The sequence below is a fragment of the Gadus morhua genome, chromosome 23 (assembly GCF_902167405.1).
Source record: "Gadus morhua chromosome 23, gadMor3.0, whole genome shotgun sequence".
NCBI classification, from domain to species: domain Eukaryota; kingdom Metazoa; phylum Chordata; class Actinopteri; order Gadiformes; family Gadidae; genus Gadus; species Gadus morhua.
The window spans coordinates 20,317,113-20,460,006 of NC_044070.1; the positions used below are offsets into that span (position 1 = coordinate 20,317,113).

Genomic DNA, 142,894 nt, shown 5'->3' on the forward strand with positions numbered 1-142,894 from the left:
GCTTATCCACTCGTGTGTCCATCTAAATTAGCTCCAATGGAAAATCTTTCCAAGAGTGAGGTGTTACTCCCTTGTAATGCCTCGGGGCTCGATGACATCACCTGGACCTTCAACCACAACCAGACCATCCTCAGAAGACAAGCAGGACAAGAGGAGGTGGTGGAAACAGAGTGGCAGCAGCATGTAAGAGACCTGTCTGAATCAGGCAGCCTCCTGCTGTATGTGACCTCATCAGCCCAGAGTGAAGGGGCGTACAGGTTTACTCTCAGGTACGCAGACGAAGAAGACATAACCCACATTGAACTGAAGATATTGGAAGACCCTAATGAAGGTAGGCTCTTGGTGTAAATACAAAAGCAATCTGTGTGATGCTAAAACACCTGCGGTGGGAAAAAGCGACATTCTGTTTAAAACACATGGGGGGGGTAAGGCAAAGGTCTCCATTGTCTTCTTTACTGAGCCATGTTAACTGGACCAGTAACTGATACGCCACCTTAGACAATGTGTTTGAAACATGTTTAATGTGAAGGTATTAGGATGTGTATTACAGTCATTGGTATAATGAGTGTTATTATTATTATTGAAAGAATAAGCAACACTCTTTTTCTGTTCAGAGGGATCTTCTAGCACAGTTGGGATCATTTTAGGGGTCGTGGATCCCGTTATCATTTTAATCATCGCCATCAACAGTTTATATATCATAAACCGATAAAGGTAAAACCATTACTTTCAGCATTCATTAATAACATGTTTACTACACATTTTTATTTTTATAGAATTTCTTGAGAAAGGTGGGGAGGTTACTTCTGGGTTATTTATGAGTGATGTGGGACTGTGTAGTTTTACAAATAGGATTATGAAGCTATTATTAATATAACATTTTTGTTACTCCTAGGCCAAAGAAGGACGAGGAAGGAGCTCAAACAACCAAAGTACTGAACCCTCTCCTCAGGAAGTCGTTCCTCTGTGAGATAACGGGTTCAACCTCCTGACCTTATTACCGCACCATCAGACACAGCAGGGTAAGACTGTGGTCTCAGGAGCCAGGATCCTTGAGTGAGGCTGAGGTGTGTAAAAGGTGAGTAGGTGTGGTCTGTAGGGGCTGATACTGACCTCTGAGTCCTCTGCTGGGATTAGAGTCTGCTGCTATGTTGCCCGGTGTCTTCATCTGAGATGGACTGGGAGGATATTTTGATTCTGCAACAGAGAAAGACTTTGAAAAGGTCAAACAGACAATGTGATGGGTACAACCCAGGCAACTTCAGCACCACAACAACAACAACATGGACGACCTTGGTGACCCACCACAGAGCACACGTCCAAGAGCAAAGAAACATATCTGGATTAATGGGAATGAAACGTTTGACTAAATAAACAATTTCAGTTTGGTCCCTTGAAAAGCGTTGACATTTTTGTCATCCTTATGATCCCACTATTTTCTTTTACGAAACTTAAATTCATCTTTAAGGCAATGAATGGATGAGTTGTAACATGCGTCCATCATCTTACTGTACCGTCAGTGGAATTGTCTTCTACACAGATTTAAAAGAAAACCATCTCCAACGGATTACACCAATTGTTATGTATTAATATTGATCATTTTATTTGTATTAGGCCTATAAAGTTGTAATCAGCCATTTTCGAAGACTTTTTGAAAAACGATGTACTGTATATTCTGGTTACCCGCCTTCTCCAGTGAACCGCCTCCTCCCCAAACCGGACACAACTTTACTGGGCAAAAAGGCCTGTTTAATCCAAAATCAAAAAGATTCATACTGAAAATAACACGAGAAACCTGGGAGGAATCGACGGTCCTATCCCACGAGAACCTGTCTCTCTTTGCTCGAGCCACATGGCTGAGAGAGCCCTGATTGAGTGGAGAAGCAGGCTATTCAAAATCCTGCTTCTCCACCTGTTCCTCAGGTGCTCTGCATTTAGTTAATTGGCCCCCGCTCCAACACCCTCAATGGCGCCATCTGGGGGTAGACTGCTTCCAGGGGTGCTGGGCCGGATCCGGGTTGCCACACTCCTCCACCCTTTGATGCAGCTTTGGGGCCTCGTGTTGGAGCGGCGGTCCTGCCTGAAGCGGAGCTGCTCCCGCTGCCGGCGTCGCCCGCTGTGTCGTCGCCCGCTGCCTCGTCTCCGGCTGCCTCATCTCCGGCTGTGTCAAGGCTGCTTTGGAGGCTGGCGTTCACTCAAAAAAATGGTCCGTAGCTTGGTCGAGTCCTCGGTCGATTCTCCGCCATATGTGGCGACCCGGCCCCAGGAATGTCTCTACCACTCAGGAAATCAACATTTGCGTTGCAGTAGCAGAGAATGGCCTGCGGGGCAGTATGTACATTGTTAAATACATGAATAGGCTTGGAATTAGTAGTAATATGGAGGTTTCATATTTTTACAAAATGGATTATGTGAACATTGCTGAATAACAATCATGTATATTAAATGTATTGCAGGAGTTTAGCTTGACACTAACCAAGTGAAAGGACAATTAAATGAACCGCACCAAACATGTAGAAGTCAATGTGGGATTTTAATATATGAAAACAAAAACACTTGACAGAAATGTAATACAATTTTATAAAGGAAAGCAGAGGAAAACATTTTCCAAATTAATCTTTTTGAAATGTCACCACCATTCCGAAAGCAAGTGAAGAGGTTTGTGTAAAAGCAGTCCTCCCTGACCAGCTCTGTCCCTGACTCTAAACCCTGACTCTCAACCCTAACGCTAAACCCTCTGAGGGCAGGAAGACGCGCCTTCAGTGTAAAGATTTGAACCAGAGAGAAGGAAGAAAAGAGGAAGCAGTAGAAAGTAGTGAAGTAGTGAGGTTAGTGACAGACGTGAGGGAAAGGCGTGTGGAAGCACACGGTTACATGTGGGGTCAAGAAGATCACTCCCACTGGAGGTCATTGATCCATCAGCCTCAGACTGCTGAGCTCAGCAGGTCTTCTGGAGGACAAGGCTCAGATGAACTGAGGAGACAGGACCAGCAGGATGTCAGGATCAGGGCTGGTTTAGCTCGGGTGTGACTACCCCCGACCAAACAAGATCAGGTGAGGTTCAGCTCAGGTGCATCTGCCCGGACCAAACAAGGACATTGATTAGGTTCATTATTCAAAAGATGCAACATTATCTGAACCAAAGATAAGTCATTAAGGAGCAGACAGGCTTTAGGGCGCCTTTCTCAAGGACACATCACTGTATTCTGAGGACTTGAATCCGGCACCATTGGTTTGAGAGTTGAAACCCCAACCCCCTACCTAGTCCACCATGTCCAGATAATGCAAACTTATGAGGAATCCTTGATGGTAGAGTGCTGGTGATCCTCAGGATTTTCCTTCCAGATGTACGGCTTCTCCATCAGTCCTCCAGATTCCTGGTCTGGTTAGAAACGCAATTTGTCTCTGATGTAAGGTAACAAACACAGTAGTACTTTGTCTCTAATGCAAGGTAACAAACACAGGAGTAGTTGGGCTCTAATATCAGGTAACAAACACAGTAGTAGATGGGCTCTAATGCAAGGTAACAAACACAGGAGTTATTGACTCTAATGGCGCGTAACAAAGTAGCAGCTGTAGTTTGTCTGGTAAACAACCACAATAGTATGCCGGAACTTGTACTGGACAAACTAATCCTGCGTTACAACAAGTCCACTGTTTATTTTAGGCAAACTTACGAGGATCCTGGTTGGTGGAGCGATGTCTTCCTCCAGAGTCTTGGCTCCTCCATCAGCTCTCCACAGCCAGAGTCGTGGTCTGGAACAAACAGAGTGAGTCTGGCCCCAAAGTCTGGTAACGAACATGTAGTTGGTCTTATTTTTAATCCCTTTATTCCCGGTTTGTTTGGTTAATACAAACTTACAATCCTTGTTTGTAGAGTGATGTTCATCCTCCAGATTCACGGCTCCCCTACCAGCTCGCCTCCTCTCCAGGAACACGTTCTAGTAAGAAAACACAGCGGTAGTTGGTTAACGCATAACAGCTGTATTTTGCCCTTTAAGTCATCCATGTAACTAAAAACAAACTTACGAGGAATCCTTGTTGGTCGATTCCTAGTCGTCCTCCAGCGTCTCAGCTCCACCAGCAGCTCTCCTCAGACAGAGTCCTAGTCTGGAAAAAACAGCGGAAGTCTTGCTTCAACATGTGGTAAAACAGATGTAGTCGTCTGGTATATATGGTACAAACGCCGGTAGTTTGTGGTAGCAGTGAGTGTGATGATCACTTCCGAGTCAAGCTCCATCTACCCCATGACAGACGTCCTTCACCAGGCAGGGCCTCCACAAGGCAGGGCCTTCAGCACGACTCCTCCAACAGCTCCTTCAGCACGGGTCCTCTATCAGCTCGGCTCCTCCAACATCTCCTTCAGCACGGCTCCTCCAGACATGGATTCCTGGTCTGGTTACAAACCCAGTTCATCGCAGCAGTAAATCACCTGGGGACGAAACACACCCCACCTTCTGCATCCGAGGGTCACTTGTAAAATGGAATACAAATTTAAACACTTAAATTAGACAATGTCTGCAGATTGTCGCATTCAGCAACTCATCCACTACGGTCGTAGGATCACTATTAACATTATTTGCTCATATGACTACTACATAACCCCCGTATGAATTAACTAAAATCACAGCTTGGCACAGATTTAAAGTCATAAGATGATCAAAACTAGACCTAAACTACCGTGGATTTTAGTGTTTCAGATGAGCTTGGTGATGGTTACCCTCTGGTCCAGTGCTGTGGCCCCCTGGTCTCCAGCCTCAGTCTCCGGTCCACCCTGGCACCACAAGCCTCTGGTCCCCAGCCTCTCAGCCTCGCCGTTCAGCTACAGCAGCAGGTTTATATCAGCATTTTGCCCTACAATAAACTTAATTGACTCAACCGAAACAGAGTTGCACAATTAATTGAACTATTATTTTATAACTCAAGGCTAGAAAAGACTTGAGACCAGACATGAGCATCCCGTTTTCGGGAACGAAGACAGAGCTGACCACAAGTTTAAAGAAGTGGTTCAGGCCATGCATTGAAACTGACCTGAGAAGTCTCTACTCACACAGAGCACTGACCTGTTCTGGCGGACTTCTGACTGGAGGTGGAGGTCTGGCTCTGGGTGAGGAGGTGGAGGTCTGGCTCTGGGTGAGGAGGTGGAGGTCTGGCTCTGGGTGAGGAGGTGGAGGTCTTGCTCTGGGTGAGGAGGTGGAGGTCTGGCTCTGGGTGAGGAGGTGGAGGTCTTGCTCTGGGTGAGGAGGCAGACACCTTGGGACAAACTACATGTTACCTTTTTAACCTTGTACAGTTCTAGAGTATCTTCTATTGTAACATGTGGGAATGACTGCCATTATTTTAGCTTTGATATTATGAAGTTGGTAACTGAACCAAAGTCGTTGTTTAACGTCATTCCATTGGATAGGGTTTAACTTCTGTGGCAATTAATGACAGCAGATATTTAGAACGTACAAAAGCTGAAGTAACAAAGAACTCTAAGCAGTATCGATATTAAATCAAATATACTCAGCCATATTCAGGTGCAAGGTTCCGTTGAAGAAATGTCAAATTAGCTTCCACCTTGAAATGATTTTCAGCCTCCCCTGATGTAAAAAAATGGGCCCGCAAGTAGAACGCCGTTTTGTACGCAGTGAGAGTCCCGTCACGTCATCGTGGTTAAAAGTACGGCGCAACCATCGGAATTTATCAACATATTGTACGACGTACGCATCAGTATGTATTTAATATCAGACTTAAGTTATTTTCGATAGGGGCAACAATTCCTAATCGAAACCGACTGAAATAGAATAGGAAACGGCTCGAGGTTACGCAAATACAATCCAGAACGTTCTGCCAGATTCCCTCAGGGGACTCCAGTCCAACAAACTGCCAGGTGGTTTCTTATGGTTGTCAAGACTACAACGTTCTATGCTAACCATTGGGACTAAATCAAGTGACCGCACTCAGAACCTTCCACGGCGGGAAGCACAAACCGTCCGACTGGAATCCGAACATTCCGGCCGGAACCAACCAAAGAAAAAACAGAACCAGCGCCTCACCTTGAGCTGAACGGAGGAAGATCCTGAAGTCCAGCGATGGTCTTCATTAAAACACAGCCAACAGACTTACCTTGAGGAGATCTGTTTGTTGCTGTTGGTCATTACTATTCAGTGTACCTTTACATTATTATGCACCCAGTGTGTACAAGTTATATCACTCAAAACCATACGAAGAACCAAACTACCATGTACGTCCCACAACAACTTTAAAACTAAAATCATTCAATACAAAACCGTGCAGACATTTATCTAGATTATTCCGGGTATAAACCATACAGAGCAAATCTAAACGTTGAGCCGAGAGCCGACCATAGCCCTGCAACGTCACCCTGACCGCCTCATCACCAACAGCAAATCATGCCAGCCAGCCAACACATGTACAGCTCCAGTGAGAAGTGGGCATCTGAGTGAAAGGACTGCCCATAATAAAAAGAACAACAATTCCTGAACTATCCAACCATCTTCATGGTTTAAAGATTTACAGACTGGACATTCCATTGTGTTCTAATCACCTTAGTCTGCTCCCTCGTTACTTATAAAACTCTACATCTCCATCAGTAGAGTGTTGCATCCTACTCATGGGGGTGTGGTCTGAGTGAGCAGAGATACATGCTGGGATACAGTGCTGTCTGAAGTCTTCAGTTCTATAGACACGCCCCTCAGGAGAAACCAAGTATTTAAGAAACTGTCGTGACATCAGTTACATGAGCTGGAATATCCTTCAAGATGGCACCAGGATTCTCAGAGGAGAACGGTCAAGAGAAAGATGTGGGGGTTCTTCCCCTCAGCCAGTGGAACACAACAACGGTCTTCATCAGAGTACCATGGAAACATTCTCCTCTTTATACCTTGAAGCCCCAGTGAAGGTTTCCACAGGGCTCTCTATCAATCCGGCCAGGTAGGAAGAGCCGTCTCATTACAGGTCTGAAGGTCATCTTGAAAATCCATTTAGGTCCCTTTCCAACGTCAGACTCTCCTTGTGGAATTCCTTTTGGTGTCCATCCTCCATTGATCCTGATTGGTGTAGTCCTAATTTGAAGTCACTGATCTGAACACGCCGCTTGCATCCTTTTACACTTGAGTTGGATGCACTCCTTCCTGCCCAGTGTGTTGGATATCGCTCTGGAGCGTCGCTCAGGGCTCTTCATGTCTACTGGAGGCCCTTGAGTAAACGTGTGGCCGTCCATCAGGTATGATTTAGTTGACCATTCCAATATCCCAAGCCAATCACACAGACCCCCGTATGAACATTATCACGGTCAAAGCAAGCCGGACACACATAGAACCCAGGACAGGCACGTAGAACCCCATGCCAGGTGTGAGAGGGAGACACACACAGTAGAACCCTCAAAAATCTTCCATCTCATGTCAAACCCAAACACACACACACACAGACACACACACCACTGAGCCATAAAAGGCCAAACAATCATGCAGGGTAAAAACCTCATGCCAAATAACGTTCCATCATTCCCCCCCCCCTCCCCTCCCCAGGCCTCCTGCCAGGGCACCCATAGCAGAACCACCAATTTCTCCAGAGATGTAAATTATGCACAACATTCTTCAGTGGCGTCCCACATTGGTGATGGATTATGCTTTGCGTCTCCAAAATATGTCCCAGGTTGATTCAACGTCTCTGAAGTCATGTCTTTGTAGTCAAGTGGTTTCCTGAATGAGGGGCCTTCACAGATGCAAACGGTGCAGCTTTAGTCAGCCTGAGGACAGGAAGGAGGTCATCTGTTCAGAAGACCACCCAGTGGAGGGGGGTGGCTCTGGAGGAGCAGGATCCATATGGGGATGGCCCCAAATAAGACCTTGGAAATGAAACCTTCCTGAGGAGTGACGATGCCTGGAGGGGACTGTTGAATGTGTTCCATGGTACTCTGTCAGACTGAAGTTGTGTTTTAGCCGTTGAGATGAGGAGCCCCCTCATCTCCCCCTGGTGTTTCTCCTTCTGAATCCCTGTCTCCATCTTTAAGAACATTCCAGTCCATGTAACTGACGTCACGACAGATTCTCAAACACTCGGTTTCCCCTGAGGGGGCGTGTCTACAGACCTGTAGACTTCACACAGCTCTGTATCCCAGTATGCACCTCTGCTCACTCAGACCTCATCCGTAAAGCAACACTCATGTGATGAAGATGCAGAGCTCAGGAGAGTAGAATGAAAGAAGACTGCAGATGTCAGCTTACAACAATAACTTGTAAGCCTGTAACCATTTTAACAAATCATTAAAACCAACATTAACCAAACACCTAAGTAACCCATGAACCAATAAAACATCCTTACTACGCAGATCAACCGTGAGGTAACAGGTTAACTCACCAGGAAGCCAAAATACATCAATGTGCCCAAGAGTAATGAGATATTAATGACTTACAGTTTGCAGTTCATCTTCATGGTTAAGTTGGGATACTCACAGAACTGCAGTTAAATATCCATGATAGACCTTTGAAGGAAGGAACAGTTTACTCATGGTCCAAATTTCAAATGAGTTAAACCACCACAATCCCCGATTCCCCTTCACACATTATCAGTGATTTATATTCAACATACAAGTCACGTCAGTTGTGCTTTGCAACACAATTCTACTCACATCAGGTTCAGATGAGATGCTCCTCTTTACCTCAAAAAGTCTCTAACCTGTGAAACAGGAAGAGATGTTAAATAAGTCACAACAGACCTCAACAAAACAGTACACACACACGTTCTGGTTTCTGTGAACACAACAACATACGTTTGGGAGACGCTACACTGCCAAACAGTGGAAGACACCACTGTACTGTCCGGTTCCCTCTTAAGTGAAACACACCAGATGCAACCAATTAACTAATTAAGAAAACCACTTGGCAGGCGAGCTGCGGCAGCTAATTAGTAAAACTCAAAGCAGGTTCCGTGCCCTGTGGTCTTTTTGGTAACAGTGAGAGGCTATTTCAGCTCCGTGTTTGATCTTAAATGACCTCCCTCATTTTAATTAAAGGGATGAGTCTGATTTAGATTCATGCTTCAAAACGAAAAAAAGCCTTCATTCAATTCACCTTACTGTGCGACACACACACACACACACACACACGTGAAGGTAATGTAACCTTCATACACCGGACTTTCAAACCCAAAGGATGGCAAGGCACACAGTTGCAAATAGGTTTTTAACAACATTCATTCCCCCAGTGTCAGATAAGTGCCAAGTATACAGAGGAGGCCAACCCCCAAATATCTGAAAATAGTCAAATAAAAACATTCAAAACCAATTCCAAAAACAAATAATTCAATCAAAATCAATTATTAAATATTCTCTATAATAAATCAAGCATATTCAAAATCAAAAACCGGTACTTCAAATAATGTCAATAAATCACATAATCCATTAGCAAAATAAATGCAAATTAAATTCAATCACTGAGTATATTTAACCATAATTTACAACATGATGGAATAATCACCTCAGTAGATATTTAGCATCTCGTGGAGAGCTGAGCACCCTGCTCAACACAGACAACCTCTTCTGGCAACAGCATCCAGCAGACTGTCAGAAGGTCAGCAGCTCACCCCTTTTATACCCCATGGCCCCTCCCACTAGACAGGCTCAATCAACAGGGGGATTATAATACTTTGGCATATTGCAGGTCAACCATGAATAAACTCATCAAATATACAGCATGCATGTTAAAGTCCATTTCAACTTTTAGATCAGTGATTTTCACTAGTGCATTTAGGCTTGTCGCTCATTAATGTCCAATGTCAATGTTCAGTGTCCTCCTTTGACACAAGGGAAAATGGTTTGGCCCAAATTGGGCCAATCAGTGGCAGCAGGTGTTTCCTGACACCATATTTAAAGCCCTCAGCCCCACCCCGACTCTTTTAGTCTGCAGTACCGAGCCATGGTGAGAGGGAGATTGTTTGTGGCTTGAATAAAGAGCTTGTATGTATATTGTATGCTTGAAGGTTTGCTGTTCATGCACTATCCATCAATGCGCGCTATTGACGGGCAGTTAAACAGACAGGGACAGTGGTCAAACTGTCACACACACACACACACACCACAGATACACACATATAGATTCACACACAACATATAGATACAAACCATATGCACACACAAACGACAGATACAAACCATAGGTATACACCACAGAGATACACACACACACACCATAGTTACACACCATATAGATACACACCAAAGATGAACTTAATATAGATACAAACTATATAGATTCCCCCCCCCACACACACACACACACACACACACATTCTGGTCACTAAATACTACTCCCCCTTCTCTCTTCTCCTTTTCCCCTCTAATCCTTTTCTCCTCTCCTTCCGCCTCTCTTCCACGCATATCGCATTTTTATTGCCTCTACTCAAGAGAATTGATTTGGGTGGAGATTTCTAGGATTCATAAACATCCGGGGCTTAGCCCAGAGTGAAAATGAAAATGCTTTATTGTGCATGCAAACTTTTTCATAATGCTTTATCTAAATAAACGAAATACGCGGTTTATTATAGCTTTAAATAGCTACCTGACTGCTATGCTGCTTATCCCCAAATGTCTAAAGTTCCATTCAAGTTAGTTAAGCAAATGAATACAAGTGAGGCACACACACACACACACACACACACACACACACACACACACACACACACACACACACACACACACACACACACACACACACACACACACACACACACACACACACACACACGTGCACTGATCTGACTGGGGATAGGATAGGTTAATACACTTGAGGTGGTAAACAGGTTGTTGTTTATTCTCTTGCCAGAAGGACTATGTCTATCTAGACTAGGCTACTTATAAATGTTTATGAATATTTTTATTTTATCTTTTTAATTTTTTTCCCAAAGATCATATTCGGGGCTAATTAAATAACATCCGAGGCTTTAGCCCCAAATAAAACAGCATAGGGACGCCACTGCCTTAAGCTAACCTATTTATCCACGATAGCAGACACTTAAATAATAGTTATAATTGCATGCAACTTATTTATCTCAACGAAATTTCAAATAGTATACTAGATACATACAAATATATATAGAGGACAATATACGAAAATGAAATGGCTAAAGTTAATGCAAAATTATGATGTAGTCCAGTACAAACAGTCTACTCTCATTGCAGTCTTTGGAAGTTAATTCTGATTGATATACTGTTATCTTCCACAGCATGACGTAACACATCTCAGGAAGTGGTGGCGCTCCACTGTGTTGGAGAATCTCCATACTGAAGGGTATAGTTCTTCTGAAGCAGATGTGCTGTGAATTCCAATATTAACACAACCGTAACAATGACCTACAACAACTATTTGTGTGTGTGTGTGTGTGTGTGTGTGTGTGTGTGTGTGTGTGTGTGTGTGTGTGTGTGTGTGTGTGTCATTGCAGACGGTTTGCTCATTTCACGGAGGAGGGCAGAGACATGGCAAGAGGAACTCTACCACCTATCTTCAGTATCCCGAGGAAGCGCTAAGTGTCCGAAATGGAGGAGACATAACATTTGTCTTTTCTTTGTTTCTTTATTTTTTTATTGGTTTGTTTGAAGAGAAGAGCAGAAAATAAAATTGATAATAATGGATACCAATTCCAAGAAAAACATTATTTGAAACGAAATGAAATCATATATTGATGGTTATTAAGCACACAATATACACTGCAAGAAAATAAAAATGCAGACGTTTTTTGCAAAGCAAACAATTTCTGTTCCCTCTTTCTTCATTTGTCACGTGAAGTTGTTCCCCATTTTGTTATACTTTTCCATCTTTGCCAGTACGTATTTTTTTTTATTAGATCAATATTAATTTAAACAAAAATAAATAAATATAAAGAGAAAAGTCGACTCTCTCTAACTTTCAATTCAATCTAAGTATTACAAAAAACATTTTAATAACTCATATTTTAAATGACCAAAGTCAATCAAACATCCGTGGTGTAAAATGCAACATTGTTTTTTTACACTTGGGGGAGTAAGGAAAGGGTGTCGTTGTCTTCTTCACTAAACCATGTTCATTGGGCCAGTAACTGATAAGCCATCTTCACAAAAGAATATCTAGGTCATGTTTATTGTGACGGAATTAGGATGTGTCTTGCTGTCATTGTTATTATTCTCATCCTTATTAGAGAAAGAATAATACATATTTTCTCTTTCTGTTCCAGAGAGATTATCCTCTAGCCCACTTTGGACCGTTTGGATCACATCAGGAGTCCTAGGGGTTCTAATTATCATTTTAATCATCACCATGTTACTTTTTTAAACCTCCTGACTGTATGACCGGTACCATCAGACACAGCAGGGTCAGACTGGGTCGTAGGGGCCAGGATCAACGGTCACATGTCATTTATGTTTCTTTATTAGGCCGGGCTATTTAAATAGCATTAAAGGTTATAAACAACAGTAAAGGAGAGCAGACAGTGATGTAATGTAATCATTTCTAATGGGTTATGTTTCTTTATTAGGCCGGGCTATTCCCTCTATTATCTCTTTGTTAAATCATTAATCTTGTTGGGTTGGATTCTTCTCTTGTTTTTTCCTTCCTCATACTGTTTCACCTTTTACCGGAAGGTGTTCAGAAAGGTACCAAAGCAAGGTGGTGCACACCCACACACACACACACACACACACACACGCCCACACACACACACACACACACACTTTGTGTCTCCTTCGCGTTATTCTTGTTGGCCAGAAGGTGAACTACATCGAGGTGGATTCACTGCCCCCTAGTGGCTCCACATGCAATAAGTAACAACACATGGCTTGATTAACAGACAGATGCGCATTATTTCAACGCTACTTACAGTGAATACTGATATGAGGTCAAGGAGCAGGTAAGGGATAGACAGTGAGTACTGATATATGTGATTAAGTAGAAGGTAGGGGATAGACACTGAGTACTGATATATGTGATTAAGGAGCAGGTAGGGGATAGACAGTGAATACTGATGTGATTAAGGAGAAGGTAGGGGATAGACAGTGAGTACTGATATATGTGATTAAGGAGCAGGTAGGGGATAGACAGTGAATACTGATATATGTGATTAAGGAGCAGGTAGGGGATAGAGAGTGAAAACTGACATATGCGACTACATGTGATACAGAAAAATTTGGATCCATCGAGATGGATTGTAACTTTATGGTTTATTAACAAATACAAATCATAAACAGGTGCACATATCTTTAATAACTTGACGCAGAGATGAGCAACGTTTGCTACAGTCCACTGGGTAGGCTAGTAGACTGATCTATCCAGCACACATCTAGGTGGACACGCCCACCTGTGATGTCATGAGGGGCCGATTTCCAAAACGGCTTGTAACGGCTAATCACACCACACCTGGTGGCATGTCATGGGAGCTTTAAATCTCCGCGTTGTCCTCGCCCCAGGATCACCAACCCCGTAGCTGCCTGCCATCCACCCCGTGTGCTCCTCTGCCTGCCCAGCTGCCTGGAATCCACCCTTGCCTGTCCATCTCCTGTTGTTGTTCCCTGCCTCCTGCAGGTCGTCCTGTCCACCAACATCGCAGAGACCAGCATCACCCTCAACGACGCGGTGTACGTCATCCACTCCTGCAAGTAAGAAACCCGGTCATGATGTTTCTGAATGTGTCTTTGTATTGAGTGTGTATATACTTTGGGTTTTGACCCAGTGTCTGAACACAGGCCACCTATATAAGGTGGCCTGTGTTCTATTATATGCCTTTGGTTGCACCATGTACAGCACTTTGGCCAATGAAAACAGTTTTTAAATGTGCCTTATGAATGGATTTTACTTACTTACTTACTGTGGGGATTGTTGATGTTTCCTTGGGGTTGGTCGACCAGAAGTGGACGCTGTGGACAGCAACGACGAGCTGCCCTCTCTGGGACGTCCCGTGGCCCACCGTGGAGCCCCGCCTGGGCGAGATGATGGTCATGGGAGGCATCTTCAAGGGAGCGTCCTGCTCCCACCATAACCGCTCGTTTACATATCCTCCCCCTCATAGAGGAGGGAGGAGGGGAAGAGGAGGAGGGAGACAAGGAGGTGAAGGAGGAGGAGGAGGAGGCGGTGGAGGTGGTGGTGGAGGAGGAAGAGTGGGGGAAGGGAGGGGATGATGATCATGGGAGGCCTCTTCAAGTGGGCGTCCTGTTCCCCACCACCAGCGCTCATTCCCATCTATTCTGTATCTATGTTTGAACACTGCGTCCAGAAGCCAAACTCATTTGAGTTACTAGTGCTGTATTGAAGTTACTCGTTGCTTTTCCAACAGTTACCTGTTACTATTTTAATCAGTGACTTTATATTGTCGATCCTTGCTTCGTTAGATGAGTGCTAGGCCCTGTCCCATTCCTCTCCCCTTAACGAGAACACTTCCCTCCACAATAAAGAGTGAAGTGATAGTGAAGATCGCTCCATATGAAATGTGACACCACTATAATTAATATTATGCAAATTAGCGTATTGAACGTGCTCCCCTACGTCACGCGCAGCACCGACGTGTCTACACTACGGGAAGGAGCCTACTACTATTTTCACCCACGTTTGAAGATGTCACCCTTGTGTCGAAAATAAGACAACCTACACATTCAGGTCGTACAGTTAAATCCAGTCTACGGATAAATAATTTAACATAATGTATAACAGTTTGAGAAACATGGGAAAATAGCCGCTTGCTGAGTTCGCAACGTGTCCTGGGTCATACGTGATACTCCCTTGGCTGTAAGTGAGGTACCGAGCTGGCGAGCTGCCAAGGGACTTTAAGTGGAAATAGGCCCTCTCTCTTGCCCCTAAGTATTGGATCACCCTACCAGTGGCGATTCTAGGGGGTGGCCTGGGGTGGCCAGGGCCACCCCTGAAAGCTCATCGGCCACCCCTGTGGCCACCCCAGATGTGATAGGTAGTTGGTGAAGTTCGTCAACACAAGAAATACTGTCAATCAATGCACTGCGTAGCGGTTATCAATGAAGTACGACATAACATTGTGTGGGGAATAGGTATTTTGGCGCCCCCTCTGGCTGCAGGCGCACACCTGCTCGTATAGACGGAATGAAACCGTCACTGAAATCCGTAGGTCCACGATACAAACCCCTTGATTTGCTGTGGCCCCCATTGGCCACCCCTGGAATAATCTTCTGGAGGCGCCACTGCACCCTACCCCTCCGAGGGAACGCACAACTTCTAGGGCTAGGGCTCAAATCTAGGGCTAGGGGAATAATAGGATGGGGCCCTAGATACTATTGCATCCCTTCTAGGCGCTATAAATGTTATACGATGTGGTTTGAATTAAACAACACATGACCAAACCAGCAATTTTAGAAATCAACTCTATTCTAGTCTTCACTTCTGGTGTGTGTGTGTGTGTGTGTGTGTGTGTGTGTGTGTGTGTGTGTGTGTGTGTGTGTGTGTGTGTGTGTGTGTGTGTGTGTGTGTGTGTGAGCAGAAGCGCCTCAACACGTCCACCCTGAGGATGACCCTGGAGGCCAAGGTCCAGCTGGAGGACATCCTCTCCATCTCTGGCTTCCCTGAAGGTGATTGGTTCACGTCCCCCCTTGCCCCGCCCACCGCAGTCTCTCCTAGGGTCTGGAATCAGCCAGGACGATGCGGTATGAAAAGCCGTTGTGTAAATACTGAGATTCTGTAAATATTGTGGAACGGTATTTCGATCTTTCTGGAAGGTTTACGTGGTGGTTTCTGTTCTACAGGTCCTCAATGCAAATGGACGATTGTCGAGCATGCATAACATTAAGCGATACTCTATTGAGCAATGTTGTCAGAGAGACACAAATCAGTACTTTCCTATAGAGCACACTCTATAGGAAGGTACTGATTTGTGTCAATCTGACAACGTTGCTCAATCAAGTATCGCTTAATCAAAGAGTCCCGGTTCTCCCATGAATGGATTCCTATTCCCCCAGTCCCTGCTTGCTCTGCCCTGAGTCAAACCCCTGCATCCAGACATCGTGGCTCTGTTGCTTTTCTTGCATATCATCGACATTTGGTCTGCGGATGGAGTTTTAGTCTTCAGGTAGTCGGTCTGAAATGTTGGTAATCGGTCATCGTATGACGTGTGTCTAACCAGAGAACCATGAGTGTGTTTATCAGAGGGTCTGATGAGCCGGGTGTTGAACGCGGAGGGGGCAGACAACGGTCTGGATGTGGGGGTCAGCCTGTTGACCTTTGGGCTCCTACCCCAACGGGTGCTCCTACATGGAGAGGCGGGGGATCCTGACCCCGGGAATGAGGCGACGCCCTCATCCACAAGACCTCCGTCGACTGTCCTTCAGCAGCCAGGACATGACCTTCCCCTCGCCCTGCTTCGATTTCGGGGAGAAGGTCAGCAGATATTTGCGTTCTCAAAATGACAAAACATCTGCATTGTATATTAACAGAAAAAAATGTATCAAAATTGAAGAGATTGATAATCTGGGAAACTACAAAAATCACAGCACCTTATCGGCCCCAAAATGTATCAAGAAAAATATGAATATGGTTTGATTTTGATTGACAAGGTGTGCGTGTGTGTGTGTGTGGTACTACCTGGAGGAGTGCATCCAGCAAGGGTGAGGATGGAGATGAGGACGTAAGGAAACCTTTGCACCATGTAACGTGAACTACCATCTAAGGGCCTGATGCATTACCACAGGCCTGCTGTCTCTGAACCAATCAGAGAGCAGAGTTCGCCAGATAGGCTAGGCTCGCCAGAGCCTAGCTGGTTAGCTCGCCAGATAGGCTCGCCACCTTTTTACTTACTTTTTGTTTTTGTATATGCGTGTGTGGTTAAAAAAATCTGACTCCACTGTTGTGTGTGGTAATATCCTCCCTCCACAGTGATGAAGGGGTGAATGGAGACTCCACTGTTGTGTTGGAGGAAACGACTCCAGAAGACTTGGAGGATTTCAACTGAACTACCGGGAAGAATCGTCTGAACACACGAGAACGTTCATTTGACGCACTGAGTAGTTTATTAACATTATGATTTATGAACAATTACAAATCATAAGGCATCTTTAATGACTGAACATGTTGACTTGTTCCCAAAAGAACACAAAGAAACGATCATCCGTTGAAAGTAATTTACAACATTGTTACCCTTTGACATAGAACTCTTATCATCATTCATGATTATGTTGTTAAATCTGCTTTAAATCACGTTCCATGTCAGGCATGGCAAAATATAAACTGATTTTGGATTCCTTCAAAACGATGTTGAAAATATATAAAATATTGTAGTAAAATAACACTCAATAAACATTTAAAACACATTTTACCTTAGAAAGTAAATCTTTGTACAACCTGCTTAACCCAAAGGAAGATCTTCCTTTCATGGTTTATGCTGAACCTTCCAGAAGCCCAATAAAATGCAGCATTTGGAGTTCAGAGGAGCATTTAAATCAATCCCAAAGTGTTGTACTTCCACTGAACGGGTTGACCCCTCAGAGCACCAACAGCTGCTGCTCAACAACCCGATGCACTACAGGTACGTCCATGGGTCCACAGGTATTCAAACGTCCCCCTAACAGCTGGTCCTCAACAACGTCAGGACTGTGAGGACCCCCCAGACCCAAGCGGCCCCCTCTAATCTGACGCTCAGCAGCCCAGCTGAACACAGAGAGGGCTGAGAGATGAACCACGAGAGACACTGATGTTACCTGCTGCTTACCACCGGCACACTGACCTGCTGTGGGTGTGTGTGTGTGTGTGTGTGAATAAGCCTGTGTACGTGTGTGTGTGTGTGTGTATTTATAGAGTGCGATGTGTTTGTTTGTGTGTGCTTGTGTGTGTTTATAGAGTCATGAACGATGTGTTTGTTTGTGTGTGTGTGTGTGTGTGTTAATTTCTATGTACATATGTGTTTGTTGGTTTGGGTGTGTTTATGACTGTCTACATGTGTGTGTTTGTGTGTCTACAATGGACACTCACAGAGACGCTGAGGAACCACTGTTAACTAACCCAAACCCAGGGAGGAGGACCTCCTGGGTGAAGGAGGCCTGGAAGGTGTGGAGGAGTGTCAGTGTGTCTGAGGACCCCCCTCCACCTGGGGACACTCTGTAGAAGGACAGAGAGCCAGCGGGCCGGTCCAGATACACTCCTACTCTGTTAGAGTGAGGGGGGGGTGTGAGACGTAGGACTGTTCTACTACTGTTGTGAGAGGCAGTGTAGGGAGCAGCAGCACCGTCGTCATAACAATCAAGACTCCAGGACTTGTTGCTCCATCCAAGCACGGCGTCACTACCCCCTCCTCTCCTTGTCATTCCTCTGTATGCCACTCCTATATTAACCCGTCCTCCCCACTCTACCTCCCAGTAGCAGCGGCCAGTCAGACCCTCTCTACACAACACCTGGTCCCAGGGGTCAAACCTCTCTGGGTGATCCGGATACGACTGGTCCTCTTCAACCCGCGTCACCTTCCTGCTGTCCTCAGACAGAGAGAGTCGTCTGAAGGCTGTGTTTGGGTCCAGTGTGAGTTCACAGGCATCTGACGGGAGAAACATGATTAGGCTGCTAAACCAATATTATTAATTATAATTATCATCATCATCATCGTCATCAATATTAGATAAACAGCATCACCAGCTCTAATTTAAATCTAAGGTGAAACACATGCATCATTCAAAACATGTTAATATGATTATTATGTGCCATAGCTAATGTAATGACAGGAATTAAAACAATATTATAATTATTATAATGGTGACAAGATGATAGTTTAATTTAATAGTTTTTGAATATAAAATAGACATGTAATTATGATTAACAGTATCCTGATTATTATGGTGTTATGTCCAATGTTGTAAAATCATCACTCATGATATAATCACAGCAATTATGTTAATGTTTATATATGTAAGATACATGATGTCAGTCATCAGCTTCATTCCCAGATATCTGAATGAACAGACGTCACCTCCTGCTGTGTGGATGGACTTTCCCTCTCAATAGTTAGTGTGCGTTGTGATGAATCAAACAGACACTTACACTTCTCTAGAGCTGGTTTCAGCCTCCACACTCCACCGTGCTCCACACTGGGGGGGAAACAAAGTGAGAGCAGCATGTTGAAACATTCACCATCATCATCTGCCGTCTCATCACTTTCTACACAACATAAGTTACAGCTGCCTTTTCAAACAACTTCATCTAGCAGAGGGTTGAATCCTTGTAGGAGGCATTTTCTCTGAATGGTGAGCTGTCCTCGCCATACCTGAGAGTGTCCAGTCTCCAGCGTGGATCCTCCAGTCCAGCAGAGAGCAGCGCAGCTCCTGAGTCTCCTGGGTGATTGTAGCTCAGGTCAAGCTCTCTCAGATGGGAGGGGTTGGAGCTCAGAGCGGAGGCCAGAGAAGCACAGCCTTCCTGTGTGACCAGGCAGCCAGACAACCTACACACACACACACACACACACACACACACACACACACACACACACACACACACACACACACACACACACACACACACACACACACACACACACACACACACACACACACACCTTTATTTATTCTATCTGGAAGAGAATATTTCTTACTGAAGTAAACAGATTAATAAAGTATTAATTCCATATGATGGACAACTTAAAGCTTTATGATTTAATTCAGATCACAGCCCGTCTAGAGCCACCATCACCGAGCCTCATGTCTACACTAATGGCAACTCCTCAGAGTTACATAACATATAACACATAACACCCATAACATACAGACAGCAACCCCTAACCCTAACCCTCACATGAGCTGGTCAGAGTTACATCACATATAACATACATAACATGCTAGCAGTTAACAGTATAGCAACTAGGGATGGGCATAATTAATCGATGCTCGATAATCGATCGTTAAAAAATGCGTCGATCAATTTATATTGTTATCGATCAAAAGGACGTTGTGTTGCATACTGTGAGTCTTAATTGAATATCACTATGCGGGAGAAATACCACCCTGCCGACTGGTGGAAAGTTAATGGAAGAAGGTTCCTGTCAAAGTTAGCGCGACAATACCTCTGCATCCCCGCAACTTCAGTCCCGTCAGAGCGGGTGTTTTCTGCTGCTGGACTGACAGTTACAAGGCTGCGTTCGCGTCTGACCCGCGAGCATGTTAACATGCTTATATTCCTAAACAAAAATATGTAGGCTGGAGTTATGCTATGGACAGTAGGGAAAGTCACCACCGTACGTGAGTCGCTCTTTTTTTTCTTAATGTGTTGTCTCTCGCTCCGCTTTTCTTTCGGCTTGGTGCCTCTTGGAGTCGTTACATTTTGCCAAAACTGTGATATTTTAGCAACAAGTTCAGCCTTATATATGTTCAATAAGGTATTGCTTTTAGATAGACTAGTTCATGCAATTGTTTGTAAATGGGTGGCTCATCTTTTTGTTGCGAGCCTTTTCCGCGCGCCGGCTGCAGCCTATAATGTCGGCCTTTTTTCCCCCGTTTTTTCAAAACAGTTATACCGTTTAATGCCCACTTTTAGCCTACTGCCTTTGTTTGATTATTGTTGTCCGATAAGTTGGCTACTTATTGTAATTGGAATAGGCTACAGATTTAGTCTTGTTGAATCGTTTTCAAACCTTTAAGAGCGCCTGTAGGCGCATTGTTCGGACTTTACGAGCGCCGCATAGGCCTATAACCTATAATGCCTGTATTTATTATTTTAAAACTGCTAAACAGTTGTAGGTCTTCAAGTTAACTGTATTGTATTAATGTTGGCCCATACATTATTGTTGGAATAAAGATTTCATTGATAAAAACATGCTGCATTTTCTACCAACGGGAATTTCAATATAGCCTAGAAAAAAGTTAATGATTAATCGATAATTGATCGATAACTCTAGCGATGCTCGATCAAGGAAATTTCTTCAAATGCCCATCCCTAATAGCAACCCCTCACCAACGCATCAGCTGGCCAGTGTTCTGTCAGCTAGAATAACCTGTTAACTAATGACACACTAGCAGCTGACAAGACAGCAAAAATAAACAACCCTTAAAAAATAAAAATGATGTTCCTAGAATCCTCGTCCTCTAAAGTTCTGTTCCTCCTCTGGCCTCTTGGCCTCCCTCCTCCCATCCAACCCTGTCTCGTCAAAATTACGTTCCCAGAGAACTATTCGGCATTCTCAATTACGTTTGTCATAAAACGTATTTTTTCCGCGATTACGTGTTATTGAACGTATTGCAAATACGTTCGTCCTCAGCCTATTTTTGGCCATTTATTAACCTCTAGGATTATGTTTGGTTGAAACGTATCCCAGATAGGTTAAATGTCAACGTATAGCACATTATTGTCATTAAGGCATATCTTCCTTTCAGGGAACGTTTCTTTTAACGTATTTTGTCTGAAAAATGTATCTTGGCCGTGAATACGTGTTATTGAACATATCGCAAATACGTTCGTTGTCAACCTATTTTTTGCCATTCATTTACCTCTAGGATTATGTTTGGTTGAAACGTATCCCAAATATGTTAAATGTCAACGTGTAGCACATTATTGTCATTAAGGCATATTTCCCTTTCGGGAAACGTTTCATTGAACGTTATTTTGTCCCTGATTACGTCTTATTGAACATATTGCAAATAGGTTCGTTCTCAACATTTTTGTTGTTCTTTATTTAAGCTACCTCTTGGATTACATAGGCTACATTTAATTGAAACGTATCCTTAATAGGCTACGTTAAATTTCGATAACACATTATTGTCAGCATATAGGCATAGGTCTACCTCTCGGGGAAGCGTACGTTTGATTGTAATGTTAATAGTCCAACGTTATATCAACATGTCACAAGAGGAGAAATTAGCTGCTGACGGGGTAACTGTAGGAGCGGGGGTTGCTTTGTTGATTTCTTTATCTAGGGCTATAGCTGTGGTCAAAGCGGGAAGTGTGCGTTGTCTGGGCGGCTGCCTGAACTGAGCTGCAGGAAATTATGTTCACACGTTTCTTCATTCATTCATGAAGGCTATACCGGTGAACGGTGACGTCAGACTCACGCCCACCTACAAACCAATCAATGTCCAGTATCAGCCTGTCCTCTCGGAAATACGACCACGTAGGTGGTTTGTTCCGCCACATATTACGACCCATTGGAATTTATCCAAAACGAGCAAACGAGGCCCTCTACATGTGCGGGCAACCCTTTCTCATCAAAATTACGTTCCCAGAGAACTATTCGGCATTCTCAATTACGTTTGTCTAAAAAACGTATTTTGTCCGTGATTACGTTTTATTGAACATATTGTAATGACCTCGCCGGTGACATAACGATGTCGAGTCATTAGTAATTGAAGGAACTTTTTATGGACCAAAACCAGGTCACTGAAACCCGTAACCAACGGCAGAAATCCCACCCAAAACAAACCCCGGTTACCCCGGCAACCCCCAACACGGTCTCACTCACGTGCAGGCCCCCACCCTGTGTTCTTCCAAGGCCCTCCCCCAGCTGACCTAATGATTCGCCCCCACACTGATTGACAAGAAGAACATTACAATACATGCACACAGAACAACTGGCATAACGGACAACGAAATACAATGCAACACATAACACACAAACTATTTAACTGTCCCAGGGTCGCTACAATATCGTAAATACGAATTCGTTCTCAGCCTATTTTTGCCATTTATTTACCTTGTTACTATGGCAGAATAAAGAATAAATTCATGCATTATCATTCTACTTGAACATGTGTTTTTACAGTATAGAGTTGTGGAGAGGGATGACGTATGTTGGCAAACCCGGAAGTGAGCGTCGCCCTCGGTTCCCTTGACAAAAAGCCAACGGGTTTTCCATTGGATTTTGGATTATTGCAGAAAAATCCTCAACTCCTCAAAAACGGAAAATAAATAAATAAATAAAAATAACCGTGCTCCAAAGAACGAAGTGTAAACCAATGCATTCTGAATGGGAGTGTTTCTCCGATTTTTCCATGCTACACAACGAAATGTAAACCAATGCAAATAAAGACTTCATGGTCATAATAATTTAAATATCATTAATCTACTACTGAGTGTGTAGGGAGGTATTCTATTTTTTTCAACGGGGCTGAATCCAGTCACTTGACCGTCATGGTTGCTATGGTGGTTGCTATCGACCGCCCCCTCTAATACTCGTGGCTCTAAAAACCACGCGGCAAAGGAGCTGCCGTCAATTGGGTTGTTTTTGTCGTAAACTAAGGACCGATGGTTGAAAAATAGACAGATATTCCAAGGTATCCTTAAAAGGCAGCTTGGATGTGTTTATTTTCTGCAGTTTAGACTTCTTCTATAACTAATTTCTGAAAGCAAAACACCAAGCTCATTGATTTAACGAGGGAGGGTTATTTGAAACAATTTATTAAATAAATATTTGTGAGAGGTCATTCCTTCTCCTGATTTTACTTCCTATTTATGTCTAGGGTAAACCCCTACTGTCCACAAGCATCCCCCCCTCCCCATATGGATTTGGAGAATTGTTGCCACGTCCCAGTGGTGGAGGTATCATATATATATGAAAGAGGGCATTCAATTATAGCCTAATGATCAATTAGGAGGCCGAAGCCCTAAAGGAAGTGATGCAATAGGTGACTGAGTCGACAACATTTAAGTAAGCTGTAAAGCGTCTCTTATATATCAAAGGGGGTCTCAAAGGACGCATACGCTTCAACCTGTGGCTCCATACAGGAAATGACTCAGCAAGTGCTCCATCTCGTTGCAACTCACCCAGCGGCTCGCTTGCAAGATTTTGGCCTGAAGTTCTTCCCAGACCTACACCCTAGCCATCCAACATGCATATCTGAGAATCAGGCCTCTCTTTAATAATGACAAAAAGTTATGAGAGAAACACACATTCACTTTTTGTTATCTCATAAGCGGCGTGGTGCCGGCTCCTTTTGACCTTTTGACCCCCGACTTCAAAAACGTGGCCACAGGCCAGCTGTGTCTACACACCTTTAGCCACAAATGTACACCTCCATCCCACAAAAAATGGGGACTAGAAACTAACCTCTGTCTTATGTCATAGTCTGGTTTCCGCTATGGCCACAGTACAGAAACAGCCTTGGTCAGGGTCACAAATGACCTCCTGATGGCAGCAGACACCGGCTCCCCATCTCTCCTCATCCTCCTGGACTTAACAGCTGCTTTTGATACGGTTGACCACAATATTCTCCTTCACCGCCTGCAATACACCATTGGACTATCAGGAAATGTAAAGAACTGGTTCACCTCGTACCTCACTGACAGAACTGAGCACGTTGCCCTGGGCAAAGCAAAATCACACACCAACAACGTCACCTGCGGTGTCCCCCAGGGCTCGGTGTTGGGCCCCACACTGTTCTCACTGTACATGCTCCCCCTGGGTAGTGTCATTAGCAGGCATGGCTTGTCTTACCACTGCTATGCTGATGATACACAGCTCTACATCAGGACAACCCCCACTTCTTCTGCCCCTCTGCCAACATCCACACTGACCACCTGCCTGGAGGAGATAGAGGCGTGGATGAAGCTCAACTTCCTACAACTTAACAGCCATAAAACGGAAGCCATCCTTGTTGGCACGCCACATCAGCTCCGCTCCCCCACCATCACCAATATCACCTTCTCTGGCAAAAACATCCCCCTTTCCACATCCGTCACCAACCTCGGTGTTAAAATGGACCCACAACTTAATTTTGACACCCACATCAAACACCTCTGTAAGACAGCTTTATACCACCTCAGGAACATCGCCAAACTCCGCCAATCACTCACCCTGGCTGATGCAGAGAAGCTCGTCCATGCCTTTGTCTCCTCCAGGTTGGACTACTGCAATGCACTCCTCATTGGGATCCCTGGCAAGAGCATCCAGAGGCTCCAATACATTCAAAACAGTGCTGCCAGGGTCCTGATGAGGGTGCGCAAGCATGACCACATCACCCCCATCCTGAAATCACTGCACTGGCTCCCTGTCTCACTCAGAATTGAGTACAAGGTCTCCCTCCTCACCCACCAGTGCCTTCACGGACTTGCCCCCCTCTACCTTCAGGAACTCCTCACCCCGCCGACAAACTCACGTACACTCCGTTCAGGATCCACTCACACCCTCCAAACCCGACATACGAAGCTGTGCACCATGGGTGATCGGGCCTTTTCTGCTGCTGCCCCTAGACTATGGAACGCCCTCCCTGACCACCTGAGGGCTCCACAGACTACAGCTCTTTTTAAACGGAACCTCAAAACCCATCTCTTTAAAAGAGCATTTAGCTAAACTTTCTTTGAGGTTCCCCCTTTTTAATAGTATTTTCTCCTTATTATTTATTTTTGGTATTTTTTTCTCTGAAGCACTTTGAGATTCTTGAATATAAAGTGCATTATAAATACAATTTATTATTATTATTATTATTATGTACATTTACTGTACTGTTGGAGGTCACGCCCCTTTGCCAACCTTTTCGAGATAGCTAGGGATGCTAAAATGTTTACACACATTTCCCGGGGCCCCGTGAACGACATATCCGAGATTTGGAGTTCTAGCCCTTAGAGAAAAAAAGTTTTCCCAAATGGAGTGTCATTTGGACAAAGCCCCTCAGAAGTGTAGCCTGCAAGACCTAATGGTTCAGAATGTGGTGGAAAAACAGTTTTTGAGATGGGAAGGTCCTACCGCCCTGAAATTTTAATACCTTATTCTAGGGCCTAACAGGGACCTCCACACCGAAACTTGGCCCGGTCGGACCCCGAGGGCAGGAAGGGGGGGCCTGCCCTCGGGGTCTGACCAGGCCAAGTTTCGGGCAGGAAGGGCCTTTTTTTCTCTAAGGGCTAGAACTCCAAATCTCGGATATGTCGTTCACGGGGCCCCGGGAAATGTGTGTAAACATTTGAGCATCCCTAGCTATCTCGAAAAGGTCGGCAAAGGGGCGTGACCTCCAACAGTACAGTAAATGTACATAAGACAGAGGTTAGTTTCTAGTCCCCATTTTCTGTGGGATGGAGGTGTACATTTGTGGCTAAAGGTGTGTAGACACAGCTGGCCTGTGGCCACGTTTTTGAAGTCGGGGGTCAAAAGGTCAAAAGGAGCCGGCACCACGCCGCTTATGAGATAACAAAAAGTGAATGTGTGTTTCTCTCATAACGTTTTGTCATTATTAAAGAGAGGCCTGATTCTCAGATATGCATGTTGGATGGCTAGGGTGTAGGTCTGGGAAGAACTTCAGGCCAAAATCTTGCAAGCGAGCCGCTGGGTGAGTTGCAACGAGATGGAGCACTTGCTGAGTCATTTCCTGTATGGAGCCACAGGTTGAAGCGTATGCGTCCTTTGAGACCCCCTTTGATATATAAGAGACGCTTTACAGCTTACTTAAATATTGTCGACTCAGTCACCTATTGCATCACTTCCTTTAGGGCTTCGCCCTCCTAATTGATCATTAGGCTATAATTGAATGCCCTCTTTCATATATATATGATACCTCCACCACTGGGACGTGGCAACAATTCTCGAAATCCATATGGGGAGGGGGGGATGCTTGTGGACAGTAGGGGTTTACGCCTAGACATAAATAGGAAGTAAAATCAGGAGAAGGAATGACCTCTCACAAATATTTATTTAATAAATTGTTTCAAATAACCCTCCCTCGTTAAATCAATGAGCTTGGTGTTTTGCTTTCAGAAATTAGTTATAGAAGAAGTCTAAACTGCAGAAAATAAACACATCCAAGCTGCCTTTTAAGGATACCTTGGAATATCTGTCTATTTTTCAACCATCGGACCCTAGTTTACGACAAAAACAACCCAATTGACGGCAGCTCCTTTGCCGCGTGGTTTTTAGAGCCACGAGTATTAGAGGGGGCGGTCGATAGCAACCACCATAGCAACCATGACGGTCAAGTGACTGGATTCAGCCCCGTTGAAAAAAATAGAATACCTCCCTACACACTCAGTAGTAGATTAATGATATTTAAATTATTATGACCATGAAGTCTTTATTTGCATGGGTTTACATTTCGTTGTGTAGCATGGAAAAATCGGAGAAACACTCCCATTCAGAATGCATTGGTTTACACTTCGTTCTTTGGAGCACGGTTATTTTTATTTATTTATTTATTTTCCGTTTTTGAGGAGTTGAGGATTTTTCTGCAATAATCCAAAATCCAATGGAAAACCCGTTGGCTTTTTGTCAAGGGAACCGAGGGCGACGCTCACTTCCGGGTTTGCCAACATACGTCATCCCTCTCCACAACTCTATACTGTAAAAACACATGTTCAAGTAGAATGATAATGCATGAATTTATTCTTTATTCTGCCATAGTAACAAGGTAAATAAATGGCAAAAATAGGCTGAGAACGAATTCGTATTTACGATATTGTAGCGACCCTGGGACAGTTAAATAGTTTAGTGTAGTTTAGCTATTTACAGCTTTGTTTATACGGGGCTGAGGGGAGGCTGGAGGAGCTTAAAAACAAAACAAATCAATCGCATCAACATGCCTTTCCTTTAGCGACACAAGAGGCCAATAGTGTTTCATGTGTTGCATTGTATTTCGTTGTCCGTTATGCCGGTTGTTCTGTGTGCATGTATTGTAATGTTCTTCTTGTCAATCAGTGTGGGGGCGAATCATTAGGTCAGCTGGGGGAGGGCCTTGGAAGAACACAGGGTGGGGGCCTGCACGTGAGTGAGACCGTGTTGGGGGTTACCGGGGTAACCGGGGTTTGTTTTGGGTGGGATTTCTGCCGTTGGTTACGGGTTTCAGTGACCTGGTTTTGGTCCATAAAAAGTTCCTTCAATTACTAATGACTCGACATCGTTATGTCACCGGCGAGGTCATTACAATATGTTCAATAAAACGTAATCACGGACAAAATACGTTTTTTAGACAAACGTAATTGAGAATGCCGAATAGTTCTCTGGGAACGTAATTTTGATGAGAAAGGGTTGCCCGCACATGTAGAGGGCCTCGTTCGCTCGTTTTGGATAAATTCCAATGGGTCGTAATCTGTGGCGGAACAAACCACCTACGTGGTCGTATTTCCGAGAGGACAGGCTGATACTGGACATTGATTGGTTTGTAGGTGGGCGTGAGTCTGACGTCACCGTTCACCGGTATAGCCTTCATGAATGAATGAAGAAACGTGTGAACATAATTTCCTGCAGCTCAGTTCAGGCAGCCGCCCAGACAACGCACACTTCCCGCTTTGACCACAGCTATAGCCCTAGATAAAGAAATCAACAAAGCAACCCCCGCTCCTACAGTTACCCCGTCAGCAGCTAATTTCTCCTCTTGTGACATGTTGATATAACGTTGGACTATTAACATTACAATCAAACGTACGCTTCCCCGAGAGGTAGACCTATGCCTATATGCTGACAATAATGTGTTATCGAAATTTAACGTAGCCTATTAAGGATACGTTTCAATTAAATGTAGCCTATGTAATCCAAGAGGTAGCTTAAATAAAGAACAACAAAAATGTTGAGAACGAACCTATTTGCAATATGTTCAATAAGACGTAATCAGGGACAAAATAACGTTCAATGAAACGTTTCCCGAAAGGGAAATATGCCTTAATGACAATAATGTGCTATACGTTGACATTTAACATATTTGGGATACGTTTCAACCAAACATAATCCCAGAGGTAAATGAATGGCAAAAAATAGGTTGACAACGAACGTATTTGCGATATGTTCAATAACACGTATTCACGGCCAAGATACATTTTTCAGACAAAATACGTTAAATGAAACGTTCCCTGAAAGGAAGATATGCCTTAATGACAATAATGTGCTATACGTTGACATTTAACCTATCTGGGATACGTTTCAACCAAACATAATCCTAGAGGTTAATAAATGGCCAAAAATAGGCTGAGGACGAACGTATTTGCAATACGTTCAATAACACGTAATCGCGGAAAAAATACGTTTTATGACAAACGTAATTGAGAATGCCGAATAGTTCTCTGGGAACGTAATTTTGACGAGACAGGGTTGTCCCATCTCTGCTCCACTGACATGTTGACCCCAGTCTACAAATGAATAATGATGCTGAATCCGGTGGGGATCTTAAGCCCAGTTCAGACCAAAGATTCACCTCGCAACGAGGCTGTTTTGGAACGTCGCAGGGGAAGAGTTGCAGCAGCGTGACCCTAACCCTAACTTCAGGTCAACATTGGGGAATCGTAATTATTTCCTTCAAATGTGTTCAACCAAAAAGTGGCCATTTCAGTATTATATTTATCTGTAATTTATTTGATTAAATCCAAATTTTGTTTGTGATGATGTATGAAATAACCCATTCCATCAATTGACGACTGCATTTTACAAGTGTGTTATGAGTGGCATGGCATGCACTCATTTAACATGCCCTGGGAATGTATAAATATTCTTGAAACTTAAAACTGTACCATATATTCATTAGAGTTGGATTTCAACTCAATGCAGGACCACTATTGGAGTGGATTTGACGAACATTGGAATAAAATTAATTGTTTGGAGTGCTGCGGCAGAACGAATCAAGGAATGGGCACAGTATCGGCCCAAAAGCAACAGGCCTACAATGCGCTTTACAAAGTAGGAAGGCGAGAATATAGCCTAGTCCCCCCCCATTTGCACACAAATTCTCGAAGGGGATCAATAAAAATAAACCAACAGTTTTTGCAAATAGAAATCTCTCTACAAAGTTAGAACTGCTCATGATGATATCGCTGCGTTGTCTCTGTGGAGACAGCGCAGCAACACCTCTACCCAAACCCCCCCCCCCCCCCCCCCCCCCCCCCCCGGAACCGCGGAGCCGTCGCATTTACATCAGAATGAAACCCAATAAACCGCCAATGTGTGTGTAGGGTCCGGGAGGCTAAATTGGGGTGCAAGCTCAAGCAACCTAATCGCAAACCTAAGTTAGGCTACTTTTTAGCGTGATGCTGATGCTGTTGCGGCTCTCAGCTGTGCCAGAGCGTTCACAGTTGCTAGGGAAACCACCTGACGTCGCCGCCCGGTGCAGCAGTTTGAACTGCCCCATTTTTAGAACGTCGCAGCCCGTCTCGTCGCAAGGAGTTGGAAGGAGTTGCGAGTTGCAAGTCGTTGCGAGGCTAATCTTTGGTCTGAACTGGGCTTTAGACACGTGTCGTCTGTTCTTTTAGATAACAGCCCACCTAGTCCTGGATTATCCCTTACTATCAAACAACCTAAAGACACATTTAACCCTAACCCTGACCTGAGAGTTTCCAGTGTACAGTGTGGACTCCCCAGTCCAGCAGAGAGCAGCTTCACTCCTGAATCCTGCAGATCGTTGGTATTCAGGTCCAGCTCTTTCAGACTAGAGGAGTTGGAGCTGAGAACTGAGGCCAGAGCTTCACAGCATCTCTCTGACAGATGACAGCCAGTCAGCCTTCACACACAAAATAAAAGACCATGTTACTGTGTTAATGTCTTTAACATTTTCCATAATTGAAAGAGAAGTTACGCCAATGTTAATTTTTTTTATGTTTAAATTCTAATAATAAGCTTTAAAAAAAAGCCGGACTACATGTGAATAGGTAGAATAATAATAATAAAAAATAGTAAACTGTACATTCTACATTAAATGTCTTTATTGAAGTTTTTTTGTACTTTGTTTTTTTATAAAGACTCTTGTGCTGTAAAGGTTTGCACATTGAATAAAACTGACCTGAGAGTCTCCAGTGTACAGTGTGGACTCCCCAGTCCAGCAGAGAGCAGCTTCACTCCTGAATCCTGCAGATCATTGGTACTCAGGTCCAGCCCTCTCAGACTAGAGGAGTTGGAGCTGAGAACTGAGGCCAGAGCTTTACAGCATCTCTTTGACAGATGACAGCCAATCAGCCTGCACACACAATAAACAGAACATGTTAGGAACCCTGATTTAATGTTTTAGGCGACTTTTCTGATAGTTAGCTATCAGAAACTTTTCTTTTCTGATAGTTATATAAAAATGATACATTATTCTTCTGTTAATTATATTGTGGTGATCACGGCCGTGGTCACCGTGTCCGGGTGCCGCAAAGGATCCTGGGAGCCTCGGGGGGAAGCGGCACCGCCACCAAGGGAGTCGTGTGTGTGTGTGTGTGTGTGTGTGTGTGTGTGTGAGTATTCGTGTGTGTGCGTGCGTGCGTGCGTGCGTGCGTGCGTGCGTGCGTGCGTGCGTGCGCGCTCGCGTGTGTCCGTGTGTGTGTGTAAAAAAAAAAGGCAACGTTTCCTGAAACTCTTCTTAACATGAACGCGCGTGCATTGCTCTAAGACGTTTGTAGGCTTGCAACTGTCCACTGACACGGTGCTGGAATGGGCTCTATAGGAGGGGGAGACGCAGGAATGTCGATGGAAAATAGGGTTAAATAGGGTTCAAATATGTCCCCATCAAGGCTAACGACAGAGTATCCTATGAAAAGAATAGACTACAATAATATGAATGCCGAAGATATAACAACACAATTGATTAGGCCTGGGCTGACATATGCTTTGTCAGTCCTAATCTTGAACGCACTGTGCGTATATTTTTTCGAGGCATTTTCCCCCCTGAAACAATTCCATATTACAAAAATCTAAAACAGCTTGTGTGACAACTACATTTATCTTAATGTGCTGATTTCTGAAACATGCTTTGTTCAGTGAAGAGAGCAGACTTTATCTGATTCCTTAAAAGGTTTCATGGATTGGCGCGCACTCTCTAGTCTAGAATCTTTGGTGTAAACATTAAAAATGCAACGTTCCATACATTCATTATCAGTCAAAGGCAGAGGCTGGGCATTGACACACGGCTATTGCTGACCCGATTAGAAGAGCATGGTCTAGATCCTGCCCATATTGTTGGGCAGGATGATGTATAGGCCTCTTTACACTGCCAAGCCGGTTCGGTCGCAGCTTGGCATGCCCGGCGACTTCACCGTCTTATCTTAAGTTTCCTGTGTAAAACCGAAGGGGGTCAAATCCCCCGTTCGTCACGGCGCGGGCTTTCTTGGTTCACTGGAGAAGGCGGGGCTGCGCACAGAGTTTAGACCTCTTTAGAATAATTTGCCTACTCCCGAATGTTTTATTTTTTTTATGAATGAAGTCACCCGCATGCAAAAATGAGTTCACGTCAGTGTAGGCTATAAACGCGTTGAACAATTTACAAGTGCAAAAATGCCAACATATTCTTTATTTTGCTGACTAAATTAAAAAAATTGGGGTGCTAGCTCAAGCAGGCAATTTACCTCGGGTAGTGTTAACGCGTGGATCGTGCCGCGAAAAAAAAGGCGTGCATAAGACGGCATATTTGGCAGTGTAAATACGCCTTGTGATGGTGCTGGTAATGTAAGCGGGAAAGCGCGCAGCATTCAGGCACGCATTGCAGCACAGTTTCCCGCAGAAGTCTACGTTCACTGCAGAAACCACGGTCTCGATTGTTCACTCCACTAAGGTCAGGGATGTTCGTTACTGTCTAGACACGGTCCAATTCATAATGAACTTCAACACAGCCTCGCCGAAGCGCCTTCAGTGCTTTATGGCAAACAATCGCAACAAAAAACGCCTGCAGAAATTCTCAGCATGATTCATGTACAGTATGTCTTCTGTCATTGATCAATACGAGGACCAACCACGATGGTTGAATTAAAATCAGAGGGAGACAGCAAGTGCAGCTCGAAAGCGACCTCCACACACTACATGTGAATAGGTAGAATAATAATAATAAAAAATAGTAAACTGTACATTCTACATTAAATGTCTTTATTGAAGTTTTTTTGTACTTTGTTTTTTTATAAAGACTCTTGTGCTGTAAAGGTTTGCACATTGAATAAAACTGACCTGAGAGTCTCCAGTGTACAGTGTGGACTCCCCAGTCCAGCAGAGAGCAGCTTCACTCCTGAATCCTGCAGATCATTGGTACTCAGGTCCAGCCCTCTCAGACTAGAGGAGTTGGAGCTGAGAACTGAGGCCAGAGCTTTACAGCATCTCTTTGACAGATGACAGCCAATCAGCCTGCACACACAATAAACAGAACATGTTAGGAACCCTGATTTAATGTTTTAGGCGACTTTTCTGATAGTTAGCTATCAGAAACTTTTCTTTTCTGATAGTTATATAAAAATGATACATTATTCTTCTGTTAATTATATTGTGGTGATCACGGCCGTGGTCACCGTGTCCGGGTGCCGCAAAGGATCCTGGGAGCCTCGGGGGGAAGCGGCACCGCCACCAAGGGAGTCGTGTGTGTGTGTGTGTGTGTGTGTGTGTGTGTGAGTATTCGTGTGTGTGTGTGAGTATTCGTGTGTGTGCGTGCGTGCGTGCGTGCGTGCGTGCGTGCGTGCGTGCGTGCGTGCGTGCGCGCTCGCGTGTGTCCGTGTGTGTGTGTAAAAAAAAAAGGCAACGTTTCCTGAAACTCTTCTTAACATGAACGCGCGTGCATTGCTCTAAGACGTTTGTAGGCTTGCAACTGTCCACTGACACGGTGCTGGAATGGGCTCTATAGGAGGGGGAGACGCAGGAATGTCGATGGAAAATAGGGTTAAATAGGGTTCAAATATGTCCCCATCAAGGCTAACGACAGAGTATCCTACGAAAAGAATAGACTACAATAATATGAATGCCGAAGATATAACAACACAATTGATTAGGCCTGGGCTGACATATGCTTTGTCAGTCCTAATCTTGAACGCACTGTGCGTATATTTTTTCGAGGCATTTTCCCCCCTGAAACAATTCCATATTACAAAAATCTAAAACAGCTTGTGTGACAACTACATTTATCTTAATGTGCTGATTTCTGAAACATGCTTTGTTCAGTGAAGAGAGCAGACTTTATCTGATTCCTTAAAAGGTTTCATGGATTGGCGCGCACTCTCTAGTCTAGAATCTTTGGTGTAAACATTAAAAATGCAACGTTCCATACATTCATTATCAGTCAAAGGCAGAGGCTGGGCATTGACACACGGCTATTGCTGACCCGATTAGAAGAGCATGGTCTAGATCCTGCCCATATTGTTGGGCAGGATGATGTATAGGCCTCTTTACACTGCCAAGCCGGTTCGGTCGCAGCTTGGCATGCCCGGCGACTTCACCGTCTTATCTTAAGTTTCCTGTGTAAAACCGAAGGGGGTCAAATCCCCCGTTCGTCACGGCGCGGGCTTTCTTGGTTCACTGGAGAAGGCGGGGCTGCGCACAGAGTTTAGACCTCTTTAGAATAATTTGCCTACTCCCGAATGTTTTATTTTTTTTATGAATGAAGTCACCCGCATGCAAAAATGAGTTCACGTCAGTGTAGGCTATAAACGCGTTGAACAATTTACAAGTGCAAAAATGCCAACATATTCTTTATTTTGCTGACTAAATTAAAAAAATTGGGGTGCTAGCTCAAGCAGGCAATTTACCTCGGGTAGTGTTAACGCGTGGATCGTGCCGCGAAAAAAAAGGCGTGCATAAGACGGCATATTTGGCAGTGTAAATACGCCTTGTGATGGTGCTGGTAATGTAAGCGGGAAAGCGCGCAGCATTCAGGCACGCATTGCAGCACAGTTTCCCGCAGAAGTCTACGTTCACTGCAGAAACCACGGTCTCGATTGTTCACTCCACTAAGGTCAGGGATGTTCGTTACTGTCTAGACACGGTCCAATTCATAATGAACTTCAACACAGCCTCGCCGAAGCGCCTTCAGTGCTTTATGGCAAACAATCGCAACAAAAAACGCCTGCAGAAATTCTCAGCATGATTCATGTACAGTATGTCTTCTGTCATTGATCAATACGAGGACCAACCACGATGGTTGAATTAAAATCAGAGGGAGACAGCAAGTGCAGCTCGAAAGCGACCTCCCACACAAGACGAATGGAATCATTTGAATTTATTATATGCCTTGAGGGTTACCTTGGGACGTGGCGTTTGATCGGTACATTTCGGCTGCGCATTTATTTTTGGAATTTTAAATTGCTGCAATAAATTATGTTGTTGTTGACTCTGTCTCGGTCTTTGCTTTTTAAATCTTACAGTAGTCTATGAGTAATATATTGGCGGTAACCACTGTTTAGGAGGTATTGCGAAATGGTGCCAGCTGTACATTCCGTGGTATTGGATGTGTTTTAATAAAACACATCCAATACCACAGAATGTCCAGCAGGTGACTCCACTGAGGCTATAGTAACGATGCTCTTAGCACCCTACGAGCACCCCTGGAGCCCTCGTTAGCCAGGATCCCTTGGTGGCGGTGACGCTCCCCCCGGGCCTCCCAGGATCCTTTGCGGCACCCGGACACGGTGACCACGGCCGCGATCGCAAAAATATCATTTTCATTGGAACAACTCAAGAATTTATATTTTTTGTATGCGTATAAAGTCTTTGTTATGTTATACTTTTTTACACGTCAAACAATTTAAGACATATTAAAAATAAATAAAGGCAACTCTCGGGTCGTGTGGTGTATTGTGTAACTGCTGTAAAACCGGGTCTCCCGTTGGGTCATTCCTGTGCTGCTCGCCAAAATATAATAATTCTAGGTAGACCTATAACCTTTGATTGATGCAAATACTGTGACTTCATTTGTTTAACTCGCACTCCCCCGTTAACAGGAGATTGTGGGAGGGCACTATTATTATATTTTGTGTATATAATTGAAAAGATGCAATGGCAACTCGGATAACTTTTCAACTTTTCATTTTCGCACCGCACATACAACAAGGTGTAATATGTCCAATGGCACCACCCTGATAAACGTGGTCAGCAAGGGTACTGAGTCATTCGATTATATATTTAGACGACATTTAGGATTGATCCTTAAACCAGGGGCCAATAGTCGTCTTTTAATAGTCTCCTGATACGGAACTGTTTGCACGTTGAGTAAAACTGACCTGAGAGTTTCCAGTGTACAGTGTGGACTCCCCAGTCCAGCAGAGAGCAGCTTCACTCCTGAATCCTGCAGATGATTGGAACACAGGTCCAGCTCTCTCAGACTAGAGGAGTTGGAGCTGAGAGCTGAGGCCAGAGCTTCACAGCAGTCCTCTGACAGATCACAGGAATTCAGCCTGCACACACAATAAAAAGAACATGTTAGGAAGTGAGATTAAAAGTGCTTAAAGGATCCAACTAGCTCACAGGAGAAACATGGTGTAGCTAACGAACAGCACTGGAGGGGAGGACGTCCAGTGATGCTAGCGCCTCGGCTCTCCTTGCTGCTATCAGGGATCAGGGAAGTGAGCTCAAGGAAATGACTGTGAACATTCAAACTTCCTTCAGCAGTCCCCTGATGGCCGTAGGGATCCTGAACTCTGTGTGAACAGAGTCAGCCCTAACGAAGCAGAGGGCTGTGGAGCCAAGGAGGGCCTTCAGTGCTCTATCAATCCCAATGCTTCCTTCTGTGAGACTATTGATTCATTAATTCAACCTTTTATTTTGATAAACCATCATAAATGTGCTTAAGCTCATTTACATAAACCTATAACACTGAGGGCACTTGCCCTTCCTGACTTCAGACACTTATAGGGGGCTTCAAAACAAGGACGACTATGAAACCCCTCTGGGGCTTTGCTTCTTTACATATTCAAACGTTTGATCTTATTCTGTATTCCTACATATTAAACAGATACATATTGATCTGTATTTCTACATATTCAATCGTTTTATGTTAATCTGTATTTCTACATATTCAATCTTTTTATGTTTATGCATTCCTACATATTCAATCTTTTTATGTTTATGCATTCCTACATATTCAATCGTTTTATGATGCTTTGTATATCTACATTTTCAATTATGTTGTTTTGTATTACTACATAGTCAATAGATTTATGTTCTGTATTTCAACATATTAATTTATGTTGTCCTGAATTTCTACATATTCAATTCTATTATGTTGCTCTATATTTCTACATGATCAATAGTTTTATGTTGTTCTGTATTTACACATATTAAATTGTTTTATGTTGCTCTGTATTTCTGCATTTATTGTTCTGTATTTCTACATCTAAAATTGTTGGACCTTGTTCTGTATTTTATGTCTTCAATTGAAGTTCTGAAGATAAAATATATATAAAGTATATCTGTAAAAAATGATGACGTAACAAAGACCTTATAAAGTCATGGCAACAAAAAATAAATTGTTGAGTTTCTCCTATGAAAATTATACATTTATGAACTTGAAATGAACTATATATTCATATAGCGCTTTTCAAGTCAGCTTACATTGACTTCATATAGGGCTTTACAGTGAAGGGGGGACCTCACTAACCACCACGAATGTGTAGCATCCACATGGGTGATGCACGGCAGCCAATCGGCGCCAGAACGCTCACCACACATGAATTGTGAATGTGTGATTGGACTGTCATATTTTACTTTGTTGACCCCATTGTCATGTACATTACCTTTAACACACACACTTACATACACCTATATGCATGCTTACACTACCAAGGGACCTCAATGGAAATAAGCCCATGTCCTTTTATGTGTTATCCTTTTGACCTGTTCATTTGTATGCTTACGTTTGTGCATGCGTCAATAAAGAATTTCAATCACTTCAATCAATCAATTACACACCAGCTTGAGGTGGAGAGTGAGGGGATGAATGAATCATCCATTTAAACAGGGGGATGAATAGGGGGCCAGATGAATGAGCCTGGTTGGTCAGTTTTAGCCGGGACCCGGGGAATCCCCTACTCTTTTTGAGATAAGTGCCCTGGGATCTTTAATAACCTCAGTGAGTCAGGACCTCGGTTTTACGTCTCCTCTGAAGGACGGCACCTTCCACAGCCCAGTGTCCCCGTCACTGCACTGGGGCATCAGGATTTATGCTCTGGCCAGAGGGAAGAGTGCCCCCTACTGGCCACCAACCGACACCACTTCCAGCAGCAGCTCAGTGTTCCCAGTTGGTCCCCCATCCAGTACTAACCAAGCCCACCTGCTCAGCTTCAGAGGTTCAGCTAAGGCAGGGTCTACATTGGTCTGGCTGCTGGTTTATTTAGACCGATAAACTTTCATGGATGCAAATACTGCGACTTCATTTGTTTAACTACCACTGTCCCGTTAACAGGGGATTGTGGGAACGCACTTTTATTATATTTTGTGTTAATAATTGAAAAGTTGCAATGGCAACTTTGGGATTACTTTTTAAACTTTTCATTTTTGCATCCCACATATACAAAAAGGTGTAATGTGTCCAATGGCACCACTCTGATACATGTGGTCATCAAAGGTACTGAGTTATTATCTGATATAGTTTGACGTCATTTAGGTGTGATTCTCAGACCAGGGGGCAGAAGGTAAAAGTCTTCTGAAACCGAACCTTGTGGTGTAACAGTTTGCACTTACTGACCTGAGAGTTTCCAGTGTACAGTGTGGACTCCCCAGTCCAGCAGAGAGCAGCTTCACTCCTGAATCCTGCAGATCATTGGTACTCAGGTCGAGCTCTCTCAGACTAGAGGAGTCGGAGCTGAGAACTGAGGCCAGAGCTTTACAGCATCTATTTGACAGCTTACAGCTGTTCAGCCTTCACACAAAAAAACAGAACATGTTGAGAACCGTGATTAAATGTTTTATAAGACTTTTCTGATAGTTGAACAACTGATTATACATTAGATCTTGAAATGGTAGTTACATATTAGGTGTACAATGTTGATACTAACAAAAATGCTATAACAGTTGTTTTGTAGTTCTGAAAACTGTATCATAATATTACTTTTATAGAATTATGTATATAGTGTGCATCGTAAAACATTTTATAAGTATGCCTACAGATATATATTGTATGTTATTATAACTTTTGTATTCTAGTATTATGTATATTCTATTGTTTGCATTCGATACATGTTCTTAGTCCACCGTCAGAGATGTTTTGTAATTTAATATAACTTTTATATTGTAGTATTATGTTTAGTGTTGTATTCTTAATATATGTTATGAGTGAACCTACAGAGATGTTTTGGAGGCTTTGACCAATGGCAGCAGCCCCAGAAGACCCTCGTCAGAAGCAGAGTATTTCTTCAGGTAAAACACGTCCAGCTGCTCTTCTGATGTCAGTACGATGAAGACCAGAGCTGACCACTGAGCAGAGGAGAGAGATTCAGTGGAGAGACTTCCTGATGACAGGTACTGTTGGATCTCCTCCACTAGAGAACTGTCATTCAGTTCATTCAGACAGTGGAACAGATTGATGCTTTTCTCTTGAGAGAGATCTCCACCTATCTTCTCCTTGATGTAATGGACTATTTGGTTATTGATTTGTGACCTCCTTCCTGTCTGTCCCGGTGGATCTTTTTTAGTTAGATTGCCCGGTAATTTACTTCCTCTTGGTCCCAGCAGACCTTGTAGAAGCATCTGATTGGTCTCTAGAGAGAGGCCCAGGAGGAAGCGGAGGAACAAGTCCAGGTGTCCGTTCTCACTCTGTAAGGCCTTGTCCACAGCATTCTGGTAGAGGGGGAGGAGTTCAGCTTCCCTGGAGGTTGGATGTTCTTCTGAGAGCAGGTTGACACCAGTGTTGATGTAGGACAGAAAGACATAAAGGGCAGCCAGAAACTCTTGGATGCTCAGATGGACGAAGCAGAACATCCTGTCCTGGTGCAGTCCACACTCCTCTTTAAAGATCTGGGTGAACACTCCTGAGTAAACTGAGGCTGCTCTGATATCGATGTCACACTCTGCCAAGTCTGCCTCGTAGAAGATCAGCTGGCCTTTCTCCAGCTGGTTAAAAGCCAGTTTCCCCAGAGAAACAATGATCTCCCTGCTCTCCGAACTCCAGAGTGGATCAGTATCAGCTCGCCCATGATACTTCCTGTCCCCCTGTATGGACAGAACCCTCAGGAAGTGGCTGTACATCTGAGTCACGGTCTTGGGCACCTCTTCTCCTCTCTGGGATGTTTTGAAGAAGTCCACTAGAACTGTAGCAGTGATCCAACAGAAGACTGGGATGTGACACATGATGTGGAGGCTTCGAGATTTCTTGACGTGAGAGATGATTGTGGTGGCCATTGTCCCCTCTCTGAATCTCTTCCTGAAGTACTCCTCCTTCTGTGGGTCGGTGAACCCTCTCACCTCGGTCACCATGTCAACACACTCAGCAGGGATCTGATTGGCTGCGGCAGGGCGTGTGGTTACCCAGATGCGGGCAGAGGGAAGCAGGACTCCCCTGATGATGTTTGTCAGCAGCACGTCCACTGAGGTCGGCTCGGTGACATCCGTCCAGATCGGGTTGTTCTGGAAGTCCAGAGGAAGTCGACACTCATCCAGACCATCCAAGATGAAGACTACTTGGTCATGGTCGTATCTGTAGATTCCTGATTCTTTGGTTTCAACAGAAAACTGATGAAGAAGTTCCAGTAAGCTAAACTCTTTCCCTTTCAGTAAATTCAGCTCTCTGAAAGTGAGGAGAAATGCGAAGTCTATGTCTTGGTTGGCTTTGCCTTCTGCCCAGTCCAGAGTGAACTTGTGGGTTAAGAGAGTTTTACCAATGCCGGCCACTCCGGTTGTCATAATTGTTCTGATTGGTTTATCTTGTCCAGGTTTAAAGATGTCTTCACATCTGATTGGTGTTTCCTCATTGGCTGTTTTCCTGGATGCCTTTTCAATCAGTCTGACCTCGTGTTCCTTGTTGACCTCTCCACTGCCTCTCTCTGTGATGAAGAGCTCTGTGTAGATCTCATTCAGAGGTCTCTGCTCTCCGGCTCTAGCGATTCCCTCAAACACACAGTGGAACTTCTTCTTCAGATGAGCCTTGAGTTCATGTTGCCACTGGACCGCAACAGCTCCTAAATCCCAAACCAGAAGAAACATACCATTCATATTTCCAAGCAATATTACTTGTGTAAAGAAAAAAGTACTATACAATTCTACTTTAGATGGATCTTATAACTTTATTAGTAGTGCTGTCGTTGTTGAGTATCAGTGGTATCAGTGACTTGCTAACCTAATAGAAGAAGATAGTGGTGCATCTCTTTCACTGAATTATTCTGCTGTTGATCTGCAGTTTAATGTTTAAAATTCTTTAAGCTGATACCCCCACAATAACCCTACATATCTGGATCAAACCATGCAACCTGATACCCCCACAATGACCCTACATATCTGGATCAAACCATTTAACCTATATATGAGTATCTTACCACTCCCCAGCTTGTCGGCCAGTTCCTCCTGGTTCATCTCCATCAGGCAGAGCTTTGTGATGTCTACCACTCCCTGTATGGCGCGCCTCCTCTGCTCCTTGTTCTTATCATCCCCCTCCTCCCTCTGACTCTCTGAGCATTGTGGGAAATCTGAGAAGAGATCCCTCCAGAGCTTCTTCAGCTCCTTGTCTAGAAAAACGTGTGCGTTCTCCTCAGCCCTCTGGAACAGAACAAACATCAAGGAGAACTTTACTTTGAACTAACCGAGGACATCAGAAGCATCAGTCCTAGATGAACGTCTCCCTGGTCTATAGAGGGAAAACTGGAGCTCCACAAGAGATGCTTTTATTGCCCATGTAGAGCCAGGGGCACCACTAGAGATTGTGGGCCTTATCAAATAATATATTGGGCCTCCAACCTAGACCACCCACCAGCCTAGAAAATCCATTTGACCACCCATAGATTGATAGACTAGCTCTAGTGTAGCCTACTGCTAATTACCTAATACTAAGCCTGCAGTCATTGACCATTGATGTATGAATGTAAGAGGTACATGAGTAAGGCTGGGACAATGCGTCGACGTAATCGATGACTTCGACGCATAAATTACGTCGACGCGAAAAATGCGCGTCGATTCGAAAAACCCAAAACGAAGATGGCGGCGCCGGAGCGTAGTAGCAACGCGAGTGGCTCTTCAGACTCTCATAAGTGCAAGGCGCCACGCACTCATTCCTCTAAAGTATGGGAATTCTTTAATGTAAAAGGAAACGATTCCGTGATATGACATCTTTGCAAAATGGAGATCACTTTCCATTCTAGCACCACGGCAATTCACCAGCACCTGAAGAGGCGCTGTCACACTAAATTTGTACCGGCTGCCAAATTTGTACCGGGCGCGTCATCCATACGTAATCCACTCCAAATCTGCCTGGCAACAGATGATCGGGACGATCGCGTCGAATGACGTGAACGTTCGCGAACCTTCTATCTAGCGATCCGTTATCTGTATTGTGCTATTTCGCCCTTGACCTGCTTTAAACACTCAGTTTACTTGCTAAATTTGATTAAACAATTAAATACAATCTGCAGCTGTCATCTGCAGCTGCAGATGACCGAGCACCGTAGACTTCTAAGAATGCATTACTTTGCACTTTTATTTTGGAATTTAAAGGCAATAAACATGTCTTGCAATGTTAAGGAATTCATGTTTTTTTCATTCAGATATGTAAATCAACATGTATAAATTGCTATTAGTCAATTAATGGGGAGATAATCGATAATCGAATCGAACTGAAAAAATGAATTGTTAGATTAATCGATGCATCGAAAAAATAATCTCTAGATTAATCGTTTAAAAAATAATCTTTTATCCCAGCCCTATACATGAGTGGCATCTCTCATTACTGTTGCTGTTCTGGCAAAAGGCTTGCCTCTTGAGAAATTCATGAAATTCAGTGGTGCTTTACATTTTGGTCAATTTGTTCCCAAAGTTTGTCAGATGCCAGTAATGTTACACTGGCTCTAACCACCTCAGTAAAATGGGACAGAAAAGACACAGACTGTCTTCATACTCTGCTATTACTTTTCACCACTAGGGGTCAGTATTCACAGACCTACCCTGGCTGTATAGTTGATAAGTAGAAGAAAATGAGTGAAGGCCTAGATAAACAGACTTCCCGGGTCATCCACCTGTCTCCCTCATTTATTGATTTATATTTATGAATTTCATGTTTTATGAAGAACTATTTGATTGATATAAGATTCTATGATTCACTAGGTAGCTCCGTGATAATGGGCACCTCAGGAAGGTAAATAAATAAAAACCTTTATTTGTATAAACTGGGTGACCTTTTCCTCCCTCTCAGGTTTCTGTTTCTGATACCCCGACTTCTACATCAACGACGACGTGTCAAACTACCGACAGTCTGTTCTCCGTCTGTTCTGCTTGTAAGCTGACCGAGTGGAAGACTCTGTGCTGAAAACTGGATCCACGCAAGACTGAACCATGCAATAAAGAGAGAGAGGTGGAATATATAGACTATACTGAACATTTAGCCAAACATGGAGGAACAAACCCCTTGTTTGTTTAAATTGCAACGTTTTTTAGATAACATTTTCACTCGAAATATATTAACTTGATTATGATGAATTCCCCCCCCCCCCCCCCCCCCCCCTTTACGGGCGCCCCTGTTTAGAGCTGAAGTCAAATGTCTTGTTTCATTTACACACCTTGATCAGCTCTGCTTGATTCTGCTGTACAGATTGAGCACTGGTAACCTTTGACCTCTCCTGGAGTCGCCTGTGGAGACAGCGTGCGCGCGCACGCACACACACACACACACACGCACACACACACACACACACAAACACACACAAACACACAGTATCTTTTTATAAAAATATTTCCTGAATTGTAAATATCAGTTAGTAAAACTACTAGTTTGTTGGAAACTCCTACCTCTCCTCTCTGGAGGGGCGTCCATCTTTAAGTCCAGGAGGACGATCCATAGACCGGTCGCTCTTCAAGGAGACACAGCTGGGTCCAGGGGAGTCTGCTCTCTCCTTCTGGACTCTTATAGAAAAACAAGAACCAGGATTTATGGATGTTTGATCGATGCTGTCGTTTTATGATTTTTGACAAATCCTTACCCTTCCTCTCTGGAGGGGCGTCTATCTTTAAGGTGAGGAGGATGACCCATAGACCGGTCGCTCTTCAAGGAGACACAGCTGGGTCCAGGGGAGTCTGCTCTCTCCCGCTGCTCTGGGCTTCAACACAACACACACACAGCTTTTACTAAGACTGATGATGGAGTCATGAGATATCAGTGCTGAGCTCTGAGAAGGACAACAGTCACAGACAGTGAGATCCTCTTCTTACCTCTTAGCTTTGCTCTGGCGGCCATGTTCCCCAGACAGAGTGGTTTTAGAGGTAGGAGCCCCCTCCTCTCTCTCCTCATCCATAGTAGACTGGAGACCTGGACACAAACACAACTACAGATTGTTTCTGTGGATTCTGTTAGAGTACCGAACGTGAAATGACTGTAGTGAAGATGTGTTATCCTCCTGTCTAATAGTCACACACTCTATCACTCTCTTTGTCAAGATATACATAGTATATCACACTCTATGTCTAGATCACACACACACACACACACACACACACACACACACACACACACACACACACACACACACACACACACACACACACACACACACTATCAATGTCTATCTCTAGATATACATATTCTATCATCTATGTCTTTATCCGTTAACTGTTGTAACCATAAACCATCAATAATGAACTAATGTTACCAATAAAACGCCACAATAAAAGTCCATAACACAACCAAACTGACTACTACAGACCCTGGAGAAAACTTATCCTTTCAGTACAATTAAAAACACTTTATGTACCGTTCCAAAGGATCCGTATATAAACGCCCTCCACACAGTGAAACTAGTTATTGATGTTCTGACCCATACTCCTTCATTTCAACAGGTTATTTCACTGATATCAGCGTCCCTTTTACACCACAAACCTGGAAACACTGAACTTGGACTGGAAACAGATTCATTTAGTAAGAATGAATTAATATAGTAAGAATACATCACCAGTCATCTGAAGATAACTTGAATTCACCATACTGTACCTTATCTTCTCCGTGTTAAAACTTGTGCTGTCTGTGTAGAATGGAAATATAGAAGCAGAAATGAAAGGCAAGCCAAAATCACGGAGAAGTGTTAAGAAGCGAGACAGAACATTAAACGGGTTCTAAAGGTTCAGAGAGTAACGATTGAGCTGCTAGGCTCCTCAGTGAAGACCGATCAAATGAGGAAGGAGACTTTGAACAGCAGGTAACTACGTCTACAAGCTTTATGTTCCACTGGCCTCTGTCAGGGCACAGCACCATGATTGATGAAGTGATAAGATAAGACCGAGCAACAGCTTAATAAAGTCCATATCAAGCTATAAACCAACAGGTCCCAGTGCTGATACCCACAGTGATGGCTGGATAGTACAACTAAAGTATGACTTCCAGGGTACAAAGTACTGCTGTGTTTGGTATCGTCTGTATAGAAATCCTGGGACTCTCAAAGTATCAAAATACAACTGCAAAGGAAGGAAAATAAAAGAAATCCTTTTACTTTGAAGGAGCAGAACATTTCTCAACACTTTTTGTAGTTAGTAGACATAAAGTACAACAAAACAAACACACATTAAGGTGATCTTTTAAAACGCATACACTGTCAGAAACACCTCAGATCAAACCAGGACACAGACTCGAATCTTACTAACAGCTGTCATTAAATAATCCATCATTAACTGGTTTACCTTTACACGCGCACACACACACACGCACACGCACACACACGCACGCACGCACACACACGCACACGCACGCACACACTAATAATTTGTCACACAGCCAGAGTCAGATATTACCTTTCAGGCTAATTCAAGGCTAGTTGCCATTCAACTCACATTTTGCCTGCATGATAAGACCCTGTCCGGTACCAGGGTTTTGAAAAATAGGGGGAGGACTTGAACTTCATGTGCTAACAAACACGGAGCGATACACATTGGGAACCCTTTCCAGTAAACACACCCCCAGCCTTCTGGACAAATTAGACGTCTCACTCTCATTTAAAACCTCTGTATCAACAACTGTAAAGGACTTTCCTAAGTGTGTCCTCGTCGTCAAATCGTGAGCTGCCCCGTTTATAAAAATACAAAAGGACAAATCGAAGGAAGGTTGAATTAAGTGTAGGGGTAGGCCAAAACACAAAAGGAATGTTTAGAACCGAGAGAGAACATTGAGCGGGTTCTGAAGTTGTTGAGAGTAATAATTGAGCTTCTGGGCTCCTTAACCATAACTGTTTTCAGTGATAAGAAATAGCAACGGTCTTAGGAGATCACAGTGGCCACACACCTTGCTGGAGACCTCCTGCGGGGACCTCCTGTTCACTGAGCCCTGAAGTTGACCCCCCTAGTGGACACACACCTTGCTGGAGAGGAGCAACAATACTCTGATTCCCTACATCTGTTTATTTACAGACGTACCTAAGTTGGATGAATTTAATTGTTTCCTTCATTCCTCCTTCTGTCTTCATCCCATGAATGATTCCCAACGTTAGATGTGTCTAGTTTCCATGCCAACCGTGTCATGTCCACATCCAATCAACTCCTAATTCAGTGTAATGAAGACACTGGAAACACTGCCCTCTAGTGGTCGTACTTGGTTAAAGCACAAACAACCTTTTATTGATTACATCAAATACAGAAGGGAACTTTGACAAGTTTAATCGAGGAGAATAATCAAACAAACCAAACCAAAGCAGAATCAACAGCAGCCATCAGGAGCCCAGTTAGGGGCCCTCGAGGGAGCAGTGAAGGGGGGGGGGGGGCTCACCATCCTGAACAGAGGTCGGTCTGAAGCAGCCCCTCTGCTGTGAGGGAGAGCCCCCCAGGACTAAAGAGAAGGCCCAGCGTTTAGGACCCCTCTGCTGTGAGGGAGAGCCCCCCAGGACTAAAGAGAAGGCCCAGCGTTTAGGAGTCCTCTGCTGTGAGGGAGAGCCCCCCAGGACTAAAGAGAAGGCTCAGCGTTTAGGAACCTCTGCTGTGAGGGAGAGCCCCCCAGGACTAAAGAGAAGGCCCAGCGTTTAGGAGTCCTCTGCTGTGAGGGAGAGCCCCCCAGGACTAAAGAGAAGGCCCAGCGTTTAGGACCCCTCTGCTGTGAGGGAGAGCCCCCCAGGACTAAAGAGAAGGCCCAGCGTTTAGGAGTCCTCTGCTGTGAGGGAGAGCCCCCCAGGACTAAAGAGAAGGCCCAGCGTTTAGGGCCTTCTCACAACTGTGGAGCAGTGTGTGTGTGCGTGTGTGTGTGTGCGTGTGTGTGTGTGTGTGTGTGTGTGGGTGAAAATTGGTGGGCTGGCGGTCTGAATACTACACCAACACCTGACATCAAACACACCACTGGGGGTGGTCTGTGTATGGTGTGGGTGTGTGTGTGTGTGTGTGTGTGTGTGTGTGTGTGTGTGTGTGTGTGTGTGTGTGTGTGTGTGTGTGTGTGTGTGTGTGTGTGTGTGTGTGTGTGTGTGTGTGTGTCTGTCTTCCATGTGTTTGTGTAGGTGCGTGTATTTATTCCATTTGTTTGTGTATCCCCTGGTGAAAATTAAGTGCACTGAAGTGTATTGCAAAAATATTTTCGAAGTACATAATTCATTGCAAGTACATTTTCCAGGCATATACTTCATGTTAAGTATATTTTAGGTAGACTTTTGGAAAAGTATACTTCTTCTGAGATCTTTTTAGGTTCAATGTAGGTGTACTTGAAATAAATATACCAACGCTAATGTACTTAAAGTGTTGTTTCAGTATATAAGTTTATTTACAATATATTTCAGATAAAATATATTTCTGCCAGGATGTCATTAAGCTCAACTGTAATATACTGAAAACAATGATGATACTGCTGTAATACTTGAAGTATGCATTCAGCATACTTCTTACAAGTATACTTCACTGATCTTTTTTGAAGTTTATTTAGAATATATTTCAGATAAAGTGTATTTCAGTCAGGATGGCCTTAACCTCAACTTTAATATACTGAGAATAAGTATGCTACTGCTGTAATGCTTGAAGTATGCTTTCAGTTTTCATCTTAAAGTACACTTAACTGATCCTCCTTAAAGTTTAATTTGAATATATTTCCGACAAAGTGTACATGCATCTTGGATGCATCCTTGGTCCGAGATTTCCATGAGGAGCCCCCTGATAGACCTGCTGGAGGCGCCCATTGAGGGGGGGAAGGCCTACTGTTAGGGCCCCCAGAGCTGGATGCTCAGCTCTGCCTCCCCCTCTTGGGCAAGGGGTTTCCTCGCTTTCCCCAGCTCCACACCTATCGGACTTGCACACCTGTCATCAGTCTCCAGTCATCATCTCTGCTCCACTTAAACCCCGGTTCTTCAGCCACTCATCGCCAGATCGTTGTTTCAACTACAGTGGTAGATACCAGTCTCGGCACTAGTGAATGTTTGGTAACAACAACAATCTGTCCCTTATGACATCACAGGTGGGCGTGTCCACCTAGATGTGTGACGGAGAGATGAGCAACGTTTGCTACAGTCCACTGGGTAGGCTAGTAGACTGATCTATCCAGCACACATCTAGGTGGACACGCCCACCTGTGATGTCATAAGGGGCCGATTTCCGAAACGGCTTGTAACGGCTAATCACACCACACCTGGTGGCATGTCATGGGACCTTTAACTCTCTGCATTGTCCTCGCCCCAGGATCACCAACCCCGTAGCTGCCTGCCATCCACCCCGTGTGCTCCTCTGCCTGCCCAGCTGCCTGGGATCCACCCTTGCCTGTCCATCTCCTGTTGTTGTTCCCTGTCTCCTGCAGGTCGTCCTGTCCACCAACATCGCAGAGACCAGCATCGCCCTCAACGACGTCATCGACTCCTGCAAGTAAGAAACCCGGTCATGATGTTTGTGAATGTGTCTTTGTATTGACGGTGTATATACTTTGGGTTTTGACCCAGTGTCTGAACACAGGCCACCTATATAAGGTGGCCTGTGTTCTAATCTATTATGTGCCTTTGGTTGCACCATGTACAGCACTTTCGCCAATGAAAACAGTTTTTAAATGTGCCTTATGAATGGATTTTACTTACTTACTTACTGTGGGGATTGTTGATGTTTCCTTGGGGTTGGTCGACCAGAAGTGGACGCTGTGGACAGCAACGACGAGCTGCCCTCTCTGGGACGCCCCGTGGCCCACCGGGGAGCCCCGCCTGGGCGAGATGATGGTCATGGGAGGCCTCTTCAAGGGAGCGTCCTGCTCCCACCATAACCGCTCGTTTACATATCATAGAGGAGGGAGGAGGGGAAGAGGAGGAGGGGGACAAGGAGGTGAAGAAGGAGGAGGAGGCGGTGGAGGTGGTGGTGGAGGAGGAAGAGGGGGAGGGGGGAGGGGATGATGATCATGGGAGGCCTCTTCAAGTGAGCGTCCTGTTCCCCACCACCAGCGCTCATTCCCGTCTATTCTGTATCTATGTTTGAACACTGCGTCCAGAAGCCAAACTCATTTGAGTTACTAGTGCTTGTATTGAAGTTACTCGTCGCTTTTCCAACAGTTACCTGTTAGTATTTTAATCAGTGACTTTATATTGTTGATGCTTGCTTCGTTAGATGAGTACTAGGCCCTGTCCCATTCCTCTCCCCTTAACGAGAACACTTCCCTCCACAGTAAAGAGTGAAGTGATAGTGAAGATCGATCCCTATGAAATGTGACACCACTATAATTAATATTATGCAAATTAGCGTAGTGAACGTGCTCCCCTACGTCACGCGCAGCACCGACGTGTCCACACTACAGGAAGGAGCCTACTACTATTTTCATTCACGTTTGAAAATGTCACCCTTGTGTCGAAAAAATAAGACAACCTACACATTCAGATCATACAGTTAAATCCAGTCTACGGATAAATAATTTAACATAATGTATAACAGTTTGAGAAACATGGAAAAATAGCCGCTTGCTGAGTTCTCAACGTGTCCTGGGTCATACGTGATACTCCCTTGGCTGTAAGTGAGGTACCGAGCTGGCGAGCTGCCAAGGGACTTTAAGGGGAAATAGGCCCTCTCTCTCCCTAAGTATTGGATCACCCTACCCCTCCGAGGGAACGCACAACTTATAGGGCTAGGGCTCAAATCTAGGGCTAGGGGGATAATAGGATGGGGCCCTAGTTACTATTGCAGCCCTTCTAGGCGCTATAAATGTTATACGATGTGGTTTGAATTAAACAACACATGACCAAACCAGCAATTATAGAAATCAACTCTATTCTAGTCTTCACTTCTGGTGTGTGTGTGTGTGTGTGTGTGTGTGTGTGTGTGTGTGTGTGTGTGTGTGTGTGTGTGTGTGTGTGTGTGTGTGTGTGTGTGTGTGTGTGAGCAGAAGCGCCTCAACACGTCCACCCTGAGGATGACCCTGGAGGCCAAGGTCCAGCTGGAGGACATCCTCTCCATCTCTGGCTTCCCTGAAGGTGATTGGTTCACGTCCCCCCTTGCCCCGCCCACCGCAGTCTCTCCTAGGGTCTGGAATCAGCCGGGACGATGCGGCATGAAAAGCCGTTGTATGAATACTGAGATTCTGTAAATATTGTGGAACGGTATTTCGATCTTTCTGGAAGGTTTACGTGGTGGTTTCTGTTCTACAGGTCCTCAATGCAAATGGACGATTGTCGAGTACGCATAACATTAAGAGATACTCTATTGAGCAATGTTGTCAGAGAGACACAAATCAGTACTTTCCTATAGAGCACACTCTATAGGAAGGTACTGATTTGTGTCAATCTGACAACGTTGCTCAATCAAGTATCGCTTAATCAAAGAGTCCCGGTTCTCCCATGAATGGATTCCTGTTCCCCCAGCCCCTGCTTGCCCTGCCCTGAGTCAAACCCCTGCATCCAGACATCGTGGCTCTGTTGCTTTTCTTGCATATCATCGACATTTGGTCTGCGGATGGAGTTTTAGTCTTCAGGTAGTCGGTCTGAAATGTTGGTAATCGGTCATCGTATGACGTGTGTCTAACCAGAGAACCATGAGTGTGTTTATCAGAGGGTCTGATGAGCCGGGTGTTGAACGCGGAGGGGGCAGACAACGGTCTGGATGTGGGGGTCAGCCTGTTGACCTTTGGGCTCCTACCCCAACGGGTGCGTCTACATGGAGAAGTGGGGGATCCTGACCCCGGAATGACCCGACGCCCTCATCCACAAGACCTCCGTCGACTGTCCTTCAGCAGCCAGGACACGACCTTCCCCTCGCCCTGCTTCGACTTCGGGGAGAAGGTCAGCAGATATTTGCGTTCTCAAAATGACAAAATATCTGTATTGTATATTAACAGAAAAAATTGATCAAAATTGAAGAGATTGATAATCTGGGAAACTACAAAAATCCTAACACCTTATCGGTCCCAAAATGTATCAAGAAAAAAATGAAAATGGTTTGATTTTGATTGACAAGGGGTGTGTGTGTGTGTGTGTGTGTGTGTGTGTGTGTGTGTGTGTGTGTGTGTGTGTGTGTGTGTGTGTGTGTGTGCGCGCGCGCGCGTGGTACAACCTGGAGGACTGCATCCAGCTAGGGTGAGGAGGGAGGAGATGAGGAAGTAAGGAAACCTCTGTACCATGTACTACCATCTAAGGGCCTGGTGCATTACCACAGGCCTGCTGTCTCTGGACCAATCAGAGGGCCTGATGCATTACCACAGGCCTGCTGTCTCTGAACCAATCAGAGGGCCTGGTGCATTACCACAGGCCTGCTGTCTCTGAACCAATCAGAGGGCCTGATGCATTACCACAGGCCGATCGCCAGATAGGCTAGGCTCGCCAGAGCCTAGCTGGTTAGCTCGCCAGATTGGTTCGCCACCTTTTTACCTACTTTTTGTTTTTGTATATGCTTGTGTGGTTAAAAAAGTCAGACTCCACTGTTGTGTGTGGTAATATCCTCCCTCCACACTGATGAAGGGGTGAATGGAGACTCCACTGTTGTGTGTGGTAATATCCTCCCTCCACACTGATGAAGGGGTGAATGGAGACTCCACTGTTGTGTTGGAGGTAACGTCTCCAGAAGACTTGGAGGATTTCAACTGAACTAACGGGAAGAATCGTCTGAACACACGAGAACGTTCATTTGACCCACTGAGCAGTTTATTAACATTATGATTTATGAACAATTACAAATCATAAGGCATCTTTAATGACTGAACATGTTGACTTGTTCCCAAAAGAACACAAAGAAACGATCTTCCGTTGAAAGTAATTTACAACATCGTTACCCTTTCCCATAGAACTCTTATCATCATTCATGATTATGTTGTTAAATCTGCTTTAAATCACGTTCCATGTCAGGCATGGCAAAATATAAACTGATTTTGGATTCCTTTAAAACGGTGTTGAAAATATATAAAATATTGTAGTAAAATAACACTCAATAAACATTTAAAACACATTTTACATTAGAAAGTAAATCTTTGTACAACCGGCTTAAACCAAAGGAAGATCTTCGTTTCATGGTTTATGCTGAACCTTCCAGAAGCCCAATAAAATGCAGCATTTGGAGTTCAGTGGAGTATTTAAATCAAACACAAAGTGTTGTACTTCCACTGAACGGGTTGACCCCTCAGAGCAACAACAGCCGCTGCTCAACAATCCGATGCACTACAGGTATGTCCATGGGTCCACAGGTATTCAAACGTCCCCCTAACAGCCGGTCCTCAACAACGTCAGGACTGTGAGGACCCCCAGACCCAAGCGGCCCCCTCTAATCTGACGCTCAGCAGCCCAGCTGAACACAGAGAGGGCTGAGAGATGAACCACGAGAGACACTGATGCATACCTGCCAACATTTGACTAGCAAAATCCGGGAGATTTCGGCGGCGGGGGGCGGGGCCGGTGGTGGGGAGCATGGATGACAGAGGTGGTTACAAATGTTTGGTTTTAAGGGATGTTGTGCATATAAGTAGCTATTTATAGACAACATATACATCATGTAGTCTTCAGTATATAAATAAATACACAATAACTGTATTCATTAACAAAAAACGTATTTTTTATGTATCATTATGTATGTATTCACAATGAAAACATCCAAGCCTGGAGCACTGGTTCCTGCTCGTTTTGTCCCTTAGTGATGAAACCCGTTATCGCCTGAGTGCCCTTTTGTGCCCCGGCAGCACGGACATGTTTCAGGGACTTTAAATGTTGACGGACGTCATTTTTACCGCCGTGCCCTATATTAAAATCAACCCGACACGCTTTACAAAAAGCGTGACTATTGTCCAGGTGACTATTTGATATTGAATCATACTCTTTGGTCCATTCCGACTTAAAAGTACACATATATTTAATCTTCTTCGATGGTACACCCGCTTCTGCCATTTTTATGCGACCATTTACGGAGTTTGCTCCGCCATGTTTTTTTTTTTAGCTCTGCGCTCTTGAGAAGTGACCATAGACGTGATCTGATTGGCTACAGCCTGTGCTGTCGTATTTGCTGCAAATGCATTTGATTGGCTGACGCTTGCGTTGCCTCTCATGCTTGCGTTTGATACATGATCTGGCAACTTTAGAACATTCGACACACATTTTGATTTGATTATAAATAAAAATAAGTTTGGACATCGTGAAATACGGGAGTTAACCGGGAGAAATGACAAAACGGGAGGGCGGCGGGAGATGGATCAGAAAACGGGAGAAACCCGGGAAAAACGGGAGAGTTGGCAGCTGTGCACTGATGTGACCCGCTGCTGACCCCCGGCACGCTGACCTGCTGTGCACTGATGTGACCCGCTGCTGACCCCCGGCACGCTGACCTGCTGTGCACTGATGTGACCCGCTGCTGACCCCCGGCACGCTGACCTGCTGTGCACTGATGTGACCCGCTGCTGACCCCCGGCAAACTGACCTGCTGTGGGTTTAGATCCATGAACGACGTGTGTGTGTGTGAGTGCATGTCTGTGTAAATACGTGTGTGTGTGTGTGTTTATAGAGTGCGATGTGCTTGTTTGTGTGTGCTTGCGTGTGTGTGTGTTTGTAGAGTCATGAACGATGTGTTTGTTTGTGTGTGTGTGTTAATTTCTATGTACATATGTGTTTGTTGGTTTGGGTGTGTTTATGACTGTTTACATGTGCGTGCTTTTCCATGGGTCTTTTTGTGTGTTTGTGTATCTACAATGGACACTCCCAGAGACGCTGAGGAACCACTGTTACATAACCTAAACCCATGGAGGAGGTCCTCCTGGGTGAAGGAGGCCTGGAAGGTGTGGATGTGTGTCAGTGTGTCTGAGGACCCTCCTCCTCCTGGGGACACTCTGTAGAAGGACAGAGAGCCAGCAGGCCGGTCCAGATACACTCCTACTCTGTTATAGTGAGGGGGGGGGAGACGTATGGATGTTCTACTACCGTTGTGAAGGGCAGTGTAGAGAGCATCATCGTCGTCATCACAATCAAGACTCCAGGACTTGTTGTTCCATCCAAGCCTGCTGTTATCACCCACTCCTCTCCTTGCTATTCCTCTGTATGCCACTCCTATATAAACCCGTCCTCCCCACTCTACCTCCCAGTAGCAGCGGCCAGTCAGACCCTCTCTACACAACACCTGGTGCTGGGCGTCAAACCTCTCTGGGTGATCCGGATACGACTGTTTCTCTTCAACCCGCGTCACCTTCCTGCTGTCCTCAGACAGAGAGAGTCGACTCTGGGCTGTGTTGGGGTCCAGTGTGAGTTCACAGGCATCTGACGGGAGAAACATGATTAGGCTGCTAAACCAATATTATTAATTATAATTATCATCATCATCATCGTCATCAATATTAAATAAACAGCATCACCAGCTCTAATTTAAATCTAAGGTGAAACACATGCATCATTCAAAACATGTTAATATGATTATTATGCGCCATAGCTAATGTAATGACAGGAATTAAAACAATATTATAATTATTATAATGGTGACAAGATGATAGTTTAATTTAATAGTTTTTGAATATAATATAGACATGTAATTATGATTAACAGTATCCTGATTATTATGGTGTTATGTCCAATGTTGTAAAATCATCACTCCTGATATAATCACAGCAATTATGTTAATGTTTATATATGTAAGATACATGATGTCAGTCATCAGCTTCATTCCCAGATATCTGAATGAACAGACGTCACCTCCTGCTGTGTGGATGGACTTTCCAGCTCAATAGTCAGTGTGCATTGTGATGAATCAAACAGACACTTACACTTCTCTAGAGCTGGTTTCAGTCTCCACACTCCACCGTGCTCCACACTGGCGGGGGAAACAAAGTGAGAGCAGCATGTTGAAACATTCACCATCATCATCTGCCGTCTCATCACTTTCTACACAACATAAGTTACAGCTGCCTTTTCAAACAACTTCATCTAGCAGAGGGTTGAATCCTTGAAGGAGACATTTTCTCTGAATGATGAGCTGTCCTCGCCATACCTGAGAGTGTCCAGTCTCCAGCGTGGATCCTCCAGTCCAGCAGAGAGCAGCGCAGCTCCTGAGTCTCCTGGGTGATTGTAGCTCAGGTCCAGCTCTATCAGATGGGAGGGGTTGGAGCTCAGAGCGGAGGCCAGAGAAGCACAGCCTTCCTGTGTGACCAGGCAGCCAGACAACCTACACACACACACACACACACACACACACACACACACACACACACACACACACACACACACACACACACACACACACACACACACACACACACACACACACACACACGTTCATTTATTCTATCTGGAAGAGAATATTTCTTACTGAAGTAAACCGATAAAATAAAGTATTAATTCCATATGATGGACAACTTAAAGCTTTATGATTTAATTTAGATCACAGCCCGTCTAGAGCCACCATCACCGAGCCTCATGTCTACACTAATGGCAACTCCTCAGAGTTACATAACATATAACACATAACATCCATAACATACAGACAGCAACCCCTAACCCTAACCCTCAGATGAGCTGGTCAGAGTTACATCACATATAACATACATAACATGCTAGCAGTTAACAGGACAGCAACCCCTCACCCTCACATCAGCTGGCCAGTGTTCTGTCAGCTAGAATAACCTGTTAACTAATGACACACTAGCAGCTAACAAGACAGCAAAAATAAACAACCCTTAAAAAATAAAAATGATGTTCCTAGAATCCTCGTCCTCTAAAGTTCTGTTCCTCCTCTGGCCTCTTGGCCACCCTCCTCCCATCTGTGCTCTGACATGTTGACCCCAGCCTACAAATGAATAATGATGCTGAATCTGGTGGGGATCTTAAGCCCAGTTCAGACCAAAGATTCGCCTTGCAACGAGGCTGTTTTGGAACGTCGCAGGGGAAGAGTTGCAGCAGCGTGACCCTAACCCTAACTTCAGGTCAACATTGGGGGATCGTAATTATTTCCTTCAAATGTGTTCAACCAAAAAGTGGCCATTTCAGTATTATTTATCTGTAATTTATTTGATTAAATCCAAATTTTGTTTGTGATGATGTATAAAATAACCCATTCCATCAATTGACGACTGCATTTTACAAGTGTGTTATGAGTGGCATGGCATGCACTCATTTAACATGCCCTGGGAATGTATAAATATTCTTGAAACTTAAAACTGGACCATATATTCATTAGAGTTGGATTTCAACTCAATGCAGGACCACTATTGGAGTGAATTTGACGCACATTGGAATAAAATTAATTGTTTGGAGTGCTGCGGCAGAACGAATCAAGGAATGGGCGCAGTATCGGCCCAAAAGCAACAGGCCTACAATGCGCTTTACAAAGTAGGAAGGCGAGAATATAGCCTAGCCCCCCCCCCTTTACACACAAATTCTCGAAGGGGATCAATAAAAATAAACCAACAGTTTTTGCAAATAGAAATCTCTCTACAAAGTTAGAACTGCTCCTGATGATATCGCTGCGTTGTCTCTGTGGAGACAGCGCAGCAACACCTCTACCCAAGCCCCCGCCCCCCCCCCCCCCCCCCCCCCCCGGAACCGCGGAGCCGTCGCATTTACATCAGAATGAAACCCAATAAACCGCCAATGTGTGTGTAGGGTCCGGGAGGCTAAATTGGGGTGCAAGCTCAAGCAACCTAATCGCAAACCTAAGTTAGGCTACTTTTTAGCGTGATGTGGATGCTGTTGCGGCTCTCAGCTGTGCCAGAGCGTTCACAGTTGCTAGGGAAACCACCTGACGTCGCCGCCCGGTGCAGCAGTTTGAACTGCCCCATTTTTAGAACGTCGCAGCCCGTCTCGTCGCAAGGAGTTGGAAGGAGTCGCGAGTTGCAAGTCGTTGCGAGGCTAATCTTTGGTCTGAACTGGGCTTTAGACACGTGTCGTCTGTTCTTTTAGATCACAGCCCACCTAGTCCTGGATTATCCCTTACTATTAAACAAACCCAAAGACACATTTAACCCTAACCCTGACCTGAGAGTTTCCAGTGTACAGTGTGGACTGCCCAGTCCAGCAGAGAGCAGCTTCACTCCTGAATCCTGCAAATCGTTGGTACTCAGGTCCAGCTCTTTCAGACTAGAGGAGTTGGAGCTGAGAACTGAGGCCAGAGCTTCACAGCATCTCTCTGACAGATGACAGCCAGTCAGCCTTCACACACAAAATAAAAGACCATGTTACTGTGTTTATGTCTTTAACATTTTCCATAATTGAAAGAGAAGTTACGCCAATGTTAATTTTTTTTATGTTTAAATTCTAATAATAAGCTTTAAAAAAAGCCTGACTACATGTGAATAGGTAGAATAATAATAATAAAAAATAGTAAACTGTACATTCTACATTAAATGTCTTTATTGAAGTTTTTCTGTTACTTTTTTTTATAAAGACTCTTGTGCTGTAAAGGTTTGCACATTGAGTAAAACTGACCTGAGAGTTTCTAGTGTACAGTGTGGACTCCCCAGTCCAGCAGAGAGCAGCTTCACTCCTGAATCCTGCAGATCATTGTAACTGAGGTACAACTCGCGCAGACTAGAGGAGTTGGAGCTGAGAACTGAGGCCAGAGCTTTACAGCATCTCTTTGACAGATGACAGCCAATCAGCCTGCACACACAATAAACAGAACATGTTAGGAACCCTGATTTAATGTTTTAGACGACTTTTCTGATAGTTAGCTATCAGAAACTTTTCTTTTCTGATAGTTATATAAAAATGATGATACATTATTCTTCTGTTAATTATATTGTGGTGATCACGGCCGTGGTCACCGTGTCCGGGTGCCGCAAAGGATCCTGGGAGCCTCGGGGGGAAGCGGCACCGCCACCAAGGGAGTCGTGTGTGTGTGTGTGTGTGTGTGTGTGTGTGTGTGTGTGTGTGTGTGTGTGTAAAAAAAAAAGGCAAATCTCTGGGACTTGCATGCATTGTGTAACTGCTTTAAACCTGGGCCCCGTTTCCCGATAACGATGGATCCAAGCTCGTACGATCATTCTCAAGAAGGATCTTGCGAACCTTCGTAAATTTCTTTGGAGCGTTTCCTGAAACTCCTCTTAACATGAACGCGCGTGCATTGCTCTAACGACGTTTGTAGGCTTGTAACTGTCCACTGACACGGTGCTGAAATGGGCTCTGCAGGATGGGGAGACGCAGGAATGTCCCAGGAAAATAGGGTTAAATAGGGTTCAAATATGTCCCCATCAAGGCATACAGCAGAGTATCCTACAAAAAGAATAGACTACAATAATACGTACACTGAAGATATTAACCATTTGATTAGGCCTGGGCTGACATATGCTTTGTCAGTCCTAATCTTGAACGCACTGTGCGTATATATGTTTTCGAGGCATTTTCCCCCCTGAAACAATTCCATCTTACAAAAATCTAAATCAGCTTGTGTGACAACTACATTTATCATAATGTGCTAATTTCTTAGCACATAAAGAGCAGACTTTATCTGATTCTTCAAAGGTTTCATGGATTGGCGCGCACTCTCTAGTCTAGAATCTTTGGTTTAAACATTAAAATGCAACGTTCCATGCATTCATTATCATTCAAAGGCAGAGGCTGGGCATTGACACACGGCTATTGCTGACCCGATTAGAAGAGCTTGGTCTAGATCCTGCCCATATTGTTGGGCAGGATGATGTATAGGCCTCTTTACAATGCCAAGCCGGTTCGGTCACAGCTTTGCATGCCCGGCGATTTCACAGTTTTATCTCAAGTTTCCTGTGTAAAATCGAGGGGGTCAAATCCCCCGTTCGTCACGGCGCGGGCTTTCTTGGTTCACTGGAGAAGGCGGGGCTCGCACAGAGTTTAGACCTCTTTAGAATAATTTGCATACTCCCGGATATTACATTTTTTTTATGAATGAAGTCACCCGCATGTAAAAATGAGTTCACGTCAGTGTAGGCTACAAACGCGATTAACTATTTACAAGTGCAAAAACGCCAACAAATTCTTTATTTTGCTGACTAAATTAACTAAATTGGGGTGCTAGCTCAAGCAGGCAATTTACCTCGGGTAGTGTTAACGCGTGGATCGTGCCGCGAAAAAGGCGTGCATAAGACGGCATATTTGGCAGTGTAAATACGCCTTGTGATGGTGCTGGTAATGTAAGCGGGAAAGCACGTGGCATTCAGGCACGCATTGCAGCACAGTTTCCCGCAGCAGTCTACCTTCACTTTAGAAACCACGCTCTCGATTGTGCACTCTACTATAAGGTCAGGGATGTTTGTTACTGTCTAGACACGGTCCAATTAATAATGAACTTCAACACAGCCTCACCGAAGCACCTACAGTGCTTTATGGCAAATAATCGCAATAAAAAACGCCTGCAGAGATTCTCCGACACCCGCTGGTATCAGCATGATTTGTTTACAGTATGTCTTCTGTCATTGATCAATACGAGGACCAACCACAAGATTAAATTAAAATCAGAGGGAGACAGCAAGTGCAGTTCGAGAGCGACCTCCCACACAAGACCAATGGAATCATTGATTTTATTATATGCCTTGTCAGAGGGTTGCCTTGGGACGTGGTGTTTGATCGGTACATTTCGGCTGCTCATTTATTTTTGGAATTTTAAATTGCTGCAATAAATTATGTTGTTGTGGACTCTGTCTCGGTTTTTGCTTTTTAAATCTTACAGTAGTCTATGAGTAATATATTGGCGGTAACCACTGTTTTGGGGGTATTGCGAAATGGTGCCAGCTGTACATTCTGTGGTATTGGATGCGTTTTAATAAAACACATCCAATACCACAGAATGTCCAGCAGGTGACTCCACTGAGGCTATAGTAACGATGCTCTTAGCACCCTATGAGCACCCCTGGAGCCCTCGTTAGCGTGAGAGTTGAGATTGATGCAAATAATGTGACTAAATTTGTTTATAGGTCCCATGACATGCTATTTTATGTATTCTTTAATATAGGTATTAGTGGGCAACTAACACAGTATTCAAAGACGTTCCCGAAATTCAGCCGTGGTGCAGAGTTACAGCCACTCCGAGCCAGTCGCACATTGAGCTTCCCCCAAATGCGCTGTTTCGGTGGGCGTGTCAAGGAGGAGGGTGGGGGTGTGGCCCTGAGCAGCTTGCAGCCACGGTACCATGCGCTCTGTTTACAGTGGATGTATCGCAATGGCGAGGCGCACACAGCCTTTAGCCGTGTTCTGTAAATATTCTAGAACACACGGGAGTCCTGGAGCTCTATATCTACATATTATCATATAGCCTACACAGATATCTATATCATATAATATATATTATCACGGCCAAAAGCTGTGTGAGCCGATATTATGAATCTCAAACGACCGCGTTGGGTTCTCCGACGTTCCTGGTTCTTCAACGTCCACATCAATGTGAATACACACACTGTAACGCAAGTGTTTCTTGACGGTTCTTTGACGTGTCTTGTATTTCCACAACGAGACTGTCGTGGGGGTTATCTGAGCCATGGTTGAGAAGGAATTGGGGGAAAGGAACTTTGGTTTGACTCGCTGAAGTACATGAACTGCGACATGCCGCCGGTTGCCGCGAGGCAACATCGCCCGGCAGCGGGCAGCCGGCAGCAGGCAGCGCGCGGTTCAGTCGACTTCAGGTTGATGTGAAAGTGGAAGAACCAGAACGTCGCAGAACCCGACAAAGTCGTTTGTGATTCATAATATCGTCTGGAGGCGCACATAATATGTCATATGATATAGATATCGATGTATTATATGATATTATTTAGATATAGAGCTCCAGGACTGTAACGCAAGTGTTGTACACTTCCTTGTTATTTGGATAACCGTTCTGCTGTTGGTGTGATGGCGCATAACACGTCGGACTCTCGTCTCTGGTATTTCTCCAACGAGACTCGTATTGGGGGTTATCTCAGCCAAGGTTGAGAATGAATTGGGGGGAAGGAACTTTGGCTTTGACTCCCTCAAGAACATGAACCACGACATGGAGGAGAAAGGGATTGTTGGCGGCGAATGTCTCCCACTCGAGCCCCGCTGAGGGACCACCGCCGGAGGCGGAGGTGCATATAAGCGCTGCCCGGCAAAGATCCCTTTCTCCTCCTTGTCGTGGTTCATGTTCTTGAGGGAGTTAAAGCCAAAGTTCCTTCCCCCCAATTCATTCTCAACCTTGGCTGAGATAACCCCCAATACGAGTCTCGTTGTAGAAATACCAGAGACGAGAGTCCGACGTGTTATGCGCCATCACACCAACAGCAGAACGGTTATCCAAATAACAAGGAAGTGTACAACACTTGCGTTACAGTCCTGGAGCTCTATATCTAAATAATATCATATAATACATAGATATCTATATCATATAACATATTGTGTGCGCCTCCAGACGATATTATGAATCACAAACGACTTTGTCGGGTTCTGCGACGTCTCTGGTTCTTCCACTTTCACATCAACCTGAAGTCGACTGAACCGCGCGCTGCCTGCTGCCGGCTGCCCGCTGCCGGCTGCCCGCTGCCGGGCGATGGTGCCTCGCGGCAACCAGTGGCATGTCGCAGTTCATGTACTTCAGCGAGTCAAACCAAAGTTCCTTTCCCCCAATTCCTTCTCAACCATGCCTCAGATAACCCCCACGACAGTCTTGTTGTGGAAATACAAGACACGTCAAAGTACCGACAAGAAACACTTGCGTTACAGTGTGTGTATTCACACACACACATGTGGCGCTCGCACGGTCGAGTCTCATTGGCGGGCCAACGTCTCTGGGCGGGCCAGGCAGAGTAAGGGGAGGAGCTGAGATTCCTGATGACGTCATGAGTACAGACATTCCAAATCAGCGCGCTTGAGCCTCCGTTTTTTCAAAGGCGAGCAGAACAGCTTGTGCTAGTTTTACACCAAACGCAAGTTTTAGCCACTGGGGGACCATAGGCAGGCTAGGGGAACTCATATTTATGTTAGAAAACCTCACAAAGTGAGATTTTCATGTCATGGGACCTTTAAAGGGGACATATTACACCACCAGGTGTGACTGTGATTAGCCATAACAAGCCATTTTGAAACTGTGCAGCTTCTGACATCACAGGTGGGCGTGTCCACCTAGATGTATGACGGATAGATGGCATAATATGTCCCCTTTAAACAAATGAAGTTACAGTATTTGCATCAATCAAAGGTTATAGGTCTACGTAGACCAATTATAATGTGGCGAGCAGCACAGGAATGACCCGACGGGAGACCAGATTTAAAGCAGTTACACAATACACCACAAGCACGCACACACGCGCGTGTGCTGCTCGCCAAAATATAATTAGTCTACGTAGACCTATAACCTTTGATTGATGCAAATACTGTGACTTCATTCGTTTAACTCGCACTCTCCCGTTAACAGGAGATTGTGGGAGGGAACTATTATTATACTTTGCGTATATAATTGAAAAGATGCAATGGCAACTCTTGGATAACTTTTCAACTTTTCATTTTCCCACATAAACAACAAGGTGTAATATGTCCAATGGCACCACCCTGATAAACGTGGTCAGCAAAGGTACTGAGTCATTCGATTATATATTTAGACGACATTTAGGATGATCCTCAAACCAGGGGCAAGTAGTCGTTTTTTAATAGTCTCCTGATATGGAACTGTTTACACTAGGGATGGGCGTGAGGAATCGATTACTCGAGTACTCCTCGTTACAAATGAACTCGGTTGGTGGACAGGCAAACTCGAGTTTGCATATACACACAGACAAAGTTTTCTGAAGCAAATGTATCAATTTTCTGTCGGCGCTACTAACGCATGACGTGGGCACAAAGACAATTAAATGCATCCATTTCCATGGCGCGCTCCGTGCCGTGTGCAGGCACGCCAGAATTCAAAAAGTTAAGAGATGGCGGTTAAAGCAAACCGCAGCGAAGAATTGAAATACTTTAAAGAAATAGGAGATCATAAGGTGAAATGTAAAATATGCCAAGCGAAATCGACCTACCAGAAAGTGCGTACATATCAGGAGCATATGTTGCTATGCGGCAACATATGCTCCTGAAACACAACGGTGAGTTCGGGAAAGCAGACCCGCAGCAACGGTGAAAGTGAAAGTGTGTCGGCTATTTTCACCGCCGCAAGACGCAGCTGTAATCCCGGGCGTGTAGAGAAGATCACAACGCTGAGTATTTCCATAGTCCATTTGCTGCCGTTTTATTTGCAGCTTTAAATTATTTGCAATGGTTAGGCTACTTGTTTCGTTTTTTTAAACTGTTACAGGCCTTGGTTCGACGTGATTTAAATTGTGAGACGCATATTTATTTTTGTATGGAAAATGTGTTTTGAACGTTTGCAAAAATAAATAATGAATACTCTGATAACTCTGACTGACTGTTTTGATGGAGAATAAGCATTCCATGTTTGGTTGGTAATATTGCCATTCATCGTCAGGCCTATTCCTGCTGCAGATGCGTTGCATTCTAAAAATAGAATTGATTTAACGAGTACTCGATTGATCCTCGAGGAATTCCTTCGATCACTCGAGTTTGGAATTTACTACTCGTGCCCATCCCTAGTTTACACGTTAAGTAAAACTGACCTGAGAGTTTCCAGTGTACAGTGTGGACTCCCCAGTCCAGCAGAGAGCAGCTCCACTCCTGAATCCTGCAGACTATTGGAACTCAGGTCCAGCTCTCTCAGACTAGAGGAGTTGGAGCTGAGAGCTGAGGCCAGAGCTTCACAGCATCGCTCTGACAGATCACAGAAATTCAGCCTGCACACACAATAAAAAGAACATGTTAGGAAGTGAGATTAAAAGTGCTTAAAAGATCCAACTAGCTCACAGGAGAAACATGGTGTAGCTAACGAACAGCACAGGGCCGCCATGGGGCCACACTGGAGGGGAGGACGTCCAGTGATGCTAGCGCCTCGGCTCTCCTCGCTGCTATCAGGGATCAGGGAAGTGAGCTCAAGGAGATGACTGTGGACATTCAAACTTCCTTCAGCAGTCCCCTGATGGCCGCAGGGATCCTGAACTCTGTGTGAACAGAGTCAGACCTAACGAAGCAGAGGGCTGCGGAGCAAAGGAGGGCCTTCATCAGTCCCAATGCTTCCTTCTGTAAGACTATTGATTCATTTATTCAACCTTTTATTTTGATAAACCATCATAAATGTGCTTAAGCTCATTTACAAAAACCTAAAACACTAAGGGCACTTGCCCTCCCTGACTTCAGACACTTTTACCGGAATCCAAAACAAGGACGACTATGAAACCCCCTCTGGGGCTTTGCTTCTCTACATATTCAAACGTTTGATGTTATTCTGTATTCCTACATATTCAATAGATTCATATTGTTCTGTATTTCTACATATTCAATCGTTTTATGTTGCTCTGTAATTCTACATATTCAATCTTTTTATGTTTATGCATTCCTACATATTCAATCTTTTTATGTTTATGTTTTCCTACATATTCAATCGTTTTATGATGCTTTGTATATATACATTTTCAATTATGCTGTTCTGTATTTCTACATAGTCAATAGTTTTATGTTGCTTTGCATTCCTACATATTCAATCGTTTTATGTTCTGTATTTCAACATATTAATACATGTTGTCCTGTATTTCAACATATTCAATTATGTTGCTTTGTATTTCTACATATTCAATCGTTTTATTTTGTTCTATTTATACATATTCAATCCTATTATGTTGCTCTATATTTTTACACAATCAATAGTTTTATGTTGTTCTGTATTTATTCATATTCAATTGTTTTATGTTGCTCTGTACTTCTACATATATTGTTCTGTATTTCTACATCTTAAATTGTTTGACCTTGTTCGGTTTTTTATGTCTTCTATTGAAGTTCTGAAGATAAAATATATATAAAGCATATCTGTAGAAAAATTATGACATAACAAAGACCTTATAAAGTCATGGCAACAAAAAATAGAAATAGTTTAGTTTTTCCTATGGAAATTATACATTTCTGAACTTGAAATGAACTATACATTCATATAGCGCTTTTCAAGTCCCCTTCCATTGACTTCATATAGGGCTTTACAGTGAAGGGGGGACCTCACTAACCACCACGATTGTGTAGCATCCACATGGGTGATGCACGGCAGCCAATCGGCACCAGAACGCTCACCACACATGAATCGTGAATGTGTGATTGGAATGTCATATTTTACTTTGTTGACCCCATTGTCATGTACATTATCTTTACCACACAAACTTACATACACCTATATGCTTGCACCACCAAGGGACCACAATGGAAATAAGCTCATGGGCTTTTATGTGTTATCCTTTTGACCTGTTCGTTTGTATGCTTATGCATGTGTCAATAAAGAATTTCAATAATTTCAATCAATCAATTACACACCAGCTTGAGGTGGAGAGCGAGGGGATTAAAGAATCATCCATTTAAACAGGGGGATGAATAGGGGGCCAGATGAATGAGCCTGGTTGGTCAGTTTTAGCCAGGACCCGGGGAATCCCCTACTCTTTTTGAGATAAGCGTCCTGGGATCTTTAATAACCTCAGTGGGTCAGGACCTCGGCTTTACGTCTCCTCTGAAGGACGGCACCTTCCACAGCCCAGTGTCCCCGTCACTGCACCGGGGCATCAGGATTTATGCTTTGGCCAGAGGGAAGAGTGCCACCTACTGGCCACCCACCGACACCACTTCCAGCAGCAGCTCAGTGTTCCCAGTTGGTCTCCCATCCAGTACTAACCAAGCCCACCTGCTTAGCTTCAGAGGTTCAGCTAAGGCAGGGTCTACATTGGTCTGGCTGCTGGTTTAATTAGACCGATAAACTTTAATGGATGCAAAAACTGTGACTTCATTTGTTTAACTACCACTGACCCGTTAACAGGGGATTGTGGGAACGCACTTTTATTATATTTTGTTTTTATAAATGAAAAGTTGCAATGGTAACATTGGGATTACTTTTTCATCTTTTCATTTTCGCATCCCACATAAACAACAAGGTGTAATATGTCCAATGGCACCACTCTGATACATGTGGTCATCAAAGGTACTGAGTTATTATCTGATATAGTTTGACGTCATTTAGGTGTGATTCTCAAACCAGGGGGCAGTAGTTAAAAGTCTTCTGAAACCAAACCTTGTGGTGTAACTGTTTGCACTTAGTAAAACTGACCTGAGAGTTTCCAGTGCACAGTGGGGACTCCCCAGTCCAGCAGAGAGCAGCTTCACTCCTGAATCCTGTAGACGATTGGAACTCAGGTCCAGCTCTCTCAGACTAGAGGAGTTGGAGCTGAGAACTGAGGCCAGAGCTTTACAGCATCTCTTTGACAGCTTACAGCTGTTCAGCCTTCACACAAAAAAACAGAATATGTTGAGAACCGTGATTAAATGTTTGATAAGACTTTTCTGATAGTTGTACAAATGATTATACATTAGATCTTTGAATGGTAGTTACATATTAGGTGTACAATGTTGATACTAACAAAAATGCTATAACAGAAAACGGTATCATAATATTACTTTTATAGAATTATGTATATAGTGTGTATCGTAAAACATGTTATAAGAATGTATATATTGTATGTTATTGTAACTTTTGTATTCTAGTATTATATATATTGTATTGTGCGCATTGCAATACATGTTCTGAGTGCACCGTCAGAGATGTTTTTAAATTTACTATAACTTTTATATTGTAGTATTATGTATAGTGCTGTATTGTTAATACATGTTATGAGTGAACCTACAGAGATGTTTTGGAGGCTTTGACCAATGGCAGCAGCCCCAGAAGACCCTCGTCAGAAGCAGAGTATTTCTTCAGGTAAAACACGTCCAGCTGCTCTTCTGATGTCAGTACAATGAAGACCAGAGCTGACCACTGAGCAGAAGAGAGAGATTCAGTGGAGAGACTTCCTGATGACAGGTACTGTTGGATCTCCTCCACTAGAGAACTGTCATTCAGTTCATTCAGACAGTGGAACAGATTGATGCTTTTCTCTTGAGAGAGATCTCCACCTATCTTCTCCTTGATGTAATGGACTATTTGGGTATTGATTTGTGACCTCCTTCCTGTCTGCCCCGATGGAACGTTTTTTGTTAGATTGTCCAGTAATCTACTTCCTCTTGGTCCCAGCAGACCTTGTAGGAGAATTTGATTGGTCTCTAGAGAGAGGCCCAGGAAGAAGCGGAGGAACAAGTCCAGGTGTCCGTTCTCACTCTGTAAGGCCTTGTCCACCGCACTCTGGTAGAGGAGGAGTTCAGCATCCCTGGAGGTTGGATGTTCTTCTGTGAGCAGGTTGACACCAGTGTTGATGTAGGACAGAAAGACATAAAGGGCAGCCAGAAACTCCTGGATGCTCAGATGGACGAAGCAGAACATCCTGTCCTGGTGCAGTCCACACTCCTCTTTAAAGATCTGGGTGAACACTCCTGAGTACACTGAGGCTGCTCTGATATCGATGTCACACTCTGCCAAGTCTGCCTCGTAGAAGATCAGCTGACCTTTCTCCAGCTGGTTAAAAGCCAGTTTCCCCAGAGAAACAATGATCTCCCTGCTCTCCGAACTCCAGTGTGGATCCGTTTCAGCTCTCTCACGATACTTCCTGTCCCCCTGTATGGACTGAACCCTCAGGAAGTGGCTGTACATCTGAGTCACTGTCTTGGGCACCTCTTCTCCTCTCTGGGATGTTTTGAAGAAGTCCACTAGAACTGTAGCAGTGATCCAACAGAAGACTGGGATGTGACACATGATGTGGAGGCTTCGAGATTTCTTGACGTGAGAGATGATTGTGGTGGCCATTGTCCCCTCTCTGAATCTCTTCCTGAAGTACTCCTCCTTCTGTGGGTCTGTGAACCCTCTCACCTCTGTCACCATGTCAACACACTCAGCAGGGATCTGATTTGCTGCGGCAGGGCGTGTGGTTATCCAGATGCGGGCAGAGGGAAGCAGGAGTCCCCTGATGATGTTTGTCAGCAGCACGTCCACTGAGGTCGGCTCGGTGACATCAGTCCAGATCGGGTTGTTCTGGAAGTCCAGAGGAAGTCGACACTCATCCAGACCATCCAAGATGAAGACTACTTGGTCATGGTCGTATCTGTAGATTCCTGATTCTTTGGTTTCAACAGAAAACTGATGAAGAAGTTCCAGTAAGCTAAACTCTTTCCCTTTCAGTAAATTCAGCTCTCTGAAAGTGAGGAGAAATGCGAAGTCTATGTCTTGGTTGGCTTTGCCTTCGGCCCAGTCCACAGAGAACTTGTGGGTTAAGAGAGTTTTACCAATGCCGGCCACTCCGGTTGTCATTATTGTTCTGATTGGTTTATCTTGTCCAGGTAAAGGTTTAAAGATGTCTTCACATCTGATTGGTGTTTCCTCATTGGCTGTTTTCCTGGATGCCTTTTCAATCAGTCTGACCTCGTGTTCCTTGTTGACCTCTCCACTGCCTCTCTCTGTGATGAAGAGCTCTGTGTAGATCTCATTCAGAGGTCTCTGCTCTCCTGCTCTAGCGATTCCCTCAAACACACAGTGGAACTTCTTCTTCAGATGAGCCTTGAGTTCATGTTGCCACTGGACCGCAACAGCTCCTAAATCCCAAACCAGAAGAAACATACCATTGATATTTCCAAGCAATATTACTTGTGTAAAGAAAAAAGTATTATACAATTCTACTTTAAATGGATCTTATAACTTTATTAGTAGTGCTGTCGTTGTTGAGTATCAGTGGTATCAGTGACTTGCTAACCTGATGTAACAAGATAGTGGTGCTTCTCTTCCACTGAATTATTCTGCTGTTGATCTGCAGTTTAATGTTTAAAATTCTTTAAGCTGATACCCCCACAATAACCCTACATATATGGATCAACCCATTCAACCTGATACCCCCACAATGACCCTACATATCTGGATCAAACCATTTAACCTATATATGAGTATCTTACCACTCCCCAGCTTGTCGGCCAGTTCCTCCTGGTTCATCTCCATCAGGCAGAGCTTTGTGATGTCTACCACTCCCTCTATGGCGCGCCTCCTCTGCTCCTCGTTCTTACCATCCTCCTCCTCGTCCTCCCTCTGACTCTCTGAGCATTGTGGGTAATTTGAGAAGAGATCCCTCCAGAGCTTCTTCAGCTCCTTGTCTAGAAAAGCGTGTGCGTTCTCCTCAGCCCTCTGGAACAGAACAAACATCAAGGAGAACTTTACTTTGAACTAACTGAGGACATCAGAAGCATCTGTCCTAGATTAACGTCTCCCTGGTCGAAAGAGAGAAAACTGGAGACTATAAGCTCCACAAGATATGCTTTTATTGCCCATGTAGAGCCAGGGGCACCATTAGAGATTGTGGGCCTTATCAAATAATATATTGGGCCTCCAACCAAGACCACCCACCAGCCTAGAAAATCCATTTGACCACCCATAGATTGATAGACTAGCTCTAGTGTAGCGTACTGCTAATTACCCAATACTTGGCCTGCTGTCATTGACCATTGATGTATGAATGTCAGAGGTACATTAGTGGCATCGCTCATTACTGTTGCTGTTCTGGCAAAAGGCTTTCCTCTTGAGAAATTCAGTGGTGTTTTACATTTTGGTCAATTTGTTCCCAAAGTTTGTCAGATGCCAGTAATGTTACACTGGGTCTAAACACCTCAGTAAAATGGGACAGAAAAGACACAGACTGTCTTCATACTCTGCTAGTACTTTTCACCACTAGGGGTCAGTATTCGGACCTACCTAAGTAGAAGAAAATTTGTGTAGGCCTCAGTAAACAGTTTCCTGGTTCATCCACCTGTCTACCTCATTCATTGATTCATATTCATGAATTTCATGTTTGATGAAGAACTATTTGATTGATATAAGATTCTATGATTCACTAGGTAGCTCCGTGATAATGGGCACCACAGGAAGGGGAATAAACCAAAAACCTTTAGTTGTATAAACTGGGTGACCAACTGTTGGCCCTGCTCCTCCCTCTCAGGTTTCTGTTTCTGATACCCCGACTTCTACCTCAACGACGACGTGTCAAACTACTGACAGTCTGTTCTGCTTGTAAGCGCAACGAGTGGAAGACTCTGTGCTGAAAACTGGATCCACGCAAGACTGAACCATGGAATAAAGAGAGAGGTGGAATCTATAGACTATTCTACCCCCCCCCCCCCCTTAGGTCACCCCTGTTAAGAGCTGAAGTCAAATGTCTTGTTTCATTTACACACCTTGATCAGCTCTGCTTGATGCTGCTGTACAGACTGAGCACTGGTAACCTTTGACCTCTCCTGGGGTCGCCTGTGGAGAGAACACACACACACACACACACACACACACACACACACACACACACAGTATCTTTTTATAAAAATATTTCCTGAATTGTAAATATCAGTCAGTAAAACTACTAGTTTGTTGGAAACTCCTACCTCTCCTCTCTGGAAGGGCGTCCATCTTTAAGGTCAGGAGGATGCTCCATAGACCAGTTGCTCTTCATGGAGACACAGCTGGGTCCAGGGGAATCTGCTCTCTCCTTCTGGAATATATAGACTATACTGAACATTTAGCCAAACATGGATGAACAAACCCCTTGTTTGTTTAAATTGCTACGTTTTAATCGATAACATTTTCACTCGAAATATATTAACTTGATTATGATGAATTCCCCCCCCCCCACCCCCTTTACGGCGCCCCTGTTTAGAGCTGAAGTCAAATGTCTTGTTTCATTTACACACCTTGAACAGCTCTGCTTGATGCTGCTGTACAGACCGAGCACTGGTAACCTTTGACCTCTCCTGTGGTCGCCTGTGGGGACAGCGTGCGCACACACACACACACACACACACACACACACACACACACACACACACACACACACACACACACACAATCTTTTTAATACAAAAATGTCCTGATTGTAAATATCAGTCAGTAAAACTACTAGTTTGTTGGAAACTACTACCTCTCCTCTCCGGAGGGGCGTCCATCTTTAAGTCCAGGAGGATGATCCATAGACCAGTTGCTCTTCAAGGAGACACCGCTGGGTCCAGGGGAGTCTGCTCTCTCCTTCTGGACTCTTCTATAAAAACAAGGACCAGGATTAAAGGATGTCTGATAGATATAGTTGTATAATATCTGATAAATCCTCACCTCTTCTTAATAGACCGATGTCCATCTCTAAAGTTATGCCGATAATCCATAGAGCGGTCACTCTTTAAGGAGACACAGCTTGGTCCAGGGGAGTGTGCTCTCTCCCGCTGCTCTGGGCTTCAACACAACACACACACAGCTTTACTAAGACTGATGATGGAGCAGTGTTTCCCACAGAAATTTTGGAGACTATGGGGGGGGGGGGGGGTATGGAGCGATTGTTGACCGGGGGGGGGGGTTGGGGGGGTTGGAGCGATTGTTGACGGGGGGGGGGGGGGGGGGGGGGGGGTATGGAGCGATTTTTTTTTTTTGGCTCTAGGGTGCCCCCTAGTAGTGGCCCGGGGCCCCAAGGAATTGCGGGGCCCCAGGCAATTGCCTGGTATGCCTAATGGGATGCAGCGCACGAACTTCGTCTGAGCAAAAAAATAAATAAAAAATAAATAAAAAGATTAATAAAAAAAAAAAAATCATGTGCACGCAGAGACTATGGCGGCCGAAAATGGCGGGGCGCCATAGTCTCGTCAATGTGTGGGAAACACTGTGGAGTCATGAGATATCAGTGCTGAGCTCTGAGAAGGACAACAGTCACAGACAGTGAGATCCTCTTCTTACCTCTTAGCTTTGCTCTGGCGGCCATGTTTCCCAGACAGAGTGGTTTTAGAGGTAGGAGCCCCCTCCTCTCTCTCCTCATCCATAGTAGACTGGAGACCTGGACACAAACACAATGCCATATTTTTTCTCTGGATTCTCTTTAAGTACCAAACATGAAGTGAAGACTTCCTATCCTCCTCCTGTCTGACATACACACACTATCTGTCCCTCAGTCTAGAACTACACACTCTATCTCAACCTATGTCTAGATCACAAACTCTATCACTCTCTCTGTCTAGAGCTACATTCTAATCATTCTCTATGTCTTCTAGATCCTCGGTTCTCAAAGTGGGGTCCCCGGACCCCCGGGGGTCCGCGGCGCGTTGCCAGGGGGTCCGTGAAGAGCTTGTTGTTACAACATAAACATACCGGTATTTATGGAAAAAATGTTGGGCCGGTCGTCATTACTCCCGTCGGCGTAACGTTAAACCAATGAACACTCGGCTTTTACATTACGTCAAACTCCCTCAGGCTTTACCTTCACATCTCGCACCTAAATAACTAAATAAAAGCCAATTAAATAGGCGCATTGGGTTCAGCCCTCCCCCTGCTTTAATTTTCGGCCAATAGTAACTCTGTTAACATTGCGTCAACCTGTCAACGCATGCTCCGCTCGAGTCTGCCCTGCGTTCACACCAAAAGATGGAAAAAGATGCCGCGCAGCACGATCCCATTCAAAGTGAATGTAGAGACGCGTTGCGGGCCAATATGGTACTTACACCGGACCACTTGCTGCCGAGAAAACCGGCAGCAAAATTTTATTTGCGGCGCGGCAAGATTTGATTTGCAGCGCAGCACGCCCGTGCCCGCGCTGCAGGCGCATTCACGTATTTTGCGGCGCGTCAAATGCTGCTCGAGTTGAAATATTTCAACTTTTCGACAGCAAACGCGTGATGACAGCCAATCAGCGTTCAACAGCGTTGCCAAAGCTGTGTTTTGCGTCCCCTTCAAAGCTTCATCCATATATGCATGGTATGCCGAGCAGGCGATTTGTTACGATGGACCATTGGTAACAGTAGGTAACATGTTTACGTGGGTACGTGGGTGAATGTGTGTGTGTGTGTGTGTGTGTGTGTGTGTGTGTGTGTGTGTGTGTGTGTGTGTGTGTGTGTGTGAAATTTTTATACACACATTTATAAAAAACTAACATCTATTTACAAATTGTAAAGTTATGCCAAAATACAATAAAATGCTTATTTTACACTATTGTGGTATTAGCACTGAATGATTGAAGCATAAAAGAGTTCAAAAACATCTAACAGAAAAAATAGACATGAGCCTATATGATTACATTTGTGTTGCGGTTATGAGGGGGTCCTTGAAATAATTTCTGCCCTATGGGGGGGTCCCCGGCCCCATATAGTTTGAGAACCCCTGTTCTAGATCACACACACACACACACACACACACACACACACACACACACACACACACACACACACACACACACACACACTATGCTTCTAACACGTTCATTTAATTATGGACAATTATTTATTTACCTTTAGATCCGACACTTCCAAACCATCAATTCTTAACTGTTACCAATGAAACTCTGACCGAACTGACCTCCCTACAGAATAAAAGTCCACAATACAAGGAAGGATCCGTATATAATCGCCCTCAACACGGTAAAACTAGTTATTGATGTCCTGACGCATACTCCTTCATTAAACCTATTTTACACCACTAACATGGATACAATGAGCTTGGACTGGAAACAGATTAATTTAGTAAGCATAAATTAATAAAGTCAGAATTCATCTGGTAAGAAAACAGGAATTCAGGAAACGGTACCTTATCTTTTCCGTGACGAAAAGTGTGCTGCCCGTGTTGAATGGAAATATAGAATAACAAATGCAAGGAAAGGAGGGAATAAAGAGATGTAGGTGTTCACCAACTAACAGAGAAGTGTTTAGAAGCGAGACAGAACATTAACAAAGGTTCTGAAAGTAAAGATTGAGCTGCTGGGGTCCTCAGTGCAGACAGATCAGAAAGAGGAAGAGCTTTGCCACAGCTTACTGCGTCACATCGTTTATGTGAATAGTGAAACTAAAGTAATGGCGCGTTCACGGCAAAAGCGAAGGGGCGGCGCGACTTCCATACAAAGTCAACGTATAGACGCGTTCCAGGCAACGGGCGCGTTCGACTCCATACAAAGTCAACGTATAGTAATGCTGTAGCCTACTTTATATCGTCTGTGGGGAAATCCTGGGACTCTCAGAGTATCAAACTACAACTGGAAAAAAAGAGAACCTTAGGAAACACTTTTATTTTGAAAACTTCTGGGTTAAGGGACATAAAAGACAACAACCCCAAAAACACGCTGTCGGAAACACCTCGGATCAAACCACAGGACAGACCCGGAAGTAAGTTATTACCTCTGAGGCTAATTCAAGGCTAGTTGCTATTCAACTCGCATGTTGCATGGTAAGAACTTGGCTGGTAGTACCTGGGTTTTGAAAAATAGCGGGGGTGTTCACTGAGCGCTGAGTGTGCCGCTGCGCCCCCAGGAGTAACAGTACTCTGATTCCCTACATCTGTTTATGTACAGACGTATTATATTGGATTCACTTAATTGTTACCTTCATTCCTCCTTCCGTCTTCAACCAATGAATGAATCCCAACGTTAGAGGTGTTTCGTTTCCATGCCGACTGTGTCATCTCTACACCCAATGAACACTAGATACACTGCCCTCTAGGGGTCGTACTTAGCACAAACAACCTTTTATTGCGTACAGAACGGAACTTTGTTTAATTGATAAGAATAATTAAACAAACAAAACAAAAGCAGAATCAACAGCAGCCATTAGGAGCCCAGTTAGGGGCGCTTGAGGGGAGGGGGGGGGCGGGCCTCACCATCCTGAACAGAGGTCAATCAGTCAGTCGGTTTGAAGCAGCCCCTCTGCTGTGAGGGAGGGCCCCCCAGGACTAAAGAGAAGGCCCAGCGTTTAGGAGCCCTCTGCTGTGAGGGAGAGCCCCCCAGGACTAAAGAGAAGGGCCAGCGTTTAGGACCCTCTGCTGTGAGGGAGGGCCCCCCAGGACTAAAGAGAAGGCCCAGCGTTTAGGACCCTCTCAGGGGGAGAGGATCAGGGGAGCGGTGAGAATGAGGGCGCGGCCCGCTGCTCTGGGCTATCGTTTATCTACTGGACATGACTGCAGTGTGGAGGTCCGGCCAGCAGGGGTAGCACTGAGGAGGCCTCAGTCCTTTGTTTGTTCTGGAAGAATAGCAGAACGTCTCACTGGTGTCCTACTGGTGTCCCACTGGTGTCCCACTGGTGTCCCACTGGTGTCTTACTGGTGTTGAATCAATCCTCGCTGATGGTGCGCCCTCGCATAACTTGAACTCTGAATGATGATTTAGATAAGTTAAACTCATGTCCTGAAACACGTTGGAGGGTTAGCGGTAGAAGCTTCTCACTAACTCTGATGACAGTTATATTATCCATGTTTCATGAAGGAAGGAACTTCAGCGATTTCTAGATTAATAACCAAGTGATCCATAACTCGTATTCTTAGTCCCAAACCAATAAAAAGTCATAAATGTCAGCCAGGAGGTCTAATCAGTCCAGGTAAAGGTTGGTGTGTCCCGGTCCTGTCAGCAGTCCAACAACAGGTACAGCTGAGAGAGGACGACACAGACAATGACAGCGCTGGGCAGTGTTGTGATTCAGACGGTCGTGTTGCTGACCGGGCTGGTCGTCGTTCAGGGAGGTAAGCTGGACCGAATGTAAACCGTCTCTGGCAAACCTAATATCAAGAGTTCTTTTTTTGTTTGGTTTGTTATGCTTGATATTTGGACTAGCACCAAACAAACAGACTAATCTTTTTTGCTCAAATATAACCTTTAGGTTTCACTTATAATGATGAAAATAATAATATAAAATACAACTGCTTGATTCTGCTTGTAATATTTTTACTTCATTTCGAGCTTTTCTCATACAGAAACCAAAGCTGTCTCTAAAGACGAACCCAGGTTCTCAGAATGGTCAGGTGATGTGAGAGAAGGTGAGAGACGAAAGCACACCGGGAAAGATAAAGACATTATGTTGAAAAATGTGTGTTACTGAAGAAAAAATACATTCTTCAAAATACATGCAACCTAAGTCTGTCGTCTGGATACGTTTAGAGGACTTAGTCCCTATTTTTTATCGGTCTGAAACACAAGTGAGATGCGCTAAATGTAAGTAGCTTTGTGGGCGGTTCTATGGCGATGTTGCTATTTTACCGGCGCAAAAATGACTCTTGCGCCCGGCGCAAATCTAAATAGGCTTGGTCTGAAGTAGCCTAATTACCCGTAGATGTGGTTTGGGCGTAACGTGCAGTAAACCAATGAGAGTGCCACCTCCCATCCTCTTTAAGAGCCATGAGCGCATTTGAATCTGAAGAGTTTATATTTTGAAAACGCGTTTGCAGTCTCCGATGAGACAGATGCATGACCACATGAATTTTAAACTTCAAATGGCTCAGTTTATGGCCAAATAATATGGCCTAATTCACACATGGAATAGCGTTTTCTTCCACAGAAATACTGAGTCCTCAAATAAATTTCGGCGAAGAAAACTTAACACACATATGATATGCGGTAACTGTGGTTCTATTTAATGATATACACAATGCAATAACAAACCAGTCCACGTACCATTATTGTATGCATTATCGTTATCGACTTCTGTTCCTAATATGCATGTGTCCCCCCGTTAATATACAGTGCCATGGACTGTATTATGCGTTACGTGTTTAGTTTGCGTGTGTTTAAACAGATGGACGCACACACGGGCGCCCGCATTCATTCATTCTTTTACACATACACACACACGCGCACCCGCATTCATTCATTATTTTTAAAACTCACTCGCGGTAAGACAATGTTTTCTCACGATCAAATACTCCTCAATCCTAAAAGTTATGGGCTTGTACACGATGTCTCTGTCAAGAAAATATGTTTGCTGTACGTTGTTTGCAGATGCATTGATTTAAAAGTACAACTTATTACCTGCATCATCTATTCTTTCCCAAATAATTTATCAAGAATGTGTGGCTAGTTGATGAGAGGCAAATTGTATACACGAGGTGCACAAGCAACATTATGCATGCGCCCTTAAAATAGCATCTGAACAACGCGCCACTGACTTGGCGGTGGAGGGAAAAGAACGCTCGGCGCCAGTTGCAAACTAGCAACGACACATGCGTCAGGGTAGAAAGTCAATTCAAGATAGGGCCCTTAGTCTTCTTTCACTCTCAGATTGCAGAGGTCTACAGGTCATATTTTACGAGCAATTCAAGATCATTTATAAACATTCGTAGTATTACTTATGGACATGCACCATTTGCATTTATACACTTTAATATGTGAAGTACTGGTACTTAGCCACTTTATAATTTACTAATTGCACTTGCCACTTTATAATTTATTAATTATATTGTTTATACCGTTTGTTCTTTTTGTCTTTACTTCAGCATTTACTTTAGCGCTTATTTTGGTTCTCATTAGTACTTTGTATTTTTATTGTATTGTACCTTATCCTGTGTTTTCCACTGCTGCTGGGCTGTTGAAACAAAGGAATTTCCCCTCCGGGGGATTAATAAAGTTGTTATCTTGATTTAATAAAGTTAATGAAGAGTCTGCCTCCAACACCCCCCTGTCCTCTGATCTCCAGACACCCAGGTGGACTGTGTGTTTGGGGGGAGCTGTGTGCTGCCTTGCCGCTTCCAGCAGAACAGTGATACCATCCTCCACTGGGTCAAGAGGAATGGGAAGAACGTTCAGGTCCACTCCTACTACGATGACCAGGACCAACTGGGATACCAGGACCTCCCTGTTCCATGACCAGATCTCAGGGGGCAACGCATCCCTTGGTCTGGCCAGGGTGACCTCCAGGACCAGGGCAGGTACCTCAATCACTCAACTCAACCAGGATATATTTGGGACACGCGTCTATATGGAACAGGCCTGTAATTCCTTTCAAACAAAACTCTTCCTCAGCAAAGGTGGGAAACACTAGAAAATGTATTATCCAAACAAATATTCATATTACTGTCTACACATATAAACATGACCAGGCTATCGAATAATGCATGCACACACGCACACACAGACACACACACACAGGGTGGCGGAGTGGTATTCGGGATAGTCGGGAGGATTCTCTGTGGAAGTGTATAAATGGAGGGGGGGGGGGGAATATCGTAAATGTGATATCCTGCATTCTGCTGCACTTTAGGGTGACCTGGTGGAGATCCTAAATTTATACTGGTGGGGGATAAATCTATCTATTTATCTTTCAATCCAACACATTGTATAATTTTGAACAGTCTGCTGGTTTATTGTCAGAAAAGCCCAGACCTTTTCAAACCGTTTAACATCAGTTAAAATAATACCAATTATTTCATCCCAGAGAAAAGGATTAAACTCATTTTGGCTGGTCACTTGCTCTTAAAGAAGAAATTAATTGTTTATAACTTTAGCTTTTTATCTGAGTTACAGACACCACTGTTGTAAATATAGTATTATGTAGCATTATATCATCCGTGATTTTTCTCTCGTCCTGCGTTACTATGACGTTGCATGTCTGAGCCAATAGATGGCAGTGTGAGCCAATGCAGTTCTGAACCACTAAAGTGATGAAAGGAAAGAAGACTGTTTGGATAAAGGGAAAATCAAATGGATGTGATCTGTAATAACAAATTGGAGGTATTTGTTGTACACAACTTGTGATGCAAATAAATCAAAGAGTACAACATGTAGCCTACTAGCCTAAGTCTATGAGAAACAGACCACTCTTTTGGGAGCACTAAACTATGTCGCCTCACTTTCAGGGACCCATAAATTTTTATAAAATTTGTGATGCAAAAATATCAACAAGTACAACATGCATGGACTCATACTATGAGAGACAGACCAATATTTCAGGAGAACTAAACTATGTCGCCTTACTTTCAGAGTGGCAAATTTATCAATCACTCGTTCAGGATCTATTTTCTCAAGAACATCACTCTCAATAGACATCACTGCTAGATGATGGAGTCTCTTTTGCTCCATGGTCCTCCTGAGCCAAGTATGCAACTACAGCAGCTGCTGACTGGCATGGTTATTGCATACCAGTTAGTCAACTTCTTCTGCTCCTTGTGCCTTATCATGCTACGCATCATTATAAGCCTCTGCCGACTAAAAGCAATTCAAGAAGAGGCATATAGAATCGCCTTGTGGGCAACTGTCATTTAATAGACATCTGACTGATTATGCACGGTTTTGAAAATAATTATTTTCTGGTCATGTTATAACACAGCTGGAAATCGTTGATTTTCTGATAAAGACTAGCCACTTTGACGGACCCTTTTGACGAAACAGCGGAAACGATGTTAGGTGCGCTCGTGCTGCATTTTTGGTTTTGTCAACCAGGAGACGCCCACCCACCAATCAGGTAAGAGATTTCTGCAGGAAGGTTGCGCTCGATTTCACCAGGACCAGGACACACCAGCCTTAACCTGAACTGATCTTATTTTTTGTTATTCTTTTAAGTATTTTTTTAGATAATAATTGTAATTATTATTGTTATAATGTATTCCTGTTTATTTTATAGATTTAACATGCAAAGTTATGACACAAAAAAAACAAATCAACCTTTATATTCACAGTGCCATACATGCCTCACTTTTATACTTGTATAATTTATAACAGGTGACTGTGTTGCTACGGTGCAGGCTAAGGTCTTTGATTGTGTGAACCCTCTCCACAGCTCTGTTGTGGATGTAGAGGGGGGAGGGGTAGGGCCTTTCCTGCGGAAGTCCCCAATCAACTCCTTCGTCTTCTTTGTGTTCAGGGTCAAGTTGTTTTCCTAGCACCACAGTTCCAGTCACTTCCTGCCTAAATCCATCTTCATATTCACAGTGCCATACATGACTCACTTTTATACTTCATTATTTTTTAAGTCTTTTTGCCGTGTTACACATTTTAATTTCTTCATCTAAGGCATCCCACATGTTTACTCCTTTTACCGATAGCGATACACATCTTTGTTTCACATTTTTCTTATATTTTTCTTTGTAAACATGCACATTCCCCTTATTTCATAATTGCTCTGTCTAAACAACTTCTGGACACAGTCTGGAACTCGAACGAACAAAACTACAGGCGAAACAGGATGGCCCTGCAACCATTTCCTTCCTAATGCGTTCCTCTCTATTATGTTATTGTTCCACTGAAGACCTGAGGCCTGTTTCAGGTAGCTGGTTTAACATACTCTGAGTTTAATCCTGCGCTCTGAGTTGGTTGACTCAGAGTTCAGGGTTGAAAAGCAACTCTGGGTTTTCGGTTTCAGAACAGGTGATCAGCGTTGGGTTAATCAACTCTGAGTATGTTCACTCTGGGTTGAGGGCGTGCCTGTTGACTATGAAGAGCCATCATCAATGGATCTCTGATAACATGATCAAACATGGACCAAAAGCGTAGATCCACTTACTTTTCCCCCACGGAATTGGAAATTCTAATGAACGTGTATGCCGAGCAGTTACCCATTTTAACAAAAAAAAGCAATACCGCCGCGGCAGCGAGAGCGCGAGAGAGAGCTTGGCAGGAAATAGCTGAACAAGTCAATGCGTGAGTCAAATAAATTAGTAAAATAAAATAAAATAAGAGGAAAGTTTAATATCTTCCACTTATTCAATATGTAAATTGTGTGTGTGTGTGTGTGTGTGTGTGTGTGTGTGTGTGTGTGTGTGTGTGTGTGTGTGTGTGTGTGTGTGTGTGTGTGTGTGTGTGTGTGTGTGTGTGTGTGTGTGTGTCAATTTACGCAACCCCGAGTTGCCCCACGAGGACTTGGCAGCAAATGAAGTACAAAAATATAGTTTAAACAGGTAAACTAATGTTTAATTGAAATCAAATCAATTGTGCTGTTTTGCCTGCTCTACCTAATTTAACAGCTATGTTCAACATGTATTATATATTTGTATACTATATTTAAGCAGTAAATGTAAGTAGTACATTTCCCAGCCACCCCAACACTGCCAATATTTAATAGGATTTAGATATATTAGAAGGCTACACCTAGGCAAAATGCATTATATATATATATATATGTCTTCAAAATAGCGCTTACTGAATATTAGGGTAACATTTTCCTCCATGTTAGCAAATCGAAAAAATGCAGAGGCCCGGCAGACTGGAGGGGGTCCACCACCTGCAGCCCTCACAGAGGCTGAGGAGATGGCCCTCAGCCAACATGCGTCCTGTGGCTGAGGGCATCCCTGGGGGGAGCTCCTCTGATCCCCCCCACCCCCCAGGATAGTGCCTTTACAGTATAAGAGGTTGGTTATTCAAAATAATTAAATATGTGCACGCAACCCAGCGCGTTGCAAATTAGATGGGGCAATATTCTGGCTCAAGTAATAATTGCACTGTCTAATCATCTTCTTCCAGTTACTGATGGCGTCATCGCCCTACTTGAACCAGATGCCCTCACCAACCTCCATGCAATTGTAACAATTCAAAAGATGCAAAAGGATGCTTTGGAGATCCAAACTTTGGAACATAAGTTATAGGTGGGTGAGGTGCAAACTGGGATAGGCTACTGTTCCCTGCTCTAAAAACATACCCAATATAAATGTTTTTTTTTTTTTGTGCTTTCAGGAAATAAAAAAATCCTCATAATAAGTAGATTGTCTTTATTAGAACACGGACTGTGGTGGGACAAGTTATTTTGTTGAACAGTTTACTCAAAGGGTTTTACTCCAGTGAACAATGCAGACGATTATGCTGAGCATGTGCATGTAGAGAAGAACAGCATCTGGTTAAAAGCAGTACCAGGGTCTTTTCTGCCTTGCATTCTTAAAAAGAGTTTCTTGACTTGCAGCAGTTATAGGTCCGTGGTTAGTCAGCTACTCTGATCATGGGAAAGCCACAACGTTGAAGTGACTGTAGTACAGAGCGGGTGGGATGCACGGGGCGGATCATTCTGCACATGCGTTAATTGCGATAAAAAATAAAAAAATAAACTTAAAGCATGCCCCCGGTGCGTTTGACAGTTAACATGGGGGCTGAGAAGGTGGTCTAAATAAATGATAGATTGCGCTGAAAAACGATAGCGCTCGTGAAGAAAATTATCAGGAAAATAAAGTATATCCAACCGGGGTCTTAATAATCGTTCCTCACGGAGATTCCTTCTGAGGATCGCAGCCTCTACGTCCACAGGCTCTCGTAGAAAAGGACATGCCATTTCTAACACTTCCTTCTGTCGGAGAGCTGCCTTCAGCCTTATAGACAACAAACTCAGAGTAGGTCTAACCACCTCCCGAGCAGGTTAGGTCCACGGCGTATGTTGCCGCAGCAACTAACTCTCGGTTGCGCTGAACCTGCTACCTGAAACGGAAAACCCAGAGTTTCCACTAACTCAGAGCGAACAAACTCGGGGTTGCCTCAAAACCAGCTACCTGAAACAGGGCTCTGCACTGCCAAGCTGCAGACTCTACAGACAAGAGTCAGAAAGGATCAACAAGATGACAGAACATTGTTCAGTCCAGAACTATGTTCTGGTCCGAACAGCCATGTTTCTTATGGTGGAGGTCCTCATTCAGGGAGGTAAGCTTGACTAAATATATTATCTAATATGAAGAAAGTTGTCCTTTTTTATTTATATTTTATGCAGGATTATTTCGAGATCTAAAGATGAAAAAGGTAAAGGTAAATCTAAACCTGGTGATATGTCTAGCATGATCGTTGACATTGTAATCTATGCCAACCCCCTTGGGAATGAACCACTCTGCTCCGAATGCAGGCAAGGTGTGTGTGTATGTGTGGAGCTCTGTCTGTGACAGTGTTGCAGCCCAAATGGCTTCCATGTTATTGGCTAGGGGCACTGCGAACGCTTCCAAATCGGATCTTTTTTTAACCACTAATATTGGCCAAAATAGCACCAAACCTCTGCAGTAGAAAGACTTGGGTCCCTAAACGTAAAACAAAGCATCAAGAACTTAGTAAGCGTACCGGGAGTTTATTAAAAAATATTGTTTTCAAAGTACACACAAGTCGATTACCGGCTACCATAAATAATAGAACAGAGGCGACAACAAATCTAACTTAACAATCTCCTCTCTTGATACTTGGCTGTTTTAAAGAAATTGGCGCCTCTATTATATTATTTACGGTAGCCGGTAATCGACTTGTTCGGACCTCCTGGAAAAATGGTCATAAAGGTTTAAGGTTATAAGATGCAGGAAATGCGCTAAACTCGTTCACAAAAACAATGTACACTGTCTTGTACCTCTGCCTTTTCTTACGTTTTCCAAATATTTTTTTGCCCCGTGTCAAACGTTTTATGGTCACGACTACCTTGACGAATGATTGGCTTGAAACAGGCTTAAAACTCTTTTTCTAACGATTTTCCGAAAAGTCAACTGTAAAAATGTTTGGTGAAAAGAATGGTCACTGTTACAAATGACAATCTTAATTCATGTAATATTCGATGTAATATGAGCATTTATAAAACAACAAAAAGGAATGAAGGATTACGATCTATAGGGACTAGTGTCGTAAATGAGCTTTGGCTGAAAACACTATGATGCAAACATCAGATGCCTGTCTCAAGCTTACCTACGTTTCTGTATCCGTGCCTATTCAAATAAACCTTAAATTATCATTGGGGCTCATTACCACATATCAACACATATTAGTCATATAATATCATATATATTTTAGATTTTTTGGCCTGCTAGATACTAGGGGGTGAGATAGAAGTGAAATTGGTTTGTTGTCAGAGGATGTTTGGTCTATATATCACATCGTATTCAGGGAGTAACTTCTTAATAGCTATCACTATGACAATATGCTATGGCAGCGGCTCTCAAAGGTCAAAGTTTCGTGCCTGTGAGAATGCTGCATGTCAGACGAATCAGACCATAGGCCATCCGGTGGGTGAGATTGATGGGTACGTTTGAATTTCTTTTATAAATTGTATTTCTGTACTTGGTTCCAAAATGAAAAAAAATAATTATGATTCTTAAGTTGCTTTAATTTATTGCTTATTTTTTTATTTAATAGCAATAGACAATTGCATTGTAGTTCACCCCTCAATATGGATCACACCTATGTGTTTTAAAAGGGTATTGACCAGGTGCTGTTCAATCTCCAGACACCCCGGTGGACTGTGTGTTTGGGGGGAGCTGTGTGCTCCCTTGCCGCTTCCAGCCAAACAGTGATACCATCCTCCACTGGGTCAAGAAGAATGGGAAGAACATTCAGGTCCACTCCTACTACGATGACCAGGACCAACTGGGACACCAGGACCCTCTCTACAAGGGAAGGACCTCCCTGTTCCATGACCAGATCTCAGGGGGCAACGCATCCCTTGGTCTGGCCAGGGTGAACCTCCAGGACCAGGGCAGGTACCTGTGTTACGCCAGCACTTCACATTACAACCAGGAGACCTTCGTCAGCCTGACAGTGAGGGGTGAGCTCAAGTCCAGATTTTTTTTTACCTTGACGAACGATTTTCTTGGTTCCTAAAATTCTTTATACAACAATTTTCCGAAAAGTCAGCGGTCACTGTTACAAATGACGGTCTTATTCATTGGCCAAATTGCCTATATTACTATGTAATATTATATAATATAAGACATATGACCATGTATAAAACCACGTGGTCATATGACAGTCAAACATCAGTCGACTGACTCAAGCTTACCCATGTTTCTGTAGCCTATCTGTCCCTATTCATATAAACCTTAAATAATAATTTGGGGTACACTACCGAATAACACATATTAGGCATATAATATAATATATATTGTTGTCATTATATATTAGGGATAGAAGTGAAAGTGGTTTGTTGTCAGAGGACGTTTAGTCTATATATCACATTGTATACAGGGAGTAACTTCTTAATAGCTATCACTATGACAATATGCTATGGCAGCGGCTCTGAAATGTCGAAGCGCGTTTGCACATTTCGTGCCCGTGAGAATGCTGCATGTCAGACTAATCACACCATAGGACATCCGGTGGATGAGAATGATGGGTACATTTGACAATTCTTTAGATATTGTATTTCTGTACTTGGTTCCCAAATGGAAAAACTAATTATGATTCTTAAGTTGCTTTAATTTATTGCATATTATTTGTTAAAAAGCAATGGACAATTATACGGGTGTTCATCCCTCAATACGGATCACACCTATGTGTTTTAAAGGGTATTGACCAGGGGAGTTTCTAGGTTTCATAAACATCAGGGGCTTAGCCCAGAGGGAAAAGGAAAGTAAATAATGCAAATATCTTTGTATGCTTTATTGCGCATGCTAATTTCTTCATGAAGCTTTACCTAAATAAACAAAATACGCAGTTTATCATAGCTTTAAATAGCTACCCAACTGCTGTGCTGCTTAACCCCAAACATCTAAAGTTCCATTCAAGTTATTTCAGAGAAAAATGAATACAAGTGAGAAAGACCATATATATGTATATATATACATATGTGGATCTGACTGGGGATTGGATGGACTAAATTAACTTGAGGTTGTAAACTGTTTATTCTAATGCCAGAATGACTAGTACTAGGCTACTTTTTATTTTTATTACTATATTCTGGGCTAATTAAATAATATCCGGTTACTTTCAGGGCTTTTATTATTTTTAGGCACACATTTTTTTTTTTTTTTTTTAAAAAGCATAATGATATTAATGATATACCTGGTATTGACCAGGTGCTGTTCAATCTGAAGACACCCAGGTGGGCTGTGTGTTTGGGGGGAGCTGTGTGCTACCTTGCCGCTTCCAGCCAAACAGTGATACCATACTCCACTGGGTCAAGAAGGATGGGGAGGATGTTCATGTCCACTCCTACTACGATGACCAGGACCAACTGGGATACCAGGACCCTCTCTACAAGGGAAGGACCTCCCTGTTCCATGACCAGATCTCAGGGGGCAACGCATCCCTTGGTCTGGCCAGGGTGAACCTCCAGGACCAGGGCAAGTACCTGTGTTACGCCAGCACTTCACAGAACAACCAGGAGACCTTCGTCATCCTGACGGCGAGAGGTGAGCTCGAGTCCTGATGTCATATCTTATTTAAAAAATATATTTTTATAATGCAACCCACTGACGGGTAGTTTGAGCCCATAAACCTATTATGTTCAGGTTTTAGCAAAAAAATTATGGACCTTTGAATAGGATTTAACAAATGGCAAAACAAGTTGATGAAGAAAGTTGTGTAGTTACGCAGTTATGTAATTTTTAAAGCAATTGTGTAGTTTGCTATATGTTTTCATAAAGTACAGTAACAAAGGTCACTAACTCAGTTAAGGGTCCACTTACACCCCACAAACTTTACGATTCAATTATTACCCTACAACCTGAGACCTGTGTTTTGTTCAACCACCAAATAAAATTGCAATGTTCCCGTGTCAGTTGTGTGTCTATTTTGGTATATGTTTCCTTATGTTCATGGTGTGGTTAGCAATAATAGCTAACTACGCCATTGATATCAGTATCAATGTAAATGCAGCAAACCAAATGAGGCATAGTAACTATTAGTTTCTTCTTCTTTTAATGTGGTGTCATGTCATTGTAGCTCCTGTTACTAGAGTGGACATTGTACTAGTGAACAACACTGTCACCTGTAAGTCTGGAGGAATCTACCCAATACCACAGCTCACCTGGTCCGTCAGTCCTCGCCCGGCTACTGTCCTCCAGAACACAACCGAGGTCCATGAAGATGACCAGGGACTCTATGACATCAGTGGCTCCTTAAGGACTGTTTACAATGACACAGAATCGACATACAGCTGCTCAGTCCAAAATGAACACGGTGCAAGGAAAGCCACGATGAGGTTACACCGTAAGTCTTTCACTATCAGAGAAACAACAGTCGGTAGCAAAGCATTGATTAGAAATGTTGCGATCCAATTTCGAGTGGTTGCATTTTAAGGGGAAACCATCACACTCAGGAATAGCTAACATAAGAGAGTACTGCTTCATATTTTTATCGTGAAAATATTTTGGTCTGCAACGTCTACTCCACATCCGCTGAGAATTGACAGAGGGTTGGACCATTGACATCCTTGGTCTGGGATTTGTGTTCTCCATTGGTCAAATTAGGGTAAATGGTGTCATGGTTCAAAATCTCTGCAGATTTCATAACAATGTCTTATTGCTTGTCCACTCGTGTGTCCATCTAATTCAGCTCCAATGGAAAATCTTTCCAGGAGTGAGGTGTTACTTCCTTGTAATGCCTCGGGGCTCGATTACATCACCTGGACCTTCAACCACAACCAGACCATCCTCAGAAGACAAGCAGGACAAGAGGTGGTGGTGGAAACAGAGTGGCAGCAGCATGTAAGAGACCTGTCTGAATCAGGCAGCCTCCTGCTGTATGTGACCTCATCAGCCCAGAGTGAAGGGACGTACAGGTGTACTCTCAGGTACGCAGACGAAGAAGACGTAACCCACATTGAACTGAAGATATTGGAAGACCCTAATGAAGGTAGGCTCTTGGTGTAAATACAAAAGCAATCTGTGTGTTGCTAAAACACCTGTGGTGGGAAAAAGCGACATTCTGTTTACAACACATGGGGGGGTAAGGCAAAGGTCTCCATTGTCTGCTTTACTGAACCATGTTAACTGGACCAGTAACTGAGGAGCCACCTTAGACAATGTGATTGAAACATGTTTAATGTGAAGGTATTAGGATGTGTATTACAGTCATTGTTATAATGAGTGTTATTATTATTATTGAAAGAATAAGCAACATTCTTTTTCTGTTCAGAGGGATCTTCTAGCACAGTTGGGATCATTTTAGGAGTCGTGGATCCCGTTATCATTTTAATCATCGCCATCAACAGTTTATATATCATATAACCGATAAAGGTAAAACTACTACTTTCAGCATTCATTAATAACAGGTTTACTACACATTTTAATTTTTATAGAATTTCTTGAGAAAGGTGGGGAGGTTACTTGATGTGGGACTGTGTAGTTTTACAAATAGGATTATGAAGCTATTATTAATATAACTTTTTTGTTACTCCTAGGCCAAAGAAGGACGAGGAAGGAGCTCAAACAACCCAAGTACTGAACCCTCTCCTCAGGAAGTCGTTCCTCTGTGAGATAACGGGTTCAACCTCCTGACCTTATTACCGTACCATCAGACACAGCAGGGTAAGACCGTGGTCACAGGAGCCAGGATCCTTGTTTACGTTGTAATTTAGGGGTGTAACAGTAGAATGGGGGGGGGGGGGTGGGGTGCTTTGTAGGAGGAACTGACCAGCTTCAGGAGTGAGGCCGAGGTGTGTAAAAGGTGAGTAGGTGTGGTCTGTAGGGGCTGATTCTGACCTCTGAGTCCTCTGCTGGGATTAGAGTCTGCTGCTATGTTGCCCGGTGTCTTCATCTGAGATGGACTGGGAGGATGTTTTTATTCTGCAACAGAAAAAGACTTTGAAAAGGTCAAACAGACAATGTGACGGGTACAACCGAGGCATCTTCAGCAACAACAACAACAACATGGACGACCTTGGTGACCCACCACAGAGCACACGTCCAAGAGCAAAGAAACATGAGTCTGGATTAATGGGAATGAAACGTTTGACTAAATACACGATTTGTTTGGTCACTTGAAAAGCGTTGACATTTGTCATCCTTATGATCCCACTATTTTCTTTTACTTTGACATTTATTAGAAGTCGTGAAACTTAAATTCATCTTTAAGGCAATGAATGGATGAGTTGTAACATGCGTCCCTTATTTTACTGTACCGTCATTGGAATTGTCTTCTACACAGATTTAAAGGAAAACCATCTCCAACGGATTACACCAATTGTTATGTATTAATATTGATCATTTTATTTGTATTAGGCCTATAAAGTTGTAATCAGCCATTTTCAAAGACTTTTTGAAAAACGATGTACTGTATATTCTGGCAACCCGCCTTCTCCAGTGAACCGCCTCCTCCCCAAACCGGACACAACTTTACTGGGCAAAAAGGCCTGTTTAATCCACAAAGTCGAGAAACGAGAAACCTGGGAGGAATCGACGGTCCTATCCCACGAGAGTAGTTGATATTATATGCCGTTTGGGCCCATTCCGATCTGAACACACTTCCGGTTGGGGAGGGTGGGGGTGGAGGGGGGTATCCCTATTCACAAGAGCCACTTCCTGTTTATGATTTATGACGGGTCGTAAACATAGTATAAAAAGGGGGCGACGGCTGCTGTAGGGTCCCCGCATTCATCAAGTTGTCTGCAGTATTCTTTTCAATCAACATGGACTGCTCATCAGAAGAAACCCATAGATCAGATAGTCCTTATTGGTTGTATAGGGGCCCTCGTACCCCGTCGCCATTGTCTTCCCCCGCCATGGACGACTCTGTGTCGAGCAATGAGGACATTGAAAACCAGATGCCTGATGGTATGTCCGTCTTTAGTACGCCTGTGTCTAACTATGCCGATAGTTGTGGAGATGCGGTACTGCTTAATGCTCCACTCAAAAGAACGAGGCCTGTTTTAGGCTTGAGAGACCGGAGTGCCGGGGATTCATTCACCCACGTTGGTGAATACGGCTTGGAGTATGTAATATCATGGGTCGATGGCTGTGTTATTTTGAAAGTTAAAGATTGTGCTACAGAGTGGCGGATGAACGTTCACGAGTGGAATTTTTTCTTGGAGAATTTATGCCCCATGCTAGACGGCGGCGAGGGTACATGGCATGGGGGACCCCATGAATACCGTTGGACCTTTCAGTATGAATCGAGGATTCAACATCGTTTGGCATGCACCTTTCAGTATGAATCGAGGATTCATCGCATGGATGCAAACTATCATACGAAGAGACCACAGGAGTTCATTTTTTTCAGACGCGGTGTTGATACAGACGAGCTACCACAGTGCTATGAGATGCATTGCATCGGTAGCTCTCCTCTACGCGCCAGTGTTTTAGAAGCTGCTGATTATTTTGATAATGTCTTTTTCATGCAGTGGGCTGATCTGTCTGCACTACGTGGAATTTTTGCAGAGATTGATTCTTTGGCTAAGACGAATGAAGAACCATGGAGCACAACTGATGCCGAATGTGCCTGTTTGAGTCGTCTGGGTTTGATGATGGGGTACATGGTGTGTTTGAGTATGTTTAGGGTTATGCTAGCATTAGAAAATGTCCGCAATGTATAAGAAGGTGGAGGGTACATACTAGTAGTATTAAGGGTGTTTTATTTTCCTTTTTTTTTTAAATGTGTTTTTGATAGGCTATACCTTATTTTAATATGTGGGTGTTGTGTGTGTTTTTTATTTTCATATTCTAATGGTATATTTTTGATACGCTATGCAGCACAGGTCAATGATGAACATGTTCAAGGTGGGGTGTGGCTATGGAGACTGCTGATTTAAAGGCTGTGCAACCCGGACCCCACTGGCTTCAAGAGTATGCCGTCTATCTGACCGGATTGAATCTGACCTTCCTACACATCGGAGAGGACAGTGAGCTGGAGGTGGACACTGCTGTGAGAGACGACGGATGGCCTGTATCAATACAGATCCGTTTAAACCCTGCATCGCTGGCTGTTCTGCGATTTACCACGGGGGTCTGTGTGGTGGCCATCATCAACCATCAGAAGCAAGCGGACTGCTGGGGATGCCAGTGTGATTGCCCAAGTCAACGACGCCATTCATGCCTGCAGGGAGCGACACATCATCACTACGAATCCCACTACCATGACATTTGTGTCATCCTGGACAGACACCCCTTCCTGTTACTTTTAGAAACTGTTCTAAAGAAGACTACAGGGTTGACTGTGTCCCCCGGAAAAATCTATGGTGTGGTCGAATCTTATCGATGTGATTTAATATGCAATACCTATAATACCGAAAAACTGGATTCATTGACCACCGAAGGTGTGTCCGATGAACATCTGCTTCTGATACATGAAGCCATACAAATGTGGCGTCCTACATTGTCATTTTGCAAACCAAAGCCTGGTGGTGGTGGGTGGCGTTTATAATGGGTGTGTTGTTTTCTTATGCCTATGATGCGGATAGCAAGATTGTATCAGATAGACTATCCGTTTTGATGTATGCTGCCATAGAAAATGATACGTATGTCCAACATAATGCTTATATCAAATGTACGTATAAGGGTTGGAATGATCTGGTCATGAAATTCTTGTGTGATAAACCTACTGATCAAATGTTAGCTGAAGTATTTACCCATTTACCCGATGGTGACTGTTTTACCGTCGGACATGTCATGTGTATATGTGCTTTTGTATCGGATGTCTTGAAGTTGAATAATGCCTCAAACGCCGAGGGTATTAGAACTGCTAGAATGATGGCTTGTAAAATGGTGCAGAAAAATAAAACTGCATGTAAACTTTATCTGAGAATTGTTTTGAGTGGACAGACATTTTAAATAAAAGGATGGATAACTCTGATCAGTGTTTCAGTATTCGTTTTTTGTTGCATGCATACGACATGGATAAACGGCTGCATAAGACTTATTATGATCCCTCCGGACCAGGGGGTTACGGCGGCATCAATAAACTAAGAAAGGCCCTCGCGCATAGTGAGGGTGCAGTACCTCCACTAAAATATATCAAGAAATGGTTGCTGAAGCAGGATCCCTACACCCTGCATGTACCTGCACCGATACATTTCCGCCGAAATAGAGTATTGGTTAGTGGAATAGATAGACAGTTCCAGGCTGATTTAGTGGATATGGCAGAGTATGCATCCGAAAATGATGGTGTGCATTTTCTGTTGACGTGCATCGATGTATTCTCAAAACATGCATGGGTTCGTCCGTTACCATCCAAGAGGGCTATCGACGTCGCTAAAGCTTTTGATGATATTCTCGGTGAAGGGCGTACCCCCGATAAACTGCAGACTGACGCTGGCAAAGAATTTTATAACAAGATCTTTCAGCGTTTGATGGAGCGGTACAATGTCAAACATTTCTCTACATCTAACGAGACCAAGGCCAGTATAGTGGAACGCTTCAACAGGACTCTGAAAACCCGCATGTGGAGATATTTAACAGCTGCCAACTCCAAACGATATGTGGATAAACTACAGGATATGGTCCATGCTTATAACCATTCATATCATAGATCGATAAAAATGACCCCGGCCAGTGTTGATAAAGATAATGAGAAAACAGTGTTTAATACGCTATACAAAACCACTCAAGAGCCGATGGTGGTGTTTAGATACGATGTTGGTGACACGGTTAGAATTTCAAAAGTCAGAGCTACATTTCGAAAGGGGTATGAGCAGACGTTTACAGATGAATATTTTGTAATATCGCAGCGCATTGCAAGGTGTCCTCCAGTCTATAAGCTGCAAGACTATGCAGGTGCCCCTGTCCATGGAACATTTTACGAGAAAGAGCTGCAAAAAGTTATAGTGTCTAAAAACAAGGTGTATAAAATAGAAAAGATTATAGATAGAAAAAGGGAGGGGTCTAAGAATCTGCTATATGTCAAATGGCTGGGGTGGCCGGAGGCATTCAATTCGTGGATAGCTGAAAAGACACTAGTCGATGCGTAAAGAGACATACAAGAGACATACAATCCATTATAACCAGAGTGTACGATGGATAAGGAGGTGTCTGGGGGTTTCTATGTGACTCTAGCGAGTAATGCATCGGCAGGGATCTACCCGCAAAATAAGATATGGAATTTTAGAACTAAATTAGCAAAATCTATACACACCAAGCAGCCCTATGAAGTAGGCCTAATTGAAGCTCAGTACCCATGCAGCTGGCATAGTTTTCCTACCGAGGACGCTACGATGACCGTTCACGATGGTAAAACAGGTCATAGGACATCATGTCTATTAGTTGGTGGGCTTTATGAGAGTATCGGGTCGTTATTACTACAAATCAACAAGACTTGGACCAAACATAATCCTGGCAGTAAAGTTATACTACATCATGAAGGTATTAGAAACCGCATTTATGTAGAAGGAGACGATCACCTATCTATCGTCTTTAGAGGAAAACTGGCTGCTATGCTGGGTTTCGATACAGGTGTCAAGCTACATGCCCATAAATCGTATGCAGCATATGCCCCCCATCCCACCGATATTCACGGGGGGTGTTACAACATGTTCATATATAGCGACATTGTCGACCATCAGCTGGTCGGAGATAGTTATGTACCCCTGCTAAGGAGTATTAATATAACCGACACCAGCAGGAGACACTGCATTCACATGTTCGACAAGCCGCATTACGTACACGTAGCCCGAGACCCTCTTGGAGATATTGAAATCGATCTAAAGTCTGACCAGAATACAAATATAAAATTCACATACGGCAAAGTGATACTCAAGCTGCATTTTAGACCTGTAAAACAGTAGAATTCATAGCCCCATCTATAGGGATGAGGGGGTATAGACCGCCTTACGACGAGAACAAATATGTTCAGTATTATTTAAACCAAGCAGGGAGTGGGCTACCTGGCTATGAGGGTAGCAGCACACAATATGGTGCTGGCATCGGAGGGATGTTCCGTAGCCTCTTTAGAATGGCTATTCCGTTATTTAGGCGAGGGGTTAGTATAGCAAAGCCTCATCTGAAGACTGCTGCTAAACATATTATAGGCGACGTTATGACCAACATAGCCCATGCTGCATCTACGCCCAAACAGCAGGGGGCAGGCATGAGGGTATATGCCCGAAGAGCAACAAAGTATCCGCCTATAGGATGTGGGCGTACCCGTGCACCAGCACGTCGTCGTAAACAGAATAAAAGATTGGCATCAGGGGTCCAGACTAACTTTTTCCTTGGGTGCACTGGTAAGCCTAAATGTTTAATTTGGGTGCACCAGCACGTATTTATGGTGCACCCAAGTTTTGAGTTTTTGAGGAGGGGGGGGGGGGGGTGGACCGTGCCTGCCTTGCGCTAAGTGGTTGACGTGGGGGGGGGGGGGGGGGGGGGGGGCAACCCGTGCAGCTGCACCGGTTGCACCGTCGATATTTACGCCATTGATTAATAATATCTTGACCATTAAATAAATGCCTTAAATAAATGCCGAATCTGTATCTCTCATAAAGAATATCGTCAGACAATGCCAAGGGATCGGTTCTGTCCCGAAAAACCCTCTGTCTCCGGAGAGACGCCTGTACGAGAAGTGCGCCGAGGTCCATGGGAACACCCACAAATGGGACGCCATTATTGGAGGAGGGGCTAGGAAGCTGCGCACGCCGATATAAGTAGCCGATCTCCGGGACTCGCTGAAAAGCTGCTCCCGACCAGGTTTGGTTGCTAGCGTAAGTCACCATGGTGATACAGCGACGCTTAAAGAGATAGACTTTCATGGTACAGCTAACCCAGGCTTTCAGCTCAACATACCTCGCTAACCCTCTAATCGAGCTTCGTAGTACAGGCCCCTGGATTGGGCTTTGCGGGTTTGTTTACCGGCGTTGCTATTGTTACCGGTCTTGCGTGTTCCAACGGTTTATTAGGTGTCTAATAAATCGCTGTCTGATCAATACTTCATTCACTGCCTCTTCCGTGGTTATTACAATATTATGAATAGACTGCTCTGTAAAAAAATAAATAATAATAATTATACCAGATAAATTTTCAGTCGCACCGGTGCGCCCAAATAATATATTTGGTCGCACTACCCCGAATTCTAGGCGCATGTGCGCCCAAATTAGGCGCACTCTGGAGCCCTGGGCATCCATCAAAAAGAGAGCCAAACCTAAAAGGATCAGGAAGGGGGCAGCCCGTCGTTTTAGAGGGACGGCTAACGATATATTCATCTAGTATAGCAGGAGGGTTGAATAACAATGGCGTTGCTACATAACATGTCAGACGAATGCATTAAGAGCGAACTGGATCTCTTCTCCCTGCCTATGACGCAGACTTCGATAGAAAAAAGTACATATATTGAAATACCCCCGCTATCGGCGCTAACAGATGGTGGCCCCATAGAGTTCTTTGTATCGGCCAGTAGCGAAGACTATATAGATCTAAACAATACGTATTTACACCTGAGGATCAAGATTACTAATCCTGATGGAACAGACTTGGCGCCGGCGGCACCCGTTGGACTGATTAACTATCCAGGATGCACGTTATTCTCCCAAGTAGATATTACTCTGGGTGATAGGCTTATCACCCAGTCGTCAAACACCTATCCGTACAGAGGCATAATAGAATGCCTGCTAAACTATGGAAACGGAACATTAGACACCCAATTTGGTTGTGGTCTATTCCAGAAAGACACACACGGACATATGGACGAGATTCTTCCTGGAGGTCTCAATCTAGGCTTAACGACAAGGAGTGAATATACGGGGCGAAGTCGTATAGCGGAGCTGATATCCCCTATACACGTCGATATGTTTTTTCAGGAGAAACTGATGATTAACGGAGTTGATCTCCGTATGAGATTCATTAGAGCAAAAAATGATTTCTGTCTCATGTCCGATGGTGCTGTGGAATACCGTGTCTCTATAGTGTCTGCAAATGTTTTCATTAAAAAGGTATCGGTAGCACCAGGCGTCAAGCTGGCACATGCCCGTGCGTTAAACCAGGCTAACGTTAAATACCCTGTTGATAGGGTATGTCTAAAGAATGTATCCATCGCTGCGGGCAGCCGTATATGCACACAGGATAATCTATTTCTAGGACAAATACCCAAGATGGTTATTATAGGTTTTGTGAATAACGAAGCATTCACAGGGAGCTAGGCCAGGAATCCTTTCAGATTCCAACATTTCGGCATTGAGTTCTTATCCCTATATTGCGACGGTCAAGCATACCCCTCTAAGCCCTTTCAGCCTGACTTTAGAAATGGCCTCTATACTCGAGAATATTTCCAGCTCATTCAGGCTACAGGTCGTCAGCTCAAAGATAGAGAAATAGCTATTAATCATAAGGAATTCGGGGACGGGTATGCATTATTTTGTTTCAACCTTGAGGCAGATGAGGGCTGTGGGCAACATGTATCGCTAGTCAGAACAGGGAATGTGAGGCTAGAGGCACGATTCAGAGCAGCACTGGCTACAACGGTCAATTTGATATGTTATGCAGTTTATGATTCTGTTATAGAAATATCAAATAGACGGCAGGTGCTGTTGGACTATTACTAAAAAGTCGGTGCGATATGAATACTATAGAGCTAACAGCAGTGTGTCAGAAAATGGCCCACAAGGCATATTTTCTCGGCGCGTTACCGTGTAATCACCTACCCCGGGAAATTCATCAGAGACCTGTAATGATGGTGGTCAACACCGAACCTTCGCATATGGCCGGTGCACATTGGCTAGCCATCTATATTACAGATGAGAAACAGGGGTACTTTTTCGACTCCTACGGTAACCCTCCCTCATACTCTGAGTTTCCTGAGACCATACAGCGTTTTCTCGATCAGCACTGTATAGATGTTGTTCATTCTACACAACAGGTCCAGGATCCGTCAAGTACAGCATGTGGGCATCATTGTGTTTTTTTTCTTGTTTAATATGCAAAAAGGGGTATCCTATCATAAGTTTTTGAAAATGTATGGGGATAATTTACCCCGTAACGATGAAAAGGTTTATGACTTTGTTTAACCGTGTACAACCTAATGTCTGTAATGAACATGATATGACGTGTGTGCAGTCATGTGTATGCGGATGTAACATGTAACACGTGTTGTTATGTTTGTTTTCTGTATTGATAATAAAAAATACAATATTTTGATTACATTTTAGTCGTACTGTTTTCTTTTCTTTTTTTTACGGATAAAACATACATTTAGATACATGATTTAAAATGGTAACCACTCGGCCATATGCATTCCAGGGGAAGTATTAGATGACAATGGCTGCTTGCGTTTCCTCCTTTTATCAGACGAGACAGGGACGGAGGCCATCGCATTGTCGTCCGTAGTGACGGGACTATGCTTATACATGTTTACAGTTTGTCTGAGCTGCTTATTAGGGATAGACGATAGTGGTATATTATTACTGGCTAAAGATTTCAGAAATACATTCCAGCCCTGTGGTCTGACAGATTCGACAACATGGTAAGGGGCGGTAACATTCTTTAACAAATCAAACATATGGGACCCCTTAATAGTTTCGCCTTGTAATATGATCTCCCCCTTGTCCGTCCATGAAACATTTTTAGATTTCTTTAAAGAGTCCAGGATATGTCTGGTATTGCTCTTGCTTCTGACGGGTATATGTTTCATTATATCCTTATAAATATGATCGCCGGTGCCATCATCGTCATCAACACCATGCCGTGCCGACATAGGCGTATGAACTGGGTCCCCCTCAGCAAGTGACAGAGTTAATTCTCCGTGTTCGCGTTGCCCTTGTTTTATCATGGATAGATAACGCTGCAGGACAGCACCGTACCTGGCCGCTTTTTCATATAGGTCTGTATCGGGAGTGTTCAACACCATCGCAATGGCCTTATCCAGCTCATTTTCAGCAGTCTGTCTAACAGAATCCCTGGGTTGGGTATGCTTTAAGGCATCGAGTTGATGTTGAGGAACTAGATACATCTTGTGCGTATGATCCATTATAATCACCCGCCTCTTGAGAACAGGCTTGTAAACAACGGTATGGCCACAGACAGTAGGGGTAGAAGAAATCCACCAGTCTGATTGATTAGTCTTTTCTTTCTAGATATTAGTACATTTTTATTGGCGAGTATTCTGAGGTCCTTCTTTTGTCTACGCAATTTCGTATGCTGGCGTGGAGTCAGAGGTATTTTCCCCTGTAAAATGTTCAAGGCTATTTCACACAGCGAGTTGATAAAGTCGGCGTTGGCTGTCCTGAGGATAACTTTACGCTGAGCCGGAGGGGCGCTATATAGTTGCTTAAGACGCTCACGGTTTCTACTTATACGTGAGGACATGGTCTTTTGGGCTAATCACTTTGACTCTCTGAGTGTATACAACATGTCGGTCTGACAATATATCTGTTCTAAGTCTCATGTTGTCCGGGGTCATGGCTTTAAAGTCTACAAGCAGATAGCCGTAAGGCATGTCGGTAGCGTCGTTGAAGGCTTCTAGAAAATATTTTGTCTTGCATGGAAACATCTGTTTGGCTATCAACATAATCTGATATTTGTCACGAGGGTTCTTAAACAAAACCATGTAATTGGTATTTAGACTAATTGTACGGCTGGTTTTACCCTGCATAAATAAATTCTGAACCAGATACATACAGCTGAGATTACGATGGTGTACATATTTGGTAAAAACGTACTGAACCTCTATATTATTGCATGCATCGTTCATCAAGTCGTCAATAATGAGCAGATTTCTAGTATGGACTGGTAAGATTGCATCATCACATAGAGATTTGGGGATCCCTTCTACAAAGTGAATGTTCCTTATTTTAAGTAAATCATCATATATGGGCTGCCAGCATGAGTAAACATATACTATATTCTCAATCTTTTCTGAGAATAACCGATCCATATTTTCAATGACTGTTTTGACAAAGTAGGTTTTGCCGCTGTTTGAAGGTCCCGATACTACCATGCTGAACGGGTGTTGAAGTCTAGGGTCGAACGTTGTGTGTACAGCAGCCATCTCTGCGGTCTGCGTGCATCCCCTCTGATGGACGGATGTATTGTGACCATAGAACCGTGAAACATTTGACAGTTAACATTCTTTATTAACACCGACATGATTATTAGCACAGTCATTCATCATTAATACATGATGCATAAAAAAAAATGATTAAAATAAAAAAAAAGATGAAAAAAGAGAACATGGATCATTTGAAAACAATAAAAACAAAATAGCTAATAGCATGAACATGAAACAATTCTTAACACAATATGCATACCCCCCTCAAAAATATAAAAATGAATAAAAACATGGATCATTTGAAAACAATATGTAAAAGAAGAAGAAGAAAAAACATGGATCATGTGAAAAAGAGAAAAACAATAAACAAAATGGTTAATAGCCGTAAGGAAGCGTGGTGTAGTCGGGGAAGACCCTGCGTTTGTTGTAAACCACCCTAAGCCGTTTAACTACAGTAGCATTTTTAAGCAGAAACCTAGTCTTATCTCGCTGGATGGTATCTACGGTGGTGGTGATGTCGAGGGTTTGAGGCCGATGGTTGACAAAATCATCCAATAGACATTTCAGGGTCTGCTGGGTGACCACTTCAGCATTTGCTGCATTTAAAGTCACCCCTTTGCTTTTGACGACAGACTTGTGGTCACGGGTGTGGTATGCATAGCTTTTAGGACCTGTTGAGACATATTCGCTAATGTAATCCTCCTGTTCGGTACCATACAGATCACCATCATTTAGCTCGTCGGTCAAGTCGCCCAGATAAGGGCCTAAAGGGGGTACCCAATCACCCTCCTTAGAAACAAAAATGATGCTGTCTGTGTCACAATAGAGGACACGTTCCTGTAGTTTGTCTAGAAGATCGTAGAGCATGAGCCTGGCATGGGCGGTGGTCACAGCCCCCACAATCACGTTGACATCCCGCGCCCTCGCGAGACGTGCATCTACATGTTTCCATTGTACAAGGGCTACTTCATCAGAGATAAAGCAAAAGTGACTAATGTGATAGCTATCGCTAAACATGAGCTGAGTGAACCTTTCAGGGTCAGAAATTAGCTCACACGTGGGTAGGTCTGGGCGTAGTGAAAAGCGACCCCACAGACTGTTTAGAATCAACTTGTTGCAATTACGCATGGCCTTGTTCACACACATGTTGTTGTGATCCAACTGTATACCCTCCTTTGCCAGATAGTTTTGCACATACGCTCGCTGTTTCTCCGCAGTGTCCACTGTGCTGGGGTATCCTGAAGCCTCCTGTTTACGCTTGAGAAACGTTTTGACATACCCTTTAAACAGAGTCTCTGACCGTTTGGGGTAGTGCCACACCTCATGCATTTGGATTAACACGTAACCCATTTCGACCGCTTTTTGTAGCTCAAAAGTCACCCAGGTCCCTGTCAGAGCCCGTTCATCGTTGCAGTGATGACACGCGTCTGTCTGATTGAGCTCAGTGGCACATGTACCACAGAGGGGGAACATCAGCTTTCCATGACACCTATAGGGGAGCACAGGATGGTAAAGACCTCTGGGGGGCAACACGGTGCATTTGATGATGCCGAAATACCCATCCAAAGGACCAAAATTCCTGAAAATGATCTGGGGGTGCTCTACAGGATAAGGACAGCGGGCCTGTACTGTGGGGTAGAGAGAGGTAAAGTCATAGTAGCGTATTTTCTCACCGGGCACGGCCTTGTGATACATTTTGATGGCGTTGGTGCGACCCCCCATAGAGAGAGTCGCGAGGATCAATCCTAGGTTGTATTTTCAGAGTAGCCAAGAATGCCTGCACTGCAGCATTGGTCTTTTTCAGACGGTGCCACTCACACTCCCACATGACCACAACTCTTAAACCTTGATCTCTTTTGAGAGCCTCGACTTTGAGGTGAAACTGCACCCACAATTCGCCATAGGTCTTCCTGAGGACAGGGTTCTGGTGGCCAGCGTTGTAGCACTGTTCACACCCATGATAAAAGCATCCTGCAAATTCATAGGCTGTGTTTATAGACGGTGCATGTCCGTCTAGGAAGAATGGTCCATATTTAGCCTCTCCATGGTTGAGAGCATGCCGAATCTCCATGTTATTGGAGTGGGATAGATATTCAAGCCACTGGATGGATGCGCATGAGAACGACTTTTGCTTTTTCTGATAGACACCCTCGTAGGTCAGTGCCAGGACGTTTTTCTTCAAGAACGACTTTTTGAAGGTGGCCATGCACGCCGAAGCCAGAGTGGCATAGGACAAGGGGTCTATAGTGGCACACTCTATGAAATTTTCCCTGTAGATCCTACACGCCTTGTATAGGATCCTCACGTCGTTGACACAGTAGAGACGCAGCTGTTTCTGAAAGTCAAATTTTTTGTGTCGTACAGATCTGTACCAAATAGCGAAATCTGTCTTTTGATCGCTAGTCATGGAATCATATCCATAATATGAGATCTCAGGGTAGGCACCGACATAAGACTCGTTGGCCCGTGTGTTGAATTTATGCGGAAAATTACCTTTTGCCATATCGTCAAAATCCAACGCCGCCGGTGCATTAGCCAATCGCATGGGCAAGAAGCTAAATGAGTCGACCCATCTCTGATGGTAGGCGTCATCACGCATCAAAATGACTCTGCTACCCTTCATGACTAAAACGGGTTTAATACCCTGCTTGGTCATGTAGTCCAGGACGATATAGTTATCAAAGCCCGACGCGTTGTGTGCCACAAATGTATACAACGTATACTCCCCTGTTCTGTAGCGTTTCACAAACTCTCTTACACAATCTAGACCGGTAGCATACCATTCTATGCCTTCAGACGTAATAGCCGCCACACAGTTTGCTTCGTGACGACCATCATGCACGCGCGTTTCGAAATCATAGTATATGTATTTATTAGGCGGAGCGTCGTCATCCGATGGACCCCCGCGACCACCCCTGCGTTTCTTTTTCTTTTTCTTGTCGTACGGCTGGATATAGCAATCATGTACTCCATCATCGGGCATCGGCTCCCCACAGTTACGACACTTTGCATCGCTGCATACATGACCATTAGCGCCACCTTCCTCATCCTCCTCCTTCCTCCTCATCCCCCTCCCCCACCCCTTCTTCTTCTTCTTCTTCTTCGATATGATATACTGTCTACAACAACGATCGCAGTATTTGAGCTTTTCACAAGGTATCATGTCATGTTTGGTAGAATGCTTCTTGTGTGTGTTGTAGCAGACCAGCGAGCGGCATATACGACTACAGTCCTTGCACTTTATCGTACGACCTGATAGTCTATCGCACACTGTCAGACACACATTGCAATGGATCGGGCATTTGTGTAATAGAATTCCCTCATGGCCTTGTAGCAATATTCACCACACATATCCCGTACCAAAGAATGCCGTTCTGTTCTCTATGCAATGATAGTGGCTATCATGGAGGTATAGCCATACTGTTTTTGGATGTTGGCCCGTATGTGTCTGGAACATCTCCAGCTTCCTGAATGCATCATTATGATGAAATATCAGGATTTTAACATCTAGATGTCTCTCAAATTTGGAAACATCCGAGAAACCCACAGGGTGATCTGGGGCAAACCCCAGATCCCTGTGTAATTTGCGAGCCGTCTCCAAATTAGTCTCTTTGGCCGCTGTGTCGCCCCCGGTTACCCCCTCATGCAGAAAATGTGTCATGCATAGTGAGAAACACAAATTGTCGTGAGTATTACTCGGTGTGTAGAGACTTAGCTTCTTCTTGTGTATGATTTCATCATAGGGAATGTTTTTTAACTTCAAACGTGCCCCACCCCGTTTGTTGTGGACCCCTGTGACCACCAGCTCTAGCACATCATCCGTCAGACCTGTGTCGTTGCTCTGTATGACTTGGCTAATATGCTCCATAAACAAATCCTCATTGTAATCGTCACCCGTTACGAGCACAGCCTGTACATCAGAGGCCAATGAAGGACCTCTCAGCACCACGTTTAAGACACTACCATCGGCTGCACTTTGCGAGCAGCTTGTTATGACATCTGACAGCCTCTCCCTGATCAAATCAGGGACCTCCTGTAAATTTGCAAGGGATATACTTCTCAGGTCAATGGACTGTCTAACCTCAAAGCCGTTAAACCGGGGAAATAATCTGGTATGCAACTCGCCATTATCTTCCCCCGTTACAGCAGGCACCTGTGTACCATCATAAGCAGCACCATCACCAGCACCTCCATCCCCCACACCGCTACCGTCACCACTGCCATCATCGTCAACAACAGCATCGCCATTACCGCCACCACCACCACCCCCCACGCCACCACCACCGCCACCACCACCGACCTGTATATTCGACTCTATAGGGACCCCTGCCACAGCCGGGGGGTCCTGAAAACCCTCGCCAGTCCCTTCATCACGTTGCGACCCATGCAATACATCGATCTGTGTGGATATGTATAGACTCTCTTGTGCACTATCCAACCACCCCCGGACAGCGTTAAGTACATCTTGCGTGTTTGCCCCCACATACACCACACCCCTCGACTCTATAGGGACCCCTGCCGCGGCCGGGGGGTCCTGAAAACCCGCGCCAATCCCTTCATCACGTTGCGACCCATGCAATACATCGATCTGTGTGGATATGTATAGACTCTCTTGTGCACTATCCAACCGCCCCCCGACAGCGTTAAGTACATCTCGTGTGTTTGCCCCCGAATACAACACACCCCTTGTGTCTAAATCTCCTGGTGCCTCTAGCCCCACCACGTCATCTAGACATGGTTCGTTCGAAACATTTATCTGTGCTGCCTGATATAGAGCATTAGCCATGCTACGACCCCCATGCATCAGCTGCAATTAACACCCGTCTAGTTCTATCTACGCCAACACATATTTCCCGCCTGTCTAAACAACCTTCTGCATACATGCCCCCACCCACCACATGGCCTATGCCCGACAAATGAGACGTATCGCCGGTTGCGTCATACCGCATTGTCATCTCTTCAAGTTCTAAATCCATAATGCTACCCCCACTATCAGATCTACGCCGTCTCTTGGGATTACCGTCTATAGATTTGAATTTCCTTTTTCTAGGGTTAATGGCGTTATGCATAGTGTACGGCTATAGTTTTTTTTTTTTTTTAATGCCGATAGATAGAAAATAAAATAAAATTATATATATATATATATATATATAAAAATTATATTTAAAAAAAAAAAACGTTTATTAGTCAGATATTAAATGAAAAAAAAGTTTTATTACATGCAGTTTAAAACAAAAAAAAAAATACCCTCTCCACGAGATAAAGAAAAAAACAAAAACACAAATCAAATAATAGCATTCACCGTGAGCTTTGCTAGTGTGTCACTCATCACAGACATCTCGGTACACAATGCCCCATAGGCATCGAGGTTAGCTTTGCAAGTAGATTCCATTAACCATAATTTTCGAGCGGTTTTAGAAGCTCTTAACACCTCTTCTGAGCTAATTCTCGCTATGCCCTGCGTGTTGCCTCGCACAGCTGCCGCGGCCGCCAAATGCTTACGTTGAAGGACCACAATTGCACGTCCATTACTGGTTTCAGTGTTTGGGGATTCAGCAGTCATACGATCACGCGCATTTTCGAGCCTGATAGCGATGAAGGACTGCTTCGTCTGCTCTTCGAGAGCCTGATATCTACTGTCACCACGTTTACTCTGACGATCAATGGCTGAGGAGTTTACAGCCACCGTTGCAGTTAACACGGCTAATTTATCAGCAAATTCTTTACGCCATTTAGCATCTTGCGGCACAGCCCGGTATTCACCATCAGCAATTGCGGGACCGGCTGGTAGCCGCAGCACCGCTACCTCATGAGCGATGGGACTCACGATACACGGAGAGTCGCAGATAGGGGCTTGAATGGCGTGTAGGGATCCAGATGCAGGACCTGCAGGCTGGTGGTGTTGTACAGGCTCTGCACTGGTGGTAGCCTCTACGGATGTAGCTGGAGAGTCGACCCACAGAGCTGGAGTGAAGTCGCTATGTTCCAGCAGCGATGAATTCCAGGACGCGTCCAGGATGTCGTCAAGACCAGCCCAATCATTGACGGTCAGCCCTGCTGGTGGCGCGCACTGGGGATCTCCATAGACTATTTGTAATAGAAAAAAGAAAAGAAATCAGTATCAATCCCGTCATGATCATTACACTCTATAGAATATACACATGCTTTTTTTTCATTTAATTTCCTACCGTGTTGTATAGTCCCATCCGGTTGCACGGCGACGGTCTCTGTAGGCGACGCCGACACATGCACCTCCACGTCCCCGATCACACGATGGTTGGAATCAGTCCATGCCGCTCCATGTGGCGCAATTTGCGGGTTTATAACGGCCTGAATAACCTGGATAATATTCTCCGGAGCTAGACCACCGTGGGTGGCGTCCTTGCGGGCCTTTTTATAAGGAATTTGTAGCTGTTCTATGGCCAGTGGTGAGCAGGGTATAGCCCCGCCTATTCCCGCCGATCTTTTCAAATTCTTCTTGGACAGTCGATTTGCTCCGGAGGGGCGCTGAATGACATTGGCCTCGATAGGTACTAAACGTGGATCAAAAAACAAAATACAAGAGTATTCAGGGGATAGGTTTGGTTGTTTTAGATGTTAAATTAATATATAATTTATTTTGGTAATACACCTATAGATATATTAATGGCGGACGTATTAACAACTTACCAAAACTACCGCTTGTCAGCACATTAGTCTGGTCTGCTAGAATCGGTCTGTTGAGCCGTCCGGAGGGGCGCTGAATGACATTGGCCTCGATAGGTACTAAACGTGGATCAAAAAACAAAATACAAGAGTATTCAGGGGATAGGTTTGGTTGTTTTAGATGTTAAATTAATATATAATTTATTTTGGTAATACACCTATAGATATATTAATGGCGGACGTATTAACAACTTACCAAAACTACCGCTTGTCAGCACATTAGTCTGGTCTGCTAGAATCGGTCTGTTGAGCCGAATATCCTGCAAACCTGTTACACATTGGGAAAACACAAATTTAATAGTTGTTCTACATGAATATACCATAGCAACTAATAATAATAATGATAGAGAGAGTGTTATGGAACTATATATAACACACTACTATAAAAACAAACAAACATACTTCCACGTGGACCCTGCTGCTGTTTCACGCTCTCACCGCCGGCACCGCGAATCGCTGTAAAGTAATCGCTGCTTCGGTCAGATATAAACAGCTGATTCACATAGACATAGTCATAATATAATCATAAATACACTCATATGAATACTTACAGTCAGTCGGCATAGTTGTGCAGGACGGATCGTTGTTGTTGTTGGTTTTTTTTCTTCCAGCTGCTACGACGCGTTTACTATCTTAGAATAGTGTGGCTAACGTCTGGGTCGGAGGTCGTACGCTCCCGTATCAAGGGACCCCGCATATTTATGCCTAATAGACGCCCTATCTGCATCATTCGCACCTAAGCCCCCGACGTCATAGACTCCCGGCCAATAGGCGCTGATCACACACATACTTCGGTGCCGCGGGCCTACGCCCACTCGCCCGACCTTATACTGATAAATAAAGTTGACCCAAATACGGATGAAAAATTACTAAACTATCTTAATAGTATCATGATATCACCTAATATATTGTCAATGTGAACCAAAGTCGGTTTTCGTAATATAGTGGGATAGAATATAAAAAGCACATTATTACGTCTCTCACACACACACACACACACACACACACACACACACACACACACACACACACACACACACACACACACACACACACACACACACACACACACACACACATCAAATCACTCTGTATAGTACCAGGGAGCCATCAAACAGCCTGTGTCTTCCATAGACAGCTCCCCCATAATCAACATGGAGCCGGGGGGCGCCATGGTCGTCAGACATATGTGTAACAATAGAGGTGTTGCTTCTCCACAGACATTAAGGCACCGAATTATACAACCCCTCATTGTTCAAAGGCATTGAATTACACTTTTATCCTACACTACTTACAAACACATCTGTTATAAGAATTGTATCATATAATGCTACTGCTGTCCACATATTGTTAATAGAATCATAGCCCATGAAACATCTGTTGACACACTCTCTCACACACACACACACACACACACACACACACACACATGGCTATCCTTCCAACAACACAGTGATCATTCTGCTAACATCCTGGCCACTTTGACGACCGACTGTCCTGCATACAACACGGTGATCTTCCTGTTAACACCCCTACAGTTCAGCCGATTCGACTACGCATATCCCTAGCACACCCCACACACACACACACACACACACACACACACACACACACACACACATATACATACACACCCACACACACACACACACACACACACACACCCACACACACACACACACACCCACACACACATATACACACACACACACACACACACACCCACACCCACACACACACACCCACACACACACATACATACACACACACACACACACACACACACACACACACACACACACACACACACATATACATACACACCCACACACACACACATACACTAATCACACCTCTGTCTATACAGATCCCGCACCCCAGCGACCCCTGCAGGTTCACCACTGGCATTACACCTGTCATCCCTACACAATGGATTTTATGACCCGTCATAAATCATAAACAGGAAGTGGCTCTTGTGAATAGGGATACCCCCCTCCACCCCCACCCTCCCCAACCGGAAGTGTGTTCAGATCGGAATGGGCCCAAACGGCATATAATATCAACTACTCACGAGGTCCTGTCTCTCCTTGCCCGAGCCACATGGCTGAGAGAGCCCTGATTGAGTGGAGAAGCAGGCTATTCGAGCCCTGCTTCTCCACCTGTTCTTCAGGTGCTCTGCATTTAGTTAATTGGCCCCCTGCTCCAACGCCCCTCAATGGCGCCATCTGGGGGTAGACTGCTTCCAGGGGTGCTGGGCCGGATCCGGGTTGCCACACTCCTCCACCCTTTGATGCAGCTTTGGGGCCTCGTGTTGGAGCGGCGGTCCTGCCTGAAGCGGAGCTGCTCCCGCTGCCGGCGTCGCCCGCTGCGTCGTCTCCGGCTGTGTCGAGGCTGCTTTGGAGGCTGGCGTTCACTCAAAAAATGGTCCGTAGCTTGGTCGAGTCCTCGGTCGATTCTCCGCCATATGTGGCGACCCGGCCCCAGGAATGTCTCTACCACTCAGGAAATCAACATTTGCGTTGTAGTAGCAGAGAATGGCCTGCGGGGCAGTATGTACATTGTTAAATACATGAATAGGCTTGGATTTAGTAGTAATATGGAGGTTTCATATTTTTACAAAATGGATTATGTGAACATTGCTGAATAACAATCATGTATATTAAATGTATTGCAGGAGTTTAGCTTGACACGAACCAAGTGAAAGGAGAATTAAATGAACAGCACCAAACATGTAGAAGTCAATGTGGGATTTTAATATATGAAAACAAAACACTTGACAGAAATGTAATACAATTTTATAAAGGAAAGCAGAGGAAAAACATTTTCCAAATTCATCTTTTCGAAAATGTCACCAACATTCCGAAAGCAAGTGAAGAGGTTTGTGTAAAAGCAGGCCTCCCTGACCAGCTCTGTCCCTGACTCTGTCCCTGACTCTCAACCCTAACGCTAAACCCTCTGAGGGCAGGAAGACGCGCCTTCAGTGTAAAGATTTGAACCAGAGAGAAGGAAGAAAAGAGGAAGCAGTAGAGAGTAGTGAGGTTAGTGACAGACGTGAGGGAAAGGCGTGTGGAAGCACACGGTTATATGTCGGGTCAAGAAGATCACTCCCCACTGGAGGTCAGTGATCCATCAGCCTCAGACTGCTGAGCTCAGCAGGTCTTCTGGAGGACAAGGCTCAGATGAACTGAGGAGAAGGGACCAGCAGAATGTCAGGATCAGGGCAGGTTTAGCCCAGGTGTGTCTACCCTCGACCAAACAGGATCAGGTGAGGTTCAGCTCAGGTGCGTCTGCCCGGACCAAACAAGGACATTGATTAGGTTCATTATTCAAAAATGCAACATTATCTAAACCAAAGATAAGTCATTAAGGAGCAGGCAGGCTTTAGGGCGCCTTGCTCAAGGACACACTGTATTCTGAGGACTTGAATCCGGCACCATTGGTTTGAGAGTTGAAACCCCCAACCCCCTACCTAGTCCACCATGTCCAGATAATGCAAAACTTATGAGGAATCCTTGATGGTAGAGTGCTGGTGATCCTCAGGATTTTCCTTCCAGATGTACGGCCTTCTCCATCAGTCCTCCAGATTCCTGGTCTGGTTAGAAAACGCAATTTGTCTCTGATGTAAGGTAACAAACACAGGAGTAGTTGGGCTCTAATAACAAAGTAGTAGCTGTAGTTTGTCTGGTAACAACCACAATAGAATGCCGGAACTTGTACTGGACAAACTAATCCTGCGTTACAACAAGTCCATTGTTTATTTTAGGCAAACTTACGAGGATCCTGGTTGGTGGAGCGATGTCTTCCTCCAGAGTCTTGGCTCCTCCATCAGCTCTCCACAGCCAGAGTCGTGGTCTGGAACAAACAGAGCGAGTCTGGCCCCAAAGGTCTGGTAACGAACATGTAGTTGGTCTTATTTTTAAGCCCTTTATTCCCGGTTTGTTTGGTTAATACAAACTTACAATCCTTGTTTGTAGAGTGATGTTCATCCTCCAGATTCACGGCTCCCCTACCAGCTTGCCTCCTCTCCAGGAACACGTTCTAGTAAGAAAAACACAGCGGTAGTTGGTTAACGCATAACAGCTGTATTTTGCCCTTTAAGTCAACCATGTAACTAAAAACAAACTTACGAGGAATCCTTGTTGGTCGATTCCTAGTCGTCCTCCAGCGTCTCAGCTCCTCCAGCAGCTCTCCTCAGACAGAGTCCTAGTCTGGAAAAACAGCGGAAGTCTTGCTTCAACATGTGGTAAAACAGATTGTAGTCGTCTGGTATACATGGTACAAACGCCGGTAGTTTGTGGTAGCAGTGAGTGTGATGATCACTTCCGAGTCAAGCTCCATCTACCCCATGACAGACGTCCTTCACCAGGCAGGGCCTCCACAAGGCAGGTCCTTCACCAGGCAGGGCCTCCACAAGGCAGGGCCTTCAGCACGACTCCTCCAACAGCTCCTTCAGCACGGGTCCTCCATCAGCTCGGCTCCTCCATCAGCTCCTTCAGCACGGCTCCTCCAGACATGGATTCCTGGGTCTGGTTACAAACCCAGTTCATCTCAAGCAGTAAATCACCTGGTGACGCAACACACCCCCACCTCCTGCATCTGAGGTTTCACTTGTAAAATGGAATACAAATTTAAACACTTAAATTAGACAATGTCTGCAGATTGTCGCATTCAGCAATTCATCCTCTACGGTCGTAGGAGCACTAGTAACATTAATGGCTCATATGACTACTACATAACCCCCGTATGAATTCACTAAAATCACAGCTTGGCACAGATTTAAAGTCATAAGATGATCAAAACTAGACCTAAAACTACCGTGGATTTTAGTGTTTCAGATGAGCTTGGTGATGGTTTACCCTCATGGTCCGGTGCTGTGGGCCCCTGGTCTCCAGCCTCCGTCTCCGGTCCACCCTGGCACCACAAGCCTCTGGTCCCCAGCCTCTCAGCCTCGCCGTTCAGCTACAGCAGCAGGTTTATATCAGCATTTGCCCAACAATAAACTTAATTGAATCAACCGAAACAGTGTTGCACAATTAATTGAACTATTATTTTATAACTCAAGGCTAGAAAAGACTTGAGACCAGACATGAGCATCCCGTTTTCGGGAATGAAGACAGAGCTGTCCACAAGTTTAAAGAAGTGGTTCAGGCCATGCATTGAAACTGACCTGAGAAGACTACTCACACAGAGCACTGACCTGTTCTGGAGGACGTGGAGGTCTGTCTCTTGGTGAGGAGGTGGAGGTCTGGCTCTGGGTGAGGAGGTGGAGGTCTTGCTCTGGGTGAGGAGGCAGACACCTTGGGACAAACTACATGTTACCTTTTTAACCTTGTACAGTTTCTAGAGTATCATTCTATTGTAACATGTGGGAATGACTGCCATTATTTTAGCTTTGATATTATGAAGTTGGTAACTGAACCAAAGTCGTTGTTTTAACGTCATTCCATTGGGTAGGGTTTAACTTCTGTGGCAATTAATGACAGCAGATATTTAGAACGTACAAAAGTTGAAGTAACAAAGAACTCTAAGCAGTATCGATATTAAATCAAATATACTCAGCCATATTCAGGTGCTGGGTTCCGTTGAAGAAATGTCAAATTAGCTTCCACCTTGAAATGATTTTCAGCCTCCCCTGATGTCAAAAATGGGCCCGCAAGTAGAACGCCGTTTTGTACGCAGTGAGAGTCCCGTCACGTCATCGTGGTTAAAAGTACGGCGCAACCATCGGAATTTATCAACATATTGTACGACGTACGCATCAGTATGTATTTAATATCAGACTTAAGTTGTTTAAGATAGGGGCAACAATTCCCAATCGAAACCGACTGAAATAGAATAGGAAACGGCTCGAGGTTACGCAAATACAATCCAGAACGTTCCGCCAGATTCCCTCAGAGGACTCCAGTCCAACAAACTGCCAGGTGGTTTCTCATGGTTGTCAAGACTACAAACGTTCTATGCTAACCATTGGGACCAAATCAAGTGACCGCACTCAGAACCTTCCACGGTGGAAGCACAAACCGTGCCGACTGGAATCCGAACATTCCGGCCGGAACCAACCAAGAACAAACAGAACCAGCGCCTCACCTTGAGCTGACGGAGGAAGATCCTGAAGTCCAGCGATGGTCTTCATTAAAACACAGCCAACAGACTTACCTTGAGGAGATCTGTTTGTTGCTGTTGGTCATTACTATTCAGTGTACCTTTACATTATTATGCACCCAGTGTGTACAAGTTATATCACTCAAAACCATACGAAGACCAAACTACCATGTACGTCCCACAACAACTTTAAAACTAAAATCATTCAATACAAAACCGTGTATACATTTTACAATTATCTAGATTATTCCGGGTATAAACCATACAGAGCCAATCTAAACGTGAGCAGAGAGCCGACCATTAGCCCCTGCAACGTCCACCCTGACCGCCTCATCACCAACAGCAAATCATGGGCATCATCGTGGGCATCGAGTGAAAGGGACTGCCCATAATAAAAGAAGCCCAATTCCTGAACTATCCAACCATCTTCATGTTTAAAGATTAACAGACTGGACATCCCATTGTGTTCTAATCACCTTAGTCTGCTCCCTCGTACTTATAAAACTCTACATCTCCATCACTAGAGTGTTGCATCCTACTCATGGGGGTGTGGTCGAGTGAGCAGAGATACATGCTGGGATACAGTGCGTCTGAAGTCGTCAGTCTCTATAGACAAGCCCCTCAGGGAAGAAACCAAGTGTTTAAGAAAACTGTCGTGACATCAGTTACATGAGCTGGAATATCCTTCAAGATGGCACCAGGATTCTCAGAGGAGAACGGTCAAGAGAAAGATGTGTGGGTTCTTCCCCTCAGCAAGTGGAACACAACAACGGTCTTCATCAGGGTACCATGGAATACCATTGAAACATTCTCCTCTTTATACCTTGAAGCCCCAGTGAAGGTTTCACACAGGGCTCTCCATCAATCCGGCCAGGTAGGAAGAGCCGACTCATTACAGGTCTGAAGGTCATCTTGAAAATCCATTTAGGTCCCTTTCCAACGTCACTCTCCTTGTGGAATTCCTTGGGTGTCAATCCTCCATTGATCCTGATTGGTGTAAGTCCTAATTTGAAAGTCACTGATCTGAACACGCCGCTTGCATCCTTTTACACTCGAGTTGGATACTCTCCTTCCTGTTGGATACTCTCCTTTCCTGTTGGATATCGCTCTGGAGCGTCGCTCGGGCTCTTCATGCCTACTGGAGGCCCTTGAGTAAACGTGTGGACGTCCATCAGGTATGATTTAGTTGACCATTCCAATATCCCAAGCCAATCATACAGACCCCCGTATGAACATTATCACGGGTCAAAGCAAGCCGGACACACACATAGAACCCAGGACAGGCACGTAGAAACCCATGCCAGGTGTGAGTGGGAGACACACACACAGTAAGAACCCTAGCGATGCTCAATAAAACACACCACACACACACACACACACACACCACTGAGCCATAAAAGGCCAAACAATCATGCAGGGTAAAAACCTCATGCCAAATAACATCCCATCGTTTCTCCCCCCACACCTCCTGCCAGGGCACCCATAACAGAACTACCAATGTCTCCAGAGACGTAAATTATGCACAACATTCTTCAGTGGCGTTCCCACATTGGTGATGGATTATGCTTTGCGTCTCCAAAATATGTCCCAGGTTGATTCAACGTCTCTGAGGTCATGTCTTTGTAGTCCAGTGGTTTGCTGAATGAGGGGCCTTCACAGACGCAAACGGTGCAGCTTTAGTCAGCCTGAGGACAGGAAGGAGGTCATCTGTTCAGAAGACCACCCAGTGGAGGGGGGTGGCTCTTGAGGAGCAGGATCCATATTGGGGATGGCCCCAAATAAGACCTTGGAAATGAAACCTTCCTGAGGAGTGACGATGCCTGGAGGGGACTGTTGAATGTGTTCCATGGTTCTCCGTTAGACTGAAGTTGTGTTTTAGCCGTTGAGATGAGGAGCCCCCTCATCTCCCCCTGGTGTTTCTCCTTCTGAATCCCTGTCTCCATCTTAAGAACATTCCAGTCCATGTAACTGACGTCACGACAGATTCTCAAACACTCGGTTTCCCCTGAGGGGGCGCATCTACAGACCTGTAGACTTCACACAGCTCTGTTATCCCAGTATGCACCTCTGCTCACTCAGACCACACCCTCATCAGTAAAGCAACACTCATGTGATGAAGATGCAGAGCTCAGGAGAGTAGAATGAAAGAAGACTGCAGATGTCAGAACCCAACCCATTGCTCCAGCTTACAACAATAACTTGGAGCCTGTAACCATTTTAACCAAATCATTAAAACCAACATAAACCAAACACCTAAGTAACCCATGAACCAATAAAACATCCTTACTACGCAGATCAACCTTCAGGTAACAGGTTAACTCACCAGGAAGCCAAAATACATCAATGTGCCCAAGAGTAATGAGATATTAATGACTTACAGTTTGCAGTTCATCTTCATGGTTAAGTTGGGATACTCACAGAACTGCAGTTAAATATCCATGATAGACCTTTTGAAGGAAGGAACAGTTTACTCATGGTCCAAATGAGAGTAAACCACCACAATCCCCGATTTCCCTTCACACATTATCAGTGATTTATATTCAACATACAAGTCACGTCAGTTGTGCTTTGTAACACAATTCTACTCACATCAGGTTCAGATGAGATGCTCCTCGTTACCTCAAAAAGTCTCTAACCTGTGAAAACAGGAAGAGATGTTCAATAAGTCACAACAGACCTCAACAAAACAGTACACACACACGTTGTGGTTTCTGTGAACACAACAACATACGTTTGAGAGACGCTACACTGCCAAACAGTGGAAGACACCACTGTACCGTCCGGCTCCCTCTCAAGTGAAACACACCAGATGCAACCAATTAACTAATTAAGAAAACCACTTGGCAGGCGAGCTGCGGCAGCTAATTAGTAAAACTCAATGCAGGTTCTGCGCCCTGTGGTCTTTTTGGCAACAGTGAGAGGCTATTTCAGCTCTGTGTTTGATCTTAAATGACCTCCCTCATTTTAATTAAAGGGATGAGTCGGATTTAGATTCATACTTCAAAACGAAAAAAGTCTTCTTTCAATTCACCTTACTGTGCGACACACAGACACACACACACACACACACACACGCGAAGGTAATGTAACCTTCATACACCGGACTTTCAAACCCAAAGGATGGCAAGGCACACAGTTGCAAATAGGTTTTTAACACATTCATTCCCCCACAGTGTCAGATAAGTGCCAAGTATACAGAGGAGGCCAACCCCCAAATATCTGAAAATAGTCAAATAAAAACATTCAAAACCAATTCCAAAAACAAATAATTCAATCAAAATAATCAATTATTAAATATTCTCAATAATAAATCAAGCATATTAAAAATCAATAACCGGTACTTCAAATAATGTCAATAAATCACATAATCCATTAGCAAAATAAATGCTCAATCAACAGGCTCAATCAACAGGGGGATTATAATACTGTGGCATATTGCAGGTCAACCATGAATGAACTCATCAAATATACAGCATGCATGTTAAAGTTCATTTCAACTTTTAGATCAGTGATTTTCACTAGTGCATTTAGGCTTGTCGCTCATTAATGTCCAATGTCAATGTTCAGTGTCCTCCTTTGACACAAGGAAAAATGGTTTGGCCCAAATTGGGCCAATCAGTGGCAGCAGGTGTTTCCTGACACCATATTTAAACACCTCAGCCCCACCGCGACTCTTTTAGTCTGCAGTACGGAGCCATGGTGAGAGGGAGAGATTGTTTGTGAGTGTTTGTGGCTTGAATAAAGAGCTTGTATGTATATTGTATGCTTGAAGGTTTACTGTTCATGCACTATCCATCAATGCGCGCTATTGATGGCCAGTTAAACAGACAGGGACAGTGGTCAAACTGTCACACACGCACACACCACAGATACACACATATAGATTCACACACAACATATAGATACAAACCATATGCACACACAAACGACCGATACAAACCATAGGTATACACCATATAGATACACACACACCATAGTTACACACCATATAGATACACGCCATAAGGATAAACACACCAAATAGACACTCATCAAAGATTAACTTAATATAGATAGATTCATAGACTCAAGAGAATAGATTTGGGTGGGGATTTCTAGGATTCATAAACATCCACTGCCTTAAGCTAACCTATTTATCCACGATAGCAGACACTTAAATCATAGTTATAATTGCATGCAACTTATTTATCTCAACGAAATTTCAAATAGTATACTAGATACATACAAATATATATAAAGCACAATATACGAAAATGAAATGGCTAAAGTTAATGCAAAATTATGATGTAGTCGAGTACAAACAGTCTACTCTCATTGCAGTCTTTGGAAGTTAATTCTGACTGATATACTGTTATCTTCCACAGCATGACGTAACACATCTCAGGAAGTGGTGGCGCTCCACTGTGTTGGAGAATCTCCATACTGAAGGGTATAGTTCTTCTTGAAGCAGATGTGCTGTGAATTCCGATATTAACACAACCGTAACATTGACCTACAACAACTATGTGTGTGTGTGTGTGTGTGTGTGTGTGTGTGTGTGTGTGTGTGTGTGTGTGTGTGTGTGTGTGTGTGTGTGTGTGTGTGTGTGTGTGTGTGTATAGTCATTGCAGACGGTTTGCTCATTTCACGGAGGAGGGCAGAGACATGGCAAGAGGAACTCTACCACCTATCTTCGGTATCCCGAGGAAGCACTAAGTGTCCGAAATGGAGGAGACATAATATTTGTCTTTTCTTTGTTTCTTTATTTTTTTATTGGTTTGTTTGAAGAGAAGAGCAGAAAATAAAATTGATAATAATGGATACCAATTCCAAGAAAAACATTATTTGAAACGAAATGAAATCATATATTGATGGTTATTAAGCACACAATATACACTGCAAGAAAATAAAAATGCAGACGTTTTTTGCAAAGCAAACAATTTCTGTTCCCTCTTTCTTCATTTGTCACGTGAAGTTGTTCCCCATTTTGTTATACTTGTCCATCATTGCCAGTACGTTTTTTTTTTTTTATTAGATCAATATTAATTTAAACAAAAATAAATAAATATAAAGAGAAAAGTCGACTCTCTCTAACTTTCAATTCAATCTAAGTATTACAAAAAACATTTGAATAACTCGTATTTTAAATGACCAAAGTCAATCAAACATCCGTGGTGTAAAATGCAACATTGTGTTTTTACACTTGGGGGAGTAAGGAAAGGGTGTCCGTTGTCTTCTTCACTAAACCATGTTCATTGGGCCAGTAACTGATAAGCCATCTTCAAAAAAATGTAGGTCATGTTTATTGTGAAGAAATTAGGATGTGTCTTGCTGTCATTGTTATTATTCTCATCCTTATTAGAGAAAGAATAATAAATATTTTCTATTTCTGTTCCAGAGAGATTATCTTCTAGCCCACTTTGGAGCGTTTCGATCACATTAGGAGTCCTAGGGGTTCTAATTATCATTTTAATCATCACCATATTACTTTTTTAAACCTCCTGACTGTATGACCGGTACCATCAGACACAGCAGGGTCAGACTGGGTCGTAGGGGCCAGGATTCAACGTTCACGTGTCATTTATGTTTCTTTATTAGGCCGGGCTATTTCCTCTATTATCTCTTTGTTAAATCATTAATCTTGTTGGGTTGGATTCTTCTCTTGTTTTTTCCTTCCTCATACTGTTTCACCTTTTACCGGAAGGTGTTCAGAAAGGTACCAAAGCAAGGTGGTGCACACCCACACCCACACCCACACCCCCACCCCCACCCCCACACCCACACACCCACACACACACACACACACACTTTGTGTCTCCTTCGCGTTATTCTTGTTGGCCAGAACGTGAACTACATCGAGGTGGATTCACTGCCCCCTAGTGGCTCCACATGCAATAAGTAACAACACATGGCTTGATTAACAGACAGATGCGCATTATTTCAACACTACTTACAGTGAATATTGATATGAGATCAAGGAGCAGGTAGGGGATAGACAGTGAATACTGATATATGTGATTAAGGAGCAGGTGGGGATAGAGAGTGAAAACTGACATATGCGACTACATTAACAAATACAAATCATAAACAGGTGCACATATCTTTAATAACTTGACGCAGAGATGAGCAACGTTTGATACAGTCCACTGGGTAGGCTCGTAGACTGATCTATCCAGCACACATCTAGGTGGACACGCCCACCTGTGATGTCATAAGGGGCCGATTTCCAAAACGGCTTGTAACGGCTAATCACACCACACCTGGTGGCATGTCATGGGACCTTTAAATCTATGCGTTGTCCTCGCCCCAGGATCACCAACCCCGTAGCTGCCTGCCATCCACCCCGTGTGCTCCTCTGCCTGCCCTGCTGCCTGGAATCCACCCTTGCCGGTCCATCTCCTGTTGTTGTTCCCTGCCTCCTGCAGGTCGTCCTGTCCACCAACATCGCAGAGACCAGCATCACCCTCAATGACGCGGTGTACGTCATCCACTCCTGCAAGTAAGAAACCCGGTCATGATGTTTCTGAATGTGTCTTTGTATTGACTGTGTATATACTTTGGGTTTTGACCCAGTGTCTGAAAACAGGCCACATATATAAGGTGGCCTGTGTTCTATTATGTGCCTTTGGTTGCACCATGTACAGCACTTTGGCCAATGAAAAACAGTTTTAAAATGTGCCTTATAAATGGATTTTACTTACCTACTTACTGTGGGGATTGTTGATGTTTCCTTGGGGTTGGTCGACTAGAAGTGGACGCTGTGGACAGCAACGACGAGCTGACCTCTCTGGGACGCCCCGTGGCCCACCGTGGAGCCCCGCCTGGGCGAGATGATGGTCATGGGAGGCCTCTTCAAGGGAGATATCATAGAGGAGGGAGGAGGGGAAGAGGAGGAGGGGGACAAGGAGGTGAAGAAGGAGGAGGAGGCGGTGGAGGTGGTGGTGGAGGAGGAAGAGGGGGAGGGGGGAGGGGATGATGATCATGGGAGGCCTCTTCAAGTGGGCGTCCTGTTCCCCACCACCAGCACTCATTCCCATCTATTCTGTATCTATGTTTGAACACTGCGTCCAGAAGCCAAACTCATTTGAGTTACTAGTGCTCGTATTGAAGTTACTCGTCGCTTTTCCAACAGTTACCTGTTACTATTTTAACTAGTGACTTTATATTGTTGATCCTTGCTTCGTTTAGATGAGTACTAGGCCCTGTCCCATTCCTCTCCCCTTAACGAGAACACTTCCCTCCACAATAAAGAGTGAAGTGATAGTGAAGATCGTTCCCTACGAAATGTGACCCCACTATAATTAATATTATGCAAATTAGCGTAGTGAACGTGCTCCCCTACGTCACGCGCAGCACCGACGTGTCCACACTACAGGAAGGAGCCTACTACTATTTTCATCCACGCTTGAAAATGTCACCCTTGTGTCGAAAATAAGACAACCTACACATTCAGATTGTACAGTTAAATCCAGTCTACGGATAAATAATTTAACATAATGTATGTTTGAGAAATATGGAAAATAGCCGCTTGCTGAGTTCTCACGTGTCCTGGGTCATACGTAATACTCCCTTGGCTGTAAGTGAGGTACCGGGCTGGCGAGCTGCCAAGGGAACTTTAAGGGGAAATAGGCCCTCTCTCTTGCCCCTAAGTATTGGATCACCCTACCCCTCCGAGGGAACGCACAACTTCTAGGGCTAGGGCTCAAATCTAGGGCTAGGGGAATAATAGGATGGGGCCCTAGTTACTATTGCAGACCTTCTAGGCGCTATGAAGGTTATACGATGTGGTTTGAATTAAACAACACATGACCAAACCAGCAATTTTAAAAATCAACTCTATTCTAGTCTTCACTTCGTGTGTGTGTGTGTGTGTGTGTGTGTGTGTGTGTGTGTGTGTGTCTTTTCTTTTTATTTACTTTTTGTTTTTGTATATGCGTGTGTGGTTAAAAAGTCAGACTCCACTGTTGTGTGTGGTAATAACCTCTCCACACACTGATGAAGGGGTGAATGGAGATTCCACTGTTGTGTGTGGTAATATCCTCCCTCCACACTGATGAAGGGGTGAATGGAGACTCCACTGTTGTGTTGGAGGTAACGTCTCCATAAGACTTGGAGGATTTCAACTGAACTAACGGGAAGAATAGTATGAACACACAAGAACGTTCATTTGACCCACTGAGTAGTTTATTAACATTATGATTTATGAACAATTACAAATCATAAGGTATCTTGAATGAATGAACATGTTGACTTGGTCCCAACAGAACACAAAGAAACGATCTTCCGTTTAAAGTAATTTACAACATCGTTACCCTTTCCCATAGAACTCTTATCATCATTCATGATTATGTTGTTAAATCTGCTTTAAATCACGTTCCATGTCAGGCATGGCAAAATATAAACTGATTTTGGATTTCCTTTAAAACGATGTTGAAAATATATAAAATATTGTAGTAAAATAACAATCAATCAACATTTAAAACGCATTTTACATTAGAAAAGTAATGTACAACACGGCTTAACCCAAAGGAAGTTCTTCCTTTCATGGTTTATGCTGAACCTTCCAGAAGCCCAATAAAATGCAGCATTTGGAGTTCAGTGGAGTATTTAAATCAGTCACAAAGTGTTGTACTTCCACTGAACGGGTTGACCCCTCAGAGCACCAACAGCTGCTGCTCAACAACCCGATGCACTACAGGTACGTCCATGGGTCCACAGGTATTCAAACGTCCCCCTAACAGCTGGTCCTCAACAACGTCAGGACTGTGAGGACCCCCCAGACCCAAGCGGCCCCCTCTAATCTGACGCTCAGCAACCCAGCTGAACACAGAGAGGGCTGAGAGATGAATTTACCACCGGAAACACAGACCTGATGTGGGTTTAGATCCGTGAAGGATGTGTGAGTGTGTGTGAGTGTGTGTGTGTGTGTGTGTGTGTGTGTGTGTGTGTGTGTGTGTGGTGTGTGTGTGTGTGTGTGTGTGTGTAAATAAGTCTGTGTACTTGTGTGTGTGTGTGTGTTTATAGAGTGCGATGTGTTTGTTTGTGTGTGCGTGCGTGTTATTTCCGTGTACATATGTGTTTGTCGGTTTGGGTGTGTTTATGACTGTGTACATGTGTGTGCTTTTCCATGGGTCTGTGTGTGTGTTTGTGTATCTACAATGGACACTCACACACTGGAAAAAGTCTTTCATTGAACCAATTAAAAAAATGTAGGGTAATGGTTCACATCTATATTACATAACTTGAGCCAATGACAAATATATAGCTTGCCTCAAACAATATTTCCTATGTTCATAAAAACAAAATAATACAACTTGGCACCAAGTATAATTCTATTCTTTGAATGAAGTTAATACATTTAAATCGTATGTTAAATCCTAAACAAAAAAATATTGATTCACTCCAACAATTGTTTCTCATTTAAGAAATATCTATCAGAAATAATTTGTTTTATCCAATCAAAAAGATTACAATTTAATCAAACAATTGTTTCTCATTTAAACATAACATATTTTTGTATACATCATCATCATCATTTTTTTCCCGCTCGGCGCTCGCCGCTTCATGGCCTTGGGGCGCTTCTGCTGGAGAGTTGGAAGTCTCTGTTCCAGCATCAGCAGGATGTCTGGATTCGACATCACATCGCGACATCAGTCAGGGTTAGGTGCTTTGTCAAAGACACCTCGATACTCTGCTTGGTGAAGCCGGGGATCGAACCAACCTTCAGGTTACCAGCCAACCCGCTCTACCACCTGAGCTACTGCCGCCACACAATATACAATATATATTAACAATCTAAATGGCAGAGTTAGGCCTACTCCAGACCTCCCTCCAGACACAGAGACTGTCCTAGCTCACAGAACCAGTGAGTCATCGTCACTCTGGTCAAGGCTCTCTACTGCAGGTTCAGCTGTAGGTGCTACCTTGAATGAATAAGCAGCTGATGTTCCAAAAAGCTTCAAAACATGATCAGGCAGCTGGTGCTCAAAGCAAGCATCACCTGACAGCTTTAATCCACTCTGCTTTAATCCATATCGGATGTATAGGATGGAGTTTAAGGTGCAAGGACATCCGGTTCCTGAGTTTGCTTTTTACCACGAGGACTGAGCTGCCTGTAAGTGCGTTGAGACGGGGGAGGGGCCGCGCAGGCACCCGGTGCTCGTTGTGAAGATGTAATAGCGATAGTGCTTTCACCTCAAAAAGTCGCCAAAAGTCACCAATAGCAGCTGAAAAAGAAGCTAGATTTGTCGCTTGTCGCTGTTTTTGAAAAAAAGTCGCCAAAGGGGTCTGAAAAGTAGCTAAATATAGCGACAAAATCGCTAAGTTGGCAACACTGCGGTTTGGTCCAGTAGTCGTAAGCGTCTTTGTATTTAATGCGCATGCGCAGGCTTGTACGTAAGCTTGAAATTGTACATTTGTCTGAACAAATATTTCTAAATTGAGCTCCTAATCAAATATAACAGTGTTTTAGGAAGAAAACAAAAAAAAAAAATATTTGGATTGAATGACAAAATTATTAATCAGTTCCTTAAAATTTTACGTTTTTGTCAAAATGGATATTTCTTAATTGAGCTCATAATTAAAAATATCTATATTTCACAGTATTTTGAAATAAAAAAAAGTTATTTTAAAAATAAAACAAAAAATGTTCATTTGAATTGAATTACAAAATAATAATCAGATGAAGTACGGCTTAAAACCCTTTTTCCAGTGCAGAGACGCTGAGGAACCAATCTCATCTAAGCAGAACCCAGGGAGGAGGACCTCCTGGGTGAAGGAGGCCTGGAAGGTGTGGATGTGTGTCAGTGTGTCTGAGGACCCCCCTCCTCCTGGGGACACTCTGTAGAAGGACAGAGAGCCAGCGGGCCGGTCCAGATACACTCCTACTCTGTTAGAGTGAGGGGGGGGGAGACGTATAACTGTTGAACTACCGTTGTGACGGGCAGTGTAGGCAGCATCATCGTCGTCATCGTCTTCATCACAATCAAGACTCCAGGACTTGTTGTTCCATCCAAGCACGGCGTCATCATCCCCTAACCCTCTCCTTGTCATTCCTCTGTATGCCACTCCTATAAAAACCCATCCTCCCCACTCTACCTCCCAGTAGCAGCGGCCAGTCAGACCCTCTCTACACAGCACCAGGGGGTAGTCGTCAAACCTCTCTGGGTGATCCGGATACGACTGGTCCACTTTAACCAGCGTCACCTTCCTGATGTCCTCAGACAGAGAGAGTTGACTGAAGGCTGTGTTTGGGTCCAGTGTGAGTTCACAGGCATCTGACAGGAGAAACATGATTAGGCTGCTAAACCAATATTATTAGTTATAATTATCATCATTATTAAATAAACAGCATCACCAGCTCTAATTGAAATCTAAGGTGAAACACATGCATCATTCAAAACATGTTAATATGATTATTAGGTGCCATAGCTAATGTAATGACAGGAATTAAAACAATATTATAATGATTATAATAGCGACAAGTTAATAGCATAATTTAATAGTTTTTGAATATAATAAAGACATGTAATTATGATTAACAGTATCCTGATTATTAGGTAACCCTTCCTTTTACAGTCCCCTAATTACTAGGTATTTACCCGGTACATACATGGTAAATTATAGTGTATTACTGTAATTACCACTGGTAATAAGAAGGTAAATACAGAGGTAGTTACCCGGTAAATACATGGTAAATCATATTGTATTACTGGGTAATTACCACTGGTAATAAGAAGGTAAATACAGAGGAATTATCCGGTAAATTATAGTGTATTACTGTGTAATTACCACTGGTAATAAGAGGGTAAATACAGAGGAATTACAGCTGATGTACCAAGTAAAACCTTCACTATTACCCATCAACTCAACTAAGTAGCGTGTAGTTGTAACTGTTTTAGGTTGGTAATAACTCCGATATTGTGTACTTCCTAGGAAATTAGGCAACCAATTCTTAGAAACACCCATTATCCAAGGTTTATGTTGGTAACAGCCCAAATTTAATGATGTACTATCTAGAAATTAGCATAGTACTTTAAAATAAAATACTTTTTCTTAGTTATTATTCATAGCTACACCCATTTAGAAAGGGTTTATTCGATTTACCACTATGGAATTACTTACCTGGTAACAACCTCTGCAGGAATCTGTTTTCCTCTAGTGTCATGGTACATCTTCTTAAATACTGGGTACGAAGCCGTTTGTTTCCATGGTATTACCAGGGTTCTTACCATATAATTCATAATAGATACATTCCATTATCCATGCGGTCAACACAAACTTGTACCATGTACGTTCTGCGATGTTACCAAGTAAAACACGACAATTTACCCAGTAATTAAGCTGAAACTGTACTGTAAAAGGAAGCCTCGTTTGTTTCCATGGTATTACCAGGTTCTTACCAGATCATTTGTAATACATTATTCCCTTTTCCATGCAGTCAACACAAACTTGTCCCATGTACGTTCTGCGACGTTACCAAGTAAAACACGACAATTTACCCAGTAATTAAGCTGAAACTGTACTGTAAAAGGAAGCCTTGTTTGTTTCCATAGTATTACCATGTTCTTACCATATAATTTGTAATACATTATTCCCTTTTACATGCAGTCAACACAAACTTGTACCATGTACGTTCTGCGACGTTACCAAGTAAAACACGACAATTTACCCAGTAATTAAGCTGAAACTGTACTGTAAAAGGAAGCCTTGTTTGTTTCCATGATATTACCAGGTTCTTACCATATAATTTGTAATATATTATTCCCTTTTCCATGCAGTCAACACAAATTTGTACCATGTACGTTCTGCGACGTTACCAAGTAAAACACGACAATTTACCCAGTAATTAAGCTGAAACTGTACTGTAAAAGGAAGCCTTGCTTGTTTCCATGGTATTACCAGGTTCTTACCATATACTTTGTAATACATTATTCCCTTTTCCATGCAGTCAACACAAACTTGTACCATGTACGTTCTGCGACGTTACCAAGTAAAACACGACAATTTACCCAGTAAGTTAGCTGAAACTGTACTGTAAAAGGAAGCCTCGTTTGTTTCCATGGTATTACCAGGCTCTTACCATACAAGTTGTAAATGGTTATTCCCTTCTCCATGCAATCAACACAAACCATATATGTTCTGCAACATCGTTCACCAGTAGTTAAGCACTTTAATTGTTGTTATAAAACCCCAATCCACTGTTGATGAAAGGCATATTAAAATTAAACAAAATCAAAGGCTTATCTTTCAAACAATGCATATCTCACAAACAAGCACTGAACACTGAAGAAATCAGACAAAAAAAAGAGCCGTCTGCATCAACTCAATTTAAATGTTACTGATGGTGTTTGCATAAAACACATGACAGTGTTATGGCAAGTGACCACAAGGAAGACTGCTTCAACCTCTACAATTTGAATAAGTGGTGAATGCCATGCAGCAATCTGCCTATGGGAGCATCTTTGTGGTCATTCGCAAACCAATGAGTCCACTCGATGAATGAGAGATGACTCTTTAGTGTCTTCTCTGTGAGGTATCCCTGCAGTCTCCACATCTGGGATTTGAAGGCTGACCAAGACCTGACCAGGTACCTCCAAATCTCCCCTTCCATACTGTAATAAAGAATCAGAAGACAAGAAAATAAACATTAGGACTGTCAATTAATGAACATTTCTAGAACATGTAGAACTCAAAGATTATTTTGTTTATCAGTTAAGAAAGGATGCTGGTCCTCTGGCCATTGTGTTTGGTCATATTGAAAAGAGAAAAAGGCATAGCCATAAATACAGTTAATAGGACGGGAGGGGACAGGCTGTTAGCTCCAGTTAGCACTTTAGCATCGAGCTAGCGGAGCTTCTGTCATTCAAATAACTCGCACATGTTGTTTAAAAACCTATAACACCAAATTTATTAAAATATCCGGATTTAATCGGGCTCTCTCCCATAAGTACAGTTAATAGGACGGGAAGAGACAGGCTCTGTTAGCCCCGGTTACCGCGATGCTAAAGAGCAGCTCTACAGGAACATGCCACCTCAACAGGTGCAAGTTAGCCTCCGGTTTGATATTCGGTTTACCACCCAATCGGATTCATCAACATAAGTGCAATACATTACGGGGTTAGTATGTTGAGGACGGTTTAGGACACCGTATCGCGAAAAATCACAAACACATGTTGGCGCCATCAATGTCAGTGCAACAACGTCATTTACGTTCTGGCTGCTACCTGTTTTAGGGACCGTCAACAAATTACACTCACCGATAGGTGGCAGAGACGTTACCATGGAATTGTTTCAGGAAATTAATCGCACAAATATATTGCAATATAGTTAATCATAATGCAGTTAATAGTTTAATATTCAAAAAAAAATCGACTTAACTATATTTGAAATTATTAATTGCATTCCGTTTAACAATAATGCAATATATTAGCAAAGTTACCTGCAGTAAGTAGCAGACCACCATTGGCAACTACTACTACAATCAGGTGACAAAATGTATTTTTTAGTGATTTTTATATTATTTTATATGATTTATTTCCAGAAACAATTCCATGGTAACGTCTCTGCCACCGGTCGGTATGTGTAACTTGTTGACGGTCCCTAAAACAGGTAGCAGCCAGAACGTAAATGACGTTGTTGCACAGACATCGATGGCGACAACATGTGTTTGTGATTTTCGCGATGGCACCGTCCTCAACATACTAAGCCCGTAATGTATTGCACTTATGTTGATGAATCCGATTGGGTGGTAAACCGAATATCTGGCGAATATCAAACCGGAGGCTAACTTGCACCTGTTGAGGTGGCATGCTCCGGTAGAGCTGCTCTTTAGCATCGCGCTAACCGGGGCTAACAGAGTCTCTTCCCGTACTATTAAGTTAACTGTACTTATGGGAGAGAGCCCGATTAAATCCGGATATTTTAATAAATGTGGTGTTATAGGTTTTAAACAACATGTCCGAGTTATTTGAATGACAGAAGTTCCGCTAGCTCGATGCTAAAGTGCTAACCGGAGCTAACAGCCTGTCCCCTCCCGTCCTATTAACTGTATTTATGGCTATGCCTTTTTCTCTTTTCAATATGACCAAACACAATGGCCAGAGGACCAGCATCCTTTTTTAACTAATAAACAAAATAATCTTTGAGTTCTACATGTTCTAGAAATGTTCATTAATTGACAGTCCTAATGTTTATTTTCTTGTCTTCTGATTCTTTATTGCAGTATGGAAGGGGAGATTTGGAGGTACCTGGTCAGGTCTTGGTCAGCCTTCAAATCCCAGATGTGGAGACTGCAGGGATACCTCACAGAGAAGACACTAAAGAGTCATCTCTCATTCATCGAGTGGACTCATTGGTTTGCGAATTACCACAAAGATGCTCCCATAGGCAGATTGCTGCATGGCATGCACCGCTTATTCAAATTGAAGAGGTTGAAGCAGTCTTCCTTGTGGTCACTTGCCATAACAATGTCATGTGTTTTATGAAAACACCATCAGTAACATTTAAATTGAGTTAATGTGGACGGCTCTTTTTTTTGTCCGATTTCTTCAGTGTTCAGTGCCTGTTTGTGAGATATGCATTGTTTGAAAGATAAGCCTTTGATTTTGTTTAATTTTAATATGCCTTTCATCAACAGTGGTTTGGGGTTTTATAACAACAATTAAAGTGCTTAACTACTGGTGAACGATGTTGCAGAACATATATGGTTTGTGTTGATTGCATGGAAAAGGGAATAACCAGTTACAACTTATATGGTAAGAACCTGGTAATACCATGGAAACAAACTAGGCTTCCTTTTACAGTACAGTTTCAGCTTACTTACTGGGTAAATTGTCGTGTTTTACTTGGTAACGTCGCAGAACGTACATGGTACAAGTTTGTGTTGACTGCATGTAAAAGGGAATAATGTATTACAAATTATATGGTAAGAACCTGGTAATACCAAGGAAATAAACGAGGCTTCCTTTACAGTACAGTTTCAGCTTAATTACTGGGTAAATTGTCGTGTTTTACTTGGTAACGTCGCAGAACGTACATGGTACAAGTTTGTGTTGACTGCATAGAAAAGGGAATAATGTATTACAAATTATATGGTAAGAACCTGGTAATACCATGGAAACAAACGAGGCTTCCTTTTACAGTACAGTTTCAGCTTAATTACTGGGTAAATTGACGTGTTTTACTTGGTAACGTCGCAGAACGTACATGGTACAAGTTTGTGTTGACTGCATGGAAAAGGGAATAATGTATTACAAATGATCTGGTAAGAACCTGGTAATACCATGGAAACAAACGAGGCTTCCTTTTACAGTACAGTTTCAGCTTAATTACTGGGTAAATTGACGTGTTTTACTTGGTAACGTCGCAGAACGTACATGGTACAAGTTTGTGTTGATTGCATGGAAAAGAGAATAATGTATTACAAATTATATGGTAAGAACCTGGTAATACCATGGAAACAAACAAGGCTTCCTTTTACAGTACAGTTTCAGCTTAATTACTGGGTAAATTGTCGTGTTTTACTTGGTAACGTCGCAGAACGTACATGGTACAAGTTTGTGTTGACTGCATGGAAAAGGGAATAATGTCTTACAAATTATATGGTAAGAACCTGGTAATACCATGGAAACAAACGAGGCTTCCTTTTACAGTACAGTTTCAGCTTAATTACTGGGTAATTTGTGGTGTTTTACTTGGTAACGTCGCAGAACGTACATGGTACAAGTTTGTGTTGACTGCATGGATAATGGAATGTATCTGTTATAAATTATATGGTAAGAACCTGGTAATACCATGGAAACAAACGGCTTCGTACCCAGTATTTAAGAAGATGTACCATGACACTAGAGGAAAACAGATTCCTGCAGAGGTTGTTACCAGGTAAGTAATTCCATAGTGGTAAATCGAATAAACCCTTTCTAGATGGGTGTAGCTATGAATAATAACTAAGAAAAAGTATTTTATTGTAAAGTACTATGCTAATTTCTAGATTGTACATCATTAAATTTGGGCTGTTGCCAACATAAACCTTGGATAATAGGTGTTTCTAAGAATTGGTTGCCTAATTTCGTAGGAAGTACACAATATCGGAGTTATTACCAACCTAAAACAGTTACAACTACATGCTACTTAGTTGAGTTGATGGGTAATAGTGAAGGTTTTACTTGGTACATCAGCTGTAATTCCTCTGTATTTACCCTCTTATTACCAGTGGTAATTACACAGTAATACACTATAATTTACCGGATAATTCCTCTGTATTTACCTTCTTATTACCAGTGGTAATTACCCAGTAATACACTATGATTTACCATGTATTTACCGGGTAACTACCTCTGTATTTACCTTCTTATTACCAGTGGTAATTACCCAGTAATACACTATAATTTACCATGTATGTACCGGGTAAATACCTAGTAATTAAGGGACTGTAAAAGGAAGGGTTACCGATTATTATGGTGTTAAGTCCAATGTTGTAAAATCATCACTCATGATATAATCACAGCAATTATGTTAATGTTTATATATGTAAGATACATAATGTCAGTCATCAGCTTCATTCCCAGAAAGATCTGAATGAACAGACGTCACCTCCTGCTGTGTGCTCAATAGTTAGTGTGCTTTGTGATGAATCAAACAGACACTTACACTTCTTTAGGCTGGTTTCGTTCCATAACTTCCACTGTAGCTCACACAGGGGGGAAAACAAAGTGAGCGCAGCAGAAAACCCTTTCAAATTCATCATCTGCAGTCTGCATATTTCTACACAAACCTAAGTTAGAGCTGCCTTTCAACCATTTAATCTAGCAGAGGTTGAACCTTGTAGGAGACATTTTCTTGAATGATGAGTGTCTCCCCATACCTGCGAGTGTCCAGTCTCAGCGTGGATCCTCCAGTCCAGTAGAGAGAAGACGCAACGCTCCTGAGTCTCCTTGGTTGATGTAGCTTAGAGTCAAGCTCTCTCAGATGGAGGGTTGGAGCTAAGAGCTGAAGGACGAGAAGCACGACTCCTGTGTGACCAGGCAGCCAGACAACCTACACACACACCACAACACACACACACACACACACCACACACACACACACACACACACACACCACACACACCTTTATTTATTCTATCTGGATAGAATAGTTCTTACTGAACTAAACAGATTAATAAAGTATTAATTCCATATGATGGACAACTTAAAGCTTTTATGATTTAATTCAGATCACAGCCCGTCTAGAGCCCCATCATCCGAGCCTCATGTCTACACTAATGGCAACTCCTCAGAGTTACATAAATATAACACATAACATCCCATAACATACAGACAGCAACCCCTAACCCTCACCCTCACATGAGCTGGCCAGAGTTACATGACATATAACATACATAACATGCTAGCAGTTAACAGTATAGCAACCCCTCGCCCTCCATCAGCTGGCCAGTGTTCTGTCAGCTAGAATAACCTGTTAACTCATAACACACTAGCAGCTAACAAGACTGCAAAAATAAACAACCTTCAAAAAAAAGGGTATCTTCCTAAAATCCTCGTCCTCTAAAGTTCTGTTCCTCCTCTGGCCACTTGGCCTCCCTCCTCCCATCTGTGCTCCACTGACATGTTGACCCCAGCCTACAAATGAATAATGATGCTGAATCTGGTGGGGATCTTAAGCCCAGTCAGACCAAAGATTCACCTCGCAACGAGGCTGTTTTGGAACGTCGCAGGGGAAGAGTTGCAGCAGTGTGACCCTAACCCTAACTTCAGGTCAACATTGGGGGATCGTAATTATTTTGTTCAAATGTGTTCAACCAAAAAGTGGCCATTTCAGTATTATTTATCTGTAATTTATTTGATTAAATCCAAATTTTCGTTTCTGATGATGTATGAAATAACCCATTCCATCAATTGACGACTGCATTTTACAAGTGTGTTATGAGTGGCGGGGCATGCACTCATTTAACATGCCCTGGGAATGTATAAATGTTCTTGAAACTTAAAACTGGACCATATATTCATTAGAGTTGGATTTCAACTCAATGCAGGACCACTATTTGAGTGGATTTGACGAACATTGGAATAAAATTAAGGAGTGCTGCGGCAGAACGAATCAAGGAATGGGCGCAGTATCGGCCCAAAAGCAACAGGCCTACAATGCGCTTTACAAAGTAGGAAGGTGAGAATATAGCCTAGTCCACCCCCGTTTACATAAAAATTCTTGAAGGGGATCAATTCAAATAAACCAACAGTTTTTGCAAATAGAAAACTCTCTACAAAGTAAGAACTGCTCATGATGATATCGCTGCGTTGTCTCTGTGGAGACAGCGCAGCAACACCTCTACCCAAGCCCCCGCCCCCCCTGGAACCGCGAAGCCGTTGCATTTATATCAGAATGAAACCCAATAAACCGCCAATGTGTGCGTAGGGTCCGGGGTGCTAGCTCATGCAACCTAATCGCAAACCTAAATTAGGCTACTTTTTAGCGTGATGCTGTTGCTGTTGCGGCTCTCAGCTGTGCCAGAGCGTTCACAGTTGCTAGGGAAACCACCTGACGTCGCCGCCCGGCGCAGTAGTTTGAACCGCCCCATGTTTAGAACGTCGCAGCCCGTCTCGTCGCAAGGAGTTGGAAGGAGTTGCGAGGCTAATCTTTGGTCTGAACTGGGCTTTAGACACGCGTCGTCTGTTCTTTTAGATCACAGCCCACCTAGTCCTGGATCATCCCTTACTATTAAACATACCCAAAGACACATTTAACCCTAACCCTGACCTGAGAGTTTCCAGCGTACAGTGTGGACGCCCCAGTCCAGCAGAGAGCAGCTTCACTCCTGAATCCTGCAGATCATTGGTACTCAGGTCCAGCTCTCTCAGATTAGAGGAGTTGGAGCTGAGAACTGAGGCCAGAGTTTTACAGCATCTCTCTGACAGATGACAGACATTCAGCCTTCACACACAAAATAAAAGACCATGTTATGTCTGTGTTTATGTCTTTAACATTTTCCATAATTGAAAGAGAAGTTATGCCAATGTTAATTTTTTTATATTTAAATTCTAATAATAAGCTTTAAAAAAAAGTCTGACATGTGAATAGGTAGAATAATAATAATAAAAAATAGTAAACTGTACTTATGTAACATTCAACTTATACTGTCATGGCAACAACAATATAAATATGTTGAGATATTCTTGTACAAAAATATTATTTAGGGGTGTGAATTTTGACTTTATCGGCTTAAATCTCTACATTATATGACTGTATTAAAGTTTTTTGTTACTTTTTTGTTATAAAGATTCTTGTGCTGTAAAGGTTTGCACATTGAGTAAAACTGACCTGAGAGTTTCCAGTGTACAGTGTGGACTCCCCAGTCCAGCAGAGAGCAGCTTCACTCCTGAATCCTGCAGATCATTCGTACTCAGGTCCAGTTCTCTCAGACGAGAGGAGTTGGAGCTGAGAACTGAGGCCAGAGCTTCACAGCATCTCTTTGACAGATGACAGCCAATCAGCCTGCACACGCAATAAACAGAACATGTTAGGAACCCTGATTGAATGTTTTAGACGACTTTTCTGATAGTTAGCTATCAGAAACTTGATGATACATTAATCTTCTTTAAATTATATTGTGGTGATCACGGCCGTGGTCACCGTGTCCGGGTGCCGCAGAGGATCCTGGGAGGCTCGGGGGGAAGCGGCACCGCCACCAAGAGAGTCGTGTGTGTGTGTGTGTGTGTGTGGGTATGTGTGTAAAATAAAAGGCAACTCTCTGGTCTTGCGTGTATTGTGTTACTGATTTAACCTGGGCCCCGTTTCCCAACGGGGCCCAGGTTTAAGGATCTTGTGTGACAACTACATTTATCTTAATGTGCTGATTTCTGAAACATGCTTTGCTCAGCAAAGAGAGCAGACTTTATCTGATTCCTTATAAGGTTTAATTGATTGGCACGCAGTCTCTAGTCTAGAATCTTTGGTGTAAACATTAAAAATGCAACGCTCCATACATTCATTATCATTCAAAGATAGAGGCTGGGCATTGACACACGGCTATTGCTGACCCGATTAGAAGAGCTTGGTCTAGATCCTGCCCATATTGTTGGGCAGGATGATGTATAGGCCTTTTTACACTGCCAAGCCGGTTCGGTCGCAGCTTGGCATGCCCGGCGATTTCACAGTTTTATGTGTAAAACCGAGGGGGTCAAATCCCCCGTTCGTCACGGCGCGGGCTTTCTTGGTTCACTGGAGAAGGCGGGGCTGCGCACAGAGTTTATACCTCTTTAGAATAATTTGCATACTCCTGAATGTTTTATTTTTTTTAGGAATGAAGTCACCCGCATGCAAAAATGAGTTCACGTCAGTGTAGGCTACAAACCTGATTAACTATTTACAAGTGCAAAAACGCCAACATATTAAAAACATTTATCTGAATCCCAGACCATCCGCACCGGATCCCCCCAAGGCTGTGTTCTTTCCCCTCTGCTCTTCTCCCTGTACACAAACAGCTGCACCTCCAGTCACCAGTCTGTCAAGCACCTGAAGTTCGCGGACGACACCACGCTCATTGGGCTCATCTCTGGCGGGGATGAGTCCGCCTACAGGTGGGAGATTGACCCTCTGGTGACCTGGTGCAGCCAGAACAACCTGGAGCTTAACCCTTTAAAAACAGTGGAGATTATTGTGGATTACAGGAAGAACCCAGCCCCATCCACCCCCATCATCCTGTGTGGCTCCCCAGTCAACTCTGTGGAGTCCTGCCGCTTCCTGGGCACCATCATCACCCAGGACCTAAAATGGGAGCTCAACATCAGGTCCCTCACCAAAAAAGGCCAGCAGAGGATGTTCTTCCTGCGCCAGCTGAAGAAATTCAACCTGCCAAAGACTATGATGGTGCACTTCTACACTGCAATCATTGAGTCTATCCTCACCTCATCCATCACTGTCTGGTACACTGCTGCTACGGCTAAGGACAAGACCAGACTGCAGCGTATCATACGCTCTGCGGAGAAGGTGATTGGCTGCAACCTTCCATCCCTCCAGGACCTGCACAGCTACAGGGCTCTGAGGCGGGCAGGCAAGATTATGGCCGACCCCTCCCATCCTGGTCACAGTTTATTTGGAACTCTCCCCTCTGGCAGGAGGCTGCGGTCCATCAGGACCAAAACCTCCCGCCACTTGAACAGTTTCTTCCCCTCTTCAGTTGGGTTCCTTAACAAGTCCCAGGACCACCACCCCCACTGGTGACACTGACTCTGGCACTCATACCCATCACCAATTTGTAAATTCTTATATTCTTGTATCTTAAATTCTTGTATCTTTTACTTTAGTTTTTAATTTATTTATTCTATTTTATCCTTTTTTAATTGATCGCTTATGTTCCTGCTTGTTTATATGGTGTTATATATAACTATCTCTTCTTCATTGTTATTGTCCTCATGTATGCACCTTAATCACCAAGCCAAATTCCTGGTTGGTGTAAAACCCTTCTTGGCAATTAAATCCTTTCTGATTCTGATATTCTTTATTTTGCTGACTAAATTAACTAAATTGGGGTGCTAGCTCAAGCAGGCAATTTACCTCGGGTAGTGTTAACGCGTGGATCGTGCCGCGAAAAAGGCGTGCATAAGACGGCATATTTGGCAGTGTAAATACGCCTTATGATGGTGCCAGTAATGTAAGCGGGAAAGCACGCGGGGTTCAGGCACGCATCGCAGCACAGTTTCCCGCAGCAGTCTACGTTCACTGCAGAAACCACGCTCTCGATTGTGCACTCCACTCAGGTCAGGGATGTTCGTTACTGTCTAGACACGGTCCAATGATTAATGAACTTCATCACAGGCTCACCGAAGCCCTTTCAGTGCTTTATGGCAAACAATCGCAATAAAAAACGCCTGCAGAATTTCTCAGACACCCGCTGGTCTCAGCATGATTCGTGTACAGTATGTCATCTGTCTCTGATCAATATGAGGACATTTTAACCACGATGGTTGAATTAAAATCAGAGGGAGACAGCAAGTGCAGCTCGAAAGCGACCTCCAACACAAGAGCAAAGGAATCATTTGATTTTATTATATGCTTTATGAGATTGCCTTTGGACGTGGAGTTTGATCGGTACATTTCGGCTGCACATTTATTTTTGGAATTTTAAATTGCTGCAATAAATTATGATGTTGTTGACTCTGTCTCGGTCTTTGCTTTTTAAATCTTACAGTAGTCTATAAGTAATATATTGGCAGTAACCACTGTTTTGGGGGTATCGCGAAATGGTGCCAGCTGGAGATTCTGTGGTATTGGATGTGTTTTAATAAAACACATCCAATACCACTGAATGTCCAGCAGGTGACTCCACTGAGGCTATATTAACGATGCTCTTAGCACCCTACGAGCACCCCTGGAGCCCTCGCTAGCTACGAGTGTTTTCCTGACGTTCGTTACGCAACGATGCTTTCGGGAAACGGTGTAAAAACTGTACGATGCTCGTACATCGCACTTCACAAACCACTTAGGCTAACGATACTTCGGGAAACGGGGCCCTGGTCTCCCGTCGGGTCATTCCTGTGCTGCTCGCCACAATATAATCAGTCTACGTAGACCTATAACCTTAGATTGATGCAAATACTGTGACTACATTTGTTTAAAGGGGACATATTACACCACCAGGTGTGAGTGTGATTAGCCATAACAAGCCATTTTGAAACTGTGCAGCTTCTGACATCACAGGTGGGCGTGTCCACCTAGATGTATGACGGATAGATGGCATAATATGTCCCCTTTAAACAAATGAAGTCACAGTATTTGCATCAATCAAAGGTTATAGGTCTACGTAGACTAATTATAATGTGGCGAGCAGCACAGGAATGACCCGACGGGAGACCAGGTTTAAAGCAGTTACACAATACACCACAAGCACGCACACACGCGTGTGTGCTGCTCGCCAAAATATAATTAGTCTACGTAGACCTATAACCTTTGATTGATGCAAATACTGTGACTTCATTCGTTTAACTCGCACTCTCCCGTTAACAGGAGATTGTGGGAAGGAACTATTATTATATTTTGCGTTTATAATTGAAAAGATGCAATGGCAACTCTTGGATAACTTTTCAACTTTTCATTTTCCCACATAAACAACAAGGTGTAATATGTCCAATGGCACCACCCTGATAAACGTGGTCAGCAAAGGTACTGAGTCATTCGATTATATATTTAGACGACATTTAGGATTGATCCTCAAACCAGGGGGCAAGTAGTCGTTTTTTAATAGTCTCCTGATATGGAACTGTTGCACGTTAAGTAAAACTGACCTGAGAGTTTCCAGTGTACAGTGTGGACTCCCCAGTCCAGCAGAGAGCAGCTCCACTCCTGAATCCTCCAGTTCATTGGAACTCAGGTCCAGCTCCCTCAGACTAGAGGAGTTGGAGCTGAGAGCTGAGGCCAGAGCTTCACAGCAGTCCTCTGACAGATCACAAAAATTCAGCCTGCACACAATAAAAAGAACATGTTAGGAAGTGAGATTAAAAGTGCATAAATGATCCAACTAGCTCACAGGAGAAACATGGTGTAGCTAACGAACAGCACAGGGCCGCCATGGGGCCACACTGGAGGGGAGTACGTCCAGTGATGCCAGCGCCTCCGCTCTCCTCGCTGCTATCAGGGAGTGAGCTCAAGGAGATGACTGTGGACATTCAAACTTCCTTCAACAGTCCCCTGATGGCCGTAGGGATCCTGAACTCTGTGTGAACAGAGTCAGACCTAACGAAGCAGAGGGCTGTGGAGCCAAGGAGGGCCTTCAGCGCTCTATCAGTCCCAATGCTTCCTTCTATGAGACTATTGATTCATTAATTCAACCTTTTATTTTGATAAACCATCATAAATGTGCTTAAGCTCATTTACAAAAACCTAAAACACTGAGGGCACTTGCCCTTCCTGGCTTCAGACACTTTTACGACTATGGAACCCCTCTGGGGCTTTCCTTCTCTACATATTCAAACCTTTGATCTTATTCTGTATCCCTACATATTAAATAGATTTATATTGCTCTGTATTTCTACATGTTCAATTGTTTAATGATGCTCTGTATTCCTACATAATTCAATCTTTTTATGTTTGTTTTCCTACATCGTTTTATGATGCTTTGTATATCTACATTTTCAATTATGCTGTTCTGTATTTCTACATTGTCAATAGTTTTATGTTGCTTTGCATTCCTACATATTCAATCGTTTTAAGTTCTGTATTTCGACGCATTAATTTATGTTGTCCTGTATGTCAACATATTCAATTCTGTTGCTTTTATTTCTACATATTCAATAGTTTTATTTTGCTCTATTTCTACATATTCAATCGTATTATGTTGCTCTATATTTCTACATAATCAATAGTTTTATGTTGTTCTGTATTTATTCATATTCAATTGTTTTATGTTGCTCTGTATTTCTACATATATTGTTCTGTATTTCTAAATCTTAAATTGTTTGACCTATTTCTGTATTTTATATCTTCAATTGAAGTTCTGAAGATAAAATATATCTGTAAAAAATTATGATGTAGCAAAGACCTTATACAGTCATGGAGACAAAAAATAAGTTGTTGAGTTTTTCCCATGAAAATTATACATTTATGAACTTGAAATGAACTAAACATTCATATAGCGCTTTTCAAGTCCCCTTCCATTGACTTCATATAGGGCTTTACAGTGAAGGGGGGACCTCACTAACCACCACGAATGTGTAGCATCCACATGGGTGATGCACGGCAGCCAATCGGCGCCAGAACGCTCACCACTCATGAATTATGAATGTGTGATTGGAATGTCATATTTTACTTTGTTGACCCCATTGTCATGTACATTATCTTTACCACACAAACTTACATACACCTATATACATGCTTACACTACCAAGGGACCACAATTGAAATAAGCCCATGGGCTTTTATGTGTTATCCTTTTGACATGTACTTTTGTATGCTTACGTTTGTGCATGTGTCAAAAAAGAATTTCAATCATTTTAATCAATCAATTATACACCAGCTTGAGGTGGAGAGTGAGGGGATTAATAAATCAGGGATTAATCATCATTTAAACAGGGGGATGAATAGGGGGCCGGATTGAATGAGCCTGGTTGGGCAGTTTTAGCCAGGACTCGGGGAATCCGCTACTCTTTTTGAGATAAGTGCCCTGGGATCTTTAATAACCTCAGTGAGTCAGGACCTCGGTTTTACGTCTCCTCTGAAGGACGGCACCTTCCACAGCCCAGTGTCCCCGTCACTGCACTGGGGCATCAGGATTTATGCTTTGGCCAGAGGGAAGAGTGCCACCTACTGGCCACCAACCGACACCACTTCCAGCAGCTGCTCAGTGTTCCCAGTTGGTCTCCCATCCAGTACTAACCAAGCCCAACTGCTAATTTTCAGAGGTTCAGCTAAGGCAGGGTCTACATTGGTCTGGCTGCTGGTTTATTTAGACCGATAAACTTTGATGGATGCAAATACTGCAACTTCATTTGTTTAACTACCACTGACCCGTTAACAGGGGAATGTGGGAATGCACTTTTATTAAATTTTGTGTTTATAATTGAAAAGTTGCAATGGTAACATTGGGATTACTTTTTAAACTTTTAATTTTCGCATCCCAACAACAAGGTATAATACGTCCAATGGTACCACTCTAATGCATGTGGTCATCAAAGGTATTGAGTTATTATCAGATATAGTTTGACGTCATTTAGGTGTGATTCTCAAACCAGGGGACAGTAGTTAAAAGTCTTCTGAAACCGAACCTTGTGGTGTAACTGTTTACACTTAGCAAAACTGACCTGAGAGTTTCCAGTGTACAGTGTGGACTCCCCAGTCCAGCAGAGAGCAGCTCCACTCCTGAATCCTTCAGACCATTGGAACTCAGGTCCAGCTCTCTCAGACTAGAGGAGTTGGAGCTGAGAGCTGAGGCCAGAGCTTTACAGCATCCCTTTGACAGCCCACAGCAATTCAGCCTGCACACACAATAAAAATAACCTGTTAGGAAGTGAGATTAAAAGTGCTTAAAAGATCCAACTAGCTCACAGGAGAAACATGGTGTAGCTAACGAACAGCACAGGGCTGCCATGGGCCCACACTGGAGGGGACGTCCAGTGATGCTAGCGCCTCCGCTCTCCTCGCTGCTATCAGGGATCAGGGAAGTGAGCTCAAGGAGATGACAGTGGACATTCAAACTTCCTCCAGCAGTCCCCTGATGGCCGTAGGGATCCTGAACTCTGTGTGAACAGAGTCAGTCCTAACGAAGCAGAGGGCTGTGGAGCCAAGGAGGGCCTTCAGCGCTCTATCAGTCCCAATGCTTCCTTCTGTAAGACTATTGATTCATTAATTCAACCTTTTATTTTGATAAACCATCATAAATGTGCTTAAGCTCATTTACATAAACCTATAACACTGAGGGCACTTGCCCTTCCTGGCTTCAGACACTTTTACCGGGCTTCAAAACAAGGACGACTATGAAACCCCTCTGGGGTTTTGCTTCTCTACATATTCAAACGTTTGAGGTTATTCTGTATTCCTACATGTTAAATAGATTCATATTGTTCTGTATTTCTACATATTCAATCGTTTTATGTTGCTCTGTATTTCTACATATTCAATCTTTTTATGTTTATGCATTCCTACATATTCAGTCTTTTTATGTTTATGCATTCCTACATATTCAACCGTTTTATGTTTATGCATTCCTACATATTCAATCTTTTTATGTTTATGCATTCCTACATATTCAAGCTTTTTATGTTTATGCATTCCATATTCAATTGTTTTATGATGCTTTGTATATCTACATTTTCAATTATGTTGTTCTGTATTACTACATAGTCAATAGTTTTATGTTCTGTATTTCAACATAGTAGTTTATGTTGTCCTGAATTTCTACATATTCAATTCTATTATGTTGCTCTATATTTCTACATGATCAATAGTTTTATGTTGTTCTGTATTTATTCATATTCAATTGTTTTATGTTGCTCTGTATTTCTACATATATTGTTCTGTATTTCTACATCTTAAATTGTTTGACCTTGTTCTGTATTTTATGTTTCTCCTATGGATATTATACATTTATGAACTTGAAATGAACTATACATTAATACAGCGCTTTTCAAGTCCCCTTCCATTGACTTCATATAGGGCTTTACAGTGAAGGGGGGACCTCACTAACCACCACGAATGTGTAGCATCCACATGGGTGATGCACAGCAGCCAATCGGCGCCAGAACGCTCACCACTCATGAATTATGAATGTGTGATTGGAATGTCATATTTTACTTTGTTGACCCCATTGTCATGTACATTATCTTTACCACACAAACTTACATACACCTATAAACATGCTTACACTACCAAGGGACCACAATTGAAATAAGCCCATGGGCTTTTATGTGTTATCCTTTTGACATGTACTTTTGTATGCTTACGTTTGTGCATGTGTCAAAAAAGAATTTCAATCATTTTAATCAATCAATTATACACCAGCTTGAGGTGGAGAGTGAGGGGATTAATAAATCAGGGATTAATCATCATTTAAACAGGGGGATGAATAGGGGGCCGGATTGAATGAGCCTGGTTGGGCAGTTTTAGCCAGGACCTGGGGAATCCGCTACTCTTTTGGAGATAAGTGCCCTGGGATCTATAATAACCTCAGTGAGTCAGGACCTCGGTTTTACGTCTCTTCTGAAGGACGGCACCTTCCACAGCCCAGTGTCCCCGTCACTGCACTGGGGCATCAGGATTTATGCTCTGGCCAGAGGGAAGAGTGCCACCTACTGGCCACCAACCGACACCACTTCCAGCAGCTGCTCAGTGTTCCCAGTTGGTCCCCCATCCAGTACAAACCAAGCCCACCTGCTTAGCTTCAGAGGTTCAGCTAAGGCAGGGTCTACATTGGTCTGGCTGCTGGTTTATTTAGACCGATAAACTTTGATCGATGCAAATACTGCAACTTCATTTGTTTAATTACCACTGAACCGTTAACAGGGGAATGTGGGAACGCACTTTTATTATATTTTGTGTTTATAATTGAAAATGTCAACTTTGGGATTACTTTTTCATGTTTTGTGGTCAAAGGTACTGAGTTATTATCTGATATAGTTTGACGTCATTTAGGTGTGATTCTCAGACCAAGGGACAGTAGTTAAAAGTATTCTGAAACCGAACCTTGTGGTGTAACTTTTTGCACTTAGTAAAACTGACCTGAGAGTTTCCAGTGTACAGTGTGGACTCCCCAGTCCAGCAGAGAGCAGCTCCACTCCTGAATCCTGCAGTTTGTTGGTACTCAGGTCCAGCTCTCTCAGACTAGAGGAGTTGGAGCTGAGAGCTGAGGCCAGAGCTTTACAGCATCTCTCTGACAGATGACAGCTGTTCAGCCTTCACACAAAAAAACAGAATATGTTGAGAACCATGATTAAATGCTTGATAAGACTTTTCTGATAGTTGAACAAATGATTATACATTAGATCTTTAAATGGTAGTTACATATTAGGTGTACAATGTTGATACTAACAAAAATGCTGTAACAGAAAACTATCATAATATTACTTTTATAGAATTATGTATTGTGTGTATCGTAAAACATGTTATAAGTATGCCTACAGATATATGTTGTATGTTATTGTAACTTTTGTATTCTAGTATTATATATATTGTATTGTGTGCATTGCAATACATGTTCTTAGTGCACCGTCAGAGATGTTTTTAAATTTACTACAACTTTTATATTCTAGTATTATGTATAGTGTTGTATTGTTAATACATGTTATGAGTGAACCTACAGAGATGTTTTGGAGGCTTTGACCAATGGCAGCAGCCCCAGAAGACCCTCCTCAGAAGCAGAGTATTTCCTCAGGTAAAACACGTCCAGCTGCTCTTCTGATGTCAGTACGATGAAGACCAGAGCTGACCACTGAGCAGAGGAGAGAGATTCAGTGGAGAGACTTCCTGATGACAGGTACTGTTGGATCTCCTCCACTAGAGAACTGTCATTCAGTTCATTCAGACAGTGGAACAGATTGATGCTTCTCTCTTGAGAGAGATCTCCACCTATCTTCTCCTTGATGTAATGGACTATTTGGGTATTGATTTGTGACCTCCTTCCTGTCTGCCCGGATGGAACGTTTTTTGTTAGATTGTCCTGTAATTTACTTCCTCTTGGTTCCAGCAGACCTTTCAGGAGCATCTGATTGGTCTCTAGAGAGAGGCCCAGGAGGAAGCGGAGGAACAAGTCCAGGTGCCCGTTCTCACTCTGTAAGGCCTTGTCCACAGCACTCTGGTAGAGGGGGAGGAGTTCAGCTTTCCCGGAGGTTGGATGTTTTTCTGAGAGCAGGTTGACACCAGTGTTGATGTAGGACAGAAAGACATAAAGGGCAGCCAGAAACTCCTGGATGCTCAGATGGATGAAGCAGAACATCCTGTCCTGGTGCAGTCCAAACTCCTCTTTAAAGATCTGGGTGAACACTCCTGAGTACACTGAGGCTGCTCTGATATCGATGTCACACTCTGCCAAGTCTGCCTCATAGAAGATCAGCTGGCCTTTCTCCAGCTGGTTAAAAGCCAGTTTCCCCAGAGAAACAATGATCTCCCTGCTCTCCAAACTCCATTGTGGATCGGTATCAGCTCGCCCATGATACTTCCTGTCCCCCTGTATGGACTGAACCCTCAGGAAGTGGCTGTACATCTGAGTCACGGTCTTGGGCACCTCTTCTCTTCTCTGGGATGTTTTGAAGAAGTCCACTAGAACTGTAGCAGTGATCCAACAGAAGACTGGGATGTGACACATGATGTGGAGGCTTCGAGATTTCTTGACGTGAGAGATGATTGTGCTGGCCATTGTCCCCTCTCTGAATTTCTTCCTGAAGTACTCCACCTTCTGTGGGTCGGTGAACCCTCTCACCTCTGTCACCATGTCAACACACTCAGCAGGGATCTGATTGGCTGCGGCAGGGCGTGTGGTTATCCAGATGCGGGCAGAGGGAAGCAGGACTCCCCTGATGATGTTTGTCAGCAGCACGTCCACTGAGGTCGGTTCGGTGACATCAGTCCAGATCGGGTTGTTCTGGAAGTCCAGAGGAAGTCGACACTCATCCAGACCATCCAAGATGAAGACTACTTGGTCATGGTCGTATCTGTAGTTTCCTGATCCTTTGGTTTCAACAGAAAACTGATGAAGAAGTTCCACTAAGCTAAACTCTTTCCCTTTCATTAAATTCAGCTCTCTGAAAGTGAGGATAAATGTGAAGTCTATGTCGTGGTTGGCTTTGCCTTCGGCCCAGTCCAGAGTGAACTTGTGTGTTAAGAGAGTTTTACCAATGCCGGCCACTCCGGTTGTCATTATTGTTCTGATTGGTTTATCTTGTCCAGCTAAAGGTTTAAAGATGTCTTCACAACTGATTGGTGTTTCCTTGTTGGCTTGCTTCCTGGATGCCTTTTCAATCAGTCTGACCTCATGTTCCATGTTGACCTCTCCACTGCCTCTCTCTGTGATGAAGAGCTCTGTGTAGATCTCATTCAGAGGTCTCTGCTCTCCTGCTCTAGCGATTCCCTCAAACACACAGTGGAACTTCTTCTTCAGATGAGCCTTGAGTTCATGTTGCCACTGGACCGCAACAGCTCCTAAATCCCAAACCAGAAGAAACATACCATTCATAGTTCGAAGCAATATTACTGATGTAAAGAAAAAAGTATTATAAAATTCTACTTCATATGGATCTTATAACTTTATTAGTAGTGCTGTCGTTGTTGAGTATCAGTGGTATCAGTGACTTGTTAACCTGACATAACAAGATATGTGGTTCATCTCTTCCACTGAGT

General features: G+C 43.6%; 3 protein-coding genes and 5 long non-coding RNA genes across 9 annotated transcripts in view; 1 reads left to right on the top strand and 7 right to left on the bottom strand.

Annotated features, from left to right (window-relative positions):
- The first annotated feature begins 652 nt into the window (after nucleotides 1-652).
- On the top strand, nucleotides 653-11,682 carry LOC115537763 (uncharacterized). Its single transcript, XR_003974865.1, has 4 exons — nucleotides 653-714; nucleotides 896-1,022; nucleotides 11,230-11,294; nucleotides 11,446-11,682. It is a non-coding gene; the product is annotated as an uncharacterized LOC115537763 (long non-coding RNA).
- Nucleotides 8,213-10,076, bottom strand: LOC115537765 (uncharacterized). The gene is made up of 3 exons (XR_003974867.1): nucleotides 9,486-10,076; nucleotides 8,639-8,685; nucleotides 8,213-8,491 (listed from the first exon to the last, which is right to left on the bottom strand). It is a non-coding gene; the product is annotated as an uncharacterized LOC115537765 (long non-coding RNA).
- A 5,291-nt stretch (nucleotides 11,683-16,973) lies between the features above and the next one.
- Nucleotides 16,974-35,953, bottom strand: LOC115537743 (stonustoxin subunit beta-like; the record flags this gene model as incomplete). The annotated part of the gene is made up of 4 exons (XM_030349800.1): nucleotides 16,974-18,510; nucleotides 19,011-19,057; nucleotides 19,234-19,407; nucleotides 35,796-35,953. Coding segments are annotated over 4 exons (939 nt in total), but the record flags the coding sequence as incomplete, so codon positions are not given.
- A 2,204-nt stretch (nucleotides 35,954-38,157) lies between these two features.
- Nucleotides 38,158-41,144, bottom strand: LOC115537719 (NLR family CARD domain-containing protein 3-like). Its single transcript, XM_030349767.1, has 3 exons — nucleotides 41,040-41,144; nucleotides 38,855-40,685; nucleotides 38,158-38,431 (listed from the first exon to the last, which is right to left on the bottom strand). Exons 1-3 carry the CDS (start codon nucleotides 41,080-41,082, stop codon nucleotides 38,173-38,175), a joined length of 2,133 nt encoding a protein of 710 aa, XP_030205627.1. The 5' UTR covers nucleotides 41,083-41,144; the 3' UTR covers nucleotides 38,158-38,172.
- A 10,589-nt stretch (nucleotides 41,145-51,733) lies between these two features.
- Nucleotides 51,734-55,068, bottom strand: LOC115537752 (uncharacterized). Of its 2 annotated transcripts, none has more exons than XR_003974854.1 (2): nucleotides 53,512-55,068; nucleotides 51,734-53,419 (listed from the first exon to the last, which is right to left on the bottom strand). It is a non-coding gene; the product is annotated as an uncharacterized LOC115537752 (long non-coding RNA). The 2 variants fall into 2 exon arrangements; XR_003974853.1 differs by having other exon boundaries at nucleotides 51,734-53,465.
- Nucleotides 55,069-66,065: 10,997 nt separating this feature from the next.
- Nucleotides 66,066-142,894, bottom strand: part of LOC115537698 (NACHT, LRR and PYD domains-containing protein 3-like) — a 77,234-nt gene continuing 405 nt past the window's right edge. Inside the window, exons 3-6 of the mRNA XM_030349743.1 lie at nucleotides 140,860-142,696; nucleotides 131,396-131,569; nucleotides 130,835-131,008; nucleotides 66,066-66,345 (exon numbers count right to left, since the gene is read on the bottom strand). Coding sequence (XP_030205603.1) covers nucleotides 66,081-66,345; nucleotides 130,835-131,008; nucleotides 131,396-131,569; nucleotides 140,860-142,696 — 2,450 coding nt within the window. The 3' untranslated portion in view covers nucleotides 66,066-66,080. The remainder of the gene's footprint in view (nucleotides 66,346-130,834; nucleotides 131,009-131,395; nucleotides 131,570-140,859; nucleotides 142,697-142,894) is intronic.
- On the bottom strand, nucleotides 70,213-70,772 carry LOC115537772 (uncharacterized). The gene is made up of 3 exons (XR_003974873.1): nucleotides 70,710-70,772; nucleotides 70,404-70,510; nucleotides 70,213-70,272 (listed from the first exon to the last, which is right to left on the bottom strand). It is a non-coding gene; the product is annotated as an uncharacterized LOC115537772 (long non-coding RNA).
- On the bottom strand, nucleotides 70,808-71,774 carry LOC115537770 (uncharacterized). Its single transcript, XR_003974871.1, has 3 exons — nucleotides 71,737-71,774; nucleotides 71,125-71,241; nucleotides 70,808-71,053 (listed from the first exon to the last, which is right to left on the bottom strand). It is a non-coding gene; the product is annotated as an uncharacterized LOC115537770 (long non-coding RNA).

Bases quoted from the DNA above. Each gene is read 5' to 3' on its own strand.
- LOC115537719 (XM_030349767.1), bottom strand. From the start codon at position 41,082: ATGGAGATGAACCAGGAGGAACTGGCCGACAAGCTGGGGAGTG. The intron at 40,686-41,039 runs GTAAGATACTCA...TTTGGGATTTAG, and splicing joins GGCCGACAAGCTGGGGAGTG to GAGCTGTTGCGGTCCAGTGG. The intron at 38,432-38,854 runs GTAGGTTCACTC...TTTTGTGTGAAG, and splicing joins AAAGCCTCCAAAACATCTCT to GCTGAACAGCTGTAAGCTGT.